A 124,458-nucleotide genomic window follows, 5' to 3' on the forward strand; every position below is an offset into this window, starting at 1 on the left:
TAATACAAAGAAGTAAAGAAATTTAAAATCCAAATTCACCCCCCCCCCCCTTTCTTGGGAGTATACCTAAATTCTTAATTACCTTTCACCATAAGTCCTTCTCATTCATCACATATTTTCAGCCTTCGATGAAAATTCACTAAGGCACTTGTCACCTCTTCTAAATCAAAAGTATTTTTTCCTCACATAAGAGTGGTAACCAAAATTTCATAACGGCAAGGAGTTTAGCAACATCAATGTTTTTTCATCTTCATCAAACTTAATATCAACTCTCATCAAATCACTTATAATTTGATTAAATATATTAATATGTTGATCTAAGTTGGATTCTTCAACCATATTAAGCCAATAAAGGCGCTGCTTAAGAAAAATTTTATTATTGAGTGATTTTGACATGTACTAACTTTCTAACTTTCATCATATAGCCGTTGGAGAATCCTCCTCCATCACACAATAGAGAACTTCGTTGGCCAAACACAAGCATATTGTAGAAACGGCCTTTGCTTTCAAATCTCTTCATGTTGCCTCATCCATTCCTTCTGGTTGAACGTCAAGTAAAGCCTTAGTCTTTCCTTGTTGCACAAGAATATCCTTGTCTCTCCTTTACCAAAAACAAAAATTTCCCGTTCCATCAAATTTGATAATGTCAAATCTTGCAGAAGATGTTCCTGATGTCATGACAACAATCGCTCTGATACCAATTTGTTGAAAATAAGGATCGGATATAGGATGCACAATAGAATAAAAATGCAACAAGCAAATTAACTCAACCAGTAAATAAGAAAAAATAAGCACAACAACAAGATTTACATGGTTCGGCAAAGCCTACATCCACGGAAGCAATGACACAAGAATTTCACTAAGGAAATATCAAAGTACACAATACACTTCACAAATGATCACACTCACTATCAATATACACCCAGAATGACATATATAATAGTCCCTCGGAGGTTTCCCTCCAATTATCTAACCACCCCAAAATTCAAATTCAAAATTCAAAAAGTTTGCTCGCAGTCCAGAAGCACTCGTCGATGAGAACATGGCACTCCTCGACGAGGCACAGAAGACCGCTCGTCAACTAGTCTGGCCATTTGTCGACGACTCCATTTTCTTGCTCTCGATATCTCAGAAACTCTAAGTTTTCCTTGCTCTCAAGATCTACTCGTCGACGAGCACAGGACACTCGCCGACGAGTCCCTGCTGTGCAGCCCCCTTCCTTCCTTTGTTTATGAAACTCCAAGTATAGGAGCCACACCTTAAACAACATATTACTTTTGAGTTTTAGAAAGATGACACCAAATAAGAGAATACCCATTTTAGTAATATAGATACAATAATATATGCTTGGTGCGTGATGCCCCGATTTTCGTACAATTTTTTTTTATAATAAATAAATAATCACGTCATAAATCCATAACATCCACAAATCGGCCACGTCAACAATCCTAGTACCATTCATACAACTCGACTCGCACTGGGTACCGGGTAAAAAGTATTTTTATTATAGTTAACCTAACAGCGGAAGACAATATATACATATCAGTCAGAATACAATACCCAGAGTATCAACATACATATAAATATTCACACTACCTTCCCATAGTAAAAATTACTATTCAACTCTAGGGTAATTACATCTCCCCTAATCCAAAAACTCACCCTGTGTATCAGGGTCTCAGCTCCCTACTATCACGGAGCTCTATCACCCGGCCGGTCTCTGTTTCCTGAAAAATTTAGATAAATTGGGTGAGACACATCTCAGTAAGAAGGAATAAATTATTTACAGTGTGTGGCCAAATGAGTACAATTATAATACACTTTACTTTTCAAATCACCATTTCATCTGAGAAAATACACTAATATTCACATACACATAATCATATAGATATACAACACAAGCTTTTATAAGCTTTAAAATCATTTATCAAATTCAATGATTTCCAACACATATTTACCCGCAAAGTTCCTGAGAATAGGGAAGATTACCCGCCTATACAGGTAGCTTCCCTCTGCCCTAACATGTTATGCAGCCGAGTATGACCACATCTGACACCCATCAGGGCACTCACCTTACTCAGTAAGCCCTCAGGCGAAGAGTTTCACTTCGCCTTAATTATTTATATTATTAATTCACACTGTTCCATTTTTCAATTTTATCATTCTTTATTTCTCAATTTCCATTCTTTCTTTCATTTCTCATTTTAGCCAATTTTATCATTCTTTCACTTTTCATTTCCACTTTATTTTCCGGCTCATGAGTATCCTCGGTATCAAATACCAACATCGCGTCTGTAACTCATGGCCACCCTGAGGATCTTTCTATACACGCGATGCTTCCCCCCATGGTCAAGGTTGTGCGGCCCGAAGGCTGGATCTAACCACGGTTGGCCGACCCGGTTAGATCAAATATCATATCACATATCGCATCTGTAGTACGATTGGCCGGCCTAATACCCTGATCCGGACTCAGAGGGCCCAACAACCCTACACAATGGCACAGTTGACTGTCACGCCACACGCTCCAAGGGTTCGTGTGGTTGCACTAACACCACTCGCAGCGACACCGTGCTAAATATCATAACCATCCAACAGGGTTTACCACCACATACCCGCAATCATTATGCGGTATTGGCATTTCGTCAATTATATTTCAGTATATCATAATTCAGTTCAATATAAATATTCTCATCATTTTCTGTGCACATTTCATCATCTCGTAATATCATATATCATATTTCATGTATTTTTCACATTTTCCCAAAATACTCATTTCTCATGCAAATAATTTCCACTCACAAATAAATACCACATTTCATTATTTTCCAATATCAATAATTCACAAAATCTCATTTTCCAGGAAAAACATTTTTACTCATATAATAATACCATATTACATTATTTTTCACTAATCAGATAAGTAGTTCTCATTTCAATATTTTCTCAGAAATTACACATTATTATATTTTACACTCCAAAATATCACAATTTACAATTACTCAAATGCCACACAATTTATTTGATATTTATATCATAATAATTTTCAGACAAAATATCATATGCTTAATTTCACGTATTCATTCAAGTAATAATTCTAAAAACACTGTTATAATTTATTCCCCTTACCTGGCTTACTGAGAGTCTCGCTAGAATTCAAAATTTCACGCCCTTGGCGCCCGAAATTTAACTCCTGCAATTTATATTTTTCTCAGATTAATTAATCTATTTCTCCAAAATAATACCCATCTAGCCTTCCTTAGACCCCATATACCTCAAATTAATATTTAAACTATTATTTAATATCCCCACTTAATTTTCTGAATTTTGCCTGTGGGTCCCAAAATTACACCAGCGGCGCTCACCTAGGCCCTAAATTTCAGAAATCCTACTTCTGTTCCAAATGCTTAATATTTTAGCATTTCTAAATTAATGCTAACTAATTAAAAATAAGCCCCTTAATAATCGCCGCACCCCAAATTTAGGGTTTTGGCCTGACACCCCCACGAGAATTCCGTCCCACTAGACTTGTAAAGAATCATCCCTAGATTCTCGTGGTGGTATCCGTTTGTCAATTAGGCTTATATTTTGCGAGAAGTTAAAGAAAAAGGAGAAAATGGCTTACCCCAGGGAATACGCTTACGCCGCTCCTACCACCAATCCACTCCAGTAGAAGTGACGGCAGTAGCGAATGGAGTCCAGTGGTATTTTTGGATTTTCGACCGGGTAAAAATCCGTCACGAAATCGAGGAGAGAGGGAGAGAGAATGAGAGGAGAGAGAGAGAGTGTTCAGAGTTGCGCTGCAGCAGGAGAAGAAAAGAAAAGAAAGAAAGAAAGAAGAAGAAGAAGAAAGAGAATCAATTAAAATTGAATCCCCTAAAACTTCTAACAAGCTTCACGAGGAGGATAATAATAATAATAATAATAATAATAATAATAATAATAATATATTTAATTAATATTAATAATAATCTATTTTATTAATAAAAATAAAAATAAATTTTAATTAATTTAATTTTTTTCTTTTTCTTTTAAATTTGATTAATTAATTAGTTAATTAATTTATTATTATTTTTTAATTTTTTATTTTAAATCACTTCACTAATCTTCTATAACCCTTTTTGGGGTTATTACATGGTGTCTATTGTGATGCCCCGATTTTGCATACCATTTTTTTTCCATAATAACAATATATATATATATATATATATATATATATCCACATATCGGCCACGTCAACCACTGATACTATAACACATCACCCAACCCACAAGTGGGTACCGGGTATACATTCATATCCATACACAACCCTAACAGCGGAAGTCATTTCATATTCATATATATACACACCACAGCAAATACACATACCAGAGTACAACACCATCCATAAATACAAGTTTAATACAAAACCTCTAGGGGAATCAAACCTCCCTAGCACAATATACTCACCTTGTCTACCCAATGTCACGCCCCGAACCTGCAGATGGGCCCCAGGTGTGAATTTAGTAACTTGACCTATTTGTGTATCAATTAAAACATACATGATACTACATTGAATGAGGGTCCGACCCCATGGGTTACATGTACACCCTATACACATTCACATACATATCCATACACATCAAATACGTAGCGAAAATATTCTTTCGAATACATACATCGTACCATACTAGAGTCTATACATGACTAGAGTCTAAGCTCCAAAATACTATACATATCTCGGGTGTCTATAAAACCCAATAATGACAACTCGGTTACAAAATCCGTACTTACATAAGTACTCTACGTAGCTAACCGACACCCACGCTCCCAAATGCTAGCATGCTAGTTTCGGCTACTCTAATAACCTAAAAACCATTTGTATATTTGGGGTGAGACACCTCTCAGTAAGGAAGAAAGTAGGTTATGTCAGTGTGTGGCATAAAAGTGTTATTTCAACATAAAACATAACACGAAGCAGTTCTAGTATTTTCACAACCCAGTTCTAGTACATACAATACCAAATATATGGTTAGTGTCGTCACACTCAAGCACCCGATACCCTACAATAACCAAAGTCTCACAGCGATATCGTTGCTAGTACGGTGTCCACTCACACCCATCGGTGACCAGTCGGAACAAACAGGCGATATTTCACACCCTCAAATATAGAGCCGAACACTCTCGCCCACTGTATTTAGCTGAGACATGGAGTTTGCCCATGATAATCATCCGAGACGTGGCAAAATTTCACAAAACCAAGAACAATTTTGGAACTCATGTTCCTATACCCATCAGCGTATGGTAATTAGTCACCCCTAGCTATTTTACAAAACCTGGAACATTTTACATACAACAGTTCATCCACACTTATTTAAGTATACAACAATCATATCGTTTTCAATTCGAGAAATACAGTTTAATACAAATACAGGTTGGGTCATCTCATTACTACAATTTTATACAACATATGATTTTCCAACAGAAATAGAGATGATACCCGAAACCCCCAAATTTTCCCAAAACTGTAACTCGAAAATCCCGCATTTCCACCTAATAGATTTTTCCAAATAAGTACCCAAAACATACATACGATCGTAAACTACAGGTTTACCGATCCCGATTTCAAAAATAACTAATATAATCAGAATCCCCTTATCTTTTCCCGAATATCAAAATACAAATTTTACGGCTCCAAAACTACAAATTGAGTTCCCAAAACCTAAATATCCAAGAATTATACTTCACTATAATTCTTACTACTACATATATACAGAAACGAAACTAAAATCGGACCTTTACCTTAGTTTTGGGTCAAAACCCGAAAATCCTCGAAAAGAATCTTCAATCCTCTAAAAACATAGAGATTCCTCCCCTGATCCACGCAGTAACATCGAATTGTTGAATCAGGCGACGAAGAGCGAAGAATTGAAGAGAGAATGAGAGATTTCGCTGGTTCTAGAGAGAGAGAGAGAATGAGAGTTTTAGCTTTCTTAACAACTAAGCAATGAAGGAGGATATTTATAGCCCCTTTGACCTAGCCAACCTCGTCGACAAAATAGCATCTTCGTCGACGAATCAACTACACATTTCGTCGACGAACCCTATTTCGATATTTTAAAACTCCTTCGGTATCTCTTGATCAATGAGGCTCTGAATTTCGGCAATGAAGAGTATGAGGGCCTTCTTTGATGAGAACAATGGCTTCGTCGACGAAGCCTACTAAATTTACCTTTTTACCCTTTTTTCATTTATTCAATCTACATATCTTAGGTCAGGTTCTTACAACCTCCCCTCTTAACAAAAATTTCATCCTTGAAATTTGTAATCTCTCATTTACCAACTCAACTACATACCCAAACACATACCCGACTCTAAGAAGAGCCGGTGGCCACCCACATAGCAGCCCCATCCCAAATACATACATACCCTCACTTATGGCGGAAGAATACCGTGGTTACATACATACACCATCTCGGGAGCTCACAATATTACAAAACTCTCCTAGAGACTAACCACATGACATTACAACAATAGCATAATATTACATACATTCATACCCATACCAATCATGCTACTAAAACAACTACTCAGAACAACTGTGGATGTTTTCGGTGTATTTCCGTCTCTAACTCCTAAGAAGTTTCCTCAACTGCATGATTCCGCCACAGTACCATCACTAACGATATCACCTTGAAACGCAACTTCTGAACTTTACAGTCCAGAATCTGAATGGATATCTCCTCATACGCCAAAGCATCCCCAATCTCTAAGGATTCATAACTAATCACATGCGACGGATCTGACACGTACCTCCTTAACATGGATATGTGGAACACATCATGGATTCTCGAGAGCACTGGGGGTAGTGCAATCTTGTAGGCCACCGAACCCACTCATTCCAGTACCTCAAATGGTTCGATATACCTTGGACTCAACTTGCCCTTCTTCCCAAACCCCATCACTCCTTCCATCGAAGCGATCCTTAGGAATATCTTACCCCCCCACCTCGAATTCCAACTCACGGCCGCGGACATCCGCATAACTATTCTACCGACTCTGAACTAATTTAATTTTATCCCTGATCAATCTGACCTTCTCAGAAGCCTGCTGTATGAGTTCGAACCGACCTCATCCCAGTACATAGGAGACCGACACCTCCGACCATACAATGTCTCAAACAGTTCCATCCCGATACTAGCCTGGAAGCTGTTATTATAGGAAAACTCCACTAATGGTAGAAACTGAATCCAACTACCACCGAAGTCTAATACACAAGCTCATAACATATCCTCCAAGATCTGTATCGTCCTCTCTAACTGTCCATCAGTCTAGGGGTGAAATGTTGTACTAAAAGTAAACTTTGTCCCCAGTGCTTCCTGTAAGCTCTTCCAGAATCGAGACGTGAATATCGCGCCTTGATCTGAAACAATGGACACTGGTACCTCGTGCATTATGACTATCTCTTATACATACAAATCTGCTAGACTACTCAAAGAGTAGCTAACCATTATCAGTATAAAGTGAGCAGATTTAGTTAACCTATTCACGATTACGCAGATGACATTCTGCCTATGTACTGCTGGTGGTAACCCGGTGACAAAGTCTATGGAGATATGCTCCCATTTCCACTCCGAAATACTCAATTGCTGCAAAGGCCCCGCTAGCCTTTGATGTTCAGCCTTTACCTGCTGACATGTCAGACATTGCTCCACAAATCGTGCAATCTCCAGTTTCATGCCACTCCACTAGAAAGATTCGTGCAAATCCCGATACATCTTCGTACTACCCGGATGTACCGTATACAAAGAATGATGTACCTCCTCTAGGATCATTCTCTTTATCCCCTCGTCATTTAGAATGCACAACCTGGTCCAAAACCTCAGCACACGTCCCTTAGAGATGTTAAAATCTTCAGCCAACCCTTGTTGCACTTTCTCTACAACTTCAACTAACTTCGCATCATTAGCCTACGCGGCTTTAATCCTCTCAAATAAAGTCGGCTGGACCACCAAGCCAGCAATGAAATCTTGGTGATTACCATCCAACAACTCCACACCAAGACTCTCCAGATCCCGTATGATATGATGCTGACCTACTACTTTAGATAATGATGCGTGCTCTGACTTCCGATTCAACGCATCAGCTACCACGTTAGCCTTCCCTAGGTAATAGCTAATCGTGCAATCATAGTCCTTAATCAGTTCCAAGCACCTTCTCTGCCTCATGTTCAACTCCTTCTATGTGAAAAAGTATTTGAGGCTCTTGTGGTCCGTGAAAATCTCACACTGTTCGCCGTACAAATAATGTCTCCAAATCTTCAATGCATATACTATTGCCGCCAAATCCAAATCATGTGTGGGGTAATTCTTCCTGTATTCCTTGAGTTGCCGAGAAGCATAAGAAATTACCTTCCCCAGTTACATCAACACACATCCCAAACCCTTCAGCGATGCGTCGCCGTAAATCATAAAACCACCGTCCCCATGTGAGATGGTTAAAATCAGAGCAATGACTAATCTGTGTTTCAACTCTTGGAAACTCTGCTCGCACTCGTTGGTCCAATCAAATCTCACACCCTACCTTTTCAACTGTATTAGAGGGCCAGATAACTTAGAGTATCCCTCCACAAACCGTTGGTAATACCCATCTAGTCCTAAGAAACTCTGAACATCCTGCACGCTCTTCGATTTCACCTAGTCAACCACTATTTCTATCATACTTGGATCAATTGAGATACCACCCTTCGACACGACATGGCCTAGAAACGCAACCTGATTCAGCCAAAACTCACATTTCTTCATCTTAGCATACAAATTCTTCTTCTGTAGTACCTGAAGTACCAACCTCAGATGGTTTTCATGCTCTTCCGAACTCTTAGAATATACCAGAATATCGTCAATAAACACCACTACAAACTGATCTAGGTATTCATGGAAAACCCTGTTCATTAGGTTCATAAATACCACCGGAGCATTAGTAAACCTGAAAGACATGACCAAAAACTCGTAGTGACCATATCTGGTTCGGAAAGCAGTTTTCGCCACATCCTCAATCCTAACTTTCACCTGATGATACCCTGACTGTAGATCGATCTTCGAAAAGACCTGCGTTCCCTGTAGCTGGTCAAACAGATAATCTATATGATGCAATGGGTATCGGTTCTTCACTATTACCTTGTTTATCTCGCGGTAATCAATGCACATTCGCATCAGCCCGTCCTTCTTCCTCACAAGTAGTACTGGAGCTCCCCAGGGCGAAATAGTAGGTCGAATAAAGCCCTTATCCAGTAATTCCTACAATTGCTCCTTCAAATCTCTAAGTTTAGCTGGAGCCATCCAGTATGGAGTTTTAGAAATCGGCACCTTACCAGGAAGCAGATCAATAGCGAACTCCACCTCACTATAAGGAGGTAAACCGGGTAAGTCTTCTGTGAATACACTGAAAATCCATTAACCACCCGAATATCCTTAAGTTTCAAATCATTGTGAGGTGGTTCCTTCACACAAGTTAGGTATCCCTGACAACCATCCAAAAGTAACCTTCTCGCCTATATAGTTGATAGAATCCGTGGCGTCGATCGCACACATGATCCCACAAATTCATACTCCTGCCCCCCAGGAGGTTTGAACACTACTACCTTAGCTAGAGAATGACCAATCCATCCCCAGTATGACGTCAAATCCACACATGTCGTACACTACTAGGTTCCCCAGTAGCAGCCTTCCCTGAATAACCACTGAACAGTTCCCCAACATTCTACTACAGATCGTTACACTCCTAGTCAGTGTAGCCACAGACAACCACTCATACATCACTTGGGTTTCAATCCCACAGAGTTTTACAAAACTCACAAATATAAAAGAGCAGGTTGCTTCCGAATCAAATAAAACAATAGTTCTATTCGAAAGCAATAACACGATACTTGTCACCACATTTTCAACATGTTCCACATCTGCTAGAGTAAGAGAGTACACCCTTGCCAGAACTGTGTTTGCCTGATAGTTCCCCCGAGGCATCTGATTACTTCCACAATTCTGGCTTTGTGCAGGCATATCGCTCCTCGGTGCCTGATAGTTTCGGGATATGTGGCCCGGTTTGCCACAGCTGTAGCAGTTACCCCAGAATGGCTGGCATTCACCATCGTTCCATTTACAACATCTGGTGCATGGTGTGGAAGACGGATCCCCTTGTGAACCCTACCATTCGGTATTCTGGCGATAACTCGAACTATAGTTCTTCTTCTTCTTCCACTGTCCCTTTCAAGGACCAGTCTGAGAACCAGAAGATACTGGCCTCTTCTTTTGTTCCTGTACCAAGTCATCCCCCCAGAGGTCAGCCTCAACTATGGTGGCTTTATCCACCAGAACAAAAAACTCTCGAATCTGCAGCATACCTACAAGCCTACGGATGTCCTTACTCAGACCCTTCTCAAACCTCCGAGTCTTATCATACTCATTTGAGATCAAATATGGCACGAAACGAGATAGCTCGATATATCTGGAAACATAACTCTACACCATCAGGGTTCCCTGAGTCAGGCTCGAGAACTCATCAGCCTTTGCATCACGAGTGGAAGCCGGGAAGTATCTTTCAAAAAATACCTCCTTGAAGTGGCTCCAAGTCATATCAGATGGACTAGCTCTCTGCCTCTTATGCAGACTCACCACCGTCCACCATCTCTCCACTTCTCCTGCCAGCTAAAAGGTAGAATAAAGAACTTTCTGCTGGTCAGTGCAGTGCAGAACTTCCAATATCTTCTCGCTCTTCTGCACCCAATTCTCTACCACTATTGGATCGGGTCCTCCCGTAAATGTCAGAGGGTGCATGCGGGTGAACCTCTCTATAGTACGACTTGTAGCAGTAGGAAAATGCTCACATCTCCTAACACTCTGCCCGATCTCCCGCATAACCTGCCTCGTCAAACCCCGAGGCACAGAAGGAGACTCATCACTCGCAGTCCCCTCGGAACCACTATCCAAGTTGTCATCCTTGGGCTCCATTCTAAAAGTAGGATAGGAATCAGTTAGAATTCCTATACCATACACAGTTAACACAATCATTGAAAGCTAATCATGTCAACTACTACTCTCACGGGTCCAGGTCTGTCCTACCACACCAACACGAAACCATCAATGGTTTGCCGTGGTTTTACTGAAATCATCATTCTAGGAAAAACACAAAACACCGCCAAAGAGTCCCCGTCTAGCAACAAAACAACCCTCGACCTACTCTACCCATTTTCTACATCCTATACTTTGGTATGTATAGATAGCTATGCCTAACCAAGTCTACAAGACCTAACAACTTGATTAGCTTTGATACCAAGTTGTCACGCCCCGAACCCGCAGATGGGCCCCAGGTGTGAATTTAGTAACCTAACCTATCTTTGTATCAATCAAAACATACATGATACTACACTGAATGGGGGTTCGACCCCGTGGGGTACACGTACACCCTATACACATTCACATACATATCCATACACATCAAATATGCAAAGGAAATATTCTTTCTAATACATACATCGTACCATACCGGAGTCTGTACATGACTAGAGTCTAAGCTCCAAAATACCATACATATCTCGGGTGTCTACAAAATCCAATAATGACAACCCGGTTACAAAATCTGTACTTACATAAGTACTCTACATAGCTAACCGACACCCACGCTCCCAACACTAGGATGCTAGTTTCGACTACTCGAAGGACCTGAAAAACATTTGTATATTCGGGGTGAGACACCTCTCAGTAAGGAAGAAAGCAGGTTATATCAGTGTATGACATACAAGTGTTATTTCAACATAAAACATAACACGATACAGTTCCAGTATTTTCAAAATCCAGTTCCAATACATACGATACCAAATATACGGTCAGTGCCATCACACTCAAGCACCTGATACCCTACAATAACCAAAGCCTCACAATGATATCGTTGCCAGTACGATGTCCACTCACACCTATCGGTGACCAGCCGGAACAAACGGGCAATATTTCACACCCTCGGATATAGAGTCAGACACTCTTGCCCATGGTATTTAGCAGAGACATGGCGTTTGCCCACGGTAATTAGTCGAGACGTGGAAAAATTTCACAAAACCTAGAACAATTTTGGAACTCATGTTCCTATACCCATCAACGTACGGTAATTAGCCATCCCTAACTGTTTTACAAAACTTGGAACATTTTACATACAATAGTTTATTCCACACTTATTTGAGTATGCACCAATCCTATTGTTTTCAATTCGAGAAATACAATTTAATACAAATACAGGTATAGTCATCTCATTACTACAGTTTTATACAACATATGATTTTCCAACAGAAATAGAGATGATACCCGAAACCCCCAATTTTTCCAAAAGCTGTAACCTGAAAATCCTGTATTTTCACCCGATAGATTTTTCCAAACAAGTAGCCAAAACATACATATGATCGTAAACTAAAGGTTTACCGATCCCGATTCAAAAATAACTGATATAAACAAAATCCCCTTATCTTTTCCCGGATACCAAAATACGAATTCTACGGCTCCAAAACTATGAACCGAGTTCCCAAAACCTAAACATCCAAGAAATATACTTCACTATAATTCTTACTACTACATATATACCAAAACGAAACCAAAATCGGACCGTTACCTCAGTTTTGGGTCAAAACTTGAAAATCCTTGAAATGAATTTTCGATCCGCTAAAAATGTAGAGATTCCTCCCCTGATCCACGCAATAACGTCAGATTGTTGAATCAAGCAACAAACAGCGAAGAATTGAAGAAAGAAGGAGAGATTTCGCTGGTTCTAGAGGGAGAGAGAGTTTTAGCTTTCTTAGCAACTAAGCAATGAAGGAGGATATTTATAGCCCCTTTGACCCGGCCAACCTCATCGACCAAACGACACCTTCATCAATGAATCATCTACACATTTCGTCAACAAACCGGTTCCTTCTGCGACGAACCCTATTCCGATATTTTATAACTCGTTCGGTATATCTTTGTCTACGAAGCTTTGAATTTCGGCGACAAAGAGTATGAGGGCCTTCGTCAACGAGAACAATGGCTTCGTCGACGAAGCCTGCTAAATTTACCTTTTTACCCTTTTCTCATTTATTCAATCTACATATATCGGGTCGGGTTCTTACACCCAGGGTATCTGCTCCCCTCTACCTCGGAGCTCTATCACTGGATCTATCTCGGTTTCCTAAAATATTTAAATGATTTGGGTGAGACACATCTCACTAATATGGAATAAATTATCTAGAGTGTGTGGCAATATGAGATTCATTATATCATAACATATAAGCATATCCGTGTTAGTACTTTCTAAGAAAATATGCCATTTCACATTTACTATCATATAGATATACAACACAAGTTTTCAAAAGCTTTTACTATCATTTCCAAAATCATTCAATATAACCCAAATTTACCAGCGAAGTTCTTGAGAATAGGGAAGGTTACCCGCTTATACAAATAGCTTCCCTCTGCCCTGATATCGTTTGCAACCTAGCCCGATTAACTCGGATTCAGCTACAACTGATACTTATCAGAGCACTCACCTTACTCAGTAAGCCCTTAGGCGGTTTGTTTTACTTCGCTTTAATTATTTATTAACTCACTCTATTCATTTCTCATTTTCATTCTCATATTCATTTCCATTCTCATTTCATTTCCATTTCCATTTTCATTTTCCATTCTCATTTCATTTTCATTTCCATTTTCATTTTCCATTCTCATTCCATTTCCATTTCCATATCTAGCTCATGAGTGTCACCATACTGAAATATCTGTGTTTGTACTCATGGCTGCCTTGAGGATCTTGCTACTCATCATGCTTCCCCCTATGAATAGGGTTGTGCAGCTCAAAGTGTAACGACCTGCTTAGTAAACTGGGGGTTATATATATATATATATATATATATACTATGATAATCTACATGCTCTGACACAATACTGAGGGTAAACCCAATCATTAACCTAAGTAACAAGAAGCAGAAATCAAATAAAGATAACCATATGCAAATATATATATACACACACACACACACACACACACACACAATACCAATACCAAAGTACTAACATGTTTCCCCAAAATACCCTTAACTATACTGGGATATACAAAAATCCTCCACAATACTCACTTCACTGACAGGGCACTACTGAACCCCCTCTATCTGCGAGCCTGGTCTGCTCGCCTACCTGGATCACCTAAAAAATGATTCAACACTGGGATGAGCCAACGCTCAGTAAGAAAAAATATGTTATTACTAGTGTATGGCAAATGAGTTATAATATTATGAAAATCTGTTTTCATATAGTCATGTATAACTGAATATGTAAATACAGTACAAGTGATAAAACTACCATCCTTTCCATGTTGCTTAACATAACAGTATTGTAGGTTACTATTTAAAATACTTCTAGCGTATATAAGTATGTTCCCTGTTTTTGTAAATCTATATATATGTAATAGCAATTGAAAACTTTCCCTGTAGATAATTGTGTGTCATGATTTAACCCCTCATGACAGGGTTGTGCGGCCCATAGGCGGGATCTACACTAGTTGGCCGATCGGGGTAAATCACTATACTCCATCGGTCTGATCTACCCACCTCAACTCATATATGATTGGGAGCCTGTCCACGTCAAGGGCCTAGGTGATCAACCTACTACCATGTATTATCTAAATAGGTGATTGCACTATAACATAACATAATATCTGTAGCAACGGTACCGTACTCTGTAACTGCATAGTCCAATAGGGTCTGATATTATATAATATACTTCTATATACAACTATCTAATTTACCATAATTATGAAATAACCGTAATTACCATGATACTAAATAAACTGTAACTGTAATCCATATGTCATAGTACTAAGAACTGTATATTCATAACACTAAGAACTGCATAATCATAATATTGAAATTCGTATAATCATGGTACTATAATTCGTATAATCATGGTACTGAAATTCATAAAATCATGATACTATAATTCGTAAAACATATCTCCGTACTATATTCATATTCTCAAGCCACACCATACTTTAGTACATAATATTCATAATTTAATAAACTGTATAATATTTTAAAATTACCTAGCATAACATATTTCCCTTACCTGACTACTGAAAAGCCCCTATGGTACACTAACCTAACACCCGCAGGGCCTCCTACTTAACACCTTGAAAATAATATTTGCCAGAACAGAATATCAGTATTTATTCCCCTACATCATTTCCTATAACTATTAGAAGACCAAAAATGGGCTAAAAGGCCTTACCCTGAATTTGGAATGAAATCCAACTTCATTTTACCAACGATCTGCTCTGGCAGACTTGCAGAGAACTTAGCCAAGAGCGTCGTGGTGGCTTCAGATCGTCGATCCGGTGACTGGCGAGGCCGAAATCGAAGAGAGAAAGGAGAGGGACTGTAGGAGAGAGAGAGCACTGAAAATGGGTTAAAAAATTGAGTTTTCACTATTTATAGGGCCATATTCATCGACGACACACGTCATCTCGTTGACGAGTCCTTCAGTAAATTCGTCGACGAACCTTACCCTTCGTTGACGAAATTCAGAGCAGCCCAAAACCTTTGCTCAGTATTTTCTCGTCAACTAAATGGGACCTCGTCAATGAAATCCTAAAGACCTTCATCGACAAAATCCTGCATTCATCAACGAAGCCTGGTAGTTTCTTGAATTTTTCCAAAATGCAATGTCGTCAACGAACGAAGCCTACTGCCTCCTTCTGTTTCTGTTTCCATTTCTCTCCCTCATTATTATTTAAATACTATTATTCTTTAGGTCACTACACGAAGGCTGGACCTAACCGCGGTTGACCGACCCAGTTAGGTCAAATGTCATCATATATCTCCTATCTGTAGTACAATTGGTCAGCCAAAGCTCTGATCTGAACTCAGAGGGCACAACAACTCTATTATACGGCTCAGTCTACTATCACACTACACGCTTCACGAGTTCGTGTGGTTGCACTAACTCCACTAGCAACGGTACCGTGCTCTCAATATCACCACCCATCATTAGGGTTTCCATATCCATCCATCAAGGTTTCTACTGCTACATACCAACAATCATTATGTGGTATTGGCATTTCATTAATCACATGTCTGTATTCCCCTTTTGAAATTTCACATTTCATTTCTCACAATTTAGTATTCATATTGCAGAATTAATGGTACAATATTCACATTTCACATATTCACATTTCCCACAATCATATTTCACATATTCACATTTCTTATAATCATATTGTAGAATTTTGCATTGAAATATTCACATTTCACATATTCACATCTCTCATAATAATATTTCACATTTTCATATTGCAGAACTAACATTGCAATATTTTCATTTTAAAATCAGTATTTTCAACACATTTCATTATTTAAATGATACTTCCTATGTTCATAATACATTTCATCACATTCTATCATCACAATTATTCAATATTTCTCAAAACACATTCCATTTCTTCTTTTCTCATAAAATACATTCCCTGCATATTTCATTTTCATCATTTCCTCACAATTCAATTCTCATATAATAGCACATTTCAGTATCACATATTTCACAGGGTAATTCATTTAACCTAGTTTAAACATTTTTCAATATAATTCATCCACAAAAATTTCATCTGATATTTATATCATAAATAAATTTCAGGTAAAATATCATACACCATTTTCACATATTTCTCAACCCATAATTTTCATAAAAATACTGCTATAATTTATTCCCCATACCTAGCTTACTGAGAGGTCTACTAACATCCCAAATTTGCCGCTCCTCGATGTTCCCAACTCAAAAGCCTAAAAATCACATTTTTACCAAATCGTTCAACTTATTTCCCATAGCAATTTCTACATAATACTACCTACATTTCAAATACTTCAAACAAACCATAATGTTAACTTTGGTGTATTCCTAAGAGGGGGGGTGAATTGGAATTTTAAAAGTTCTTTCCTAGGTTAAACTAGTTCAATAACAGTACATTCACAACCTAGGTTTATCTACCCAAATGCGCAAATAAGTATAATATGTGGAATTTATATCATGCGCATTATTCACATAATAACATACACATGCGGTAAATATAAAGTACAAAAATATAAATAGACACACGATATGTTATCGGAGTTCGGCCAACTGTGCTTACGTCCCTGCCTCTAGCTCGCAAGCCCGAGGATTCCACTAATGTTCACTTAACGAGTGGAGCAGCACCTAATATAACCAGGTCAATTAGCACAAGGCTGACCTCAACCTTTACAAATTCTTCTTGCGGTGCGGAGAAGGCCCTAGGTCAAATTCACAGGGTTGACCCCAACCTTTACACAATTCTTACCGAGCTGGATTACCGCCCCCTCAGGCCACGCCTGGAAATACAATAGTAAGTTTACAATAAACCTAGTACAGTGATTATCCTTTCATGTAAAGCAGATAGCATTTGTTCGTTAGTTCGGGTGCCCGGTTCAAAGTTCGGTTAACTAAATTGATCAATTTGGTCGCCCGAGCCCATTTTGAATGTAATCATTCAGGCGCCTGGGTTGTTGAAAAGGAACCTAACACAGGTTTGGGTGCCCAAGGTAGATACGCTCAAAAGTGGTTTGGGTGCCTGAACACCAAGTCAACATATTGACTTGTTTGGTCGCCCGAGCCGTTTAACACGGCATAGGTTCGGTAGCTCGAACCCTCTCAATGTTCTCAATTAAGTTCATTTTTAGCCTAACTTGATTCCCCTAATGTAGTAAGTGATGTTGGGGACTTTCTTATGTGCAAGTACTAGGACCTAGGGTCTTTCCTAAGGCCTTTTTAATTACGCCAAAAAACTTGGTGTCGGTCGACCACGGTCTTCTTCTAAAGTCTTGAGCTTATAAGTTCCTACATGCATGCAATGCAGATTATTACAGACATTTGCCCTATATTACTATTACAGACCCAAATTATACAAAATATAAATTACAATGAGTCTTCAGGATCTTTAGCCTTCAAGTCTTCTCGTACCATCAAATGATCTTATTATTATGAACCTGCACACAAACTTGACAGACATTAAATACCAAGAGCATTTGTTATTATCAAAACCGGGTGTGACCTATAAGGTCAACACATAATACCCTAAAATCTCTTACTTACCTTGATTTTGGGATGATATCCCAGAACTCCAAACTAAACATTTACTCCACCTATGTTGTAGAGAATCTTCTCAGGAATCTCATGGCGGTTCCCGATCGTCAATCCAGGCTTTAACGAAGTCAGAAATGAAGAGAGAAGGAGAGGTTTCGAGTTCATAGAGAGAGAGAGAGTGAGAGGAGAGAGAAAACACTGCTGGAAATGAGGGTTTGTCATATTTATAACCCGACATTCGTCGACGAGTTCAAGCGGTTCGTCGACAAATCCATGGAGGAACTTCATCGACGAGGAAGCTATTTTGTCGATGAACTTGAAATTCCTAAAATTCTCCAAACTCTCGGTAATCTCTTGTCGACAGGACACGTGTACCTCGTCGCCAAAATCTACGAGACTTTCATCGGAGAAGACCCTGGGTTTGTCGATGAAGCCCTGTTTTCTCTCTTTTTAAATTTCCTTCCCCTTTCCTTTTTCCTCTATTATTACAATTATCCATAAATAATTTTTCCGGATCTCTACATCTATACTTAGAAAGTACTTAACTTATATGGAATATTAAAATAATATTTATTTTGTGTCCAAACGCGCATCTCATCACCTTAGAAAGTATTAGCACAAGAATTTCAATTAGTGACTAAAAACATATTCTAGAATTTTTAACGTTAGATTAGGAGCTTATATACTCATCAAAATCAATTCAGTTTTATGATAAGCAAGGCTCGCTAAAATAATTGAAATTGTAATATTTTTTAAAAATTACGTTAATTAATTTAAAATTTCTCTTTGATAGAATCTTGTTATTAATTAAATGGGATTCAAAATGTTTCAACAAGCAAATGTATAAGTTACAAACTAGGAATCTCTGAAATTTTATCCCATAAGAAAAAAAAAGTCACTAGCACTTACAAAGATTTACTCAATGCGAATTAATAGCATATTTGATAAGGAAAAAATGGAATAAATATTTAAAATAAAATAAATAAAATTTATCACTTAATTTGGTCAAACTTTTTGTTCAACTTCTACAAACCGAATGAGGCAGCAAATTCACATTTGACGATAAAATAAAATCGAGTGAAATGTAATTGAATTTATCATTTATTCTTTTAGACTTTCATCTCATCTTCATCCCAAAGTATTTTTCGAGCCAAATCGAAAACCCGAAAAAATGGGACCAATAAGATACACACATAATAGGACCACAGGCATCATCCACGCTAGTCTAGTCCAAATCAAAGTTACACAAAGATGAGATCCAAACAAAGGCAGACCGAAGGAGTGTGGGCACCCAATTAAGGGAATCCCCCATAGATTTTTTGTGTCCCAAATCTGCCCTTACACTTCTCTTGGGTCTACAAAAAGTGCCCTACTGGGCGTCCTTCCGCTCACCAATTCCTGCATGAGCACCCCCGCCAGCCCTCCCCAGTTCAGGGCCTTCACGCACCAAAGGTCCTCCGCGCAGGACATCACCTTGGAGTGTGGGACCCACAGTTTTAGGGCACTGTCCCACCCCCCCACCTCCGTCACCACCACCCTGCAGTCCCTGGGCCCACTCTTTGCGGCCATGTCGTGCACAAACTCGAACAGGGTCCGAACCAGCCTTCCCGAATCCGGACCCTCCCGGTGCACCCCGTACAAGAAGTAGAACCCGAATGCCCGAAAAAGGTCCGGAATTAAGGGCACTTTAAGGCAGGGCAGTACCCTGTCCACCCACCTGCACCCCCTCGCACATGCCCTCCAACTTAAGGGCGCCTTCCCCAGCCTCAGCTTGAACACCTCCCCGCTGTTCCACACGCTCACCATGGCCCAGCTCCTTGGACCCGAACCAGGTTCAAGACCCGGATGATGCCCCGACCCGACAGCCTCCGCCACCCACGTCCCCAGGCTCAGCTTGTTCCGAAGCACGTCCCCGATGTCCTCCGGGAAGAACTCCGCCGCGCCCATGACGCCCCGGTAGAGCGACTCGGCGGCCTCCACCGAGAGCCTGTACACCCTCACGGCGCCGCCTCCGCCGCCGTAAGGGCGGCTCCGGCGCACAGGGTTGACGAGGATCGCCGGCGTCCTGAACTTGACGTAGCCGAGGCGGTCGACGAAGAGCCGGACCGACGCCTCGTTGTCCTTCTCCGTCGCCATGTAGACGTAGTCGACCCAGTTGGCGGCGAACCATTCCTCCAGCCGCCGCACTAGATTCCCTCCGATGCCCTTTTGCCGGTGCAGCGGCGACACCCGCAGACCCAGTACGTATCCCACCTTGGACGGACCCGCCGGCGAGCTCAGAACCCTCGCTACCTTTATCGTTCCCCGAACCACCCCCACCACCTCCCCGCGGATCTCCGCCACCTAGAGATAACCAAAAAGTGCAACAATTAAAAAAATTACCCATTCCAAATTGAAGTAAAACTAGTTTTAATCAAATTTTGAATCGAATTTTGGGAGCGTACGAGCATGTTGTAGAGGGGGCTGTGGCGGATGCGGGAGATGGGGTCACCCATGGAGTCGGTGAAGAGGAAGACGGAGCGGTGGGGAGGGCCGACGTCGCAGTTGCGCTCGAAGGCATCTACTCGGGCTTTGTCCTTCTGCTCGTCGTAGCTTCGTATGGTAAGCTCTTCGAACGCGCACACTTGCATGTCTGAGACCACGTCAGTTCTCTAAATTACTATATCATTATCATCCCCATCACCTAAATCTAAATCTTTATACAAGGGACGAGAGGAGGAATGTCTCACTATATATATATATACACACACACTAGCCATGAGCAAGTACATTTTTTTTTTTCTAAAATTTTATATTTATTTTTAAAAATAATTACAAATAAAATAATTAGAAGTTGAAGGATATTGAAATTTATTTACAAGAATAATTATAATGAATTATAAGATTTTTTTAGAATAACTATGTGCAGGGTTATTTTAGGTATGTAGAAAATTAGACTTTTTTTTACCTTTACATCTACAATAATTTATATTTTGAAAATTAAAAATAATTATATAATGATAAATTTAATATTTGTAAAAAAATGACATTATATAAGTATTTCAAGATAATTATGAATAGTTATAAGAATAAATTTAAAATTATTATAAAGATATTCTAAAATAATTGGTGACCCCAAGGGGTAGACGGCTTTCACTCCCGGATTTGGTGTCAGATCATACTGTCTAAAATGGCGCAATAGTGATTGAAGTCTGGCATTATTAAAAAAAAAGAAATTAAAATCCATTATATATATATATATATATATCATAGATGAACACGTAGACTACCAACTCCATCGATACATAGCAGGGCAAGGCCATGAATAACTGTGTGAATGAAATAATTTAAGTAATGAGAATCTAATCATGGATTAGTGTTGCCGATTAAAAAATGACTAATTGAGTATGAACTTGGATATGCCCTTTTGGGGGTCGACCAATTGCAGGTGGGATATTGATGAGGAAGATGATTAAAATACTTATCTGGATGAACGGCTCAAATAGCGCTATGTGTATGCGTGTGCTAGCTGTATGGTTGTCCGTGCATGCACTGAATTATTAATTAAACAGTTTAGGTCATGGAAGATTAATTAATTAATTTAATTATTAAATTGATCAATGACTTAGGTTAATTATTAATTTAATATATATTAATAATTTAGTTTAGGTGGATCGCTTTCAGGTCTTCACCGATGTGTTTTGTTTGCATTATTATTTTTGTGATTCTTTTTGTGGGAAGGGTGAGGCAGGTCCCCCACCTTTCTAATTCTGTTCTAAAAACACATGCACTTGGATTCCAAAGTGAAAATCGCCACTACAACACTCATGAATTCCTTTTCATCCTGTTATATATTTAGGATTATTATTATTATTATTATTATTATTATTATTATTATGTAGTTTAGCAAACAAAGACACCAATTAATATATAATATTGATTAAGACTTATGAGGTGGACTTGTGTGGAGCATGATAATTGTATTCAGACAATATTTTATTCTCGTTCTTCGTACTTATTTGTATTAGTGTGCAACGAGCTGTGTCTAGGACATTTGCACTAGATGACATTACTTTATTGATGATAAAAGGGTGAAAATGAGATAGAAGGTGAGAAGATAAGACAGAAAAAGAAGATTTTGTAGTTCCGTGAGATTAAGATTTTTATTCGTGGATATAGGTAAACTATATATAACTGTCAAGGTATAAGAATAACAAAAGAAATATCAAAGCGTGTGTAAAATTATTTTAATTATTTTATGTAATCCTATATTTTATTATTAAATTTGTACTTAACTCCCTAAGATCGATTACCTACCTTGTTTGCGATATAAAATTCACACTTAACCCAACTAACATCAACCCATTTATTAAACGGGTTTGGGTCGGGTCATCCGTCGGGTGACCCATTTATCTGCATGTACATACTTTATATTCTGGTCTTTGGAAGGGTGAAAGCCTTAAACCCCTAACCCTAGCACGCACGCGGCGCTGGCGCAGAAGTTCTCCGCCTTCCCACTGTTCTCGACCCCGCGCTCCTCTACCGCCACCGCCTTCTTCCTCTCCTCTACAGCCTCCCTCTCTTTCACAGACCAAACTAGCCCCTAAATATCCTTCTCCGCCGCCTCCCTCCAAAACAAATTCGACTCCTTCATCACAAAATTGAAAGCGCTAGCTTTCAAGAAACACCAGAGGCTTTGAAAAATCCAAAACAAAATTGAGCGACAGTATCATTGAGAGCCTCTGCTCTTGATTCTGTTGCTCCTAATTGTCTTACAAATCTAAGATTAACGTCATTGTAGAGAGAGAACAAGAGAACTAGGGTTTGGGATTTCATGAATTTTTTTTAAAAAAATTTAAAATAAATAAATTATATATTTTTAAACAGGTGACCCGTTTATTAAATGAGTGGGTTTGGGTTTACATGGTAGTGACCCGTTAATAAACGAGTCAACCCAAACCCGTTTAAGCCCGACCCATTTATGACCCGTCCAAACTCGGCCCCTTAACCCGTTTTGTCACCCCTACACATACTTGTCCAATGTATTTTATGAATTGTACATTTTAAAAACTATAAGGTAGTGACATATTTGAGAAACTTAACCTCTCTTAAGTGAGTTAATTTTAAATTACTTAACGCAAGTGGGTACATGAAATCATAGGTCAAATTTACAAATCAAAAGTGAACATATATAAAGCCAACCTAAATCATATCTATGTGTCTGTGTGTGTGGAAGACTTTTATAAGATTTAAGGATCCCAATTATGCGATTTTAGCAGAAATATAAAGGAATTCAAAATAATGTTCTTGTTCCCATCTTAATATAATCTTCTTAAAAGGATTTTTAAATAAACTATAGGTATTAGGTGAGGAAGATTTTGCAATTCATTTCGGGCATGCAATGAATGGCATGGGGACTATAGTTTTTTGGTTCAAATATTGCATCATGTCTTGAATATTAATCTGCTTAATTAATTGATATATACATCATATCCCGTAGAGATAAATATTATAAATATAGGAGTATTTCTTCAAAATTGTTTCAAAATATTTATTATGCAAACATTAAAATGCTTATTAGATTTGGTATAGAGATCTTAGTTAACTTCTTCAGCTTCTTCTTAAGTTCCATCTGTTAATTGGTGACATGCATGATGTATGGCTCCATAACTAGTTTTCTACAACTCGAATTCACTACAAAATAGAATTAAACTTATTAATTGAATTTTGAAAGTGTGGTGTTTTTTGTTTCCCTTTATTTTTTCTCTCTTCGCACTCCTTTTACCCTTCACAAAACCCCTAAATAGGAAATTAAGGATGGAAACAAAGGGTGCTTTTAATTATGGAAAATAGTTATTATTTATATTTTTTATGCTTTTAAATAATTATATTTTTACAATTTTTAGAACATTTTTTTAAAAAAAAAAAGCAATAATTTTTTTTTCGTTATTCACTTATGAAAAATTGTTTTATTTTACATTTAAAGTTTTTTTTAAAAATTACAAAACTACCATTTTTTCAAATTTGAAAATATATAAGAAAGTGGGAAAATATCTTTTTATTATTTTCTCTGTAATTACTCAAAAATTCAAAAATTAAAAAAAAAAAAAATTCGTCCAAGACAACTTTCATTTTTACCTCTCAATACAAACCTTTAACACCTGAAAAAATTAAATTCATATTTTTAATAATTTTTAAAAGTAAAAAAAATAAAAATTAATTTTATAAATAAGCTCTTGAATTTTTTCACTGAAGAAACTCATTCTATGTTCAGAGATCTTGAGTTTTGAGTTGTTTTGGATTTGAATGAGATATAATATAAATTGTACTAAAATTCAAATTCAAAATCTAAAATTCACGCTCCCAAAGTTGTGTCCAACTGATACACAAAAGTCGTGTCTGCATCCAGACTTTATCCTGATCAGCGAGACCTGGGAGCGGAGGACGTTGATTCGTAAGTTTAGTGCCGCACCAGGGGATCCAAAGGACTCGTTAATGGTTAGAGTTCCTATATAATAAAAAAAAAAAAAGTAATAGACCAAGTCAACTTATTCAAAATAGACAATAATTGTATTTACCATCCCGCAAAAAAATCCACCTCATTCACATTTCTATAATATAATCCCATTAATTCATTGGCTAACTAGACCACTAATTTGGGTTTTGGGTTTTGACATGAGTCAACTCCACTTTGACCAATAAATTCAACAAACACACCCCGACACAAGAAAGAGTACAAAGTGCACCAATACACACAAGTCCAAATTGCACATTTCCACTCACAAATGCCTCATATATAAAATTCCAATTGTCCCTTTCTCCCCCTTTCCCTCACTTTCCTCTCCTTTTCTTTAAATCTCTTTTCCACTTTTTTATCTTTTATCGGCTGAAAACTTACAGAGTGTCTGAGCAAGATAATAAGAAATAATCTATCTGTCATCCTGTGATATTAATATTTCAATTGCTCGATTTCGAGGTTCAAAATTAAAATTCACAGTGTCTAAGCAAGATAATGGGAAAACATTCATCTCTCATCCTATAATATTAATGTTTCAATTTCCCTCGAAAGTCATATTTGAAATCTATGACATAAAAGTCCTAGACTTTACTTAGTATAACATTTTCTAAAAGATTATTTATTTAATAATTATGAGCAGAAAATTTTTCCATGAATTTATATCCATGTTAATTTGAACAAAATAAGTAGAGAATTATGTTCAGTTTTTTTTTTAATTTATAAATAAAATTTAAACTTCATGCACGAGACTATATATATATATATATATATATAAAATATTTGAATATTTGGATGTATTTCTTTGTCTTTTTTTCCGCAAATCACCCGGTTATCCACTAATTATTGCACAAACATCCACGCGCACCGTACGTGTCGCCGCCCAATCACGACCTGCACACGTGTCAAAAGCCCAATCAAAACACATCACCAGGGCCCGCCACTACCGCCACGGCGAAGGTACATGTCTGCAAGCGATGTGGGCCCCGGGGATCATGATTCGACCTCCGCGCATGTTGTCCCTGTGTTTTTCCTCGCTCCGCATCATGCTGTCTGCGCCCTTTTGTTTTGTTCTCTATGGATCATGAGCCCATGAGTAGAGGCTGGGGGCCCACAAAGGGAATATTGGCCCTCGGCCCACCCAAACCCCCTGAGAAGGCCCAGCGGGGAATTCTTTTTTACATGGATCGAGCTTATCAACAAATGCTGAGTTTGGGCGTGCAAAAGTTTTGAGTCCTTTAGTACGTTCCAGAGTCTCCCCTTTCATCATTGCCACCCATTTTCATCTGTATCCCCCTACTCCACGTCACGCACGGGCCCCAAGATTTGTGTTCTAGGATCTCTAGGATGATGACACGTGTTCCAGACACGTGTATACAAAAAATGAGTAATGAGGATATTTATAGGTGCACCGACCAATGGGAGGAGAACACTTGTGAAGAGAAAAGACGGCCTGAGGAAACAAACATCGAAGTGGACAAAGATGTCGAGAGTGACGGACATGAGAATAAACCACCATTAACCTATTAATTATTCACTCTTTAAGCCTATTAAAGAGGAAAAAAATGTAATGATTGTATTGGGTTTGCACAAATCAGATGTGTGTTGATGTGGTAGTGATAATGATGACCAACACGTAGAAGTCTAAATTAAACTTATGGTAATTTTCAGTAATTGTAAATTAATTCTAAGAATCGGAATCAGAATCAGAATCGAAATAATTGATTCTCATTCCTAATATTCTGCATTGTTAGCAAATATTGATTGTGTCCGACATAACTTAAAAAATAAATTTTTTAACCGATTAAAACTAGTTTAAGGAAAATCTTTGACGGAGCATAATTCACTCCGACGCAGTAGGCATACATTGATTAAGATAGATACTAAATAAAGCGGCGAAAGAGTGGAAGGAGATCAACTATCTTAATTAACCACCATTATCACTACTCGACTTTACTATTCACTCATCTCATTTTTTGTCTACCACTAAGTTTTAAAAGAAAAAAACATATTGCGCCCATGAAAGATGAGTCATCGACCTTAAAGAGGTGAGTCAACACTTTATGGGTTTACATTCTCTTCCACTACAATTAGTCTCATCGAGCATAATTATCCATTCAAACCATTATTTACCTACCACTAAGTCTCCATAAAAAAACAATTATTGATAAAACATGAGGTACCTAACTCTAAGAAATTAGTGTTCGTTTTCTGCTTTAGTTTTCTATTCCTTGTTTAAGATTACTTGACTAACCAAAGAGAAAATTATTATTTTAAATTATTGCATCATATTTTAAACAACCAATTAAATAATCAGATTTTTAAATGATTATTGATCGTTTTAATTAAAATAGTCTCCATATTTGATTATTTTTTTAAAAAAATGTGATGTAATTAGATAATATAACGCAACACTTTTTTAAAATTTTACAATTTACTGTTTGGATACAGCAGCTAACCCTAGGGAGAAGGGTTGTGTGATTTGTGCTCTAGCCCTAGGGTTTGATTTTAGATGCCGGCCCAACTTGCTCGTGGGTTGACTCCGGTGCAGCCCAATGTCATGTCAACCTATGGATATGGGGAGCTTGTCAGCCCAACTAGAGCCCTGCTGGCCCCATGGGGGCCCACTCTCCCCGACCCATTATTGGTGTGCATCAAATCAACATGACATCTACCAATTATATCCTAATTAAGTCCATGATTAGGTATAAAGTAGTGTCTAGACGGAAGTTTCTCAATGATATAAGCACTATGTAATAAGGATTAGTGGTGGTAATTTTTCTAAAATTATCTTTTCAAATATAGTTTTATTGAAAAATATTTTTTCTTTTATAGTATAGTTTAGGTCCGTTGACTTTTAATGCATAATATATCTACCTATTTGTATATGTGATTGGTGATGTCAATAGTAATGGTGATTGTGATTGTACTCGCTTTTTTTTTTTTTTTTACTTTTTTTAAAATTATCTTTATAATTTTTCTAAAATTATATTTAAAAATAATTTAATAAAAAACGTTTCTTTTCAAATGAAAAATAAATTATTTTCTATTGTTCTATTTGTTTAATTCTTCTTTTTGACCATTACATCTATATAGTAATTATTTAATTTTTACGCTACCAAATCTCTTGCTCTTTCACTAAAAACTTTTCCACCCTTATATGCACACACATGTATGTATTCGAAGGTTTCTTGTATTTTTAAAATACCCACTTGTTTAATGTGAAAATTTTTATTAAATTACTATGGCTCGTATGCAAAAGGGTTCGTCCACTTAAAATTTGTTATAAGTGGTGGGTTTTGCATCAAAATCATAACGGTCCAAAGGGTCCCTAAGTTAAGCATAATGTCATTGTATTGTTATTTGAAGATATTTTGGGGCTTTCGCATAAGGGTTACATGTCTTTGTGTGTGCATTCTTGTAGAGCATAGAATTGAAATCTTAAGTGTAATTTTATCAACAAGACAGTGGAAATTATAGAAAGACTTCACGGATGTAAATACACTATCGAACCACGTAAATCGTTCTATTTTTCTTTCCTTTTAATTTATCTATTCGATTTTTTGTGTGTGCACATAACTTTAGAATGGATTTTCACAACAAAAATAATAATTTGAAGTTATGCAGTGTTTTAAGAATTATACTTAAAACATGTAATATTTGTAAATGTACTCGTAGCGAAAGTGTTGACCCAACTATTGCACCTACTTATATTTTACAAATAAAAAATATATTATGAATTCCTTGTCTTTAGATTTGGGAGCACAAATTTAGGAGTTTGGACTTAGATTTTTCAAAATTTTAATACAAAAAAAATTTAATAAATTTCTTTTAAATCCACACAAATTCAAATTCAGGGTTTGAAATTCATATTTTTGAAACCTGCCTATCTAAATTGAGAGTTGATTCTATATTTGCTTTAACCTTTGACTCATTCACATAAATATAGGGTCTAAATTTAGGCCCCAGGTATATGTTCAGGTGATAAGGACAAAGTCTCGCAGGCCACTTGAAGGAGAGGTTGAGAGTTCGAACCCTACCAATCCGAGTGCACATTCGCGATTTACTCCTACACGTGTGGAGGGTGCCGTGTGTGCAGGCGTGGGATTAGTCTCTCTCGCCAGTCCCGCCAAGTTGCGTGTCAGGTTGTGTGCTTCGAAGGGAAGTGTCCATTGGAGAGTCCACTGGTGGTGATAGGGATGAGAGGAACCCGACGTAATAAAATATATATATATAGGGTCCAAATTTAAATAATAAGTTTAAATTTTTAAATGGTTAAGATTGATAAAAAAAATAAAAATAAAAATAAAAAGCAAGAACAAACTAACTTTTGTAAAATAAATACTTTATTTTATATTTAGAAGCATGAATTTAAATTTTAAATTTAAATATGTATGAATTTAAATAAAATTTAATATTATAATTTATCTAAATTCTCACAAATTTAAATTCAAATTTCAAAATCTATGCTACTAATACTTTTAATTGTAAAGTTTAGCATTATATATTATGCATGTGATTGCTTCCAATAATAACATCTTAAATCCACAGCTACACAACTCTTGACTCATCTGATGGATTTGAAAAATTGCTGATGGGTCATATTACTTGGGAGTGGCCCAAAGAGGGTTTGCATATGAGATGATTGGATTAGAGCCCATTCGTTAGCCCGCTTGGGAGTGCACTGTCTCGGCCCACCTCTGGCCCAACCAAAATTAAACAAAAATTACACCATTTTTCGACCATATTATATATTCGAATTGAGTTAAATTGATATAGTAAAATATATATTTAAAATTACATTTAAAACTATTGAGCTCCCATTTACAAATTTTTAAATTCAACTTATTTATGAAGTAAAATTAAATATCTATATAAATATACAACATATATAGTATTAAGTATATGCACAAAATATATTATCACTTATAGAAGCAATAGTAACATCATAAAAAATCGATTAAAATCAATTAGGCTTACGAGTAGTACGATATGAAATATTGAATTTGATTTATCAAGTTTCTTGAGTTATTGAAATTTGAATATGAGTACAATCGAGTTGATCCTAGTTATAAAATATATAAATTTCAAGTAACTTTTCAAGTAACTTACAAATCGACCTAATTCACTTATACTCTTATCATTAGGAATTCACGAATGATATAATTCATCGGCCACGAATTTTTATTTTCTTGAGTTGAAACCAGTCATGAACAATCTCAAGACCAACTTGATTTATGTTGTAATTAATTTGAAGTAAATGCACAATTCACCAATTAATTACTATCCTACATTATGCTAAACCATTAAATTACAAAATAAATTAAAATAAAAAATACACCATGCTCAATTTCAATTAATGCATTCTTATCGCACATATTGGTTTTTATGATGATTTACTATGTATATATTTTTTGTTTATGGCTAAATTGCATTCACTGAACATGAAATATGAATATTAATTATTAATTATATAGTTAAGGAATGGATGTTAAGAATGATCTTAATATTTTTCTTATTACCATGTTGGTTCGGTTGTCATTAAACATGCTTACAATAATTATAATAATTAATATCTCAAAAATTAATTTTTATACGTGCAATATACACATGCACCGATTACTATTAAGATAGATAGTCGACATATGTATTATCTAATTACCATAGTAATTTTTACAATAAGGGGAAAAATTATAATCATAAAATAAGCTTCTTTAATAATCATAAAATAATTTATGAGGAGCGTGTTCTTTAAAATGGTGCTCAATAGGTTAATTAAAATAGAAATGATGAGAATTGAGAATGTATTAGTTTGAAAGTCATAATTCATAAAATTAATTTCTTACCAAAAAAAAAATTTGTATTTAAGTAGATACCCAAATTGGCATTTGACAAAATTAGCTTAACATTAAAAGTTGTCCATTCTTTTTAGTTGAAGGCTTTGTTTGGATCAAAGGATTTTTTGAGAAAAAAAAAAAAAGAAAAATAATAAAATTTATTTTTTATTATATTTTCTATCTATATCAAAATTCTATTAAAAATATTTTTCTTTTGTTCTAATATGATTAAGAAATATCAAATGTTAATAATGTGTCTGATACACCCTAAATAAGTACGCCCATAATTGATAGGTGTGCTCATAGAGGCGAGCAGTTGTAAGACCGCATAACCGCCTTTAGGTTATCCATAACAAATTTAGTTACAAGAGTTGTTATTGATGTCTTACATAATCACTTTGAGGTATCTATAACCCCTCTAAGCATAATGATACTTACAAATATCAAGCTTAAAGGAAGTCTGTCTTCACCACTATAAAAAGGGATCTCAGGATGAGGTAAGCATTTCATTCTCACTCATTTTTCATTTACTGTTATAATTTGAACCTTACATTCCTTAACTTAGGCATCGGAGTGATCATTGGAGAGTCGGAGTAAACCTCAGGTCCTCAAAGTCATTATTATTTGATTCTTGGAGTAAACCTCAAGTCCTCAAAGTCATTATTATTTGATTCTTTTCAACTGGTTACAATTCAAGGGCGATTTAACAAAAGATGTACAATTCTTGGCAACAACGGTGTCAAATTTATTTTTTATAATTAAAATAGTAATGATAAGAATTGAAACCATGAGAAAGTCAAACTTATAAAATTGATTTCTAAGGGAAAAAAAAACTTGTATTTAAATACATACTCATGACATTTGGCAAGATTGGCTAAACGTGGAAAATTATTTTTTTGGGGTTCATGTTGAAACTTTTGTTTGCTTTCTTTTTCTCAATTTCTCATTTCAAATTTAAACACTAACATGAAATCATCTTAAGGCTCCGTTTTGAAAAAATAAAAAAATAAAAAATAAAAGAATCTCTATTTTCTTATTTAGTTATTAAGGAAAATAAAAAAAAAATACCAAATCTATAAATAAAAATTTAATTTATACATCATTAATATATTTTTTTAATATTTAATAGAAAAATATAAGGGAAAATAAGTTTCGTCCTTATTTTTCTTTCCTTTTATTTTTTTCACGTAAAATCCTTGATCTAAGCGGATCTTAAAGTGTTCATGAAGTATTATTTTGTGACTGTAGTTTTAAAGGTTGGTGAGTTTAGATATATTTTCATATAAAATAGTGTGAAATTTTAATTAAATTCATTCTATTTAAAATTCTCATATAAATTTTATGAAAATTTATTTAAAAATACTCAATTTTTATAAATTCTATGAATTTGGACAAATTTTTATATATAAAATTATAATAAATTTTATCTAAATTATCAAACTTTAAATTTGTAGTTTCAAATTTGAACTCTTTGCTCCCAAACATTGCATATTTTTGCCGTTATTAAATTTTATCTAACTAATCAAAATTTAAATTCGTAGTTTCAAATTTGAAGTCTTGGCTCCCAAAGGGCTCTTTTATTCCTTTTTGTGTTTGATAAATTAAACAAAGCCAAAAATAAAAATAAAAAATTTGAAGGACCCTAATCCCTAAAATACATTATTCCAACAAACTTAGGAGTCGTTTGGTAACACTGTTAAAATTTATGAAATTGGAAATTGGAAACAACAATTAAAGCCAAAAATAGAAATTAAAAATCGAAAATCAATTGCGGTCAATATTTTGGTTTCTCTATTGGACACAATCACCCATACTCATTTCTTATCCTCAAATCAAATAATAGATGGATGAGTAATTTAACATTAAAAGAAAAATTAAGATATGAACTTGTTTGCAATAAGTTAGGGTAAGAAAGAGACGACTCAAATGGTTTGAACACTTGAAAGGCACACCACATAATCCACAATGAGAAAGAATGAATTAGTTGGCCAATAAAAAGGGTTAAGTATACATAAATAACTTGAAATGAGATAGTAAAAATTTAATAGTTCTAAATTTGTTGAAAGGAATTGTTTATTGATAGCATAAGTTGGCGAAAAAAGATACATGTAGCTGATCGCACTAAGGTTTGGTTTTGTTTTTGTTATTTTTGAATCAAATAATAATTACAAAATATAATTAAAATAACAAAACTATAAAGTAATTAATTAAAAATATTTTAACAAAAATAAAAATTACTATAATGATTTTCTCAAACATTATATTTCAATTTTTTTTTATTTTAAAAGAATAATCTTATTATACATGATGATTAAAAGATAGTAAAAATATTTGTGAATGACTTTCATTATTTTTTATTTTTGTAACATTTTTTTGGGAACTTTTTATGTTAATTATATTTTTAATTCATATGATTATTATTTTTTTAATTTTAACTAAAAAATAAGGAAAAATGAATGATATAATCTAAAAATTAAATTTAAATACTAAAATATTCTGCTGTGAAATAACGCATCTTCAAACAATGCACAGCGGAGTAACAATATTGTTGTAAATGATCAAACATACACTTGCAACAATCTTAATGGTGAATACAGAATACTTCCACAACCATAGCAACATAAAGAAAACAATAATAAAGGCAATGACACCAGGAATTACGTGGTTCGACAAAACCTACATTCATGGGAGCAATCGGCAAGAGTTTCACTATGAAAATCAAAGATACACACTACAATGGTATACAATGATTTTCTCTCCTTCTCTCACCCTCTCTCACACAAAAATATACTCAGAATAGCATATTTAATAACCACATGGAGGCTTCCCTCCAAATCCCCAACCATCACAACGTTCACTTTCAAAATTCAAATTCTTTCTTGCAGCCCATATGCACTCGTCGACGAGCATAGGATACTCGTTGACGATCAGGTGAAGTCCACTCATCGACGAGTCTTTGAATCTCTGAAATTTCCTCACTCTCAGTATCTCTTTGTCGACGAGTGAGGCACACTCATCGATGAGTCCCTACTGCAGAGCACCATTAACTTCAACCATATGATTTTCTTCCTTTGCTTATGAGTCCTGTAATGACTCCAAAAATGTATATACGATTAAAGCATACTAAGAATAAAAAAATAATAAAAATGCTCATTAATTTAATATCAATAATGAGGTGTTCATGCACCGAAAAATGGTCTCTCCTTCTCGAACTTGCATCGGCATATCAATTGCGGTCTTCATACACCGAAAATCTTCAGGTAATATGTACCTACAAAGAATGACGAATTGAAGTGTGTTTTGAGTGTATGTATTTGTGTGAGGGTTGAACCGTAGGACATAGGTTGACCAATTCTATTTTACATTAGTGTCCTTGTATACACTTCATAAATCTGGCAATACAGGTGATCATTCTCACATCCAACGCATGTGAGGCCCACAAGATTGTGTGAAGCTCATATGAGTCCCAAAGCCATGTGGGGTCCACATGAGTCCCGAAGTTGTGCAGGGCCCATAAGATAGTGCGAGGACTATTAGAGTTACGTGGGGCCCACTTGGGTCTTGAAATTGTGTGGGGCCCAAAAGACCATGTGAGATCCACATGAATTTTTGAAATTCGAACTTAATTCTTCTTTCATAATAAATAATAAAACATAGCTTAATAATAATAATAATAATAATAATAATTATAAATAATAATAATGATTTCAAAAAGTAATTAATTAATTAATTAAAAATTAATTAAATATGAGTGTCGGCAAGCACTCCCATTTTCCTCACATGCATCCCTATACCTATCCCATCCCATGTCCATTCCTTTATTTTAAAAAAATTATAATTTCACTTGTAAAGACCTGAAGAATTATAGTAATTTAATAATAAGGGAAATGAGAGAAAAAGGGAAATTGTAATTAGAATTCAACAAGGTCTCATTGACGAACATGCTTGATGGGATTGTTGACATGGACACGCGTCTCGTTGACGAGAAGTTACCGAGGGGCAATTTTTCAGCTCTGAATTTCGTCAACGAGAAATAAGCGTTCGTTAACGAACTCCCTTCATGTCCTCGTTGACGAAGTGATGTGTCTCATCGACGAGGGCAAGTGTATAAATAGCCCTAAACTCGGATTTCAGTGCAGATTTTTCAAGCAAAGCAAATTTTCTCTCTCCTGTTCGTCCCCTTTGGCTTCTCTCTAAGATTTTGGGTCCATTCTTCGTCGGATCGAAGATCTGAAGCCGCCATGCTACTCTTGGAGAAGTTCTCTCTAAGTCTGCTGGAGTAGATCGTTGGTGGGGCTAACTTGGACTCCATCCCAAGTTTAGGGTAAGACTTTATGTTGAGTATTTGGCTTTCCTACAATTGCAGAAAAGGTAACATTTGAAGAAATACTGAAGTTTTGTTCAGGACAATGTTGTTTTTAGGGTGTTAAATGGGGAACCCTATGGGTGCAGGACTAGTTATTTTAGGGGCTTTCCAATAGTCAAATAAAGGAATAAACTAAAGCAGTTATTTTTCATGAAAATTATTATTATTTAATAGCAGATTAATTTTTTAGAAAATATGTATTATGTATGAGTATATTTGGGAAATATATATTTTGAAAAAATATATTTGGGAAAATACTGTTGTTACCCAGGAATATGTTTTTAGTGTAAAATGTCAAAAAATGTAATTCTAGAACAGATTCATGATTTTATTCAGTTTGTGTGGCATGAATATTATTTCATGTATATTGTATTATGTTAAGTCAAATTTATAGAAAAGACATGTTTACAATTATTTTCAGAAACAACATGGATAATATAGGAAATTATGGTTTCAGAATATATGATAAATAGTACATATGCTCAATTCAGTATTTATGATATGTTCGGCGCAAGGCCGTCATTAATAGCCGGCGCAAGGCCGTAGTTATGTATTTTATCCGGCGCAAGGCCACAGTTACGTATATTATCCGACGCAAGGCCGTGATTATTTATGTTATGACAGAATTCAGAAAAAAATGCTATCAATTTATTTATGTTAAAATAATATATTATCATGTACTATATGTTATCAAAATCCGGATGATAGTTCAGATCAATTTTCAGGAGCACGAAACCATAGTTATACAGTTCAATTCAGTTCAGACTTGTAACGACCTGCCTAATAAATTGATTTTTTTTTTTCCATAATAGCAAATGACATACTTTGATACCATAGTTATAACCTAAGCAGCAGGAAGCAGAAGTCATACAAACATAACCATAAACCATTATATACAATACCAGAGTTCTGAAATGTTTTCCAAACTATACAAAGATAATTGTATCCCTAAAATATCCTCAACTGGTGAGGGCTATACAAAAACGCTCCGAAAAAAAAAGATACTCACTCTCTGATAGGGCACTATAGACGCCCCTCTATTTGCGAGCCTGATCTGCTCGCCTACCTGGATCACCTGAAAAATATTTCAACACTGGGATGAGCCAACGCTCAGTAAGAAGAAATATGCTATTACTAGTGTGTGGCAAATGAGCTACTATATATATATCATGAAATCTATTTCATATAAACATGAATGACTGAGTACAAAAGTACAGTACAAATAATAAAGTACACCACCCCTTTTCCCTATTGCTTAACATATTAGTATTATGGTTATAATTCAAAATACTTCTAGTGTATATAAGTAGGATCCCTATTTTTGTAAATCAATACGTAAGTAATAGTAACTGAAACTGTTCCCTGTGGCTATCTGTGTCATGACATGCCCCCTCATGACAAGATTGTGCGGCCCGTAGGCTGGATTTACCCTGACTGACCAACTAGGAATAAATCACTGAACTTCGTCAGTCGACCTGCCCACCTCAACCCATATCTGGATGGGGAGCCTAACCTCTTCAAGGGCCTAGATGGTCGACCTTACCACGTATTATCTGAATAGGTGGTTGTACTCATAAAGTAACATAGTATCTGTAGCAACGGTACCGTGCTCTGTAGCTGCAAGTCCAACAGGGTCTGATATCATATAATATATTTCTATATATATATCTATCTGATTTACCATGATTCTGAAGTAATCATAATAACCATGATGCTGCATAACGTACTGAAATCTGAATCATCATAACGTGGAATTGCATATTCGTAATACTGGAATTCGTATAATCATGGTACTGAGATTCGTATAATCATGGTACTAAAATCCGTAAAATCATGGTACTAAAGTTCACATAATCATAGTACTTAAATCCGTAAAATCATGGTACTGAAATTCACATAATCATAGTACTGAAATTCATAAAAATCATGAAACTACAATTCGTAAAACATATCCCCATACTACATACATTTTTTCAAGCCACACCATACTTTAATACATAATTTTTGTAAATAAATAAACTGTATAATATTTAGAAATTTCCTAGCATAGTATATTTCCCTTACCTTAACTTTGAAAAGCCCCTATGGAATACTAGCCTAACTCCCGCAGGGCCTCCTACACAACATCCTGAAACCAACATATGCTAGAACATAATATCAGTATTTTTCTACTTACATCATTTCCTATAACTGTCAGGAAGTCAAACACTGGATAAAAGTCCTTACCCTGAATTTGGGATGAAATCCAACTTCGTTTTCCTAACGATCCGCTCCGGCAGTCTTGTAGAGAACTCCGCCAAGAGCGTCGTGGTAGCTTCGGATCGTCGATCCGGTGACTGGTGGGGCTGGAAACGAAGAGAGAAAGGAGAGAGAGTCGTAGGAGAGAGAGAGAGAGAGAGAGAGAGAGAGAGAGAGAGAGAGAGAGAGAGAGAGAGAGAGAGAGAGAAGAGAGAGAGCGGCGAGAGAAATGAGAAATATCCCGGTTTTCCTCCTTATATATTGCCAAATTCGTCAACGAGACACGTCATCTCGTCAACGAGTCCTTCATTAAATTTGTCAACGAAGCCCTGTATTCGTTGATGAAGTTCAGGCTGCCTCGGAACCCCTCTTGGTACTTTCTCGTCGACGAAACCCTGTGTTCGTCGACGAAATTCTTAAACCTTCGTCGACGAAATTCTCTTCCCTTCTATCTTCCTTATTATCTCAATTTATTTAAAATTTCCCGGGTTGTTACATTCTCCCCCCCTTAAAATAATTTCGTCCCCGAAATTCGTTAGTCTCCCATTTATACACCATTAAGCTAATTAACCATATTCACAAATTCCAAACAATTCTAACGTGTGCAACATCAAATCATGCAAAGTCAAAAAAAATTAACACACATACTAAGATAAACATATTACACATAAGCATATTGCCTAGGCCTTTAGTGTTGCCCTCTTCAGGCGTACCCAACATATAGACGCGCACCGGGCCTCCGCCGCCACGAGGCACCGGATTGTTCCTTTGATTCTAATTTTGGTTTGGGGCTGGTGCATTATTCGAAGGTTCTCGATATTCCCGAGCTATGTGACCCTGTTTGCCGCACCTGTAGCATATAACACTCCTACCCCGACATTCTCCCCAATGCCGTTGATTACACCTAGAGCAATAGGGGTGTGACGAATCGCCCTGTCGTCCTCGATCACTTCTTTCTGACCCCTGGCTTGCTGCATCTCTGTCTCCCCTCCACGACCCCATTCTGACTTTTGTTTGGGATCATGGAGACGCAGGCCTCTTCCTTTGTTCTGATGCCTCCGTACCTCTCTGTAGACTTGACTTTGCCACCGTAACTTTCTCCACAAACTCCGTGAAATCCTCAATCTGAAAACACGCTATATGCTCGTGGATCCTCTAATTCGGGCCCCTCTCAAACCACCTCGCCTTTTGATATTCATCTAGAACCATAGAAGGTGTAAAAAGAGATAACTCCAAAAATTTAGCAGCATATTGTTGAACAATGAGGCGCCTCCGAGTCAAGCTGAAAAATTCTTCCGCCTTTGCATTTCTGGTGGTGGCGGGAAAATATCAGTCGTAGAAAACCTGCTTGAAGCGACCCCAGGTCATAGCTATAGGTACCGCTCGCTATTCCTTTAATAGTTTCATCGCATGCCACCACCGTTCAGCTTCTCTAGCTAGTTTGAAGGTAGCGAAAAGAACCCTCTGCTCCTCGGTACAATTCAACACAGCAAGAATTTTCTCCATTTCTTGCATCCATATCTCAGCCTTAATTGGATCGGTGCCACCCTCAAAAGACAAGGGTTTCAGACGAGTGAACTAGTCAATGGTGCATCCCTGGTGCACTGGTGCATAGCTTGTTCCCCCAAAATCTTGTCTCATTTCTTCCCTAACCTGACGAGTTATTCCTCGTAACCGTAGAGAGGTGTCAATCTCGTCCCCGCTGGAAGCTCCCATCTCACTTCCTCCTTCTTCATCCACGCCCTTGCCTCTAGGATCCATTCCTGAATATAAATGTACAACAAAGACAATTTAGAATCTCCACATCTTTATATATTTGACATAAACACCATAACGCAAAACCAAATTAATATCCATATCCTCAATTAAACATTCAACATCCATTTCTCCACAATCATTTAAAATTTCAAATTTAAATTCCAAATCTCAATTTCACAACTTGGAGACATCACCATCGATGGATTTACTGTGGTTTTCTAAAACCATCGACTAATTCAGAAAATCACAGAAGTTCGTCAAGGGATTTCTACCTCCAAATTACAAAACAACCTCGAACTCCTACCAATGCCCTAATCTACCCATTCATACCCTTATTCATTTCAAACCTATACTTTGGTATTAATCCTCATAAAATTCGCAAGACTGTTGTGCTTTGATACCAACTGTAATGCCCCAAACCCGCCATGTGGCCCGAAGTGTTACGAGAATGACACGCGTCTCCGATACCATTAACGCAGCGAAAAATAATAATATAATACCTCGAATATATTATACTAGAGTTCTATAATCATACACCATTAAAATCATTTTACACATCCACGTTCTCTATATTACAAAACATGAAAGAAATATAATAACTCATAAAAACTAAAACATAACCATTTAAGTCCCACTCACAAAACTACCCTTCCCTGAAGCTATCTAAGCTTGATCACCTGGATTTAACATATGATGGGGTGAGACACCTCTCAGTAAGGAAGAAATAGTTTATAACAGTGTGTGGCTGAAGTGTTTAATATACAATTAAAATATCTATCCAAAATGCATCCACGATCCACAAGTAATCCCATAATCACACAATGTCAACATCTTTGCCAACCAATCACATACCCACAATCATCAATATTTTACTGGTTATTCCCGAGAATAGAGAAATCTACCCACCCATACAAGTAATTTCCCTCTGCTCTAGTGCTAACACCAGGGCACTCACCTTTCTCAGTAAGCCATCGGGTTATGTATCCAGGTAAAGTTACCGAGAATAGGGAAGATCACCCGCTCATACAAGTGGCTTCCCTCTACTCTGGTACCCACAAATAATTACCAGAGTACTCACCCTTCTCAGTAAGCACTCGAGTGGAGTAATCTATTTTACCCAAAATACTTAATTAACTAAAGTCACACATACACCCATATCACAATCAATTCACATAGAATATTCATACAGTTTCCAATTTTTACCCACACAGGGTTTACATCCACATATCATGTAATCGTCCACACAAAACTAATCAAATCACAGCATAAATGTCCACACAGGACTAATCAAACCACGGCATAAATGTCCACACAGGACTGGTCCACACAAGACTAATCAAACCACAGCATAAATATCCACACAAGACTCAAAACAACACTCTGTTCATGGTAAATAGGTAAACAACCTCCTCATACCACTGCCAATGTTTACCTCCCAATATATACGTCCATATAACAACATCCTTATACCACTACCAACGTTATATGACGGTTATACCAGGTACGATATAACGACCTCCTCATACCACTGCCAACGCTATATCATAATTTACATGAACCACAACCCAAATCAACAACAACCAATCATTCAACATATCCATAATTCTACCACAACATACACAACATCAGTATTTTCAATCAGCCAGAATTCATAATCAAACGGTATTCATACCCTTAATAATTCTTTATTCCACATTATTCTCAATCATTTAATTATCAAAAATACTTTCAACCACAAGATTTTTCTCGATATAATTTATTTATCTAAAAGCAACATTTTCAATACTAGCAAGGTTTAGAAAATTATACCTGTATATATATAGAAATTTATACTCGAAACTAGTCGTTTAAAATTATTAAAAAGCCATTATAAAATATTTCCCCTTACCTGCTCCTCGAAATTCGACCCAAAATAAACAAAACGAGACCCTGTAATCCAAAGTTCCAAATTTCTCAAATCTTAGTAAAACATCCTTATAATACTTCCTAGGCTCCAAATGACAATATTTGCAAAGGAAATTCCAAAATAACTCATTTACCTTGGTTTTGGGATGTTTCCCAAACTTCTCAAATCGAAGATCCACTCCGCCTATATTGCAAAGAATCTTCCCAGGAGTCTCGTGGTAACTTCCGATCATTGAACCGAACTAAATTTGGCCCAGAATCCAAGAGAGAAAATGGTATAGCCGAATTTTTAGAGAGAGAAGGAGAATATGCAGGAAATTCGTGCTGAAATGAAAAGAATCCACTATTTATACATAGGGATTCATCAACGAGACTCGTGGACTCGTCGACGAGTCCTAGTATATAGTTCGACGACGAAATAGCCAACTCGTCGACGAATTTCAGTTATGCAAAAAACCCCTCTCGGTAATTCCTCATCAACGAGACATGATGAATCAGTTAAGGATATAATATATTAGTTAGATGATATGTTATGGTAATAGGGTCCTAAGCTAAGTTTATTGTCTTTTCAGGATGGACCCTGGAGGTAGTAGCGCCCATGCTAGTGGTAATGAGGGTGTTGGGCCCTTGGGCGCTGCAGGTGGTAATTCAAATGCAGTACTGCGCAGCGTGGCTAAGCAAGTCATGGCTGAAATTGCTAGGAACTCCAGAGAGCAGGGTGGTTCGTCTTCAGGCCGCAGTAGTTCGATTGAGAAGTTTATTAAGATTAATCCTCCGGCTTTTTCAGGAGGAACAGATCCTACAGTAGCTGAAAACTGGATGTAGGAGATTAAAAAAGTGTTTGCAGTGCTATGGTGTATTGAGGAGCAAAGGACAGTGAAACTTCTGGAGCAGCAGAGGACAGTGCCTATAGAGATGACATAGGATCGGTTTAAGGAAGTATTTCTCGACAGGTACTTTGCAGCCTCGTTCAGAGAAGCCAAGATAGAGGGGTTCCTGAACCTGAAGTAGGGACCGCAGACAGTGTAGCAGCACGCGGTGAGGTTTTTTGAATTATCTCGCTTCGCCCGTACATTATTCCAGATGAGACAAAAAAGGTAAGACAGTTTGAAAGAGGTCTTAGGAGAGAATTATATAAGCAAATTTTGATACTGAAATTGCAAGATTTTGCTGAGTTGGTAGACAAAGTAGCTATGGTAGAAGCCGGGGAGCATTTGGAGGCTGAAGAGCATAAATAGAGAAAGAGATCCATGCCTTCTGGTTCCCAGCAGGAGTTAGGGAATCGTGGGTTTTAGGGTATGCAGTCATTCCCAACTTGTCAGACTTGTGGAAAGAGGCACTCAGGGGAGTGTCATACTAGGCAAGGTATCTGCTACCAATGTGGGGAGTTAGGACATATGATGAGAGATTGTCAAGTGCAAATAGGAGCTGCTCTCGCTCCTAGACCTGCTTGGGGAGGTTATCAAGCGCCTCGTGGAGGTCAGCAAAGGAATACGACTCCAGTAAAAGTTTCCTTGACACCTAGTGATGCTGAGACAGCCGGCGACGTGGTGACAGGTATGATTAGCATGATTTCATTTAAAGTTATTGTATTATTTGATTCAAAAGCCACACACTCGTTCGTGTCAATGGATTGCACTAGATTATGTGGGGCAAAAACGCAATTATTAGACACCGAACTGTTAGTAACTACACTGATTGGGTCAGTAGTAAGGTGTAGTATGGTGCTCCGAGGCTGTCCAATTGATATTCAGGGAAAAATTTTATCTGCTGATTTGATAATGCTGGACATGCACGGGTTTGATGTAATATTCGGCATGGATTGGCTAGTAGCTAACTTTGCCAGTATAAATTGTCATTCAGAAGAAGTGATATTCAGACCTCCGAGAAGACTAGAATTCAGGTTTATAGGGTCACGAGTGCAATCTCCACCTCAATTAGTTTCAGCTATTCAAGCGAGGAAACTTTTCCTGAGTGGTTGTTAGGGATTCATGGCCTTTGTGAAAGAAATGTCAGGGAATGTTTTGATGCTCACTAGTACGTTAGTGGTAAAAGAGTTTACAGATGTTTTTCTAGATGAGCTACCAGGCTTGCCACCTGATCGTGAGGTAGATTTTCCTATTAATATGGTTCCAGGTACAGCGCCGATTTCTAAAGCACCTTACCGAATGGCGCCCGGAAACTTGGCAGAATTAAAGAATCAGTTGCAAAATTTGCTTGATAAGAGATTTATACAATCCAGTGTATCTTCGTGGGGAGCTCCAATGTTATTTGTGAAGAAAAAAGACGAGTCCATGAGGATGTGTATAGATTACAGGGAAATTAATAAGGTGACAATCAAGAATCTTCCACCAATATTCATGGATTTGATGAATAAAATCTTCCCCCAATATTCATGGATTTGATGAATAGAATCTTCCACCAATATTTAGACCAGTTTGTTGTTGTTTTTATTGATGATGTATTGGTCTATTCGAGGAGCTATGAGGAGCATGAGATGCATTCGAGGTAGGTCTTACAAACACTCTGGGAAAAGAAGTGTATGCCAAGTTTAGCAAATGTGAATTCTGGCTCGAGAAGGTTGTGTTTTTGGGGCATGTCATCTCAGGGGATGGAATTTTTGTAGATCCTAGTAAAATTGATGCGGTAGTGAATTGGGCTAAATTGAGGAATGTCTAGGAGATCAGGAGTTTCTTGGGGCTGGTTGGTTATTACCGTCGTTTTGTTGAGGGATGCTTAACGTTATCAGGGCCTCTGACGTGACTGACTAGAAAGATTATCAGATTTGAATAGGACGACAGCTGTGAGCAGAGCTTCTAGGAATTGAAACAAATGCTTGTCACGACACCAGTGTTGATCATCCCATCAGGAAGTGAGGGTTATATTATCTACAGTGATGCATCCTTGAAGGGACTTGGATGTGTATTGATGCAGCATGGTAGGGTGGTAGTGTATGCTTCCAGGCAGTTAGAAGAGTATGAAAAGAACTACCCTACCTATAATCTTGAATTGGCTGCAGTAGTTGACTCACTCGAAAAATGAGCAGCTCGAAAGCTATCTCAAGTATAGGAGTTACGTCGTGTAATATTAAGCCCAAGGGCTAGATCATCTCCTCAAGGAATGCGTTTTAATCTCAGATTTTACGTTCTTCCAATCGAAAATAAAAATGTATTGAACTCAGTTCAGATTCGGAGTTTTTCAGAATTTTGGAGACTTAAACAAAAACTTAAATTAAAGTCCTAAAACTAGCATGCTTCAATTTAAAGAGTACAAATGGAAACTCTAATCTACCCAAGGAGACATCAAAACACGCGCTAATTAAAAATGGTAACATTGATCATGGAATTAAAGCACGCGGGAATGAAAACTTAATCAAACACAAACATGCACTAAAAATCGGGACTTTAACGCGAACCAAGACCTTGAAGTAAAATTAAACTATTAACGATTTAAACGAAGACAAAACACGAGAAAAACAAAACAAAACAAAACACAAACTTTAATAAAAACCTAAACTAATCAAGCTTCAACAAAGAGACGTGATTTTTGGGAAAACTTCGAAACAATAACATTTTTTTATTCTTTTTTTTTTTAATTTTGGAATCAACCCAAACTTCAATTGAGTAAAGGAATAACTTCAATAAAAAATTAAATACTAAAAACTAACTTATATCAATATGAGCATCTAATTAAATAATAAATAGGAAAATAGAGTAAGAGAAAGAAAGATGGAAAGAACAAAACTAATTAACTAAGTTATTCAATAAAATTTTGTAGGTAAAAAAAATAACAATTAACATACATAAAAGAAAGAGATAAGAAGAGAGAGATAGAGAGAGAGAGAGAGAGAGAGAGAGCAGAGGAGAGTTGCAGGCTGAGTTGCAGGGTGGAAACAGTAGATAGAGTTCTCGGGTGTTCTGCTCTGCTGGAGAAGCTGCTGTGTGGTTGCCTCGGGTCCAGCTAGTAGGAGTCTTGGCCATGGGTTCTGCTCTGCTGGAGAAGTTGCTACAAGCTGCTGGTATTGCTCCTGGTATGGAGAGGTCTGCTGTAGTTTTGCTGGTGTTCTGCTGTGCCGTGAAGCTGCTGCGGCTGTAACTGGAGCAGAGGGCGGAGGAGGCTACTGGAGGCTGAAGTATTGGGAAGAGGAAGGGCAGAGAGACAGCAGAGAGTAGGGAAGAAGAAAGACAAACAGAAAATAGAGAGAGAGGACGGAAATAAGATCAAGGTAAAGAGAAGAGAGAAGGGGAAGAAGAAGAGAAGAGAAGATAAGAGAAGAGAAAACAAGAAAAGAAGAGAGGATGCAGGGAAAGGTGTTGGTGCGCAGGGCACACCCAGAACAGGGGAAAAAAGAAAGAATAAATAGGATAGGGGGGGAAGAAACCCTATGACCCGCTGGAGCTAACCCGACCCAATTAAATCCGACCCGGCAACTTGACCCAACCCGGATTGTTATATTTTTTTTCATTTTTTTTTATTCTCTGTTCATCACAAATCTGACTCTTCTAGAGCCCATCTCTCACAAAACTTAAAACACAAAAGTTGTAGATAATCCTTTCCTCTTTCTCTAGAAATTTGAATCATCTCGATTGGAGCTCGGAAAGAAAAGTTATGCACGAAATACGAATAGGTATCGGTTTTGATTCCCAGAAATTTTCCTGCAATAAAATATTACCAAAAATTCATAAATTGCACAATAAAACTCAAGAATGATGATTTTGGCACTTTTTTAAAATATTGAACAAATTTGGACATTTAATTAAAAATATAAACCGTAAAGCCCAGGTTAAGATGCCCAATTACGCAGTTTTGACGCGTAATCACGCCCCCCAACTAACGTTTTGCTAGTCTCTAGCAAATGACGTGAATGAATCTCAGGATGGTGTCTACAACTACATACTCCGATGATTATGAAATTAATGCACATGCGACATAACTATACCACTTCACATACAAACATAACTGAATTTCACACCGGCTCGTTCATATTCGATGCACATTCTCCAAAGCACGTCACTCATGCAAGTTTCATCGTTTATATGTCATTTAAGAGCAATATACTCACATAAAGTTAATTAGTGGCACATTCAGGGTTAATGCAATCATATAAGTTCGAGTATAAACAGGTAAACTCTCGAGGTGTGTGTGATGTGTGTGACTCATTACACCTAGGACGCCAGTGGACACCTACAGAACGATCGCTTTGACTCGGCCTAACTGGTATACCCTCAAAAACACTCAAAAGGAATGGGTTCACTCGTCATATGTGAGGAGGAGTGTCGCGATCAAACATCCCATATATTAAAAGGAACAAAGCTAAATATATGGAGTGGACTAGTCTGGAAAGGATCTAACCTATCTATAAGGTGTTGGATCCTTCACCCTAGCATCTTCTCACCTACTCGCCATATCCAACTGAGACCACCCTAGATCAACTTACTCACAAACTTGTCGTGAATGCATCTGAGGCATTAATCGGTTGAAGAATCATCATACGTGGAAAATATGTGTTGTGTCCTTGTGATATGTATTTGGACCGGCATTGACATTTCATTTCATGCGCATGTATATTGCTTATTCTTTATTTTGCTCATTCTTCATTTTCTGTCTTTTCTTGATCAATTAGGACAATCATAACACTTCTTTTGTAATCTTCATACCATCAATGGGAATTGAGCTCGAATAGGAGTTCATGAATTAAGTCTATCTCTAGGGGTGGCTCAGCCTTCACATTTTGAGTAGGCTACAAGACTTCAGTTTCTATCTCCCCACTAGGTGTCACCTCTAGGCTAGCAAATCAAAAACAAAACTAGTGTACAAGAAATCATCCAAAAAAAATAGAATTGAGTTCTGTGAACTCTGATTTGATATTAATGCTCAAAGGACGATAAATAGCTCAAGGATATCTCATAAGGTGTCATAGTCGCCACGGGTGCTCTCTCAGTGCTCACAGGAAACCCTAAGTGCAATGAATCAAGTGAATGTGTTTATTCAGCCTCGTGAGATGCCGTGTAAATACAGGAAATTATATAGTCAAATTAACACGAATGTACTACCAATCGATTCTTCATGGAGTCATAAGATCATATAGAGAGAAACTACGCATGATTGACTCAAGTGTGTAATACTCAAGTTATGCGCAAGTATGTGAAAGGTATGAGTCAATGTTAAGCATGGCATAATGCAATGTAATTTCTCAGTGCTCCTCTTTTCTTTCTCTCTCTTTTTGATTTTTTTTTTATTTTTTGATTTTTTTGTTTTTAAAACCCAGTACGTGTACGTGCATAGTGTCACATGCGAATGCTCATCCCCCCCCCCCCCAACTAAAGTGGAACATTGTCCTCAATGTGAAAGCATAGGGGAAATAGAAAATACTTATGCATGGGAAAAGTAAGGCGTACCTGAGTGGCGAAATAATGAAAAACAAAGATCGAACTACGAGAAAATAGACCTGAAAACTAACTAAAAATAAAATAAGATAAAATAAAAGGAAAAGAAGGAAAAGAAAAACATCACAATTGTCTGGCAGAGGCTCAGGAGGAATTTTGTCTGGTGGCCGCAGGACTATAAATTGTATCGGCGGTTCTCCAAATTTGAGCCGCCACAATCGACCAGTCTTCAAACCTGCATGAAAATTAACCTCAAATGAATTAATGCTCATCAATATACCAAACAATACGTGTGCAGGTCGACCCTCATGTGTGGATAAGAAAGGGTCTTTATTCAACATCGTGTCCAGGAAATGTGCTTCTTTACGAACTAACGTGTGATGGGAAGTTATCGGAGCAATTACCTGTAGTTCTTCAAAAGCATTAACATTAAAAGTTTTACCTGGTTCTTTGAAAATTATATGTTCACCAGACTGGTCACCCTCTTTATCGGGTGTACATATCATCATACCACTGCAAGAGTCTGCCTCCACATTAAGCTCCTTAACATCTGATTCAGGCAGGAGTGACGATTTCACGATTTCTGAGTTCGAAGTATGAGGTACCACAGGTTGGTACTCCGTATGAGTATCAATCTCCTCATCAACTAACTGCGTCGTTTCCTCTGATTTTTCTATGACCTCTTCTGGTTCAGCCATGACTTCTAGTGCTGGGACAACTGGTTGTTCGACGATGAGCATCTCAGGTTGGGGAAATTCTTTCTTGCTTCTCGAAGTAGTGGTGGCCTCTACTGTCTCAAGAGAAACATCGTGTATTTGTTGGTGTGGATGTTGGTACTTTTGAGGACTAGGTTAAGGTTCCACGGGCAATTCTTCGTTTTCTAAGATGTCCAACTGCGTGCTTATCGTATTAATGGTATCCTGCAATTCATTATTATGATCGACTTGAGTTTGCATGAATTGTTGGAGCATGTTCGCCATCTGTGTTATGCTATCCTCGAAAAGGTCTGACGACGTACAGCTCGGAGAGATCTGTTGTGGCTGATATTGAGGCGGAGGGTTGTTTGGTGGTTCACATGCATCACCACCACTAATTGTGCTGATAGGGTGTGCAGTTATGGGTGCCTGAGTGTATCGTGTGTTGCACTCTGGGACATTGTCAGCTAAGTAATCAAAAAATGATAATACTTGATCTGGATCCTCACTGACAGGCTCTCCATTAGACATAGTTTGGACAAAACACTTACAATCAGGGGTAAGAGTAGTATAAAAACAATCAGCTAACCTCCATGAGTCGAACATGTGATGTGGGCAAGTGCTTAGTAAATCCTTGAATCGCTCCTAGCAAGCCCGAAATGTCTCGTCATCCTGCTGCACAAAATTAAGAATTTGTTCCTGCAAAAATTGAATTTTCTGTGAGGGACAAAATGCATGCAGGAATTCACGCTCTATATCAGACCAATTAGTGATAGAATGAGGTCTCATAGAATGAAACCAAATCAGTGCCCTATCCTGCAAAGTAGCAAGAAATAAATTTAGTCTAATAGATTCGTCAGTTCTAGCATGAGAGAAAAACATGTTGCAGGTTAACTCAAACTCTGCTAGGTGCTGATAAGGGCACTCAGATTCCGACTCGTAGAACTCGGGTAGCAATGACGTCCTCCCGCGCTGCATCATGAAATTAAGCTCGTCATAAGGCAAAACAGTGGAAGAGGATGCAGTGACATATTCAAGTTGCAAAAAGTCCATTATCGTGCGTGGTGCAAGTGCAACCATTTTTTCAAAACTAAATTTTTTTTTTTTTGTTTTTGTTTTATGCTTTTTTTTTCTTTTTTATAAAACTAATAAAAATGACGGGAAAAATGCAAATTTGAGACTAAGACCGACATTCCCTGGCAACGGCGTCAAAAACTTAACTCACTCAAAAAATGAGCAACTCGAAAGCTATCCCAAGTATAGGAGTTACGTCGTGTAATATTAAGCCCAAGGGTTAGATCGTCTCCTCAGGGAATACGTTTTAATCTCAAATTTTACGTTCTTCTAATCGAAAATAAAAATGTACTGAACTCAGTTCAGATTCGGAGTTTTTCAAAATTTTGGAGACTTAAACAAAAACTTAAATTAAAGTCCTAAAACTAGCATGCTTCAATTTAAAGAGTACGAATGGAAACTCTAATCTACCTAAGGAGACATCAAAACATGCACTAATTAAAAATGGTAACATTGATCATGGAATTAAAGCACGCGGGAATGGAAACTTAATCAAACACAAACATGCACTAAAAATCGGGACTTTAACGTGAACCAAGACCTTGAAGTAAAATTAAACTATTAACGATTTAAACGAAGACAAAACACGAGAAAAATAAAACAAAACAAAACACAAACTTTAATAAAAACCTAAACTAATCAAGCTTCAACAAAGAGACGTGATTTTTGGGAAAACTTCGAAACAATAACATTTTTTTATTCTTTTTTTTTTTTTATTTTGGAATCAACCCAAACTTCAATTGAGTAAAGAAATAACTTCAATAAAAAATTAAATACTAAAAACTAACTTATATCAATATGAGCATCTAATTAAATAACAAATAAAAAAATAGAGTAGGAGAAAGAAAGATGGAGAACAAAACTAATTAACTAAGTTATTCAATAAAATTTTGTAGGTAAAAAAAATAACAATTAACATACATAAAAGAAAGAGATAAGAGAGAGAGAGAGAGAGAGAGAGAGAGAGAGAGAGAGAGAGAGAGAGAGAGAGAGAGAGAGAGAGAGAGAGTAGAGGAGAGTTGCAGGCTGAGTTGCAGGGTGGAAACAGCAGATAGAGTTCTCGGGTGTTCTGCTCTGTTGGAGAAGCTGCTGTGTGGTTGCCTCGGGTCCAGCTGGTAGGAGTCTTGGCCATGGGTTCTACTCTACTGGAGAAGTTGCTGCAAGCTGCTGGTATTGCTCTTGGTATGGAGAGGTCTGCTGCAGTTGTGCTGGTGTTCTGCTGTGCCGTGAAGCTGCTGCGGCTGTAATTGGAGCAGAGGGCGGAGGAGGCTGCTGGAGGCTGAAGTATTGGGAAGAGGAAGGGCAGAGAGACAGCAGAGAGTAGGGAAGAAGAAAGACAAACAGAAAATAGAGAGAGAGGACGGAAATAAGATCAAGGTAAAGAGAAGAGAGAAGGGGAAGAAGAAGAGAAGAGAAGATAAGAGAAGAGAAAACAAGAAAAGAAGAGAGGATGCAAGGTGTTGGTGCGCAGGGCACACCAAGAACAAGGGAAAAAAGAAAGAATAAATAGGATAGGGGGGGAAGAAACCCTATGACCCGCTGGAGCTAACCCGACCCAATTAAATCTGACCCGGCAACTTGACCCAACCCGAATTGTTATATATTTTTTTATTTTTTTTTATTCTCTATTCATCGCAAATCTGACTCTTCTGGAGCATGTTTCTCACAAAACTAAAAATACAAAAGTTGTATATAATCCTTTTCTCTTTCTCCATAAATTTGAATTGTCTCAATCAGAGTTCGGACGGAAAAGTTATGCATGAAATACGAACAGGTGTCGGTTTTGGTTCCCGGAAATTTTCCTGCGATAAAATATTACCAAAAATTCATAAATTGCACAATAAAACTCAAGAATGTGATTTTGGTACTTTGTTAAAATATTGAACAAATTTGGACATTTAATTAAAAATATAAACCGTAAAACCCGTGTTAAGATGCCCAATTACGCAGTTTTGACGCGTAATCAGTAGTACATGCATTGAAGATTTGGAGGCATTACTTGTATGGCAAGCGATGTGAAATCTTCTTCGATCATAAAAGTTTAAAGTACTTTTTCACTCAAAAGGAACTGAACATGAGGCAGAGAAGGTGGTTGGAGCTTATTAAAGATTTTGATTGTACTATCACTTACCACCCAAGAAAAAGCAAACGTGGTAGCTGATGCGCTGAGCAGGAAGTCTGCGGAACCAGCGCTGGCAGCGATGGAGATTCAGTATCCGATCATGATGGATATGTAGAGACTCGGCATAGAGTTGGTCAAGATTGATCCTCAGGCATATATTGTTAGTTTAGTGGTGCAGCCTACTCTTCAGAAAGGATTAAAGCTGCTTAGAAGGAGAATCCAGAATTAGTAAAGGTAATGGTCAGAGTACAGAGTGGTCAGGGAGATGAATTTTGTATTACAGATGATGGAGCTTTGCGATTTCGTTCTAGATTATATGTTTCTACTAATGCTGATATTAGAAGGACCATCTTAGAAAGGGCTCACAGATCTTTATACACAATTCATTCCAGTAGCACGAAAAATGTATAGGGATCTGCGACAGTCTTATTGGTGGAGTGGTATGAAGAAGGAGATTGTCGAGTATGTAGCACAGTGCTTGATGTGCTAGCAGGTAAAAGCTGAGCACCAAAGGCTAGTAGGCCAATTGCAGCCACTTTTTATCCTAGAGTGGAAATGGGATCACATATCTATGGATTTTGTTTTAGGGCTACCATCGGCATTGCATGACCAGAATGCAATTTGGGTGATTGTAGATCGTTTGACTAAGATCGCCCATTTCCTTCCCATAAAGATCAGCTACTTCATTAATAGACTAGCAGAGATTTATATTCAAGAGATAGTTCGTTCTCACGGTGTGCCAGTGTCTATAGTGTTGGATCGAGACCCACGTTTCACGTCACGATTTTGGAGGAGCTTACAGGAGGCTCTTGGGTCTCAGTTATCTTTCAGCATGACGTTCCATCCTCAGTCAAATGGGCAGACTGAGAGGACGATTCAGAAATTAAATGATATGCTTCGAGCATGTATGCTGAATTTTGGGGGTAGTTGGACCCAATTTATGCCGCTGGTCGAGTTTGCGTACAATAACAGTTATCAGGCGAGTATTGGCATGACACCGTTTGAGGCGCTTTGTGGTAGAAGGTGTCGTTCTCCTCTATACTGGATGAAATGGGAGAACGATAAGTTGTGGGACCAGAGTTAGTACAACAAGCGTATGATAAGGTTCGGCTCATCAGAGATAGAATTAGTGCAGCTCAGAGCCGACAAAAGTGTTATGCTGATACCCGTCGCAGGAAATTGGAGTTTGATATCGGCAATCATGTGTTTTTTAAAGTAGCTCCGTTAAAAGGGGTTATGAGATTTGGAAAGAAATGTAAACTTAGCCCTAAGTTCATTGGCCCGTTCGAAATTCTAGATAAAGTGGGGCCGGTTGCCTATAGGCTAACTTTACCACCTGTGTTATCCAGGATACACGACATATTCCATGTCTCTATGTTGAGGAATACGTCCCAGACCCTTCTCACGTAATCAATTATGGTTAATTAGAGTTCAGTGATTCACTAGTTTATGAGGAGGTACCATTACAGATTCTAGACAAAAAAGAACATAAATTACGTAATAAGAAGATTCCTCTAGTAAAAGTCCTATGGAGAAATCATGTAATAGAAGAAGCTTCTTGAGAGCTCGAGGAACAGATAAGGCAAAAATATCCGCATTTATTCAGTGGGATTCAGTTATAATCAGAAAAGTGTAAGCGGTTATGAAATGTTTCTTTTGCAGGTTAGTCAATACATGTAGTAATTTAGTTAGTAAGTAGTATTTTACTCTTGGGGGAATTTTATTTTATATATGTAATCTCCCAGAACTCTGAATGTGACTACGGTATTCCTCCGCCACAAGTGAGGGTACGTAATAAAATAAGTAGACTATTTGTCTTTAAGGGATGGTGAATCATATGGATAGTAAATTTTGAGGATGAAATTTTTATAAGGAGGAGAGAATGTAGAGACCCGAAGAATTATAGTAATTTAATAATAAGGGAAAGGAGAAAAAAAGGAAAATTGTAATTGGAATTCAATAGGTTCTCGTCGACAAACATGCTTGATAGGATCGTCGATGTGGACACGCGTCTCGTTGACGAGAAGTTACTGGGGGTTATATTTTAGTTTTGAATTTTATCGACGAGGAATAAGCGTTCGTCGACGAACTCCCTTCATGTCCTCGTCGACGAAGTGACGTGTCTCGTCGACGAGGGCAGGAGTATAAATAGCCCTAAACTCGGATTTCAGCGTTGGTTTTTTTCAAGCAAATCAAATTTTCTCTCTTCTGTTCATCTCCTCTACCTTCTCTCTAAGATTTTGGGTCTGTTCTTCGCCGGATCGACGATTTGAAGCCACCACGCTACTCCTGGGGAAGTTTTCTTCAAGTCTGCTGGAGTAGATCGTTGGTGAGGCTAACTTGGACTTCATCCCAAGTTTAGGGTAAGGTTTTATGTTGAGTATTTGACTTTCCTATAATTGTAGAAAAGGTAACATTTGAAGAAATACTGAAGTTTTGTTCGGGATAGTGTTGTTTTTAGGATGTTGACTAGGGAACCCTGTGGGTGCAGGACTAGTTATTTTGGGAGCTTTTCAGTAGTCAGGTAAGGAAGTAAATTAAAGCAGTAATTTTTCATGAAAATTATTAAAATTTAATAGCAGATTAATTTTCAGAAAGCATGTATTATGTATAAGTATATTTGAGAAATATATATATTTGGGAAAATACTGTTGCTATCTAGGAATATGTTTTTAGTATAAAATGTCAGAAAATGTAATTCTAGAACATATTTATGATTTTATTCAGTTTGTGTTGCATGAATATTATTTCACGTATATTATATTATGTTAAGTCAGATTTATAGAAAAGACATGTTTACAGTTATTTTCATAAATAACATGGATAATACAGAAAATTATAGTTTCAGAATATAAGATAAACAGTACATATGCTCAGTTCAATATTTATGATATGTTCGACGCAAGGCCGTGATTGATAGCCGGCGCAAGGCCATAGTTATGTATGTTATTTGGCGCAAGGCCATAGTTACGTATATTATCCGGCGTAAGACCGTGATTATTTATGTTATGACAGAATTTAGAAAATGCTATCAATCTATTTATGTTAAAACAGTATATTATTATGTATTATATGTTATTAAAACCCATATGATAGTTCATATCAGTTTCCAGGAGCACGGTACTGTAACTATACAGTTCAGTTCAGACTTATGCTAACTACCCATGCCAGTAGAGGGGGTGGGAGATGGATAGTCGATGTGGCTTTCAGTGTAGAGTTGTAGATGTCCACCTGGCAGTCCGGACCAGGGTGTGGCAGGTCCATCGTACTTACAAACATTTGTGACTCAGTAGTGGTCGGCCAGCCATTGTCGAGTCCCGCCTTCGAGCTGCACAGCCCGTCATGGGGGGTAATACATGACACCAACTAGCTATTCATCTTGGGTATATTTCAGTACTACTAGTTATATCAAATAATTCTATGAACAGTGAGATACATAATGATTCAGTATAACTATGAAATTGTATGTTTATTCAGTTATAATATTATTGGTGTTTTCAAACATGTAATATGTACTATATATTTATTATGGTAAGCAAATATTCATGTTGCCACACAACTGTATTTAGTTTATTTCCTTTACTAAGAGGTGTCTCACCCTAACTTAAAATTATTTCAGGAAACCCAGACAGACAAAAGGACCGAGCTCCGTGCTATTAGAGGCGGTTTTACTACCCCACTAGGAGGGTGAGTTTTTGAACTAGGGTCAGTAGGTTTTTTATGTAAGAACCTACCTTTATCTTTTCGTGTTTTGAGGATTGTATATATACAGTAATATGATGGAATGTAAGTAACTCTGGTATTGTATTCTATGGTTGAGTGAATGAAATTTATATTTACTGCTACTTAGGTGTTCACTGTGTATGACAGGTGTATCCCCGTTACCCACGGGTTCAGGTCGACTTTGCTAAATCATTAGTTATTGGTATCAGTGCATTTAATGTGGTTGATTATGTAGTAAATTAAGCAGGTCGTTACATCACCTCTCTCCCCACACTTTTATAAATTTCATTTTCTTCCCCAAAATTTTCCTATAAATAGGAAGCTCTCAACCTTCATTTTTTGCAAAAAATTTCTAAAGGAAAAGAAAGATTAGTGAGTGAAAGAATTAGTGGTGGAGGGAGAATTTTTGTTATAATTAAAATTCTCTCTCACTCACTCTTTTCAATCTCATTTTTAAAGATATTTGTTGTGACCGTATCACAAGATTAAGTAAGAGGTAAGTAAATTTGATTATATTATTTTTCTATTAAATTTTATACCCAAATTTATTTGTAAGTAAATTTGACAATGTTGGTTATTTTTTATAAAATTTACCCGAATTTATTACGTATATTTAATTATACCAATTTTATCTTTAATATACTTATATTTATTTTTTAGTTAAGAAATGTTTTAAACCACTCGGGTATTTTACAACATTACTTTTTATTCAACAAAATATTTTTAACACAAAAATCATGTAGCATGAGTTTAATTTTTACGTTACATATTTCACGAAAATATGAGTAAAAATCACATGAGTTTATTCCTACATTACATATTTCCTGAAAATATGAAAAAAAAAAAAAAGAAAGAAGAGATTTTCATGATATTATTTTAATTATAAAAATTATATAATAAGATGTTTTCAAAACCCCCTGTAGTTCAGACGATATAAAAATTACGAATGTTCGGTACCGTAACTTAAAGTTTAAACGGATAAATGTGCACTCACACTGTTTACAGAGTGGTTTTATATAGTAGTGAATTTCTCCTGAGTGCACACTTGGGTTAGACGAGAGTTTAATAGGGAAAATCTCACTTAATGTTGATGTACGTTGATTTAGTTTGACCTGCCAGTCAGTTAAGTTCAGTCTTCGAACCGCAAAACTCAATCATGGGGGTAAACATGATTTATGATTAGCATGCTTAAGGGTGATTTTTACAGTATATGTATATACATATTTAATTACGTGTATAGAGCTATTGATGATTTGAAGGAAAAATATATGTTTATGTGCACGTGATCATTTTTGTGCCTAAATGATAATTTAAAGGAATTGTGTAAGGAAAAGTATATATGTATATAATTAAATATTATAGTTATAGTTTTGAAGTTAAAAGTTTAATTTAACAATTGCAGTATATGGTTATAAAATTTTCCTGCTATAGTTGATGGTAAAAGTTTTATGTAAAAATTTTTAAATTTATGTTTATTTTAAAAGAAATTTTGAAGTTATAATATTAAATGTTATTTTACGAAATTATAATATTATGAAGGCTCATTTGACTACATACTAATAATAATCTTATTTACTTATTGAGCGTTGTCTCACCCCAATCGTTATTTTACATTTCAGATAACCTTGAAGAGCATATAAGAAATCAAGAGTAGCAAATGCATAGGTGGGGATTAGAAAGAGTTGTTAGAAATAATATTGATGTACTATTAAATGGTTACGTTTTAAATGTTTTCTTTTTAATGATATTGAAGCTATTGATGTAATGGGATCAATTAATACTCTGGTAGTAATAAAAAATAATTTAACTTTATACTTGTGCTGAAAAATTTATATTTAGGAACTCACTTGGGTTCGGGTCCAATACAAGCCCCTCACTAAGTATAAGAGTCACACACAAATACAACATATTCTAACAACAAATTGCTGAAAAAATTGAAAAACTGTTAACACAAACAGAAAACTTGCAGCATGAACAAATAAAATTTCATAATTTATTTTATTACTGTACAGAAACAAAAATTGAAAACTAAAAACAAAATGGTATCAGACAAGCTTTTAGCTATATAAACATTTTCGATTATTTTCTTATATGATGCTTTCTCATATATATGCCTTGATTCATTGTTATTCCCCTTAGCTTATGGGGCACACACTACGTATGTACTCCATGACTCTATTTTTTTTTTTTTTTAATTATAAATTAAAAAAATGAACAAAAATTAAAGAGTATAAGGATATCTTGGAATAGTTGGTGATAGTTTTAGGAGTATTTTGGAATGATTATGAGTAGTTATATAGATTTTGACGCAAGTAAAAAGATATTTTAGGAAGGTTGTGAGTAATTAAAGAGGTATTTTTGGGATAAATATTGCTTATTATAATATAAACTCAACATTAAAAAAAATACGTTAAGTAGCTATAGGGATATATTTAATATAATCATAAGGGTATTTTGGCTAGTTTTGAAAAATTAAGGGGTATTTTAGGAAAATTATTGATAGTTATAGGGTTAAAATCAATATTTTCAAAAAAAGACATTGGTGGGCGGATATTAGTGATTTGCAATTATAGATTCTCTCAAGAAAAAAACTAGATATCGATAGTTAAAAATTGTAGACATCAAATTATTCCCACTTTTACATGCATGTGGTCCCTTAAGGTTCTAATTTTGAAAAACAACATTTATTTTTTATTTTTATTCTTTTTAAAAAAATTATAAAAATAATAATACTTTTTTATTTTTACATCATTTTTATGAAATAAATGAAAAACAATAAATAGTTTTGGCACTATTTGCTTATAAAAATAATTTTATTTTTATTTTTATTTTTAAATAATTAAAAAAATTTCACCTTATTTTTCATTTTTCAAATTTATATAGAAAAATTGGAAAACATCTTCTTTTTTTTATTTTTCTAAATTTCTAACTCTTATTTTTTGTATCGGAGCATAGACTTGGAGTTTAATTTGTATAGATTATATACATAATATTTTCTAAATTCACACAAATCAAAATTCAAACCAAAAATCCATAATTTTAAATATTACCTTATAAATATTTAAAATTTAGAAAACAAGTTATTGTTTTTGATTATTTTAAAATCTAGAAAAAAATGACGAATTATTTTTCACACATAAACAAGCTTTTTATTTTTTACATTTTTAAAACGAATCTTGAAAATTGAAAAATAAACTAAAATTTGAATAATCCTTTGAAAAACTAAAAATTAAAATATATATATATTGTCCACAACCAAAGGGGCCCTTACATTCTCTAAGGCTCAATCCTTTTGTTTAGACCAAAAATTTTGCTTGCAAAATGAAAAGAGAAAATTATATATAAAAAGAAGAACAGAAAATAAAACACATACCAAACCTCAAAGAGGTGTCTAAAATTTTTAAAATCTCGGGAGAAGTTTCTCAACTTTTTGAGAGTAGAGGATATGTCAGCGTTTTTTTTGTTAAATCTTGAAAATTGATATTTTTATTCTAAAATAAATTATAATAAATATTTAAAACATTATACACATATAAATTTAAGTACAAATATTCAAGTAGAGCTCTTTTCCCAAACCCTAAATATGAACATGAAGTTTTATTTTTCCATGTTCTTAGTACAACTTGAACATGAACACTTTTGACTTTTCTGTATCATCCAATAATGTCACATCATTTTTTAATTTTTTTTTTAAAAAAAATACAAGAAGGGTACAAAAATTTCAAGCCCAAAGGGCAAGGATGGACATGGCGGTGGAGCCCAGGGTGAGGGCAAGATAAGCGGCCTTTTTCAGCCGTGGATCTGAGCTCATCATCTTGTTGTGGAAGAAATCAACGGCTATGAGATCAACCAGCGCCATGTATATCAGAATTCCGGAGGACACTGACCCCAACAGCCCTTCCAGTATCAACGCTTTCGGGTTGCTGTCGTCGTACCCCGTCACCGAGAAGAGTACCATCCCCATCACTATCCCCAACGGGGTCGTCGCTGAAAACAGGAAGCACATATACGCCGTCGTTCCGACGCTGAACCCTGCCTGTCATCGTTCCACCGTCACCGCCATCCCCCCACCAATACAATAAATAAATAAAACGTTACAACTCATTTTCTTTTTTACTTGGGTTGTCTTGAAAACTAGACCCGTGCTGATTTGGAAAGGCCACTAAATCAATTTCCCAGATCAACATTTATCTCTATCATAACTTTCATCTTCGAAATATCTATAAATTATGTTTATTTTTATTTTTTACCTTTTAAATTCTTAAAATTTTGATTTACAAAATTATCCTTCCCACCGGTTTGCATTGGGTCAACCGGTTCTCCATCAAATCACTGCATTTCCAATTTTCAGACATGTGTTGGATTCCAATCAAACCGGGATGGACTAACCGGTCCGGTTTGATTTTCAAAACCCTCGTTATAGCTACATAGAGTAAAAAATAAAAATAAAAAAAAAAAAATATTTTAGGGTTTTCTGTTTTCACTATCTTCTTTAAAAAATATATATATATTTTCATAATTTAGTTAATACTTTACATTGGAAAATAATATTTTAAATATTAACAAATATAAATAAACAATCATGAATTAGTTATGAACTAGTTATAAAATATTTATTTTATATGAATTAATTTTATTATATAATTAATGTACATAAAATATTTTAGAAAATAAAAATAAATATTAAATTAGCACTAAGGGTTAAAAAAAAGATAGGAACAAAATCCAAAAATCCTAGACACGTCACAAATTTTTCTTAAATTTTTATCAAAAGTTTCACAATTTTTTAAGATGAGGTGGCGCAATTTCGTGACAAAATCAACACATGTCAATTTGCAGCTTAATGAATTGCCACTTGATAAATTACGCTACTAAAAAACGATGTGATGCTCCTCAATTTCTATGAAACATGTGATTTAGTCGAGCTTAGGCCACCAATTTTATCCTCAAATTCTTTTTTCTTAAATTATTATTAAATAATAATAAAAATATTATAATTATTTGTCATCATTCTTTAATATTACATCATCCAAAATCTTAATCTATAATTCATAATTTTTATTAAGTACAGTAATGTCCTAACATAGACAAAAATAAATAAATAAATATTTTATCTGTTTTTTTTTTTTTTTTTTGCATTTAAGGCGTGATTATGTAATATTTATTTGGATTAATTGATTTTACAACTTTACTAGCTTATTTATATTGAAGCAAATCTTTTAATGATTTAAACTATAATTTCTGTTCACAACCTTACATACTTCAATTTCAAATTTCAAATTTCAAAAATTAAATACAAATCATTTTTATTTTATGAGGCTAGCATTAGAAACAACATAATATATTTGTGGAATTAATGAATCAAAAACACTTAATTTTATAAAATAAATCAGCAATTCAACAAGATGCATCTCCATGGATGAGTTGAAGAATGAAGAATGAAGAATGGTACCTGAGCAATGCAGCCGCCAAGGCCCATGCCCTCGAAGATCTGGTGGAAGGCCAGCGCCGCCACCAGCGGCCGGATTGTGCACTTGTTCTGGCTCATCCCCATCGTAACTCCGATGATGACCGAGTGAAATATGATTCCAATTTCCAGCACCTGTGACACCAACCTCTGCTTTACCTTCTCTGCCTCTTCCTCCGCCGTCGCCGCTGCCGCCACTTCTTCCTCCCCAGTTCCCCCTCCGCCGCCGCCGCCGCCGCCGCAGCAAACCCCCGATTCCAGCCCCAACTCCACCAATTTCTTCCCGATTCGGGCCGCTTCCTCGCCGGTCCCTACGGGGGCGTACTGGGCGGCGGCGGCGGCGCCACCGTGGGCGTGGGAGGTGGCGGCGACGTCGACGAGGAGTGCGAGGAGGGCGCCGACGAGGGTGACGAGGCCGGCGAAGGGGAAGTCCTTCCAGGGGTGGTGGGAGGCCACCTGGCAGTCGGCGAGGGCGGCGAAGGCGTCGGGGAGGACGTGGACGAGGGAGGTGGACAGGATGACCCCCGCCGCGAAGCACTTGATCACCAATACGGCCTTGTCGTAGACGGGTTTGCCGTGGAAGACACGCGCCAGCATCACCGGCGACGAGATCCCGACCACGCTCGTCGTGAAAATGACGCCGATCGATATTAGCTTCAGGTGCGTCGCCGCCCGGCCGTCCCTGCACGCCAGGGCTCGTGCCGTGTCGGTGGCGCACCCCATCGCCGCCATGGGTAGACGCTTTCTCGAGCTTTCACTTTTTAGAGAGAGAGCGAGAGCGAGCGAGGGAGAGTTCCCCGAGGACTTTCTGACTTTCTGTCCGTAAGCACCTTCGCTTCTTCCACCGCAACTTCTATGAGAGAAAGAGAGAGGAAGACTTGTTGGGCTGGGCTTGGGCCCGGTATTAAAGGAAATGGGCCCAGTGGTGGCCCACATGCATAGTAGGTACCACGTACACGACTGCCACACTTTGAGTGTGTGATGTGTGTGAATTCCAATTGAGATATTTTTAAAAAAATAATAATAATTTGGTTAACATAATGGTGCGAAAGTTTTGCAATTGGAAGCTTGGAGTTTGGGCCTTTTATATATATATATATGATTGTTGGGAGGGCTAAATTATAGAGGTAAATAATTTAATTAAGTTTGGAATAACAAATTAAAATTCAAAAGTATTTAGACATGTAAATAATTTAACAAAATTGACAACAACGAATATTATCAGTTAAAATTTATTTATTTTGTATTGTTCATTATCATACGAAATGGGCGATTCACTTACTCTGTTTAAAAGTTAGAAAATAATATGAAAAGGAAAGGAAAATTTTAAGGAATCTGTATTTTCATGTTTTGTTATCGAGGACAGTGAAAAAAATAAAAATAAAAAATATTAAATCCATGAACAAAATTTGATTTTACATAATATTAACAATTGAATATTCTTAATTTGTAATCATATAAGAGTAAACTTTCATTTTTAGTAGCATTTAATATAGAAGAAAACTATAATGAAAAATAAATTTTTTCTTTACTTGTTTTTTTTTTTTTAAGTAAAATTTTTTATCCAAATGGACAATTAAAGTTTATAGGTAAGTAAAAAGTTTTACATAGTAAGTATTTGAATTAATGATGAGTGGTCTAATGTAGGGGGGAGTGAGACTTAGGAGATATATATGAGAAGCAAATTAAGTAAATAACTAACTTTCCACACTTAATGTCAGATGAGCAATGCAATGATCGATCATGTGACTGAGGCAAGCCTTTAAAGGATTAGTCAAGTTAATCACATGCTAAACGCATAGCAAAGAGAATCTCGTCAAGGAAGTTAGGTCGATCGGATTGTGTAATCATGGGTATAAGGAGTCATCTTCATGAATGTTTGATATGCAGCATGAGTGCCATGACCAAGTTATTGTCCATTGTGCATGAATATTGTTCCTCACACAGTGTTGGTCTTGAGGTCTCCCTCATTTTTTGCATAGATAGAGCTCTCTCTTTTTCATGATTCTAAGGACTCATTATTTCTTACACACGCTTAACTCAAAATCCTCTACAAATCGACTTGAGTATGGAAGAAAGTCTCCAGAGTCTCTAAAGTCATTTATCTTTAGGAGTATTCACATAATTGCTTACCCCAATCGACTTGACCATAACTACCCGTAATGAATAGTTTTATAAGTGTTTAGGCTAGATGTGAGTTGGAATTTGGAACTCAATATAAACGGAACATGTAGGTGGAGTGATGGGTTGATGTGCAAACAATTTGACTCAATCCAATTTGAATATAATTGTGAAAAAAAATTAAAGAGATGAAAACAATATATGGCTCCTCCTTTGAAGTTAACGTTGCTCGAAACTCCCTTCAACATAAATTTTTGTTTTGAAAATTGATTCTATTGCTTCTCTATTCAAAAGTAAAATTTCACTAAGTCAATTCGGTTAGAAATTTGAGTCTAATCTAAATTATCAGTCCTAAGTTTTTTTTTTTTTTGACAAATATGAAGATCTTTTTTACAACAGAAAAGTTTGAACTCTTAGAAAAATTTTCATTAAGAATATATATAACACAACTTTTTATAAGAATTTCATAAACGCAAATATTGTCGAATCACGTAACTTATTTTATTTTAATATTTTTTATTTATTTTATTTTTCTTGTGTATGCACAATATCGTGTTGGTAAGTTATGATTGTAATAATTTATAATTTATTAACAAGGTTAGTGGTTTAAAATATAATATAATTAGATAATATAAATAATGAAATTTTAAGATTATTTTTTTTTACAAAAATTTAATTTAAATTAATGTTTTTGATATTGCTTTGTGTGGCTACACGTGCCTAGCACATGCATGCACGCAAACTCTTGCAATTCCCATGAGGGCCTTAATTGGAACGCGCGCAACCTCAAAAGCTGCATTTTAGCTCTCATTCTTTTTAATTGTGCTATTAAGTATGATATAAAAATTAATTAAATATTTTTACTTGGTAGCAATTCTTCTTAGCACATACATTAATGAAGGTTATCACCTGTGTGAGAATCTTCAAAATACTTCAAAAAAATAGAGGAGATTATTTGTTAATAAATAATGGCCTGTTTTGCAATGTCATATATATGTTCAATTAAAAAAAAAAAAAACTAGTAAAAAGCCCCCACTATGCGGTGGGATAAATTAAATTTTTATTATAATATTTTAAATTATTAATGCTCGTCGGTAAAAGCAAATAAGAAAGATAAGAATATTAACTTATTATAAACATGTAAGGATACATTGATATAGAGATAGTATTATATGCGATAATTTGAATAATTATAAATATTTTATTACAATTCAATGGATGATAATTTTTTATGTCACAAAACATTAGGTCTGATAATAACAATATTTGAACAAATAAATCTATTTAATTAATTTATAATCATGGTAAACCAATGATCATTATGTTTTTATTAGATCAATAAATACAAAAAAAGAAAAAAGAAAAGAGCAAGAACACTATGCCAAAAAGATAAACATAGAGGAAAGTAGGAAAGATTTAAATTGTATAATCCACGAGACGCGGGGATTAAAAAGACAATTCTGGAGGATGCTCATCGCTCTCTCTGTACAGTTCATCCTGGAAGTACGAAAATGTATAGAAATCTGCGAGAATCCTTCTGGTGGAATAATATGAAAAGGGAGATTATTAGATTCGTAGAATAGTGTCTGACATGTCAGCAGATAAAAGCAGAGTACTAGAGGCCAGCGGGACCACTTCAACCACTTAATAATCATAAGTGGAAGTGGGAGTATATCTCGATGGACTTTGTATAACGGTTGCATTTGGCGGTGCAGGGATAGAATGCTATTGGGTTATTGCGGATCGGCTGACGAAGATTGCGTATTTTGTTCTAATCAGAGTCAGTGTAACGACCAAAAATAATAATAATAATAATAATAATAATAATAATAATAATAATAATAATAATAATAATAATTAATTAAAAAAAGATTAATAATGAATTAATTATTATTAAGAAAATTAATTAAATTAAAAACATTTGAGGATTTTGTGTGTGTGTGTGTGTGTGTGTATATATATATATATATATATATATATATATATATATAAAAGTATATATATAAGTATATATAAAAGTTTAAAGTGTGGATAAAGAAAAGAAAGAAAAAAAACTTAAAGATTAAGTTTCCTGCGGGAACAAAGTAAGAAGAGGAAAGAAGAAGAAAAAAATTCTTCTCACGCACAGAACAGGAAGGAAAGGGAAAGAAAAAAAAAGAAAAAAAAAATTTCTCTCACCTCACGCTCTCCACTCTTCTCCTCTCTACGATTTCACGGTGGATTCTCGTCCAATTAAAAATTCAAAAATACCACTAAACTCTATTTTCCGCCACCGACATATCTACCGAAGTGAATTTGTCATATGAGTAACATGGGCATATCTCTTGGGGTAAGCCAAATTTTCATTTTTGTCTTAATTTTCCTAAATTTTAAGTCAAATAGGCGATCGAATACCACAACAAGAATTTAGGAATGATTCTCTACAAATCTAGCATAGCGAATTTCTCGTGGGGTCGTTGTGGAAATAGCTCCAAAACTAGGATAAATGGGTTATTTAGAAATTAATTGTTATTTAATTATTGTAAATTAGGAAATGTTAAAATAATATTTTATTGGGGTTCATTTGATTGAATCAGGGCTCAGGTGAGCGCTGCGGGTATAATTTTGGGAATCCTGTAAGCGTGGTTCAGGAAATCAGGTAAGGGGGAATAAAATTATATCAGTATTTTATTAAGGTGAAACAGTTATTTACAAGCATATGAAATTTGTTATTTATCTATATGATTTTCAGACTAGCCTTATTACTGGAAAAATGATGATTTTTGTTTGAGATTTATATTTGGGATAATTGCATATGATATTAAATTCGTGTGACATAGGAACAATTTTCCTAATAAATTGAATATAAATTACTGTGGTATTTGAGTTTGCATGTGGGGATGTTTGGAATGATTATGACATGATGAATAAATTGTTATGTTCGACTCTTATGTGGAAATGTATTGATCTGTTGGGATACTGTATGGGAAATGAATTGATCTGTTTGATTCTTATGTGAAAATGCATTGATGCGTCTGTGTGAATTAATTGGTGTGGTTATTCGTATGCATCTCAATATAACGTTGGCATGAGGAGGTTCTTATATTGCCTAGATATAAATCATGACATGACGTTGGCAGGTCGAGGAGCTCATCATATTGTCATTTATATGGGGTAGGACATTGGCAGGTCGAGGAGCTTGTCCTACTGATGTACGATGGGTAGGTCATGGGGATTGGATACTAGTGAATAGTGGTGTCTATGTGGGCCACGTGTCGCGGAAGCTGGAGTGGTGCCTATGTGGGCCACGTTATATCCTGCGTGGATAATAGCACCTGTGTGGGCCATGTTATGTACCCTGTGTGGGTAGTGGTGCCTGTGTGAACCATGTTATATCCTGTGTGGATAATGGTGTCTGTGTGGGCCATGTTATATACCCTGTGTGGGTAGTGGTGCCTGTGTGGCTCATATGTAGATAAGAAGTACGTAGGTGCCTGTGTGGGCCACGTACTGACATGTACGTAGTTGCTCTGTGTGGGTCACGTACTGAGGACATTGGAAGATGAAGTATGAGATGCATGATTCCTGTGTGGATGTGTTGTGCGCATGTGAATTTAATTATAGCATAAAAATAATGGTATAGCATATTGTGAATGCATGTGTGTGCATGCGACGGGGTAAACATACCACTGGGGGCTTGCTGAGAAAAGCGAGTGCTCTACTAGGTAGTTTTTTGGTATCAGTGCAAAGGGATGCTACTTGTGTGGGCAGGTAGACATCCCGATCCTCGGAAACCTTCGCCTTTAAAATAATAAAGATGTGTGTACTGGCAGCGAGGTAATACTTCACCTGAGGGCTTACTAAGTAAGGTGAGTGTTCCGGTAGGTAGTTTTTAGTACCATAGCAGAGGGAAACTACTTGTATGGGCGGGTAATCTTCCCTATCCTTGAGGACTTTCGCCTGCATAAAAATTATGTACTTGTGCATATTGGATGTGTGTATGATATTAGATGTTGAGGATGTTATTAATGGTACATTTTCTCAGTTGTTATTGATATGATGTGAGAAACAGTTTATTTTGATATGTAAATATTAAAACTCATTTGTCACACACTGTTATAATTTATTCCACCCTTATTGAGAAGTGTCTCACCTTAGTGGATTAACAACTTTTCAGGTTCTTCTAAAGATCGGGTTTGAAGGCCTAGGCTGGGATTGTATTTGGTGATTTTTTTTTTTTGGATATTGTCAGATACTAGTATATATATACAGATATATTTGTAATGGATATGTTTTAAATGCTGGTTGTGGATATGGATATTTGGATGTTGTAGTGTTCATTTTTGGGTTGTTATATAGAACTCTGGTATTTATTTGAGGTTATTTATTTATGTTCCGCTGTGTACATGTTAATTATGGTATCAGATGCAGGTAATTGTAACATGTGGCACCCGGGCCCCACTTGGCGGGTTTCGGGGCGTCACATTGTGGTATCATAGCATTAGGTTATAGATTCTATAGACTTTAAGATTGATTAATACCAGAGTATAGGTATGAATAAGGATAAGGATAGGAATGAGTAGATTAGGATATTGATAGGAGATTCTGAGTTTTGTTTCATAGCTTAGAGGCAGAAATCCCTTCATAAACTTCTATGAGTTTCTGAATCCGGTCAGTTTCAGAAAACCACGGTAAATCCATTGATGGTGATGTTCCTAAGCAGAGAGATTGGAACTCAGAATTAGAAGTTGAGGGTTAGGTTGATTTTGGGATAAGCTAGTTGTTTGATATTTTAATTAAGAATTTAAATGTTAAATTGATTTGTTGTTCTATAATTTATTAGCGAATTTAAAGGACAAAATTCTTTTAAGGAGAGGAGAATGTAACGACCCAAAATAATAATAATAATAATAATAATAATAATTTATATTACTTAATTAATAATTATTATTAAATTAATTAATTCATTTGAAATTTGGTTATATATACTATATATATATATATAAATACTATAAGTAAGTATTAGATGAATTTTGGGATATATATATATATATATATATACGTATATATAAAAGTTTAAAGTGTGGATAAAGGAAAGAAAGAGAAAAAAAAAAAAAAAAAAAAATTAAAGGCTAAGTTTCCTGCTGGAACAAAGTAGGAAGAGGAAAAAAGAAAAAAAAAATTCTTCTCACGCGCAGAACAGGAAGGAAAGGGAAAGAAAAAAAAAAAAAAAAATTCTCTCACCTCACGCTCTCCACTCCTCTTCTCTCTACGATTTCACGGCGGATTCTTGCCCAATTGAAAATCCAAGAATACCACCGAACTCTATTCTCCGCCACCGACATATCTATCGAAGTGGATTTGTTGTAAGAGTAACGTGGGCATATCTCCTGAGGTAAGCCAAATTCTCATTCTTGTCTCAATTTTTCCTAAATTTTAAGTCAAATGGGCGATCGGACATCACCACGAGAATCTAGGGATGATTCTCTACAAATCTAGCGGAGCAAATTTCTCATGGGGTCGTTGTGGAAATAGCCCCAAAACTAGGATAAATGGGTTATTTAGAAATTAATTGTTATTTAATTACTGTAAATTAGTAAAGGTTAAAATAATATTTTATTGGAATTCGTTTGATTGAATCAGGGTTCGGATGAGCGTTGCGGGTATAATTTTGGGAACCCTGTAGGCGTGGTTTAGGAAATCAGGTAAGAGGGAATAAAATTATATCAGTATTTTATTAAGGTAAACCAGTTATCTACAAGCATATGAAATTTATTATTTATCTATAAGATTTTCAGAATAGCCTGATTACTGGAAAAATGATGATTTTTGTTTAAGATTTATATTTAGGATAATTGCATATGATATTACATTCGTGTGACATGGGAATAATTTTTTCTAATAAATTGAATATAAATTGCTGTGGCATTTGGGTTTGCATGTGGGGATGTTTGGAATGATTATGACATGATGAATAAATTGTTATGTTTGACTCCTGTGTGGAAATGTATTGATTTGTTGGGATACTATATGGGAAATGAATTGATCTGTTTGATTCCTATGTGGAAATGCATTGATGCGTCTGTATGAATTAATTGGTGTGGTTATTCGTATGCATCTCAATATAACATTGGCATGAGGAGGTTGTTATATTGCCTAGATATAAATCATGACATGACGTTGGCAGGTCGAGGAGCTCATCAAATTGTCATTTATATGGGGTAGGACATTGACTGGTCGAGGAGCTTGTCCCACTGATATACGATGGGTAGGTCATAGGGATTGGATACTAGTGAATAGTGGTGCCTGTGTGGGCCACGTGTCGCGGAAGCTGGAGTGGTGCCTGTGTGGGTCACGTTATATCTTGTATGGATAATGACGTCTGTGTGGGCCATGTTATGTACCCTGTGTGGGTAGTAGTGCCTGTGTGGGCCATGTTATATCCTGTGTGGATAATGGTGCCTGTGTGGGCCATGTTATATACCCTGTGTGGGTAGTGGTGCCTGTGTGGGCCACGTGTAGATAAAAAGTACGTAGGTGCCTGTGTGGGCCACGTACTGACATGTACGTAGTTGCTCTGTGTGGGCCACGTACTGAAGACATTGGAAGATGAAGTATGAGATGCATGATTCTTATGTGGATGTGTTGGGCGTATGTGAATTTAATTATAGCATAAAAATAATGATATAACATATTATGAATGCATGTGTGATTCTTATGTGGATGTGTTAGGCGCATGTGAATTTAATTATAGCATAAAAATAATGGTATAGCATATTATGAATGCATGTGTGTGCATGCATCGAGGTAAACATGCCACCGGGGGCTTGCTGAGAAAGGCTAGTGCTCTGTTAGGTAGTATTTTGGTATCAGTGCAAAGGTATGCTACTTGTATGGGCAGGTAGACATCCTAATCCTCAGAAACTTTCGCCTTTAAAATAATAAAGATGTGTGTACTGGCGGCGAGGTAATACTTCACTTGAGGGCTTACTGAGTAAGGTGAGTGCTCCGGTAGGTAGTTTTTAGTACCCTAGCAGAGGGAAGCTACTTATATGGGCGGGTAATCTTCCCTATCCTTGGGGGCTTTCGCCTGCATAAAAATTATGTACTTGTGCATATTAGATGTATGTATGATATTAGATGTCGGGGATGTTATTAATGGTACATTTTCTCAATTGTTATTGATATTATGTGAGAAGCAGTTTATTTTGATATGTAAATATTAAAACTCATTTGTCACACACTGTTATAATTTATTCCATCCTGACTGAGAAGTGTCTCACCCTAGTGGATTAACAACTTTTCAGGTTCTTCTGAAGACCGGGTTTGAAGGCCTAGGCTGTGATTGTATTTGGTGATTTTTTTTGGGGTATTGTCAGATACTGGTATATATATATATAGATATATTTGTAATGGGTTATATTTTAAATGCTGGTTGTGGATATGGATATCTGGATGTTGTAGTGTTCATTTTTGGGTTGTTATATAGAACTCTGGTATTTATTTGAGGTTATTTATTTATATTCCGCTGCGTGCATGTTAATTATGGTATTAGATGCAGGTGATTGGAACACATGGCACCCGAACCCCACTTGGCCGGTTTCGGGGCATCACAGTCAGTTACTCTATGAATAAGTTGGTAGAGCTTTATGTGCAGGAGATTGTACGACTTCATGGTGTCCCGGCTTCCATTGTTTCAGATCAATATCCATGGTTCACTTCTCGGTTCTAGAAGAGTATACAGGACACCTTGGGATCTCAACTCACTTTCAATACCGCGTTTCACCCACAGACGGATGGGTAGTCCGAGAAGGCTATTCATATTCTAGAGGATATGCTGCGGCATGTGTACTGGATTTTGGGGATAGTTGGATTGGTTATCTTTTGCTCATTGAGTTTGCATATAATAACAGTTATCAAGCTAGTATCGAGATGGCACCATATGAGGCTTTGTATGGTCGCCGGTGTCAATCTCCGTTGTACTGGGATGAGGTAGGCGAGTGGCAAGTTTTGGGACCGAAATTAGTTCAGCATACCTCTACAAAAGTCGGGCTTATTAGGGAGAAGATTAAAGCAGCACAGAGTCAGCAGAAGAGTTATGCGAATACTCGTCGACGGGAGGTAGAGTTCGAGATTGGTGGTATGATATTTGTGAGGGTTGCTCCGATGAAAGGGGTGATGAAGTTTGGGAAGAAAGGCAAGCTGAGTCCTAGGTACATTGGGCCATTCGAGATCATAGAAAGGATCGGTCCAGTTGTCTATCGAGTGGCGTTACCCCTGGCATTATCTAGGGTTCATAATGTTTTCCACGTATCAGTGTTGAGGAAGTACGTGCTAGATCCTTCGCACATGATAAGTTATGTTGTAATGTGTAAGAACCCAAACTGGGAGATATGGGTTTATTACGTAAAAGAGGGGTAAAAATGGAATTCTGTAGACTTCGTCGATGAGGAAAACTTGAGAGGCGGAAGTTGGAAATATCAGGATTCGTCGACGAAATTTTTGTCTCGTCGACGAAATCCCTGAAGACTTCGTCGACGAGAAATACCAATTCGTCAACGAAATGCCCTGAGTTAAAGTTCTTTAAAATGATATTTTTAGTTGCTTTGGGGCTAAGTTTCCCTAAATACTCTCTCTCTAGAACTCGAAGCTCTCTCTCTCTCTCTTCTCGATTGCTTCACCGTTTGTCGCCGGAATCGCAAATCCAAAGGTACTGCGAGGATTAGTGAAGGATTCTCTACATTTCTAGCGGATCGGAATCTCGTTTCGGAGGATTTTGGGTTTTGGACTAAAATCGAGGTAAGATTCGGTTTTCATTTCTGATTTGGTATATGTGTAGTAGTACGAATTGTAAGCTTGTACTGTACTGTGGTTTGTAGGTTTTGGAGTCTCAGTTCATAGTTTTGAGGATCGTAGAGTTCGTAGTTGGAATTCGGGTTTAGGTAAGGGGATTCAGTTTATATCAGTCCATTTTTGAAATCAGGATTGGTAAGCTTATAGGTTATGATCATATGTATGTTTTGGCTACTTATTTGGGGAAATCTATCTGGTAAAAATGCGAGATTTTCGGGTTACAGTTTTCGAGAAAAATTGGGGATTTCGGGTATCATCTCTACTTTGTTTGGAAAACTGTTGGTTATGCTAAAACTGTATTATTGAGCTGACCATAATCCATATTTGCATAAACTATATACTTGAAATTGTAAATGATATGATTTATCGTAAACCAAATAAGTGTGGTATGTATGGATGTATGTATTTGTTCAAACGTATTTGTAAAACAGTTATGTGGCGGCTAATTACCATACGCTGAAATGTATAGGGACGTGAGTTCCAAAATGATTCCACGGATTTGTAAAATAGCCATGTATCGGTTAATTACCGTGGGCAAGAGTGGTAGGCTCTATATCCGGGGTGTGAAATATCACTAGTATGTTTCGGCTGGTCACCGAAGGGTGTGTTCTACACTATATGTAGCAATGTAATCACTGTGGGCCTGAGTCGACGCAGCGTAGTTGTGCATGTGGCAATGTAATCGTGGTGAGACTAGGTGACCTTATGTAGTTGCGTATGTAGCAATGTAATCACTGTGGACCAAGGTTGTCGCTTCGTAGTTGCGTGTGTAGTAATGTAATCGTTGTGAGACTAGGTGACCTTGTGTAGTTGCGTATGTAGCAATGTGATCACTATTGGGCCTAATTCATCGCATTGTAGTTGCGTATGTAGCAATGTAATCGATGTGAGACTAGGTGACCTTGTGTAGTTGCGTATGGAGCAATGTAATCACTATTGGGCCTCGGTCATCATAGCGTAGTTGCATGTGTAGCAATGTAATCACTGTGAGATGAGGTGACCTTGTCTAGTTGCGAACTAGTATGACGACACTGACCGTATGTTTTGGGTATCGTATGTACTGGAATGGTTTTTATGAAAATACTGGAACTGTATGGAAATATTTCAACTGTATCGTATTTTATAGTGTTATGAAGTATGTAAAATAACACTGGTATGCCACACACTGATATAACCTGCTTTCTCTCTTACTGAGAGGTGTCTCACCTCGAATATATACAAATGGTTTTCAGGTCCTTCGGGTAGCAGAAACTAGCATTCTAGCGTCTGGAAGCGAGGGGTGTCGTTTAGCTACTACTAGTGTCCGATAGGTACGAGTTTTTGTAACCAGGTTGTCGTGATGGATTTTGTAGACGCTTGTAGTATATATCGTATTCATAGGGATGTATATCCTTATATAGTATAGACTCTGGTATGGTACCATTTATGCATAGAAAGACCATTTTTTGTTGCATATTTTGATGAGTATGGATGTTTATGTGTATGTAAATGGGACATCCGTTCACCCCATGGGGTCGGACCCTCTTTGTATGTTGTATCATGTATGTTTTATTTGATACAGAGACAGGTTAGGTTTGTAAGAACCCGAACTGTGATAACTAGATTTAAATATTAAGAGAGGGGCAAAATTGGAATTTACCAGGCTTCGTCGATGAAGCCAGATTTCATCGACGAAGTGTGTGCTTTTCTCGTCGACAAAATTCAGAGCCTCGTCGACGAGAAAAAATCGAGTGGTCTGGGAATTTGGAAATATCAGACTTCGTCAACGAGGCCACCGATTCATCGACGAAATCAGTGAAAGATTCATCGACGAAGGTTCCATTTCGTCTACGAAATCTGGCCGGGTCAAGGGCTATAAAAGGGAAATTACTTTTCTTCTTCATTAAGTTTCTTAAATATCTCTCTCTCTCTCTCTCTCTCTCTCTCTCTCTCTCTCTAAACTCTCTCTACTCTCTCCTTCTCTCTAGATTTCTTCGCCAATCATTGTTAGAATCGAGAAATGGAAGTTACCACAAGGATCGTGGAAGGATTCTCTACAACTTCTACGGATCGGAATCTCGTTTCGGAGGTTTTCAAGTTTTGGCGAAAAATTGAGGTAAGGCTCGATTTTCAATTCTAATCCAGTAGTTTTGTAGGTATCAGTCTTGTGAGTATTTTTTGTACTATGATTTGTAGGTTTTGGAGCTCGGTTCGTTGTTTAGGAGCCTTGGAGTTCGGGATTTGCTTACGGGGTTAAGGTAAGGGGAAACTGTGTTATATTGGTTATTTTTGAAATCGGACTCGGTTGAACTGTGGTCCACGGTCTTGTGTGTGTTTTGGCTACTCATTTGGGGGAATCTAACGGGGAAAACTATGGGTTTTTCATGATTGCAGTTTTGGGAAAAAGGGGGCGACAGGCTGAATCCCGGGTTTTGTTGAAAACCGAGTATATGTGTGATTTATACTGTGATATTGGGATGGCCGTGCCTTGACTTTGTTTAAACTGTATTTGTTTGGAAAACCAAATGAGTGTGGTTTGTTTGGTTATATGAGCATGCATGTGTGTGTGATATGCGGAACTGCTGATAGGAACGCGGTTCCGGAATTGCTGATAGGAACGCGGTTCCGGAATTGCTGATGAGGTGACGTATCTCGTCGACGAATATGGCAATATAAATAGAGGGAAACCGGGATATTTTCTCATTTTCACCGCACCTCTCTCTCTCTCTCTATACGTCACTTTCTCTCTTCTCTCTTTGATTTTGGCCCCACTAGTCGCCGGATTGACGATCTAAAGCCACCACAACGCTTTTGGCGGAGTTCTCTGCAAGTCTACCGAAACAGATCGGCAAGAAAATAGAGTTAAATTTCATCCCAAATTCAGGGTAAGACCTTTTAGTCTCCTTTTGGCCTTATGACAGTTATAGAAAATAATGTAGGCAGAAAAATACTAATATTATGTTCTAACATATGTGGTTTCAGGGTGTTGTGTAGGAGGCCCTGCGGGTGTTAGGCCAGTTTATCATAGAGGCTTTTCAAAGTTAAGGTAAGGGATATATGTTATACTAGGAAGTTTTAAATTACTATACACATTATTTATTTATGAAAATTATGTATTAAAGTATGGTGTGGCTTGAGAATATGTATGTAGTACGGAGTATGTTTTATGAATTGTAGTTTCATAATTTTACGTATTTCAATGCTATGATTATGTGAATTACAGTACCATAATTTTACGGATTTTAATACCATGATTATACGAATTACGGTTACGATATTATGATTATGCAGTTCTAGTTTTATGATTTACAGAGTTTATAGTACGCCACGTTTTCTATTACCATAACATACAGAGTATACAGACAGAGCAACTATAAAGTATATAGATAGTTATACAGAGATAGCATCGAGATGCTACAGTTACAGTATTTACAGTACAGAAAGATAGCGCTATGATAATTTTGAAAACATGATAAAAACAATGAAAGAGTATATATGAATATGTATATAGTATCAGACCCTGTTGGACCATACAGTTTACAGAGTACGGTACCGTAGCTACATACAGTTTACAGTTTACAGAGTGCAACCGCCTATTCAGATAATAGGCAGTAGGTCGATCATATAGTGCCCTGACGTGGACAGGCTCCCCATCAGAGATAGGTGGAGGAGGGCAGATCAAACCGAGGGAGTATAGTGATTTACTTGGTCGGCTAGTCAGCGTAGATCCAGCCTATGGGCCGCACAACCCTATCATGAGGGGTTAAATCATGACATACAGTTATCCACAGGGGAAAGTTTACAATTATTATTATGTATATACTGATTTTACAGAGACAGGGAATTTACTTATGTATGTTAGAAGTATTCTGAATAGTAACTTAAAATACAAATGTGTTAAACGACATGAAATTGGTAATGGATATTATGATTTGTATTGTATTTATAGATCCAGATATACATGATTATATGGAAGCATATTTTTTTATAATATGATAACTCATTTGCCACACACTAGTAATAGCATATATCGTCTTACTGAGCGTTGGCTCATCCTAGTGTTGAAACATTTTTCAGGTGATCTAGGTAGGCGAGCAGACTAAGCTCGCAGATAGAGGGGCGTCTGTAGTGCCCTGTCAACAAAGTGAGTATAGTGGAGGATTTTTGTATTGCCCTAGCTAGCTGAGGGTATTTTGGGGTTTCTGTGATATGTGTATATTTCGAGAAACATGTAGTACTCTAGTATTGTGTGGTACTGTATATACACATGTTTAAATGATAATATCTATGTAATTTATGCTTCTCGCTGCTTAGGTTTATGACTGGGTTATCCCAGTATGGTATCAGAACATGTAGAATATTATTGTAAAAAAATAATAATAATAAATATATATATATATATATATATATATATGGTAAATAAGCAAGTCGTTACAATTATTAGTTGTTATTATTACTTTTTGTTATTTTTTTAATTTTTATTGTCCTTAAAATATTAATAATTATTATTTTTTCACTTTTTTTTATTATTATTTTCCTCATTGTTATTACTATTTTATAGTAATAAATACTATTATTAGTTTTTATTATTGCTATTGTAATTATTATTAATTGTTACTATTACGATTAGTATTATTATTGTTCTTTTTGTTTTTGTTTGATTATTATTTCCTATTATTTTATAATAGTGATTGTTATTAGTGTGATTATTATTTTAATTATTTTTTTTATAACTATTATCCTTAAAATAACTATTATTAAATTTTTTAATTTATTGTTCCTGTTATTATTATTTTGCAATAATAGATATCATTCTTATCATATTTATTATTAGTTGTTATTGTTTTTTATTATTTTTATACAAAATTATTTTCCTTAAAATTATAATAATAATTATTTGGCCTTTTTTTTAATATTATTCTTGTTATCATTATTTTTTGATAATAAATACTATTATAATCATTATTAGTTGTCATTATTTTGTTATAATAACAATAATTAGTATCATTAGGATTTGTTGCTGTTTTTAGATTTTTTTTACTATAAAATGAGTCTGATTCTATGGAATAAAAATCGATTCCAGTCTATCTTCACTGGAATCGTGATTCCCCCATTCTCAACTTTACAAACCAAACACAAGGATGGAATTCCATTTATTTTTTATTCTATTCCAGACCTAATTCCGCAAGCCAAATGAGTGGTAAGGGCTTGAACAAATTTTCATCCTTCATATTATTCAAAGTAAACATTTCATTAGTCATCATAGATTCAAATCTGGATCCTAATAAATTATATATAAGAGGATGAGATTTCACACAAGAGTCCATCATCCCTTAATCCCGAAAAATTTTTATGTATAGTGATTATGTTTGGCACATAGAAAAAAGAATAAAAATCTTATTTAACACTATATTTTTTGCATATTTAAACTTCATTTTTTTCATTTTATGAGTTAAGAAGATATAAAATTTAATAATAAAATTCGTAATTTTAAGGCAACAAGATTAATGTTTTTGATGTCTATTTTCTCCAGGAAAAGAAGGGCGTCGCTTGGTCCCGTAGCTCAGTTGGTTAGAGCGTTGGTCTTATGAGCCGAAGGTCGCGGGTTCGAGCCCCGCCGGGACCATCTGCCTTAGAACTTATTGCGCATCCAATTTTAGAGCCTACGGTCAGTCTTTTTGGCAAATTGTTTCCCTTGCCCAAGCGCCCATATGTGTGTGAAATTAAATTTTTTATTAATTGATTTTATCTATATCTTGTTTTTTTTAAATTGATTTGGTGTATATATTGTTTTTTTTCTTTCTTCACAATTAAATAAAAAATAGAATAGCTTTTTTATTCTTTTGTAAATTCAAAACAAAATTTCAAATTCACGTTACTTATATTCAGAAATATCTTATTATTTTTCTAAGTAGATACTTATATATGGAAAAAAAAATTATTTTTCATTATTTTGAAAGACTTATATTTGTACTACTTTTGAATCATCTCATTTTTATGATTATCATGGAATGGGATGCATGGATGATAATGTTAAGTAATGACTCGGAAGTCTTTCGAACCCCCACTTTCACACAAAATTTCTTAAATCAGTTCTACCAAAGTCTCTTAGTACGATACAATATATTTGACTTAGGGCGTAATTTAAATTGTATTGTTATAAGATGACATTTTAGGTTTTCACATGTATGCTATATATTCATATTTGTAGCCGAGGGTTGAAACATTAAAACAGTTTTGACAAGATAGTGAAAATTTCTCAGGGACTCCAAGCATATAAGCACATTATCAAATCACATAAATCGTTGTGTTCGTATTTTCCTTTTGGATTTTTTTTTTGGATTTAAAGTGTGCGTTCATAGTTTTAGGACACAATTTTCAATTTTTTTTTAAAAAAGATCTTTTTGATTATTATAACATAGTTGATTCAACATTTAAGTATCATTTTAGTACATTTCTTAATTCAGCATCTCAATTTCTTTTCTTTGGGTAGAAATCATTTTCACTTGATTTACTAATGCACATCCTTTAAGTGACAAACCTATGATCATATATCATGTGATACATATACATACAAATCATAATAATTAATATTTTGGTTTCAAGTATAGATTCTATCAATGCTAAAACTTGATGATAATTCATTGGGTCAACGTAAAATCTTAGATGCCCAATTCAAAATATGCTTAAAAAATTCTTTACCTAAATTTTTTTACTCCATTTTTTTTATGATGCTAACAATTAATTTATGCTATATTTATAAACAAATTTTAGTCTGAAGAGAACGGAAATGCACTAGAGAATGAATCTTGCATTTAGGACTTGCACATTGAGAATCATTCCAATTGTCATCTTGAATTAAGAAACCCTAGAAGGGATATGGGAATGTTGATTGAAGTGGAAGAGAATAAATTTGCATGCACATGTAATATGTCTTTCTATTTTGATAATGAAAAAAAAAACAAAAATACCTATTACATTCTAAAGATGTTGACTCCTACTTAAATAACCTAAAGAGACAAATGCAAATACTTCTTGCAAAATGTGAATGACTAAAGTGAGATTCCTAATCCCATTCATTCTCATTTTTTTATTTTAAAATTAGGTTGTATAGTCAATACTTAATTTTTTTTTTTAATAATCCAGGAACTCCAGCCACCATTGCGTCACTTTAGACACTATGATGCGATATTAAATCCGGAAGGGTGAAAGTCGTCCGCCCATTGACGCACCCCAGGTAATTCACCAACGTAATGCTTAAATGGGAAATCGAACTCGTGATCTTGGTTACAAGTTGTCCTTACCACTTGTTGTTGGGAAAAAAAATTATATATGAACTAATTCCCACAAGTAAATCAATGGCGTAATGCAAATAATAAATAAAATGATACACACAAAATTTAACATGGTTCCCTCAAATGTTGTGGTACGTCTACGGGGCACTGTAGTCCAAATTTACTATCACCAAAAAATGTTGTACAAAGTGGATACAAAAGGCATAAGCCTTACAAATACATAAGAGTGTATAAACAAATGTAGCAAGATGAAAATATCTCACCAATATTATGAACAAAGCTCCCAAAAGAACCAACCAGAGTACAACCAGAGTATCCTAATATGTTGTTAATAATATACAGCCGGAGTCACATGAAGAAGAAGCAGAAGCAGCAGCAGCAGCGAAGAAGACGATCGGCGCTGGTGCTGGCTGCAGGTGTAAGGAAGCTGCAGATGTGAGTGAAATAGAATGGAGAAAAAAACTGAGGAGCAGCTTGCCGCTATAAGTAGAAAAACCGAATGGAGGAGCTACTATAAGAAAAAAAAGAAAGAAAAATGAAGAGACACTCAGTTGCTACTGCGCGTGGCTCCTTTATTTGGAGTTCTAGAATAGGCTGCTGGCTTCAGATATTGGGTTTCCAATATAGCATGCTCCAACAAAACATTAAGAAAGGAGCCTTTTCAAGGCATTGGGCCCTACAAGGAGCGAAACCCAACACTTGCCTTAAGGGTCAATATTGTTGAGAATTCCATTCGTGAGTTTATCCCACATTGAAAAAAGTGAGTAGATGATGAGTGCTTGTATACATGGTTGGGCCCAAGACCCAATAGGTTTAACCTTTTGGGTCAAATTGGTGCTCACTAATATGTATCAAGCACACCTTTGGACTCTTTCCATGCTATCAAACACTTGTTATGTCATCTCTAGCTTTGAGTAAACAACACACACTCACACATTGATACTAAATAATCTAATTACAAGGTTTGTGACAATACCATCATTATTTTCTTAATATTTTATTAAGGTAAGATATTGCATGCTAAGTGAAGCTTAAGATATCTTTTCTTATGGGCTCTCATTATTATTATTTTCTTTTTGTCGAGTGGAGATCAATAGCGGACCTTGACAATATAAAAGAAGGTAGTCCGACTCTCATCGCATGTTTGTTTATTACTCTTCCCAAAATTCGAGAGCAAAACCATCAACGTGACTCTTTTATCATTTGAAAAAAATAAACATGTAAATTTTTAATCAAATCTTAACTCTCACTTTTAACTTAGGAGGTACATTAACAAAGAAGGTTATGACTAGTGTTGTCACTTAAATGATCCATGCCAACCATTTCCTTTCCTAGCCATACCACCAATTAATATTTTCTGGTATTGGTGATTTTGATGATGATCAAACTTCAAGCCTGCCAGGTGATGACCACCTAAACCCCTCTCCCTGCAGGGTTTAAACTTTTGCTGAGTCAAGCTCTTTGACCTAAAATTGTCCCACAGTAAGTTAGATTATACAGAATTAAAATAAGCAGCCCTAGACATATAGGGCTCGCCAACTTCTACAAATCTAAAAATCTTTGTTTTCTTTTTCTTCTTCTATGTAATTTCCGACCTAATAAGCTTGAACGAGGTAAGGAAAGCAAGCTTGCCTGTGAGCTAAGAAAAAAATATATTTAAAATTGTCATTTCAGGATATATTTTTGACACTTTAAAGAAATGTTTTGACGATTAAAGCTTGAGATCGAGTTGTTTGTATAAGGTATTAGGTTTGAATCCTGAGAGAGGTGGAAAGGAGTATGAATTGGGAAATGAGCTATCGAACTAATTCCCGTTATATATATAGCACATATCCAGTGTGGACCTCCAATGGACTCAAAAATAAATAGAATTTAAAAAGTTTGTATTTAGGTCTCGGGATCCAAATCTTGAAAAACAAAGTGAAAAATATAATAACATGAGAAATATACAACCTTTTGTATGTAGTTCAAGTTTAGTAGGCCTCCAATAGAGAGAGAGAGAGAGAGAGAGAGAGAGAGAGAGAGAGAGAGAGAGAGAGAGAGAGAGAAATAATAGGGTAATGGTTGCACCTCAAACGAAAAGACATTAGTATGAAATTGGCACATGCATGATTTTAGTTTGATTCATACAAAACTTTACTTTTTTTTATGCATTATGAGTGTATGATGATTTCATTTGGGTTGAGGTTGCCTCATTTACCAAACCCCCAATCAAGTATGAACCAAACTGAATTACACAAATTTAGTTAATCACACCAACCAAACAAAACCAATCGTATGAGAAAATCATACTAAATTGATCTAATAAAGTTGTTCTCATTGGACTCATATGATATGGCCATAAAATTATTTTAATTCTTATTGCTTGTTCAGGTGTGTAGATCTTAGTTTTGAAATCGATATTTTATCAACTCCGACAAATTAAACAATAGAATATTGTTTTATATCATAATTTATGTAAGTTTCATCAATTTTAAATTCACATTATCTTAGGATGTGTTTGGGAGTACAAATTTTTTGAATTTTGATTTTGAGATTGTGTAAGGATTTGGATATAAGTTCATAAAATCTTATTTTATTCTAAAATTCAAACCCAAATTCCAAAACATAAAATAATAATGTTTATTTATTTGTGTATGAATTTAAAGTCTCTCCCTCATTGTGTACCTAAGAAACCTAAAAGCTTATTGTATCATGGACTGCCCGGAAAATGTAAAAGCCTGCATTTGTGATGTATCAATATTAATTTCCTAATGTGACTGCTAATTCAACCTAACAACACAATAGTTAGGTACTTAGCAGCGTGTGGTCTTAATTACTTGAGAGAAATGGTTTAGGGTTTTCTTAGTCTTAATGGTAAGGCTCGATTTGGTTTAGAGGGCGATCATAAGTTATTAATTTGAATCTTAGGTCAATTCAATTCAAGATGTTTTATTAATGATCTTAAATGTGCAGGTTAATTAATCAATATCATTATTTTTCTTTTTTATAAGATATCAGTCCAAGGTTCTTTGAGCACTTAACTAATTCAAGAGAATGATTCAAATATTAAGGTTTAATTTTAATCGAAAAGTTGTAACATCTCAACACGTGAATCGTTTCATCATTTCAAAAAGTGCAATAACATAAAATTTAGCCTAGACTTTGTATCGACCTCTAAACTAACCTATGTCCGAGTACATTAATGCAGGTGGGTAGATATCGAAATCCCTCTAAACTAGCCTAGTCCATGCAAATTTTCGACTTCGTATTATTAGGGGGGTTAGATTTTGTTAAAAGTATACCTATAAATATGATCATTACTCATGCTCGTTGTGTTCAAATAAAATAATTTTTTTCCTTATAATTATTTCACAAAATTTGAAAACACAAAAGGGTAAGAGTGGAGCAAGATTTATAAAGAAAATCATATTGGGATTTGAATGATTTTTTTTCATTTATTTTTTATTTTTTATTTTTGCAATTGAAAACACAAAAATATAAGAATGAATCTACGATCAAAAATCTAAAAGAGAGTACAAAAGTCTAAACCCACAATAGTTAATAGGGATTATTGAAAAGAATAAAAAACAATGCACATGGATAGTAGAGATATTTTTTTAGAAGCTAGGAAAAAGTTGGAGAGGAGACTTCTTTATATTGTAAGTTGTGATTTATATATATATATTGATCCTTTTCATTCTTCAAGGGCTAAACCCGAGACTCTCGACGTAAAAATCTCGAACCTTAACCGTTGAGAAGTTTTAAAAATTAAACTTTGATATTTTTAACTCAAAGAATAAGTTCTTCTTTTTTCTTTTTGCTTTTTTTTGGTGGGATCGTGATAGTATTTCCGTAATTGAAATGAAATTGGATGAATCTTTCATCTAGGGGTCAAATTTAATTTGTTCCCTAATTTTTACCACACCCTATGTAGAATTTTAAAATTTTTAGAGGTTCACTACTTATTTGCTAGAAAAATCATACCAAAAAATTTTCACTTTAACCTAATCTCAAATGTTAAATTAAACAAAAAAACAAACTATGGTAGCAAAACTTTATAAAACACGCACATTTTTATGCGACATATAAGGCTTTGGGTTGAAATTCTGAGAGCAATAGCAAGAGAAACCAGATAAGAGATGGACTCTCCCTTGTTATGTATGTTGCAGCTTAGGCCAAGTGCAGCTTCCAATGTGGCATTCTTAGATTCAAGCTCGAATTCTGAAAGAGAAAGGAAGGGATTTAAAAGAGGGTGATAGAGTTTAAGTCAAGCGTGGGCTTTCAATTGATTCGTATTATTAAGATTTAGGCATTCCCAAGTCCAATGATGGTCTCAACCCATTTCGGAATTATTGCATGAACAATTGAGCGCATCTCCATTCGCTTTTGATGATTAGTCAAAACGAAAAACCAATAGTACTAACTCTCAAATTCCAATCTCACATGGAATAATGGGTACTAATATGTATGACTGGATGCAAAACTCAGCAAGTTTAAACTTTTGAATTAAATTAGCGCTCATCCATGAATATCGAATTCGCCCACAAAGGCTCCCCTTTCTAACACTCGATAATAAATTATTGGGTAAAAGATACTAACCTCCTTTGAAATTTAACAAAAAAACGGATATCAACCATGAGGTTTTAGAAATTTCATTTGCTTCTTGAGATTTTAAAAATATCACAAAACATCCCGAGATTTAATAAAAAGATACAAATCTTAAAAGACTTGTCTTTTTTACAGAATGTAAAGGTAGATTTGTATCATAGGGAATGTCTTTAAAATTATTAAAACCCTAACGATCCATTTGGATCAAGGATTTTACTTGGGGAAAAGGAAAGGTTTCTAATATTTTTCAAATTGTAAACTAAACATAAAAGAGATCACTAAAAATTTTAACATCTTAAAATTTGTCAATATCTTTTTAGCCTAATTTTTTTTTCATAGAAATGTAGAATGCACATGGGGTGGGTTGGGAGAGAGGGGCTACTGAAAATGCCCACAACTATTTAGTGGGAAGCCAGCCTGAGTGTCCCTGCCACTCAAATCAAATCCCATACATATCTTCAGTGTCCCTGCCTGCCTTCACGCAGCACGGACCATACTTATGCCATCCTTTACCCCTTCTTCAGCGCCACCCCTGCTGCCCCCGCCACTGCCACCGCCGACAAAAACCCGAATGGGCTCAACCCAAAACCCACAACCCGTGAGATGGGAATTCACGGAGGCGATCTACGGATTCGGGCAGTTCCAGGGCCACGGCTTCATCCTCGTCCTCGCATTCTTCTTCCTCGTCTTCCTTCTCACCCTTCTCTTCCTCTACCTCCACTGGGTCTGCCGCTCCCGCACCCACCTCCCCGTCACTGCCGCCGCCGTCGTCTTCCCCTCCGAAGCCCGCTCCTCTGCCGCCCTTCCTGCAGCCCCCTCCCTGGGGCTGGACGCGGCCTCCATCGGGCGGCTGCCGGTACTGGTGCACTGCTCGGCCAAAGGCTGTGGCGGCGGAGGAGGGTCGACGGAGTGCTGCATATGCCTGAGCGTGTTCCAGGAGGAAGAGAAGGTGAAGGTGTTGCCCGGTTGCCACCACGCCTTCCACGTCAACTGCGTCGACAAGTGGCTCTCCTCCCATTCCAGTTGCCCTCTTTGTCGAGCTCCCATCTCTCCCCTACACCACGCCTTAGAAATCGATTGATTTATTCATTCATACCCACCATATGTTCGACGAAATGTCTCAGTGTCCTCTTCCCCCACACACTCCTTGAATTCACGTGTTTGAATTCACGTGTGTGTGCGCGTATAAGAAGAAGAAGAAGAAGAAGAAACACACTTTGTCAAGCTACAAAAATGCAAAATCTAATTTCATTCTCATCTAGTAGCCTGCTAGTTCTTTAATGGGGATTGGAGCTAGTTTGGTTAATTCAACACATAGATAGGATGAAGAGAAATACTCTTAAATCTCGTTTTCTCAAAAGAGTAAAATTTCAACCTCTTTACATGACAGGGTGAGACTAGAAGTTAATCTCTTGTTTAATTTGGATTTATCCTTAAGAAAAAAATATTGAGTATTAATCACGTACCGCATTATTTTCCTATCTTGTAAGTTGTAACATCTAATCAATAATAATATCCAATAGTTGACGATGACAAGTTAAATATTACAATATCCAAAGTCATGATAGGAACTAAACAAATAGTACTAATGGAGATAGTGAATGATTGTTAATAAGCGTAAATTACTTCTTCATTTCGGCCTTGTCCTAACAACTTAAGTTCTTGGCTTAATTCAATTCTTCTTTAAAATCTCCAACATGATTAAAAATATTCACCATTAGTATTGATTTAATGTGTTATGCTTAAGTTGCAATAATGTCAATTTGATGACGTTAAATTTTTTGTTAATACCATATTTGTCCCTGATAAAATATAAACATTGGATTACTTTCGATTTATAGAACATAATAAGGTAAGATTACAAAAATGTATAACAAAATCACAAATGTAAAAGGTTGGATTTTTCATATCAATACAAAATAAGATTGGAATACACGTTCTTATGATAAAATTGAGAAAAAGCATCTCTTATTTATTTCATGTTATATATTAATAAAATAATTTGAATTATTATTCACTTTATGCTAAAAATAAATTTTCTTTTCTAAGTTATCAACTTCATATAGCAGACCTTTTTATTTCTGCGAATAGATACTTTAAGAACCAAATATAACATGCATATTCAATTATGAGTTTTAAATTTAAATTCATCACTCTTATTATGGTTGTGTTCAACTCGTCCTTCAAAATAATAATTTTAATTAAACAAATTAGTACATATTAGCTCTATTTCCGCCCTTCAATTTTATTATAACATAATTGATAAATTCATATTTTATCCACACATTCAAGCTCAACAAATTTGCACATGAGAATAGAAATTCAAACCCTTTTACCACACACATCTCATCAAGGAAACCCTTGATCACCATTTGTTCAAAATTCAACTATCATGACATGATTTGAATCCAACAAAATTTCCCTTCAAAATTATTAAGCATGGGCCTTAATTTGTGTGAGTGTAAGGAGTTTAATTATATTTCTAGTTTTGGTAGGCGAAGGCCATGCCATTGTTGGGAAACCACAAACCATTACTTGGGGCAGGGCACATAGAAAATTGGGTTGGCTGGTTTGGCCTCAAGATCAATACATGCATCCACTAGTGAGACAACTGCTGACACCATATGTGTCTCCTTTATCTAGGCTCCATTTGTAAAGTTGAGACCTTTACATGTACATAAAGTGAAAGGGCTTTGGTTTTTGATCTTATCTACTATTGGAAAATATTTATTGAATATTACCCATATGCGATTCAATATGTATACATCATATCCATTGAATTAATATATTATATTATCAGCAACCAACTAATGGAGTAATGCCTCATTCTCTCTTTCTGACCTTTCTTCAAACACTTTATGTGCGCCATTACACATCCCCATGTGATGGTTTTTTGCCTTCCTTTTAGCTCACCTTTAGGTCTTTGGTCCTCCAATAAACCCCCTGTTGGGCCTGGGCCTGGGCCTGGCTCTGGAGATGGCCCAGGACCCCCTCCTGGCCCACCCCTTTTGTTCTCTGCTTCTGGGTCCTAGCCCATGTTAAAAATCAGAGTGCGTGTGTGTGTGTGCGTGAGAGAGAGAGAGAGAGAGAGAGAGAGAGAGAGAGAGAGAGAGAGAGTTACACAGATGCATATATATATATATATATATATATATATTATCTTTCCCGGAAAGATTTGAATGTCGCCAACATGACAACATGCATATGAAAAGCAAATTGTTGCTTATGATCCATAGCAAATTGTTGTTTATGGTCCATACAGAACACATACAATAGATTTAAAAGGGGGATTACAAATGATTAAAATATTTATAATTTTTATATTCTGGGATTTTAGATTGGAAGAAAGATTAGAAGAGTATATGAGATGGGAGCAATTGTAATCGCAATGACTGGATGCAGGAGTGCATTGGTTGAATTTGTCTTGTTTCGATCAAAATTTCAGATTGATTTTGATTGGGAACAAGGGTCTTTGGTCAAATAGAAAGAACTCAGTAGAATACGAAACCAGAGCTGAGTATGCATTATTGAGGGGTAAAAAAATTATCTTTATTTTTGTCAATTACACGACAGAAGCAACTCATCCCCATCTAATACTTTTTGTCCATCCCAAAAAATTAGAACCTAAAATCTTTAGGATGGAAGTTCTAAACTTTGACCCTATTTATTTATTTATTTGTTTGTTTTTCTTAATGATGGTGCACATGCATGAGAAATAAAATAGTAAGACCCACATGGATATATTAGAAAACAGAAGAAAAGGATTTATAGGAAACTTTGTTCAAATCTCAATTCCTTTGAGACCAGCCTAATTTCATTTTTGAAGTCAAAACTCATAAGTAACAAGTTTTAATTGCAAGGAGAAAAAACAGATGATTCAAGCTCGGCCCTGCCAGGTCAAATAAGAATTCATTGAAAGATCGCCGCACCTTTCTTATGAAAGCTCTATACAAACAATTTACATCCCATCACCATCAAAATGAATCTCTCTCTCTCTCTCTCTCTCTCTCTCTCTCAGAGCATTGTTTGAATCAACTTAGGACCTCAGTGCGCAAGTGTGTGAAATTAATTTTTGTACAAGATAAGGGCCATTGCAAAGCAAAGCAAAACCAGTGAAGCATGCATGCACAATGGTGATCGCACTAACCCATTTAATTAAAAACTTCCAATTCGCTGACAACATCAGAAACTGAGGGATAAACCTTCCTCTCCGATCTACTCTTGCTCAGCATCCTCTTCAGCGAACAACCCAACGAAGATGATCCCCAACCCAAATCCGACGAAGACGACAATGAAGATGCTGATGCTGATAAAGAATCCTCATGATCATCACTGTTCACTACTAGATCAATTTGGGTATCCACATTCTCAAGAACTATGGCTTCCTGGGGCTGCTGCAGTGGGTGATCAACGCCAACAATATTTGTCAAACCCAAATCACCAGACTCCGGCTCGGACAAACCCGTAAAGGTCTCCCGGCCCAAAATTACCTGTTCATCTCCATTCGCCACATTGGAATTATCATCGTCGACCGATGCCGCCGCCTTCTCAACCGCGGCTGGAGCTCGGCAAACCGGGCAAGTCGAATGGGACTGCAACCACATGTCTATGCACTCCACATGGAAGGCGTGCCCACACTTGGGCAGGTTTCTCCCAATGTCATCGTCCTCGAAGGGACTCAGGCATATCACACAGTCGGCAGCCGTGACAGAGGAGGGTTTGTACACGAAGAGAGGGATAGAAGCTATGAGGGAGCGGTCGAGACCGCCCTTGGAGGGAGAAGGCAGAGTAGTGCTACCGGTGGTGCTATTGCTCGTGTTGTCAAGATGGAATGTGAATGTGTTGGAATGGTAGGGGCGGGGTGGGCGGACGAGTCGTCGAGAAGACGACGAAGCGGGCCTTCTTCGCCTACGGCGGCGGCGGGATTGGGCTAAGAACCATTTGGCGTAGAGGTGGAGGAGCAGGACGAAGAGGATGACGAGGAGGAGGGAGACGAGGGCGGCGAGGAGGATGTTACTGTTGTAGGAGAATAAGCTCCGGATGAGGCCAGTCAGCCAACTAGTGGAGCTCCGGGAGGAGGAGGAGTCGGGTGGAGGACTGGACATTGTACGTGCGTAGTTGGTTAGAAGCAAGGAATTGAATTGAGAAGGTGGGGGGAAGAGGAAGTGTATATATTATGGTATGAACTATGAGATACGAATAAAGTAAAGGAAGTTGGGGAAAGTGAGTTTGTTTGTTCTTGTGTAGGAGCAGATGGATATAATGGAATTGATGATTGAGAAAGGAGAATTTCAAAAATATGAAGATAGACCCAAATGTATGGAATCTCTTCCACGGAAAATCATGCATTTACGTGCAAATAAAGTCGTTGATTAGGGATCAAATTACGGGCACTGTGCCCCACAACCCCCCCCCCCCGGCCTCACGCCACCCCTAAATTAAAACACCTTCTCTCTCTCTCTCTCTGTGGAAGCCTCTGCTTTTGAAGTCAAAAGCGAATCCCTCATTACAAGGAGCCAGCAAGACTCGTGCATTATCTATCAGAGAGAGAGAGAGAGAGAGAGAGAGAGAGAGAGAGGTGTGATAATGAAATGGAGGTCTCGTGAAGGCGACGGCAGCTAGCTAGCAGCATTATGTGTGGTACAGTTAAAACTAAACGTGAGGGAGGGTTGGGTGAGTGATGATGGGACGGGATCCCAAGATTAGCAAAAGAGTAGAGGCAGAGCAGGGCCAGTATTCAGTGCGGGTCACATAAACTACACATTTTTAGGTTCTCTTTTTGCGTGTTTGTGCCTCTTAAAATACTGGGTATTTTTTTGTAGGTTAGTGGACAGAAGAAGAAGAAGAAGAAGAAGAGGGGAGGGGAGCGCAGGTAGGGTACCCTACCAGTTGTCGTCTACGGAATTATTCAGTTCAGAGAAGGCATGTGAATGACTGGCCTTTTCTGGGTTTGACCCTACAGCTGCGTTGGACTACTACTCATTCTACTACTACTACTTCTACTTGCCCACATATAATGTACTTGCTGGTTCCCACTTTTTGCTGCATGTTTTGGGCAAAGTGTTCCCACTTTGATGTGTGGGCAAGTCCCGTGAACCCTGACCCTTCTCTAAGGAAATTTCATTTGTAATTTTCTAAAAATAGTTTAAAAATCACGAGGCTGCCTTGACCATTTTTGTTTTGTGTCCCAAGATTGGAGGGTCATTTCCATTTCCACCTACTCTGTTTCATTAATTACTCCTGATTCATGCTGGACCAGCTAACAAATGCCTTTAATATAAATTAAACTCATGGACCAGATCACAATGAAAACTATCCACAAAGAACACCACCTTCTTAATAATGACACTAATTATCTCAACAATAATAGCTAAAAATAATAATAATAAATTTCTTGACCGACTCTACCACCTGATTATTTTTTCAACCGTTTGAAAAAATTGACACGCACACCCACCCACCTTGAGTATTTGCAAGGGCGAGTATTACTAGGGTAGGACCTTTTTTCAACTTTAAAACTATACGAGGATGGAAAACCATCCCACCCACCTTGGACAGGTAATGGTGGAAGAAGAAGAAGAAGAAGAAGAAGAAGAAGAAACAAAGCTCCTGGGAGCATTATAATTTCCATATACTCAAGAAAGCATTGTTCTTACCTGGCTCTCCGATCCTCAACTCCATGACATAGCGCAGATCCGACCAATCTCAATGGTTAAACGAGGGAAAATAAGTCCTTAGGTGCAGTTTGCAGTCAACAGGAACTGCATCTCTCCGAATCTTGTTCTGCTGGTAGGTTATGGTCATGATCTGAGTGCTCAGCTTGTTAAAATATTAATAACTACAATGTTGAATTATACGAGGTACTAATTGCGATATAGAAGTTACACCTATATGTTGGTGCTAATACAAAGTTAGGCAAAGGTAAGAATTAAGATTTGCCCCTCATGACTAAATCATTGAATTATTATTGCAAATACAGTGCGACGTTTGGCTAATCTTACACCTTGTTGACAAATAAATAAAAAAATTGATAGGATTGACTCAGCATTATGAGTCCCCAGATTAGAATAAAAGAATCCTTGCAACAAAATTCAATCCATGAGTTTGTATCGCTTTTCTTGAACACCGGTGACTCCCATTTGTATCTCTATTATTGTATGCAGTGGTACCTGAAAATTGTAAAACAGCTGTATCACAAAGCAACTTCTGTATGCCGAATAAACATGTCAAAACACCAAAACCTAAAGTTCTGTAAGCAGAGGTATCACAGCATTGTCCCCAGCAATAAGATTTAATTTTTAAACCGGCATGCAATAAAACTGAAGGCTTGAACATTATGCGTAAATTAGAGACTGAATAGGCTGACCATGCCAATTGTAATTTTCTGTTTTTCCTCCTAAACATAATGTGCTCAAGGGAAGATTGGACAAATTGGATTCTCACTTGCATTTCCTGGGTATTTTCTAAGCTTACCAATGGCTCCCTACATGGCTTTTTTCCAACTTTTAAAGGTTTAAGGCGAGGCAACTCCTATCTCTTTGTTGCTTATCCGTGTTACGAAGATGTTATGTAGGATGGTTTATCCTTGTTATGAATATGTTATGTAGGACAATTGAAAAAGCAGTTAAAGGTGGCTTCATTCCAAGCTTTTCCATTGGTGTTCTCAGTGAAATTCCTCTTTAACTTAGGCTTAAGGCAAGGCGACTACTATTTTTTTGTTGCTTATACATGTTATGGATGTACTGCGTAGGACAGTTGAAAAAGCAGTGAAAGGCAGCTTCATTTCAAGCTTCTCCATTGGTTTCTCAGTGAAACTTGTTGCATTTTTTATTTGTGGATGTTTACTCTTGAATTGATCTTGATGATAATTATAATGTCATCTAACATGTACAATAAGCCAACCTAAATAGATATGATCCGATTCATGTGCACTTGGAATTGAAAAAGGGAAGAAGTCATGAGTCAACCCAAATGAACTTGAGTTAACTAATAGTCTGTTCAAAATGAATGAGAGTCTAATCTGTTGTTGCTATAGACAATTCAAAAGAACCATATTGCCTACAGATTGAAGACATGAGTCCACCCAGAACAGTCTGCATCGACTCTGGCAGAAGCTCTAGAAGATACTCTCCATACTATTACTAATGAGATCGAATATTGAATTGATCTCATCTAATTCATTTTGAGAAATTTTCTTCATTGATCAAACAAGAAGATTCCTTGAAGACAACTTATGCTGCATTTGGGAACATGAATTTCAAGCATTGAATTTGGACAAAATTCAATATAATTTTTTATAATACATTTTGTCCAAATCCACACAAATCTGAATCCAAAATCTTTCCTAAACACAGGGCTTAAGTATTTATTTTTAAAAAAATGCTTGAAGCATTTAATATGAAGATCTGAGGGAGATGCAATTTGTTTGACTTGAATTTGAATCATCCAAGAAGCTCAAGATATTGACACTGCAAAAACCTTCCAAGAATATTCAGTCTTAATCAATATACACTCCAGGAAAGAACTGGTGCATTGTTAGAAGAGATCTTGAGTAAGAGGAGCAACACTCATCAAGAGAACACATGTCCAAGCCCTGAATCACCCAACCAAACTGGGGGGAAAATAAAAACTAGAAGAAAACATCCTGTTTTTGTTTTCTATTCCAGTTTCCCTGGTTAAGAACCTGGAATTCATTCAAAAGAACTAATTGTAGGTAGTGGAGGAGAAAAGTCAAAAGATCACCTTCTAAGGTAGGTGAGGTTATTCTCCCGACCAAAAAAAAGATGGTTTGGGCATTAGATCTTTTGCAACTTCAATAGGACTCTTCTAGCTAAATGGCTTTGGCGGGTTTAAGACAAAAAAGGACAAACTCCAAGGAAAGGTTATTGAATCAATTGTGGGGGTGCCCATCTATGATGCGATGGATATCAGCCAATACAAATGGTCATTTCCTTTGGAAGTTTATCAGTAACAGGTGGGATAGCTGCCTTGAACACTTCAGATTTGGCATTGGGAGTAGCAAGTTGGTAACAAAATTACTTTCCAGAAAGATGAGCAGCTAAGCAACTTCTTCCTTGCCACGATATTCCCAAATTTGTTTCCTCTATTTGAAGGCTTTGTTTGTTAACAACTTAGAGTTTTAAAAAAAAAAAAAGGGGGGGGGTGGGGGTGGCTGGGCTTGTTTAGAAATGTTAGTGGAGTTAGGAAGCACACAAAATATAGGCAGTTTGAGGTTTCTTTTAACTACTCCATTCTTCACAGGAGGATTTCCCTTTGAGGATTTCATGGATAAAAACTAACCACCCCAAGGAATCTCTTTCTTCTTGTAATAAGCTTTTTGGCAACAGATTTTCACAATTGATAATTAAAAACTACCTCCAGACCTTAATGAACGGGTGCTATTCAAGAGGGAGCTAGGGAGGGCAGGGAAGAATCTATCAACTAACTACATTTTCATTGTTCAGTTAGCACATCAATGTAGGAGTTGGCTTATGGCTTGTTAGAAATTAGAGGGGTACAAGCAGGTTTAACAATGAGCTAAATGTTTGGCAAGGGAAGAGAAGGGGTAGGAAAGGAAATGTTTGGAATGGAGCTCCCCATGGCATCATGTGGACCCTATGGTGGGAGAGGAATGGTAGAACCTCAAAGAGGTGGGATCTTCAGTTGAGAAACTAGAGGGGGCCTCGGCATACTTGGACGATATGGATTATGTTCATTATTTTGCTGCTTGTTTGTAATTTATATGCACTTTTAATTATTGATGCTTTACTTTTTTGCATAGTTTTATTTTATTTTTATTTTCTATTGCTCTTCTTACTCCTGCATACTTATTGTATTCTTCATCACATGTCAGAGGAGGAGAGGACCATTAGAAGGCCCACTGGAATTATGTACGCTTACCATGAATAATTGGGATGGTTGTAGGAATCCGACACCAAATGGCTATTCTATGGGTGTTAGATCAGTGTTATAAATCTATCTTAGCAGCAAGCAATAACGTTTCTCCTCTATCTGAAGGTCCATACACGTTGCATAATAGAGACATACAAAAAGGTAAATGATGAACTTTGCTTGCCTTCATACCAAATAAAATCAAATTGTGCTACTTGATCGATGACGAATTACCTCAATGTGCGGAATTTCATTCAAAGGCCTGTCAGCAAAATAAGCATACAATGCCCTCAATACCGCCTACAAGAATGAAAGAATAAACAAAATAATGGTTGTCAAGTCTTTGCACAATACAGATTATTTATTTTTTGATTGAAAAAAAAGTGATGATTTTAGCAATATGTATAACCTGATGTGATATCACTACAACTGGTGCTCTCTGCCGCTCAAGCTCAATGATTACAGGCTCTAGCCTGCATTGATGTCAAAAGTTCACTCTCTCATAAAAAAATTGACAAAAATATGTAGATGCATGCACATTTACACATGCGCACGCACACACATGGAGAGAATCTTAAAAAAAATTATTATTTGAAACATTTTAACCTTTGGATGACATCCAGGTAAGATTCTCCACGAGGATATCGATACCTCAGCTTGTCCTTCTTACGTGATCTGCACTTGCAAAAGGATATGACATACTTAATTTACTTATGTTAATTTAATAAAAAGAGCAGAGTCTAACTACACTGTTGATAAGGCATCTAACATAACTCCCCTACCAGATTTCAGTTGTAAAATGAAAATGAAAATACTATGATATCCTCAAACATGCACCCAAAGCAATAAAAACTGCAACATGAAATATTTTCAGAAAAAAATAAATAAATAAAAATTGCAACATACTCGTACTCCTCGGGCATATTCTTCTTTATCTCTTCATAAGTCATTCCATCACACACACCTGCATTAATCTCATCAAGTGCACGCCATTGGATCTACAGAAATTAATAGAACAACAAAAATCATGATTTAGTTACCAACAGATTATTATGTCCATCAGTCAAACCACCGAAACCGAAGTACATAACATAGAATAAGGGAAAAAAGAAGTTAACATTGTCAAGAACACACAGACCTTGGGAAATACAACAATCGGACTGGCTGTCAGTATCGATCTCTGCAGTGTGCTAGTCCATATCTAGACACAGCAATATCAAAGACTTGGTCATTGGCAAAATTACATTGATTGTTTAAATGTTACTTCCATATGCATTTAGTCTGTAAAGGAGTTCACAGCATCAAACTTAATCACTTGATGGTTAAATTTGTACAAATTCAAATGGTAATAGGGCTATTGCAGTATATTATTTATTTGGTGGAGGAAAAAAAAAAAACAAAGCATACTACATGGAAGGGCCAACCTTAAACCTGAACATTTGTGTTACCATTTAGTTATCATTTTGGAATATAGTTCTCTTGCTCTGAACAAAGAGTAACAACTTCTGCACAAAAACAAGAAAGAACATCCGAATGCCAACTGACAGGAGTTCATATTACTAAATTTGTCAACTGCAAAACGAATAACAACATGCCATCTTATAAATGGGTCCAAAATAAAAAGTTTTTTTGGTTTAATGAGTAGCATTTCATCAATGGGTTGTAAATCATTTTGTACATTCCATTTCTATTTCCTTGCAATTTCTGCTCTATTGTATGCACACTTGCACTCCCTTGGTGCCCATGGAGTGCTTTTTCCACCACTAGAACAATAAAACAACCTCAGAAAGTCAAAAGAATAATGTAGATGATGTAGCACCTAGTTAAGTTCATTAGAAGTCCTAGACTCTAGTACAACCATTAATAACTAATAAGAGGTGCATAATCTTACAATGCGCTCAGCTCTCTTATCATAGAAGTCTGAAATCTTTTGAACTGTGACTGTTTGACGTTTGGAAAAAAATACAACAAAATATGTTGGAATCCTCCTTCAGTCATGCTTGCAGCAGAAATGCACAAAACTACAGATTTGCTTATTACAATTCTGAACTTACACAAAATGGAGAAACAGGCCTCTTTTATTTTATTTTTTATTTTGAGACGTGATTTTCCAGAGACAAGCTAACACACCTTGATCAACCTTAATTTAAAAATTGCTAGACTCTATTAAGATAAGATAAGAAATATTTCTCTGCAATTTTAATAGAAATACATTTCCATTAAAAAAAAATCAAGCAACACATTTCCATAAAAAATGAAGCAAAATAGGACACACCAAAATTACACCCGAGGAATAGGGAGCTTCTCACAGGCTGAGGCAAAACCAGCAGTAAGCACTGAGGTCACAGTGTCAAACCTTCCCACACAGGGAAATTCTCTCTAGCTCTCGCAGTCTCTCTCTCTCTCTCTCTCTCTCTCTCATTTCACTGGGCTTTTAAGCCTATGATAAAGAAAAAATACTTGATTAATCTCTCATCAAGAGATGACATTTCGTGTCGGCGGAAAGAAATCCTCCATGGAAGCAAGTCCAGATTGAAGGCGAATCTTTTTATTTGAGGCTAGAGAAACTTGGGCGGGAGTCATTTGTAATTATTTGCAAGAAGAATCAGATTCAGAATTGGCGAGTGAAATTGCCACTGTTGGCTATTCAGTGGGTTGTTCAGAGTGTGACCTCGATTCCAATTTGTTTGAGTAGCTTCATTGCAGGAAAAAGTTTGGTCGATTCGAGGATCTGGTGGTGATTAGACCAACTCAAGCAGGAAATTTCCTTGAAGTGAGTTCAATTTCTAGAGGTAAGGGTTACTTGATTTTCTTTCTAGGAGTTTTCCAAGGGCTTAATTAGAGAATTTTAATGGATGGATTATGATTTTTTAGTGCAGCAGGGGTCGGCCATCACAGGATTAAAGGAAATGTGTTGGAAGGATGTTTTGATGGGGTCAAATAATTTGAGAAAAGCTGATTAGTTGTTGTTTTGACCTTCATGAGGCAGAAAAATAGCTTCTTCTATGGATTAGCTTCCCAAGCCAACAACGAAGATTAGCACATGTTTGGCCGCATCAATGCGTAGAAAGGAGGAGATGGTGGCCCCAGAGAATTTAGAATTAGCTGGTTTGCAAGGAAGAAGGGAGGAGAGAGGCTGAGCGGCCACAAGCATGGGTGGGCCATTGGCAACCAGTGATGGGCCATACAGGGCCTGGTGACTAAAAGATAGTCAGGTATACGGGTGATTCTGAACTTGGGCTGTGCATAAAATTCTAACTTAAAAGGACCAACTGGATGGGCTTAAGAGATCCAGGCCACGTTTTAGGCTTTCAAAAAGAATCAGATATGTTTAATGGGCGGGCCTGAGATATGAGTAAGCCGTTAAATCAGGCACAAGGTATGAGTAAGCCACTAATTCAAAAATTGCAGATGAAAAGGTGGTCCCTCAGTCTTTGCAGCCAAATAGCAAATCAAATTTTCCAAAAGAGGTCCTTCTGCAAATGGAGCAGTTGAGTACATCTTCACAAGCAAGAGGCAATTGATCCAGGGGTTTCAATAGGCAGGGTCGAGAAAATTCAGGAGTAGCTCATGTAAATCTAATTATAAGAAACTTAGCTGCTGTCACTACTTCCTCAGGGGGTGAGAAATGGGACCATGATCAGAGACTAGCCAACAAGCATCCTTCAATATCTACTGATGGGGGTAGGGGTACAAAAGCTCAGGAAATTCGTGGGGATGATGTTCAGGCTAAGTGTTAGGGCTTGACAGTGTGACCTCGGTTAAATGGGAAGGAAAGATGTCTTCACTTGTCCTCGCCAGGGATTTTTATACTGGATGTCGGATTATTCGGATGATGGCTGGTGTGGTTGTCTTGTTGATTGAATATAACAACTAGTTCCATGTATCATTGAGTATGAAGGTCTCTCGCCTTCATGAATTCATTATTGTTGGAATTGATATTTCATGACTCTGAATGACTTTCGAAAACCTCTTGAGTGTTCATGATAGTCGGATTGAACGTGTAGTTATTGGCCAACTCTGTCAAGGGAGAGCCTCGACGAGTGCCACGGCGCGACCCGTTAATTAACTTGGGGTCCGTGATAGTTGGTATCAGAGCACGGTGTGCGTGAGCCCGAACACTATGAGTTGTAAATTGAGAATTTAAATTTTTTGTAGAACAGAACAATGCAAAGGCATGTAAGGCAAGGGATGACTCAAGATAAAGGCGTGCCAATAGATTTTGAGGCCGCCAAAGACAAAATTGATTTTGAAAATAGAATTGTGGAACTTGAGTAAGTCACTCCATGTATAAAAATCCCTGGTATGGAGTAGTTGAAAGCCGTGAGAATAGGCTAAAATGCATTGAGGGCATGATGCCATCGCTCCCATCTCATGAAGGAGAAAGATAAACAGATCTCGAGTCATTCGAGATGAGGATTGAGCAGTTGGAAACACATCGGGGAAGTGATGCCATCCATCATCCCAAGGGGTAGTGCCAATAGAGCTTGAGGCCTCCTTACAGGAAGCAGACCAATAGAGCTTGAGGTCTGCCGAAGAGTATTGAGTTATCACTGTGAATAGGTTGAATCACATCGCCGATGTGATACCATCCATGATCCCAAAGGGTAGAGCCAATAGAGCTTGAGGCCTTTCTACGAGAAACAGACCAATAGAGCTTGAGGTCTGTTAGAGAATATTAAGCTGTCGAAAGCCTTGAATAAGCTGAAAGACATCGAGGTCGAATGCAATCCAGAATCCCACGGGGTTGTGCCAATAGAGCTTGAGGCCTCCCTACGGGATTTAATTGAGATCATGGGTTATCTTTGTGCATGCCGAGAATTGAAAGAATCCATGACAATTTAATGGATCAGTGAGCAAAGGACTTCCAGTAGGACTACAGAGAGATGGTAATGGTTCCTGCCAAGCGCCCAAGAAAGTAGGCAAGGTGTCATGCCAGGTGTTAAAGGGGTTGGCCAGGTGAATGTTGCACGCTCTGGTAAGTCAACATGGCAGAGAAAGGGTAATGGTACACGCCAAGCACCCAGGGAAGTATGTAGGGTGTCACACCATGCGCTAAAGGGTTGGCAAGGTGAACGAGGCATGCTTTGGTTAGTATGGCAGGGAAAGGATAATGGTTCACGCCAAGTACCTAGGGAAGTAGGCAGGGTGACACGCCAAAGCGCGAAAAGGGTAGGCAGGGTGAACACTACATGCTCTGACCAACTTAATATAGAGATTTGGAAGCCTCTGATGACTTGAACGAAGGTATGATGCGAAATTCAGAAGATTTCAATACCCAAAAGACAACCAACTGGAATGGATGAGTCGTATATCTTTTCAGCTCTTTACCAATCAATAGTCGTAGTTATCTCACACAATTGATGAGTCGTATCCTTTTTCAGATCCTTACCCATCAGTTATCTTACATAGTAGAAGAGTCGTATCCTTTTCAGTCCTTTACCAGCCAGTTGTTGTAGTTACCTTGCACAGTGGATGAGTTGGATAACTTTTTCAGTTCTTTACCAGTTAGTTATTGTAGTTACTTCGCACAGTGGATGAGTCGCATCCTTTTTCAGTTCTTTATAAGTCAGTGGTTGTATTTCTCTCATACCGTGGAGGAGTCATATAGAGTAGAGACTAGATATGTAGATTATAACCTCGTAGACATGTATTCGATGACAAAGGTCATCAACAACAAGAGTGGGAGGTCTTCTTACAAATACATCGACAAGGACGTCAATACAGTGAGTGCGGGAGAATGCTAGGGCTTGACAATGTGACCTCGGTTAAATGGGGAGAAGAGATGTCTTCACTTGTCCTCGCCAGAGATTTTTATACTGAATGTCGAATTATTCAGATGATAGCTGGTGTGGTTGTCTTGTTGATTGAATATAACAACTAGTTCCACATATCATTGAGTATGAAGGTCGTTTGTCTTCATGAATTCATTATTGTTGGAACTAATAATTCATGACTCTGAATGGTTTCCAAAAACCTCTTGAGTGTTCATGACAGTCAGATTGAACGTGTAGTTATTGGCTGACTCTGTCGAGGGAGAACCTTGGCGAGTGCCACGCAACCCGTTAATTGAGTTTAACTTAGGGGTCAGTGACACTAAGCTTGGAGTTGTTGGGAATCAGTGTACTGATGAGAGAAATACTTGTCAAAGGCTAGGGGTAGTAAGGTCTACTCTTGGCAGGCAATAGTGCAAGTAGATGTCAACAGTCAAAAAAGTGACTCAACTAAAAGGATAAGGAGAAAAAAATTTTGGAGAGATGTGTCAGAGGATCAAAATGATGTAGCCAGTGATTTTGCATGTGATAACTGTTTGTTATTGGAAGAATTTCAGGAATAGTATGTGTGTACAAGTCATCTGATGCACTTGGGGATCTATTGTATATGCCCCATCTCTGATGGAGAGACGAAAGGTATTCCTATTTATGAGGAAGATGGATTGGGTAAAGAACAGCAATGTTCAGACAGGATTTTGCATATTCCTATGAAGGAAATTAATGGAAAGGATGCAGAAGCCCAACAACTATTGGGTAAGTTTGGGTTATGAATGTCTAAACCTAGATGAAATGGAATTCGTCTGGATGATGACATAAGGAAGGTGAAGAAAGGCCAGCCGTAATTCGCAAACTTGCAATGTTCGGTGAGTTATAATGGCAGAGGTTTAAAAGGGGGTTTTCTTAATTAGATCTGTTAGTTCTTTTTTTCTTTATTTTTTCCCTTCTTTCTTTGGCCCTTTCTTTTTTTGAGAATTTCTTGTCCTCTCCTAGGTTATAATTATCTTTATTCTTCTTACTTAAAAAATTTATCTCTCTACATATTAAAAACAAAATAACAAAATAAGTCAACCTTATCAGGAGTTTAGAAGCTTACAGAAGCAGCTCGTTCAGGTTTTAGTCGCTTTTCCACAAAGTTAGAAAGTTTCTTTGCATAAAGATCACCAGCATCACTGTTGAACCAAGTCACATTATTATACCAACACTATGAAGAACTGAGCTCCACATAGAAATTAGAATGCATCAAACAGATAGATGAAGAGATTCAATAAACAGGTTTTTCTAATAAATTGCTAAAAATAGATTAAAAATGGATAGCAGGAATATGAATTAGGATTTTCTTGAGGTAGTGTGTGGGAGCATAGATTTCGAGCCTTGGATTTGGATTTGTGTGAATTTGAAAAAAAAAGAAAAAGAAAAAGCAAACTCAATACAATTCTATACATTGTTTTGTCCATATCCACACAAATCCAAATCCAAGGCCTGAAATCCATGCTCCCAATCTACAGAGGCTATGTCAAATACAAGTTTTCATTTTGTACCCATGTTTAATTAGCCAATGTGCGCCATTGGTTATGGTGGCACTTCTTAAGTTTGACAAATCATTTGTGAGTCATCAGCATGGCAATCAATGCTGGAACAGCGCAAACAACGATGATAACAAATAACAAATACTAAGTTTCACATCAACTATATGGTTCGGCTACATTGATCCTTTCTCTCCATTCAACTTGATTTAAAGAAATCCATCCTATTAAGGTAAAATCTTGTTCAGCCATGTACAAGGTCTAAAACAGTGTACAATTTTCCACGAAGTTAATTTATTTATGTTACAGATCGTTTAATTTCTTGTGTACCTAAATTGTGCTCACTGTTTATGGACTTATTGATCACTATGTAAGCCACCTGATCATCACACTCAAGTATCCTATGCCTTTGTTTTTACAATCTGCACATGCATTTCACTTTCAATTTTAGGAACATCATTGTTTTTCAGAAGCTCTCAAAGCATAAGTGATGTAGGACAGATATACAAAATCAGAGAGAAAAAAGGCGAGAGAAAGAGAGAAGTAAAGAAGGAGAGAAGTAAAGAAGAAGAGAAGAAGAAAAAACAGAGGAGAAGAAAAGAGATGCAGCAGTAGATTAGGACAGAAATTAGAAGACAGAGAAGAGAGTTAGAGAAGAACAGAATAGAGAAGAGAACTGAGATGGAGAACAGAGAATAGACACGAGGAAGAAGGACGAGCGAGGGAGAACCTGTATGAAAAAGGGGGGAAAAAATCCAAAAAATCTGAATTCAAATCTGATTAACCATTCCATACATTACAAAGGAAGTGCTTATACTGTTAGACATCTAGAACTAACATTACAACTAAACAAAATTACAAAATAATCCCAAGTAAAACAAGAAATTACATAATAACCCCAAAGTACTTAAAATACACAAAATAACCCTAGATTAACTGAACTTCTAAACGATCAAGAATTTTTCCCAAACTAAAATAAAAATCCTCGCTACAATATAAACATCTAAAGCTCTCCATTGGTGGTTCTACAACAAGCATGGCTCCATTTTAACCTAGTCCACTGTTAAAGATAGGTTCAATCTCTTTCTTGCCTGTTCTCTTAAGCCCTGGATCACATATTAATGTGTTTCCTGATTTATATAGGACTTCACAAAATCATAACTTCAGATACTAACAGATAAATATATCAGCAAGCATGGATGTTGGTGGAAGGACACACACTGTCATTGGTTCAACATCATCCAAGAAAGAATACATAAATTCCAAGAGATAATATTGCAATTTCTAGGAAAAATAAGCAATCAAAACATAACACTCGTAGAACTTCAAAATATCACAAAACCAGCAGCAATATCAGTGCAATATAAAGAACATAGAGAAAATATATACCTTAAAACAGTGTCACCACCAATTCTGCCCCTAACATTGTCGCGACTCTCCCCATGCCTAGTAAGTAATATTGGGCGGGGTGTGAGATGTGTGTTCACCTGGAAGTTCATGCTCCAAGTTACAGCATAAAACTAACAACTCTTATAAAAACAATATAGTGGCAGCGGTATGACAGCGCCAACAGAAGGATGCCCTGACCACTTGAAATGGCATCTTGGTTTAAGGATGAAAAGTGGGTGCAAAACCAGAAGCCACAAGATTTAGCTTGATAAAAACATGAGAACATTTGCCATGAAGATTTTTCATCTGTATCATTCACAGAACAGCCCTTTTCACACCCATCAAAACAAGTATTAATACATATATTTTCCCTAAAATTAGATACCATTTGTAGAGATTTGATTCCAGATGCGTCTAAAAGCTTCTCCATGTTCAATTTTTCATTTAATCTAAATTGGCATGAAAGATATCATAGAACCAGCACTATACAGTGGATAGCTCTACCGCATCTAAGATCTAGCCTGTGCACAGATCACAGAGACATATTCATGTAATATGTTCCCCCAAGAAAGCATTCACAAGACAAAAGTCCTTTCACATTTTTTAATGATCCAGAATCCCAAAAATACATGAACCCAATACTAGTGTGTTCAGTGATGAGGATACATCCTATTTTTCTGAAAACAAGATCTAATCATGGGTGCTTCATGTTAAAGATTAGTCTCTAATTTTTTTGTGAGCCTTTCTTTATACCATACCCTCTGGCCAAGCTAATTATAATTAATATTATTTAATGCAATATCTTTCCAAGTTCTATCAAGCCTAAGATCACTAAGTGTATTTACTATATTGCATGATTAAAAAATTTGCACCCTATAGAGGAAAAGAAAAAATGCGTCGTCAGTCATCCAAGCCTCATTGATTCTACAGTGGTGGGGTGACATACCAAGAAAAACACAATTCGTCCAGGAAGATAGCCACTGATGTTATTCACCTGAACCAACAAGAAAAATTCCCAGCAAGTATTATTATCACTGCAATTCCAGTCAATGTACACTGATAGGCATGCATTTTTTTTTTTGGTACATGGAATATTTTATTCCGAATTCAAAAAAGGCACATCAACTAAAATTACTTACTTGTATTTGTCCGCCATGTCCACTGACCATGTCAATCATTTTGATATAAGATCCTTCTTCTACCGGCTCATAGACCTGGTAACAGACACATAGTTGTTTTACCTTTAAAATAAACTAAGCAATAATAAATCATTGAGACAGGGCATCAAAATTAATTTTACAACCTACTTTTTCATAATTGGTTAATCGATTTTTAAAGTCTTTTAATCCAGCTTCAAAATCTGGCCTGCAAAACAACAGCAGTTGGTAAATATGCAAACGCCCATCAAGGCAAGAATGCAATGGACTAAAAAAAATAAAAATAGCTCCATACTCTTCTGCATAGTCTGGGCTCTGTTGAATTTTAAGGCGTATATTTCTTTCAATAATGCGCTCATCATTGCATAGGGTTTCCAAAAATATAATCTGCAATGAAAAACAATAGTCTTGCATCAGATAAGGCAAAAAGAGTTCTATACAAGATCTAAGAAGTTTCAACCCAAGTATCACAATACCAATCATACTTGGACCCCTACACAGGACATCTCAACCTCAATCAACATTCTTCCAATAAAATTTGATGGAAAAATTCAATAAAAATCATGAAATAATTACTTAACCAGCTCAAAAGTAGAAAAATAAATAAATAATTGTTGCTCAACCCTGTTAGAATTGCACATATTAATATCTAAAACTAAACTTGTGCCAGAATCCTGTGTAAGAGCGGAATTATACTTTAAAAATCATAATCTACTTTTTAAGATAAAGTACACTTAAAAAATATAACGGGATATATCTTGAACTGAATTTTAGATATTTGAAAAAGGTATTCCAGCTTGAAAAGACTATACAAGCATACATATAGGTGAAGTGCACAAGAGAATGCTAAACTGAAAATGAACAAATATAGACTAAAATACAGTGAGCCTCACCATTCCTATGTAAATATAGACCAATATCTAAATTACCCACGTAAATGTGGCAATCCACCCCTAAAGTGTAATTTAAGAAGCATAGACAGAATTTTTTTTCATTGTAGAGTAAATTAATAATATGATCGTTATGCCTTTATCAGTGTCTGTTTTTCTATAATACAATATTTCAGTAAGGAAAATGAAAAATAACACATCGCTTTGAACCCAAGTAGCACACACATAAGTTTTTATACTTGGAAAATTCTTAGCTGTCTGCTATGATCAAATTACCTTGCATTTTCCTTCAGCCATTTTCATAAGCATATTCCTTCGTTTCCTGGTACTATTTGTGGCATCAAATATTCCAACCTGCAATGCAATCCGAGTTGCTGAAAACAAAAGGATTAGGTAGAAGTGCCACAACATATGACATAAAAGAACTTACCTGTCCACCTTCTTGCATCCAGGATATCATATCATCCATTGCCAGGGCTGCTACCTAGTAGCACATGATATATTAAAACTATGTAAAAAGAAAAAGGTTAATATGGTGTCAATATAAAATGCAAACTAGTCATCCCAGAAAAATGAAATTTAGAACTTTTTTTCAATAGAGATTGGCCTGTCTTCAAGGGGGAATGACCACTATGGAATGCTATAAGCAAACAGGAACTAGAGCAAATAAAAGGTATTCAACAACCTCAGTGACTACCAAAACACATCAACCAATAAATAACACACACAGCATCAATCAGAACTTTTAAATATCAGTGAACCATTAAAATGGAAAAAATCAACCAATACACATCATCCACAAAAACTACTACAAACAAGTGAACTTGGTGGACAACACATACAAAATGGAGCTTGGAACAACAAATGCACTTAGTATAATAAGAAACCTCATAATCATAGAATCACCTTTTTCGTACTTTTTACATATTTCCTATTAAACAACCTTATGTCGGTTATCAATCCAAATTCCCAGAAAATTTAGAAATTATTAGGTCATATTAAATCTTGCCATGTGGACCTAGGAAGCACCCATCTTGACACAAGACATGGATACAACACAATACTGACAAAAGGCTATGGCAATTTCAAAAAAACAAAGAATATGACAAAGCAAGGATACATTAATTAATTAATATATAGGCATGCTTTTCCTTTTAAATGACAAATATTGTGATAATTTTAATTTAAAATGAAATATGACATCATTTCTGCACAATTATCAATTGCACATTTTACAAACTACACTTGTACAATCATCATCCACATTCATATTATAGAATATTGTCCCGTCAGCTTAAGTGGAAATGGGTGAATTGCAAGGCTTCCTGATGATAGGAGGTCTTAGGTTCAATTCTGCACAAAGGCTAAACCAAAATTTATTAGGAGGGAGTTATGGGGTTGTTTATGTCCTCCGCCAGTTTGGTGCGGCACCTCAACTGCGGCAATTTTTTTAGAAATTTGAATTTTTAAACATTGGGTGGTTGGGCAAATGGGGCGAAACCTCCAAGGAACCTCTATATATGTCATCTAGGCATATTTTGAGTATGAGAGTGATCATTTGAGAAGTGTATTATGTACATTTTGATTTCCATAGTGAAATTTGTGTGTCATTGCTTCCGTGGATGTAGGCTTTGCCGAACCACGTAAATCTTCGTGTTGATCTTGTTCTGGTTGTGTGTTATTTAGATTTACTTGTTATTTATTCCACTGTGCATCTTCATTATTTGATCCGTATCTCAACAAATTGGTATTAGAACGATTGTTATTATGGCATCAGGATCGTCTTCTGCAAGATTTGACGTAATCAAATTCGATGGAACCAGAAACTTCGGTTTATGGTAGAGAAGAGTGAAAGACATTCTTGTGCAACAAGGAATGGCTAAGGCTTTGCTTGATACTCAACCGAAAGGAATGGATGAGACAACAAGGGTAGATTTGAAAGCAAATGCAGCATCTACAATACGCTTGTGTTTGGCCGACGAAGTTCTCTATTGGGTGATGGAGGAGGATTCTCCAACGGCTATTTGACGAAAGTTAGAAAGTCGATACATGTCTAAATCCCTCAATAACAAACTTTTTCTTAAGCAGCATTTATATTGGCTTAAGATGGTTGAAGGATCAAGTCTGGATCAATACATTAATGCCTTTGATCAAATTATAAGTGATTTAATGAGCGTTGATGGGAAGTTTGACGAGGATGATAAGGCTTCGCTGTTGTTAAATTCTTTGCCCTCGACTCATACCTACGAAAATCTTGTGACCACTCTTACGTGGGGAAAAGAAACTCTTGATCTGGAAAAGGTAACAAGTGTCTTATTAAATTTTCATCAAAGGTTGAAGATATGTGATGAAAGAGAAGGATTTGTGGTAAAAGGTAGCAATGAGCAAGGCAAAGGAAAGTTTAAAAATGGGTCTAATCAGAAATCCCGAAATCAATCTAAAAAGAAGAAGGAAATCCGGTGTTATAAATGCGGTAAAAAGGGGCATGTAAAACCGGAGTGTCCGGATTGGAAGAAGGGAAATGCTGAAAAGTACAAGAGGATTTCAAAATCTGTGAATACTGTTCAAGAAGAAGATTCAGCGGATGGTGATGTTCTATTAGTTTCAGCGGAGTCGGATAATCTAATGAACTCTTGGATACTTGACTCGGCATGCTCTTATCACATGACTCCGAACAAGGAGTGGTTCAACACTTACAGGTTAGTGAATTCTAGATTAGTTCTTATGGGTAATGATTCTTCTTACAAGATCGTTGGCATAGGAAATGTAAAAATAAAAATATTTGATGGTATTGTAAGAACATTGTGTAATGTAAGACATATACCTGAGTTGAGAAAGAGTTTGATATCTCTTGGCACTTTGGATTGTAATGGCTTCAATTACAAGTCCAAAAGTGAAGTCTTAACTGTACGGAAAGGTAATCTGAATGTAATGAAAGGGCAGAAACTAGATGAGAATATTTACACGTTGCAGGGAACTACCATTGTAGGTGGAGTTGCAACTGTGGATGTTGAATCAGATAAGACCATCTTGTGGCATATGCGACTTGGGCATATGGGGGAACATGGCACGAAAGAACTACACAAGAGGAAACTCTTGAAGGGCTTGAAATCATGTCAGCTGGAATTTTGAAGGATATGGGAAAACAAAACAGGGCAAAGTTCAAATCAGCTACTCACAAGACGAAAGGAATTCTTGACTATGTGCATTCAAATGTTTGGGGCCCAGTTAGAGTTGCATCAAAGGGTGGACATGCGTATTATGTGAGTTTCATTGATGCTTACTCACGGAAGGTCTGGGTTTACTTCATGCATCACAAATCAAGTACGTTCGCCAAGTTTAAGATTTGGAAGGCTGAAGTAGAGAAGCAAATGCGGAGGAGAATCAAATGTTTAAAGTCAGATAATGAGACCGAGTACGCTGATTCTCGGTTTATGGAGTTTTGTGTGGAGTAGAGCATCAAGAGACATTTTACAGTTCGCCGGACACCTCAACAAAGTGGTGTGGCAGAACGGATGAATCGGACTCTTGCTGATAGGGTTCGGTGTCTTAGATTGAATGCAGGGCTACCGAAGAACTTCTGGGCCGAGGCAGTTAGTATGACTTGTTTTCTGATAAACCGATCACCAAGGACATCACTAGCGGGTAAAGTGGCGAAAAAGGTTTGGATGGGAAATGCAGTAGACTATTCCGAATTAAAAGTATTCAGGTGTCCAACCTATGTCCACGTGCCTAGTGAGGAAAAGTCTAAGCTTGACCCGAAGTCTCGTCGTTACATTTTTTTTGGGTATCCAATAGGTGTAAAGGGGTACAAGCTATGGGACCCAGTGGCAAACAAGGTAGTGATCAATAGGGATGTAGTCTTTGATGAGAAGGCTATGGTGAAGCGTACTCAAGAATATGATGAACAGAAACAGGAGCCAGAAAGCTGGAGCAGTGATGAACATATCGTGCAGGTAAAGTTAGAAGCTCAGGGTAACGACAATGATCATGGTCTCGTGGTTGCAGGGAGCTCTAGCTTGGAAAGCCAGCAAGTTGACGATATTCCGTTAAGAAGATCCAGACGCACTATTCGGCCTCCACCAAAGTATGGGTTTGAAGAGTTAGTGTCTTATGCTTTTCTTACTAGTTGCAACGATCCAACTACATTTCAAGAGGTAATGCACGGTCAGGAGAAAGATAGATGGATGGGAGCAATGATTGAGGAAATGGAGTCACTACGTAAAAATCAAACTTGGAAGTTGGCGGAGCTTCCAAATGGGAAGAGACCGATTGGGTGCAAATGGGTGTACAGGAAAGAGGCAATATTAGAAAAGGAAGGTGAGAAATTCAAGACACGGTTGGTGGCAAAAGGATACTCACAGAAAAAGGGGATAGATTATGATGAAATCTTTTCTCTAGTGGTTCGACATACTTCTATCAGAGTTGTGTTGGGGTTAGTAACTCATTATGATCTTCATTTGGAACAAATGGATGTGAAGACGGCGTTTCTTCACGGTGACTTGGAAGAACAAATCTACATGGTTCAACCTGCGGGATTCATTGAACAGGGAAAAAAAATTTTGTTTGCAGGTTGAAGAAATTTCTTTATGGGCTGAAACAATCTCCAAGGCAATGGTATAAATGGTTTGATTCTTATATGATAAAAATTGGCTACAAACGTTGTGAGTATGACTGCTGCATATATGTGAATAAACTTGATGATGGTTCACTTATTTTCTTGTTATTGTATGTCGATGATATGTTGATAGCTGCAAAAGATTTAACTGAGGTGAATCAATTAAAGGACATGTTGTATAAGGAATTTGACATGAAGGATCTTGGTTCAGCCAAGAAAATACTTGAGATGGAGATTCGCCGAGACAGGACTGCAGGGAGATTATGGCTATCTTAGGACGGTTATGTACAGAAGGTGTTGGAAAGATTTAGCATGACTGATGCAAGACCGGTGTGTACACCTCTAGCGAATCATTTCAACTAGTCTACTACAGATTGCCCAAATTCGGATGAGGAAATTCGGGACATGTCAAAAGTCCCCTATGCTAGTGCTGTGGGAAGTTTAATGTGTGTCATGGTGTGTACGAGACCATATTTAGCTCATTTAGTGAGCGTGGTAAGAAAGTTCCTCTCTAATCCAGGAAGGCAGCATTGAGAAGCTGTAAAATGGATACTCAGACACTTGCGGGGTACATCGGGATATGGCATCATGTTTGGCAAGCAACAGGGTTGTCCTTCAATTATGGGGTTTGTCGATGCAGATTATGCTGGAGATATGGATGACCGAAGGTCTACAACGGGATATGTGTTTACCCTTGTAGGAGGATCGGTATGTTGGAGATCCATGATACAGTCTCTGATAGCATTGTCCACGACTAAGGCGAAATATATGACAATTTCCGAAACTACAAAGGAAGCCTTATGGCTTACTAGTTTAGTCAGAGAGCTGGGGTTATGGGAAGATGGTGTGATGCTGCATTGTGATAGTCAGAGTGTCATTTACTTGGTGAAGAATCAGATATACCATGCTAGGACCAAGCACATTGATGTGAGGTTCCACAGGGTTCAGAAATTGATTGCTTCGGGTGAACTTGTATTAGAGAAAGTTCACACATCTGAAAATGCAACAGATATTCTGACAAAATCAGTTACTTCTGAAAAGTTCAAGCATTGCTTGAACTTACTCCATGTCTCCAAGTGATAAAAGAGTGACAAGCCCAAACCTAGCGTTTTCAAGTTCAAGGTGGAGCAGATCATGTTTTTCGGGACTCTCCTAAGGGGTGTATAATCGCCAAGGTGGAGATTGTTATTTGTGGCTCTTATACTTCTGTTTTGATAAGTAAAGAAAGAAGAAGGAAAAACATGAAGAGGGCGGCACAGCACACCTCGTCGACGAAGGTCATGTAATCGTCGACAAGGGGACGGCAAAGGTTCGTCAACAAAGGCTCTGAAGTTTGTCGACGAATAACTATTGAGAGCAAGAAATTTCAGACTTCTGGCATCGTCGACGAAAGCCTTGTATTCGTCGACGAAGGTTCTCTTTGGTCTCGTCAACGAAGCCCTGTGTTCGTCGACGAGAGGCACCTGGACTACAGCAGTTTCTTCAGAAATTTAAATTTTTAAACGTTGAGTGGTTGGACAAACATTGGGAAACCTCAGAGGAACCTCTATATATGTCATCTGGGCATATTTTGAGTATAAGTGATCATTTGAGAAGTGTATTGTGTACATTTTGATTTCTATAGTGAAATTTGTATGTCATTGCTTTCGTGGATATAGGCTTTACCGAGCCACGTAAATCTTCATGTTGATCTTGTTCTGGTTGTGTGTTATTTACATTTACTTGTTATTTATTCCACTGTGCATATTCATTATTCGATCCGTATCTCAACAAGTAGATTCTAAGGCTACGCGCCCAGTCAAAACTTTTAAATTTCAGTGAACTCAATAAAATGGAAAATCATCCAATACATGTTATCCACAAAAACCACTACAAACAAGTGGACTTGGAGAAACACAAAATGGAACTATGAATGCCAGTGCACTTCATACAATAAGAACCCCATATAGTCACTTTTTTTGTTCTTTTTACATATTTCCCATTAAACAACCATATATCAGGAGTCAATCCAAATTCTAGAAGAAAATTATTTGACATCTAGTCAAATTAAAGCTTGCCATGTGGACACTTAATTTCTTCAATTGGTTTTGTGGCTCAAGTTACTCTTACTAATCATAAAATTTTTTATTAGATGTATTGCCATGTGAGGCACCCCAATTTGAGTTGAATATTAGGCCAATCACGATGCATGCAAATGCATCTTTTGTGTGTGCGGGTGTTTGTGTTTGTGTGTGTTTATCCATTTGTTTGAATAAGAGGGTGCTATACAATATTTGGGCAACCATTTAAATTCTAACCAACTCCACAAAGATTTTAAAACCGACTATATTTTCAACACAACCAAGAATGTAATACAGGCTGTAGATTCCCATCTTATAACATTATCAGGGATTAGTTTGTCTAGAGATGTTAATGCAACATTAAAGAAACCAAATATCTTATAATCCAATTAAATTAATATTCACTTAAATATGGTTCACGTTCCAACACATAACAGTGACAAATGAAACCCAGATGTTTCTAGAACAAGCCCATATAATACAATGTACTCAAAAAATAAAAACATTTTCTGAGGAAATTCACCTCATTGCGTGCCTCCACACCTTCTGGATTGTCATCTCGAAAAAAATCAGCAGTCTGCATCAAGAAATGTGGGACTGATCCAGTCATCAAGAACATATTTTTAAACAAAAAAAAAAAACTCATGTATTTGCTGATCCTGAGGAAAATCCAGATTCCAAAAAAGAAAACTGAATCCTGTAATAACAAGTATACCAGAACAATGCAATAAGAAAGATACAAAAATTACACTTTTAGCTATAGATGCAATCAAAACAATTTCCCCCATCTTATTATCTCATACAGGTAAGCACAATGGTAACACTTCAAAGGTAATGCAATGTGGAAGGTCTTTCTAGATCCATTTATTTCTGGACAACCATCAACTATATGATAAAATTCTTAGAACAGCATATCTCCTAAATCTCTAACAAGCCATTCCTTTACTGTCATGCCACCATGTGAATTTTTTTTTTTTTTTCCTCCCCAAAGTCGTGTGATGCCAATATGAAGAAATTTCATTGAGAAGGAAGGAAGTACAAGGAGGAGGATAAGAAGTCCTCAAAATAAAAGAGTACAAAAAGCAAAATAAAATACTTATGAGCTCTTTCAGAGAATAAATTAATAAAGTAAAGAAATCAGTCATGCTTAATAGTCTCAGGCAGATATTAAGCCACTCAACAGATGCTCTCCAAAGTCTAAACCCTTTCTGCAGTCAATGAAGCTGCCTATGATAAAAAATCAACTTCAGACAGTTTAAGCATACCTGATTAGTTCCATGCTTGAGGCGCCGATACTGTTACCCCCAAAAAGAATGATTGAAATCAATCTCTGTCATGTTAATGATAGAGTTCATACAAGCATGAAGAAAATTATGTAATTCTGTATATCACCTTCCCAACATTAAAATGTTTGGTATTATGACCCAACCAACGAAGATATCTTGTAAGTTTAGCTGCGGTAAAAGTCTTGCCTCGAGCTGGCAAACCAACCTGAAGTACAAGCAACTTTGTGAAGTCATTTGTTCTCAAAGACTACACACACACGCACACTCCAGCCATTTTAAAGGTCTTCAAAATTGCCATTAGAATTCCAACCCTATTTCAGCAATCGCAGGAAAAAGTACTAAACAGCTAAAATTAACCAATCATGCAAAAAATTACCAGGACAATTGCCAAATGTCTATCCTCTTTTGGTCCAAGCATCTGGTCAGCTACAGCTGCAGCTGCAACAGCTCCAGCAGCCGCTGGCATAACATTCTATGCAGCCAAAACAAAAAAAAAGAGTAATAAACCAGCATAATAGTTTAATTGCACAATGATCTTTGGGGAAGAATAATATTCAAACCAACCTTGGTTTCAGAACCCAATTTGAGATCATTAGCAAAGGTGGAGGTACTAGAAGATTTAACTAGCCTAGGGGAACCCACACCCCTATCAACAAAGAGTCCCTTATGACTATCTTGCTTTTGCAAAGGTGAAAATGTGCCCACGGACTTTGATTCAATCATGCCAGTTCCTGAGTAAACCCTGGACAAATCTGGCAATGCAATCTCCATATCCTACATAGACAAACAGCATAAGGGATAAAATCTATAATTCTATAATCTATAACTATAGCTAAAGAGAGAGAGGGGGGAGGAACGCATCTGCACAATAACAATTGCAATCACAAGTAATAAATAAGATAAAGACTACAAACTAAGTCTCAAAAGTCTGCCCAAAAAAATCATGTCCAATCTAAATATAAAAGGCATAACTTGCTTCCTCCCCATGTTACTTTCTTATGCCAACAGGCTATTGTCGATTCTCAATGTGACTATGACCATACACTCACTTTTGGTTTAACATAAAAATGAGTTTGTATCTAATTTGAAATTTACGAGCGCCTTGTATTGAACTGGTCCTGAAAAGTGGGTGCTTTAAACTGAAAAAAACTGGCAATTACGGTCTTATATAGACATAAATATAGTTCAAAAATTATTTTTCACAAGTAAATACAACAAAAGCTAAATTGATCAAACTTCAATTTGTTCAATAAAATATCTTATCTCTGATACACTTCATAATTTATTCAAGGCCCAAATTAAAATCTAAATTTTAAATTTGCAAGTTAGGTGCCAATATAAACCTTTATTGCTGCAGTTCGATCAATAGAAACAACACCATCCTTATGGGAATGTGGGGCACTGCCTGAGCCATCAGCGTTGGAGAAAACTCCAGAACGAGTCAATGACCTTGGAGTTTCTGTCATATTAGCAGCATAAATCATACCCGAGTTTGCAGAAGTTACAGGAGCTGGGACAACATAATGCTCAAGATCAAGCTCCAAACTTGCTGAAGAACCATTCTGCAAAGAAAATGAAAGGAATCTTAAATCAAGTCATACTAAGCCATCATTAATTGACAGCCACCTATTGGCATGTCATTGTTACATATGTTGACTATTACAACAAAGTAACTGCTGCCCAGAGAAAAAAGAATAGTAAAAGTACAATCAGTTCATCAAACTTAGAAAATTAAATAAGGCCTCTTAAGTACGATTATAAAAATTCAACGGTGGGGGATAAAAATTCTTGTCACTCATTGATTTTTCCTCTTTTATGAGTACACAAATTTCATGATTGAATAAACTTTTTTTTTAAAGTACAAGGATCCAATGGAAAGCTCTTGCCGAGTGTTGAACGGTTCAGTTAAAACAAAATTCTCAAGGACTCATTGTTCATACTTCATAGCCCGTTTCTGGCACAGCATTTATACTGACATCAGGGATTCCACGAACGGTCGACGGCTGGAGGTTCTCCTGATAAGCTCTCCAACTAGCTGCAAGATCAAAGGGTGAAACCCTATCGGCCTTAATGCACACTCTGTACTCAAGAACCTCATCGGCATTTAGCCTGAACAGAGCCAGCCTTGCATCCCCTTGCAAAGTTCCCCTTGTGAGGAGTCGGTTCGGACCCTCCTCCACAATGCACGGCGCATTACTGTGCTTGGGCTTTAAAAGGAACTTGAAATCCAGAGTTTCTACACAGAAACAATAATTCAAAATAAACTAGAAAAGAAACAAACGCCTGAGAGAGAAATATCGAGTGAAAAACAAACAACATGAAATTCAAAATCTTACCATGATTGGGAGGAACTACGAAACTCAACTCCCACATTGAGGCTGATTCGCGTTCCATCGACAGCTGATGACGAAACGATTAATGATTTATCAATAATAAATCAGAACACAGACGCACGAAATAAGACGCAAATAAAAAGCAGTAATTGAACCTAAAACAGCGACGATGAGTTTAGGAGCAAGAAATTCAAATTCCGGATTTGAAATTGTACAAAATTTCATCTAATTTTCTTCTTTTATTATCAAATTCCGCACAATTTCAAATCCAAGGCTCGAACTTTACACTCCCAAACACTCACTGCGCGAGTTTTAGGGAGTGAGATTACAGCTTTAGATGAATCCCAAGAGCCAACGAGAGGAACGGAGCCGTAGACGTGAGGGATGAGGTCGCCCTTGCGCTTGTAGTTCTCCATCTTTAGGGACATGTAGAGCTGCCCTCCCCCCTCGTCGCCGCCGTGAGAGCTGCTGTCCGGATTCTTCGACGGCCCCGTCCCCATTCTTGCTCCCCCCTCAAACACTCAAACACCTGCTAGGTTTCCTCTTCACTGCCCTCGAACCATAGCCACTGGAATATATAAATATATATACCTGTTTCTGCGAATTATCTTTTCCGTTAATTCCTTTTGGATAAACACGAGAGAGCGAGAGAGAGAGAGAGAGAGAGAGAGCGAGAGACCTGTTTCTGCGAATTATCTTTTCCGTTAATTCCTTGTGGATTAACACGAGAGAGAGCGAGAGAGAGAGAGAGAGAGACTGGTGCCTCTGGGAGAATGCGAGTTGCCGATAAGGAATATTGAAGCAAGAGACGGCTGCGACGGCTGTTTGGTAACGGGGTTATGGGTTGGTTAGGTACCCGCCACTTGGATTGCCCCACCCCTACCACTCAAGAGTTTTTTTCCAATTTATTATTATTTTAAAATAATATATTAAATAATATCTTCTTCAGGAAAATATTTTCTAAAATGATGCTCACGTAATCTCGTTATTTGGTCCAACGAAATATTTGTCATGGGCAGGGCTTCCGATGGTGACGCGTGGCATTGTCTTCTTGCAAATCTCGCAGGACGAATTAACGAGTTTTGCTTCAAAAATAATCCATGAGCTGACACGTGGCAAATCTCACTAGACCATCTTGCGAGATTTGTTTCGACCCTTCAACAACCCTTTCTCCTTCACTTTTGTACACGAATAGAAAGCAGGGGCCTACACAGATGCAAAGAGAACGGAGAGGGCTATAGGTGATCGTTGCTGAGGGTAGATTGCAGAGGTCGGACATGTGGTACGTGATCGTTGCTCATCGAACAGTCCTCGTGAACGTTGAGGAGTACCTATATAAACGGAAGAGATGTTGTAAGTTAAAATATATACCATTTGCTTATTTATTTTGAAATTGAAATTCATATTTTTTGTTGGCTCAGTTGAGCGTCTAAAGGGGGGGTGAATAGACGTTCTTTGCGGATGTGCAAACTTTCTACAATTACAAAAATATTACCAAGAACAAGTGCATAAAATCACAGTGTAAAAACGCAGGAAATCACAATAACAGTATAAAAGAGATATGAGAGAAGAGAAACTTAACACAAAGATATTTACGTGGTACGGCACCCCGCCTATATCCACGCCTTGAGACCAACTCAAGGATTCCTAAAATCCACTATGATCCTCCTTCAAGAGGAGAAGCCAATACACGCAGTTGCTCACAAAGAGCTTCAATGAGGTGCTTACTTAAAGACACCCTACAATGGCTCACAAAGAGCCTTTCTTTACAAGAAGTAGATGAGAAATAAATACAAATTTGAATGCTCCCTTTGAGCTGAGTATCACAACAATATCTTCACCCAATGTCCTCTTATCAATAGAGTAGAAACAAGACTAAGAGCAGTAAGAAGAGGGCAAGTGAGTACATGAGCAAACCCTAGAAATAAAAGCACCAATAAATGATCTTAATACAATCTAAACTTTCTTGGTGAGAAGTAAATGCAATAACTCCTATTTAAACACCAAATGGGCGAGAGGAATGCTAGAGAGCCGTTGGGCATTTATTAATGTAAGACAAGGGTCAAACTAGCCGTTCTGCAGCATTTAATGAACGTTGCTGCCCGATGTTCATCGACGAAATCTGAAATTCGTCGACGAGTTCTTCAATAAATTCATCGACGAAGTCCTGTGTTCGTTGACTAGTTACTGGCTCTGAATTCAGGTGCCTCTCGGTTTCTTTTCGTCGACGAGAACCCTGTGTTTGTTGACGAGTTCTTCATAACATTTGTCGATGACGTCCTGTGTTCATCGACGATTCCTGGTTCTGAATTCAAGTACCTCTCGGTTTCTTTTCGTCGACGAGAACCTTGTGTTCGTCGACGAAGGTCTGTGTTACATTTGTCGATGAAGCCCTGTGTTCGTCGACGAGTCCCTTCTTCTTTAGAAAATTTCTTTTCTTTTAAGTTCAAAGAAAGTCCTTGTCCGTTTGGGGGTTTCTTTACACACTTTTAATAACTTTACTTGTTTTTGTTGTGTGTGTGTGATATGTCCATTTCTTGCTCTTAATTTTGAGTTAGTCTATGTACAAGGGATTTACAAAAGTCTCTCTCACTTTCACACTCATCCTTTGGATCACTTGTATATTGTGTAGATTCCATGAATGCTTTGAGAGGCTATACTTTTGGTCATGACATGAGTTGCTTCGACTGATTTGAAACTTCTTGGTTCTGGTGGCGTTCTGTGTAGTTGAACATGACTTAAAGAAAAAGGTTAGTAGCCTTAAAGAACTACTAATGGGTTGTTGTCATCAAAATATAGTAGGAATGAAAGACCTTTAATTACTTGGTCTAACATTTTTTATTGAAGAGTTTGTTAGTTTAATTGATCAAATTGTTAGTGTGTCTTATAAATTACTACGTAACTCTTTCAATTTGTTGATTGAAGGCTTCGTTTGGAAACGCCCAAATTTAAGGTTAGGGTTTTTCTTGGTTCATTTCATTTGTTATGTGTTATGTGAAATTTAATTTTTAGTATGTTGTAATGTAGTTTTATTAAGATAAGTTTTTCTTATCTGTATGTTGTAATGTAATTTTATTAAGATAAGCTTTTCTTATCCGTATGTTGTGATGTAGTTTTCTTAGTTTCTTTCGTATGCTGTATGCTGTAAGGTTAGGGTTTTTCTTGTATTTTTTAAGATAAGTTTTGATATTGTAATTTTAGTAATTCAGTTTGCTACAAAATTGCAATTTTTGGATGTTATATTTCTTATGCTGCTTAGATTTTTTATTGTATTGATTTGTCATTCATTGGTCAATTTTTCCAAAATTACATGTTTTTGTATGCTCTAAAAAATTATCTATATATCTATCCAAAGATCATTTGACTTTTACTAATTATTACTTTTATATATTTTTTTAAAAAAATTGACATTTAAAGGTTTTCATTATTAATAATATCATATAGTATAAATATATAAGTAATAAGTAATTCTAACAAATTATTTTAACTTTTAATTTTTAAAATATACCATAACTCCATATTTTTTAAAAATCAAACAGTTAAGTAATTCTTTACCACCAACTACAAATTTCTTAGGCAAATATTGATTCAATGTTGTAGCTTTTTGTTCTTTTTGGTTTGTTCTAGTTTAAAATAATATTGTTGGTTACTATTTTATGGCCAGTGAAGTTTGATTTTGAATTCCACGTGGTATTGGGTGTAGTGTTTAAACGATATGAATAAATTTAAACAAGAACAACTATCTGTTTTTCATTAATTTCATGCAATTGGGATTGTTTTGCATTAAGAATTTGTCAAATGACAGTTTGCTACATCATGATTTAAGAATTGTACTTATATTTGTTGAATGTCATTATGCAAAACTTCATACAAATATGATTTAATAATATTATTGCAATACGGGCATTAAATTTGAATTTATGTCAATTTGAAGAAAATAGTATTCAAACTTGTATTTAGATTTATCTAGAGATTTATAGACTCAAAAAGTCCTATAATTCAAGGATACAAAATTATTTAATATCAGTTAAAAACACAAAGAAAACCAAATATTTGGACAAATCACATATTTTGCTCATGTAGCAGTGGCTCATTGGTTCCTTGTAGAGAGAGGAGTTGCACCTTCACTCAGCAGACGCAAGCTTAGCTTATCCCTTTCCCTTCCAATTCAGCAATTCTATTTTGCGTCGAATGCCATCCCCAAACATGGCTTCTTCCTTGCCAAGCTGCTCTTTCTATTGTAACTCTCCGCTATTGTCTAGACCCACCTCTTCTAGACAAATTAAGCAGCTCAATAAAGATTGAAATTGGCTCATTAATCGCTCTTTCTTGTTGTTTGCTAGCTTAGAAACCCAAAATCCAACCTACAATATGAACTAACTCAATTTAGCTCCTTAGGATTGAATGTTGATTGACTTGAATACCACCTGCATGATTGATGCAGTGACTTGTGAATCGCATGTTATATAAACTCATAAGATATATGGCGCATGATTTGTGATATGTAGGATGGGAAAATGTTTTGTTTGTAGATGACATGCTATTGAATTGTTGATAAGAATTTTTTCAAAATAATCATAGTGTATAAACCATGTGTCGAATGATTAACAAATGCTGCATGCTGAACTTTATTATAAAGGATTACTACATAATGAATTAAGTCGTGATTATAGTTGATTAGCTTAACATAAATGAACAGATGTCTTATGCGATGTGCTTATATATACAATTCTGTTTTTTGTAGGTCTTTACTATATCCTGTGGGTTGATCTAAATGGCAGGAAGCTCAAACAGTGTTCTGGTGACAGTGTTGTTGTATATGGGGAGGGGGGGGGGGAGGGAATTATCACCGTAGTAGAAGGTGTTAGTTATAGTACTAACCTAGTTCAACCAATTCGAATTGGTCATAGGTGTAAATTAAATAAATTGTATACAAAGATATACAAATATTTGCATATTGATCCAGATCCATATGCATTGCGGGTGACCACAAGATACCCTATGCAAGGGTTCATGTAACGACCTCAAAATTCTTATCATTTTTTTTTTTACAATAAACATTCCTACGCAGTGGAAACATAAATCATATAATCATTATATATAAATTGTACAATACCAGAATCCAGAATATACAGACCATACAAAAATGCCCCTCCAGTATCATTTATGCCAAAACATACACAACTCTGTCAAAAACTCACTCTATAACTAGGGTGATCTGAGCTACACTCTATCCGTGAGCCTGATCTGCTTGCCTAACTGGCTCACTTGAAAAATGTTAGAGTAATGGGGTGAGTCGACGCTCAGTAAGTGGAAATATGCTATTACTAGTATGTGACAACTAAGTTAAAAGTACTTTAAAATATAGCAATTGAATTGTAATGCAACAATATGTAAAAATACATCTTTCAAGCATGTCTATCTTTCTCAATTTAAAATATATTGTATCGTCTGTATTTTCTACTTTCATACTGATAATATCATACTATACTCATCATATACTGTAAACTGTATACATATATTTAACTGTACTTATTCCCTGGGACTCTGTATGTCATGATTTGACCCCTCATTATATGATTGTGCGGCCCGTAGGAGGGACTCTATCTGGTCGGCCCTCTAGACAAGTCAATATACTTTACACTACCTCAGTCCGGCCAAACTGCATCCTCTCCTAGGCGCAGGACTGGCTGCTACCTCGTCTAACTGGCCCCCTCTACCTAGTGTACTGGGGAGCTGCATCCTCTCCGAGCTAGGTTAGACGGTACCCACATACTATCTGAGATATGTGGTTGCACTCTATCTGTATATAGCAACGGTACCATGCTCTGTAAACTGTATCTGTACTGTGTCTGTCTATAATCTTTCCACAAGGATCTGATACTATATACATATATACATATATATATTCTTTTATTGTTTTCGCCATGTTCCAAAATTACCATAATGCTATCTTTATGTGTGTGTATATATATATACTGTAAAACTGTATACTGCATCTGTAGCATCTTGATGCTACCTTTGTATCTCTGTCTGTATATTCTGTCTATATACTCTAGCTGTTATGGTAATAGGAACATGGCATGCTAAAGCTCTGTGTGTACTGTTCTGTATAAAGATGTAATATAAATACTGATCTGAGTATCTGTATACATGTATATGTATATATCTGTTTCATGAAACTATTCATATAAAAAATGTATATGCATGTACATTTCTCTGTGAATATAAATCTATATCTATATATTCTGTGTAAACCCACATATTGGAAAAGCTATATAAACTACATATACTGTCATCAACTGTGTACTCAGTATAGTATGATACATCACAAAACTATATAAATTTTTTATCTCATGAAAATCTACTCAGGCTACACAAGCATTTAACTCATATTCTGTATAAATTAATTAATAAACTGATATGAATATATGTCTATAAAATCCTTGAAAACTTTATAAAAATTCCTAACATAACATATTTCCCTTACCTTAACTTTGAAAAGCCCTATATAATTTTGGCTTTATACTAGCAGGATTCCTAATTCAACATCCTGAAAACACAATATCCCAGAACAAAATATTAGTATTTTTCTGCCTACATCATTTCCTATAACTGTCATAAGGCCAAAATTTGGATAAAAGACCTTACCTTGAATTTGGGATGAAATTTAACTTTGTTTTCCCGACGATCCGCTTCGGAAGACTTGTAGAGAACTCCGCCAGAAGCGTCCTTCGGATCGTCGATCCGGCAACTGGTGGAGCCGAAATCGAAAAGAGAAGGGAGAGGGTTCGTAGAGAGAGAGAGAGGAGAGAGAGTGGAGCGTGGAGAATGATTAAAAATCCTGGTTTTTAGATATTTATACTGCTAGATTCGTCAATGAGACACGTCACCTCGTCGACGAGTCTTTCATTAAATTCATCGACTAGTCCCTGTATTCATCGATGAAATTCAGGCTACTCCATACCCCCTCTCGGTATTTTCTCGTCGACGAAACCCTGTATTTGTCGACGAATTTCCTTATGTGCTCGTCGACGAAGCCCTGTAATCGTCGACGAAATTCCTTATGTATTCGTTGACGAAGCCTTGGCAATTCCTTGAAATTTATTATTATTATCCCCAAAATATGATGGCGTCGACGAATGCTCCGCGTTTGTCGACGAAGTCTTCTGCCTCCTTTTGTTCCTGTTTCCATTTTCCTCTCTCTTCAATATTTAAATATCAGTATTTTCCGGGTCGTTACAATTCTCTATGAGGTTGTTCCCATAATTGATGATTATGGTCTACACATTGTGTTGGATGCACACTGCGTGGGTTCGACATATTTAACTGTGCAGTTATATGTCAAAACCATTCCTCAAATGGGTGTCGCTGCGGATAGGCAGTCGGGAGCGCCTGCCAAGCATTTGGCTGAAGTAGAGGAAGACACCCAATAAACATGTCATTATGATATGAGTGTGGAGGTTGGTGGTATGTCTATGGTGGATTTCAACAAATGTCCGGGATCGTTGTTCACGCTTCCGACATATGAAAGACCTATTTTTGACACGGATGATTAAAGAGGTTATGAAGAAGTTATAACAGAAGGTTCAAGATAGTTGTTCGCCATTGCAAACGATACGTTAGACGAGGGGATGAACATTATAAACGATGTTAATCTTCAAGACACGTACGAGCAAGAAACGGGTGAAGGGTCAAACAACTTCCTTGATAATGTGAATCCACCCTCCCGTGAAACGAATGATGCCACGTACGACGCCTAGTTTATGGACGAACCTCCGATGTACGATCAAATTAACGTAGATGCTGCAGATTTATCTATGGAAGAGGAGCTTCCTACATGGGCGGCTCATTGGGATGAATCGTTTGAGTTAAGTAAGGGGATGTTATTCGAGTCGAAAGATCAGTTGATAGCGGTGGTGCGAATATATCACGTTCAAACCCACCATAACTTCCACGTTGTGCGGCCTATCCCAGTGTTATAGGTTGCTAGGTGTAAGGAATTCAATTAGAGATGGAGAGTGTGTGCAATGTATCGAATGAAACACTGATTATTCGAAATCACTCAATATGGTGGTCCGCACATGTGTTTGAACGAAGTTCTCTCCCATTGCTAAATCACTTCATCCCTCATTGTTAGAGAGATAGTGAATATGATAAGGGGAGATGAGTCGACATCAATTGTCATATTGAAAGAGTTCATAGATCGTCACTTCAATTATTCAATCTCGTATAAGAAGGTTTGGTTGGGTAAACAAAAGGCAATTGCCCAAGTATTCGATGATTGGGAGATATCCTATCAAACATGCCGAAGTGGATAGAAGCGAAGTGTGTATACAATCCTAGGACTATAGTCAAGTGGAGGTGGAATCCTGTTCCAGGTAGCGAGAACACTACAACATTTGTATCCGTATTTTGGTCATTTGTAGCATCTATTCAGGGTTTTCCCCTTGCATTTTCTATTGTCCAAAAGGAAAGCCTAGACACATGGAATTGGTTTTTGTATTGTCTTCGTTCCATTACCGATAGGGATGACATTTGCCTTATATCAGATCGGCATCTAGGAATTCTCGCTGTAGTGCAACACAATCCTGATTGGCAACCACCACGTGCCCACCACAGATTCTGCCTTCGACACGTGGTCAGCAACTTTAATACGAAAGTATGGAGTGTCAATCTTAAGCATATGATTGGGTGAGCGAGAAGGGAGCATCAGGTAAGAAAATTTGACAAGTGGATGGAGAGGATATTTGATGAGGGTGGAGAACCAGTAAAGTCATTTTTCGATCAGATTCCTCCTCATATGTGGACTTAGTGCTACGACGGTGGAAGAAGGTATGAGAACATGACCACTTGTAGTGACCCGAAGAATAATAGCATTTTAATAATAAAGAGGGAGAGAAAAATAGATACAGAAATAAAATGAGGTCGTAGACTTCGTTGACGACATTGCATTTTGGGGATAATTTTAATTTTAGGAAACTGCCAGGACTCGTCGATGAATATAGGGGTTCGTCGACGAGTGCAGAAGAAAATTCATCGACGAATACAGGGCTTCATTGACAAAAAATACAGAAAGACAATTTTTGGCTGCTTTGAATGTCGTCAATGAATACAAGGTCTCGTCAACGAATTTAATGAAGGACTCGTCGACGAGGTGACGTGTCTCATCGACGAATCTGGCCTTATAAGTAGCTAAAAATTGGATTTTTATTCATTTCTCACGCCGCTCTCTCTCTCCTCCCTCTCCCCTACGTCTCTCTCTCCCTTCTCTTTTCAATTCTGGCCTCGTTAGTCGCCGGATCGATGATCTGAAACCACCACGACGCTCTTGGCGGAATTCTCTTCAAGTTTGCTAGGACGGATCGTTGGTGGGATTGAGTGGGATTTCATCCCAAATTCAGGGTAAGACCTTTTAGCCTATTTTTGGCCTTATGATAGTTATAGAAAATGATGTAGGCAGAGAAATACTGATGTTATGTTCTGGCATATATTGTTTTCAGGGTGTTTTGTAGGAGGCCTTGCGAGTGTTAGGCTAGTATTTCCTAGGGGCTTTCCAGTAGTCAGGTAAGGGAAATATACTATGTTAGGTATTTCTTAAAATACTATACAACTTATTTAGTTATAAAAATTATGTATTTAAGTATGGTGTGGCTTGTGAATATGAATATGGTATGGGTATATGTTTTACGAATGCTAGTTTCATGATTTTACGAATTTCAGTACCATGATTATGTGAATTTCAGTACTACAATTTTATGGATTTTAGTACCATGATTATACGGATTTCAGTACCATGATTACACGAATATCAGTATTATGATTATACAGTTTCAGTGTTATGATTATTCAGTTCTCAGTATTATGATATATGAATTACAGTACAGTTTATGCAACATCATGGTTATTACGATTACTTTAGAATCATGGTAAATCAGATAGATATGTATAGAAATATATTATATGATATCAGACCTTGTTGGACTTGTAGTTATAGAGCACGGTACCATTGCTACAGATATTATATTACTTTATGAGTGCAACCACCTATTCAGATAATACGTGGTAAGGTCGATCACCTAGGCCCTTAAAGAGGTTAGGCTCCCCATCCAGATATGGGTTGAGGTGGGCAGATCGACTGACAGAGTTCAGTGATTTATTCCTGGTTGGCCAGCCAGGGTAAATCCAGCCTACGGGCCGCACAACCTTATCATAAGGGGGCAAGTCATGACACATAGATAGCCATAGGGAACAGTTTCAGTTACTATTACATACATACGGATTTACAGAAACAGGGATCATACTTATGTACACTAGAAGTACTTTGAATTATAACCTATAATACTATTATGTTAAGCAACATGGAAAGGGGTGGTGTATTTTATTATTTGTACTGTACTTTTGTATTCAGTTATTCATGTTTATATGAAAACAGATTTCATGATATATAGTAGCTCATTTGCCACACACTAGTAATAGAATATTTCTTCTTACTGAGCTTTGGCTCATCCCAGTGTTGAAACAT

General features: G+C 36.7%; 5 protein-coding genes and 1 non-coding gene across 6 annotated transcripts; 2 read left to right on the forward strand and 4 right to left on the reverse strand.

Annotated features, from left to right (window-relative positions):
• Positions 1-19,209: 19,209 nt before the first annotated feature.
• LOC131148742 (probable N-acetyltransferase HLS1-like) lies at positions 19,210-20,841 on the reverse strand. Its single transcript, XM_058098648.1, has 2 exons — positions 20,576-20,841; positions 19,210-20,474 (listed from the first exon to the last, which is right to left on the reverse strand). The coding sequence occupies exons 1-2, from the start codon at positions 20,759-20,761 to the stop codon at positions 19,470-19,472; spliced, it is 1,191 nt and encodes a 396-aa protein (XP_057954631.1). The 5' UTR covers positions 20,762-20,841; the 3' UTR covers positions 19,210-19,469.
• A 37,424-nt stretch (positions 20,842-58,265) lies between these two features.
• Positions 58,266-61,068, reverse strand: LOC131147874 (zinc transporter 6, chloroplastic). The gene is made up of 2 exons (XM_058097505.1): positions 60,181-61,068; positions 58,266-58,764 (listed from the first exon to the last, which is right to left on the reverse strand). The coding sequence occupies exons 1-2, from the start codon at positions 60,925-60,927 to the stop codon at positions 58,450-58,452; spliced, it is 1,062 nt and encodes a 353-aa protein (XP_057953488.1). The 5' UTR covers positions 60,928-61,068; the 3' UTR covers positions 58,266-58,449.
• Positions 61,069-76,679: 15,611 nt separating this feature from the next.
• Positions 76,680-76,753, forward strand: TRNAI-UAU (transfer RNA isoleucine (anticodon UAU)). Its single transcript has one exon. It is a non-coding gene; the product is annotated as a tRNA-Ile (tRNA).
• Positions 76,754-83,447: 6,694 nt separating this feature from the next.
• On the forward strand, positions 83,448-84,546 carry LOC131147875 (RING-H2 finger protein ATL39-like). Its single transcript, XM_058097506.1, has one exon. It carries the CDS (start codon positions 83,512-83,514, stop codon positions 84,091-84,093), a length of 582 nt encoding a protein of 193 aa, XP_057953489.1. The 5' UTR covers positions 83,448-83,511; the 3' UTR covers positions 84,094-84,546.
• Positions 84,547-86,885: 2,339 nt separating this feature from the next.
• Positions 86,886-88,412, reverse strand: LOC131147876 (RING-H2 finger protein ATL63). Its single transcript, XM_058097507.1, has one exon. The coding sequence runs from the start codon at positions 88,115-88,117 to the stop codon at positions 87,164-87,166; it is 954 nt and encodes a 317-aa protein (XP_057953490.1). The 5' UTR covers positions 88,118-88,412; the 3' UTR covers positions 86,886-87,163.
• A 1,524-nt stretch (positions 88,413-89,936) lies between these two features.
• On the reverse strand, positions 89,937-114,743 carry LOC131147877 (6-phosphofructo-2-kinase/fructose-2,6-bisphosphatase). The gene is made up of 24 exons (XM_058097508.1): positions 114,613-114,743; positions 114,263-114,530; positions 113,937-114,000; positions 113,541-113,836; positions 112,944-113,162; positions 112,165-112,374; positions 111,977-112,072; positions 111,707-111,805; positions 111,580-111,609; positions 110,838-110,891; positions 104,067-104,120; positions 103,913-103,990; positions 103,042-103,133; positions 102,897-102,954; positions 102,729-102,803; positions 102,536-102,583; positions 101,590-101,687; positions 99,771-99,846; positions 94,042-94,104; positions 93,810-93,901; positions 93,510-93,578; positions 93,313-93,376; positions 93,138-93,203; positions 89,937-90,181 (listed from the first exon to the last, which is right to left on the reverse strand). The coding sequence occupies exons 2-24, from the start codon at positions 114,431-114,433 to the stop codon at positions 90,104-90,106; spliced, it is 2,250 nt and encodes a 749-aa protein (XP_057953491.1). The 5' UTR covers positions 114,434-114,530; positions 114,613-114,743; the 3' UTR covers positions 89,937-90,103.
• Between the last annotated feature and the right edge of the window lie 9,715 nt (positions 114,744-124,458).

This window comes from Malania oleifera, chromosome 2 (genome assembly GCF_029873635.1).
Source record: "Malania oleifera isolate guangnan ecotype guangnan chromosome 2, ASM2987363v1, whole genome shotgun sequence".
Classification (NCBI taxonomy): domain Eukaryota; kingdom Viridiplantae; phylum Streptophyta; class Magnoliopsida; order Santalales; family Ximeniaceae; genus Malania; species Malania oleifera.

Coding starts and splice junctions, on each gene's coding strand:
- LOC131147876 (XM_058097507.1), bottom strand. CDS start 88,117: ATGTCCAGTCCTCCACCCGACTCCTCCTCCTCCCGGAGCTCCACTAGT.
- LOC131147877 (XM_058097508.1), bottom strand. CDS start 114,433: ATGGGGACGGGGCCGTCGAAGAATCCGGACAGCAGCTCTCACGGCGGC. Junction 103,134..103,912: donor TGGCTGAAGGAAAATGCAAG/GTAATTTGATCA, acceptor TTTTCATTGCAG/ATTATATTTTTGGAAACCCT. Junction 90,182..93,137: donor ATGAAATTCCGCACATTGAG/GTAATTCGTCAT, acceptor TACAATTTTCAG/GTACCACTGCATACAATAAT.
- LOC131148742 (XM_058098648.1), bottom strand. CDS start 20,761: ATGCAAGTGTGCGCGTTCGAAGAGCTTACCATACGAAGCTACGACGAG. Junction 20,475..20,575: donor GCCCCCTCTACAACATGCTC/GTACGCTCCCAA, acceptor GGTTATCTCTAG/GTGGCGGAGATCCGCGGGGA.
- LOC131147874 (XM_058097505.1), bottom strand. CDS start 60,927: ATGGCGGCGATGGGGTGCGCCACCGACACGGCACGAGCCCTGGCGTGC. Junction 58,765..60,180: donor TTGGCGGCTGCATTGCTCAG/GTACCATTCTTC, acceptor GAACGATGACAG/GCAGGGTTCAGCGTCGGAAC.
- LOC131147875 (XM_058097506.1), top strand. CDS start 83,512: ATGCCATCCTTTACCCCTTCTTCAGCGCCACCCCTGCTGCCCCCGCCA.